Raw genomic sequence first — 144,179 nt, 5'->3', positions numbered from 1 at the left:
GCTCCTGGGTTTGAATCCAGCAGTTGGCCGTAGGTGTGAATGGTTGTCTCTCTGTGTGACCCCTGTGAGACACTCTCAGGTGTACTGGGCAAGCAGAAGAAAATGAATGGACGAACTCCCAGGATACTTCCTCATGATGTGCGCGTCTTTGTTTGTGCTGGTATGGGTTGTCATAAGTCTTCGAAAATATACAATCAATTTTGTATTTTAGTGCCAACATTATTTCCAAATTCTTATTTTCTCCAGTATTTTTGTTTATTGTATTATAGGAAACCCAATCACAGTGTACCTTTTAGCACTTCATAAAATAAGATTGTGAACGTGGTACCATTTGCTTAAAGGACCTCTGAGCCTAGCCTGGCTGAAAACTAAAGTTGTGAGGCGTAACATACTTACATGTAATTTGAAAGCAATGTGATTGTAGCCGAGGGGGAAAGTGCTTAATCGTTTTAATCCCAAAAAGATAAGCATTTACTAAAAACGCTGTTCTTTGTTAAACTGCTGTTAAACCAAGAGCACTACCATTACTACTGCTATCTATCCACTTATTTATTTATATATTTTTATCTTTGATTAAAGTGAGCTGAGACTTAATCTTGTTTTTCTGGCTTGCTGAGAAATGATTCTTTATAAACAGAAAAAGCACAAATTTTCTGCTTTAAGTAGAATGAATTGTTGAGTTCCACTGAATTTGATTTGTTCTTAATAGACCAAAAAGGGAAGAAAATTTGTTTGAAGTGCTCATAGCTTTGGTGAGATTATTGGAAGCAGGTGCTCTGTTATATCTCAAGCAACTTTAATGCTCCTCTTTTATTTATTAACTAGTCAGAGAATAAAAATCCCTTTATGGTCTTTCCATAAATTATGTCCTGTGGCTTTATTTCCTGGGTTACAGTAGTAAACGTGAAAAGCAATATAATTTGAATAGAACTCATAACCACAAGGTTACCATAAGGTCTTGTGTGCTGTATAATGTGTCCATCCAGGTTTCAGCATGTAGGTAGTTTCATAAAAGAGAGTTTATACTTCGCTGATAAGTTAGTGCGAGTCTTCATTTGTTTTTATGATTTATTAGATGCTCTTTTCTTGGTTAAAAAGGGAAAAGTTAGTTGATAGTCTCATTGAACAAGACTGCATGTGGAGAAGTTTTCCACTTGAGGCTAATATAAAATAAAATAGTAAACATCTCAAAACTACACCTATAATACCTCAGCACTCCTCAGTACTCTACGCAGCAGAACTCCTATGTGTTCAGTGATCAAGACAAATTTATTTGTTTTATCTCTTGCAAGCAAAGATGTTCAGATAAGAGCTTCCCTGCTGCTTCCACTATAACGGGTATGGGCAAACGGCTTTTTAGTGACTGGGAGGATTGTATGCGGCCAGTTTGCAAACTCCTCAGTGACTGATCAGAACTTTTTTTCAGCTGGAAAATGATTAACTTTAGCAAATAGTTCTTTTTGTTTCTTTCTCTCTTACTCCCACTTTCTTGAATAACGACATTCTTATTAATTTTTTACAATTTTAAACACCTTTTTTGATCAGGACCACGTTACTTATCTCAGAACATACCATCTATGAAGTATCAGCAAAGCTTTCATTACATGTGCAACCAATTAATGAAAGCAGAACAAGTTCAAAGCCCAGCATCTACTAATCTATGCCATTTTTTGCATGCATAAATCGCATATCTACACCAGCAAACTGTAAGCGTTAACTGAGAATGTGATAGCGTTTCAGCCTTAAAGTTGTTGTATGTTTTCATGAGCACTGGCAACAGAAAAGTTTTTAAATGCAGTATTGATCTGATAGTCCTTTGGGCTCTGTGGAGACAGGATATAAGACTCATTATCAGACAAATCAATGGGCTTGCTAATGTTGATTGGTGTCTTTAACTTTGCAATCTATAGCAAGGAAATCTCTATCTAGGCTTAAGGACATAGTGCATTACATAGTGCATTACAGAGGCATTACAGAACAATCTGGCCGATTTGCGAGAGCAGGGAAAGGATACAGTGTGTTTTCCTGCATGGAGGAAATTATTTCAAACCTTCAAGTTTTGGTATAATTTTTTTAACCCCATATCTGACTTAAGTAAGATCAAATTTATCTGGAGCCACATGCAGCGTGAACAATAAAGGGAACAGGACAAATACACCTGTGCACTTTCGAGGCTTCTCAACGAGGTTGCTTAAGCACATTCTGCAGTTGTATTATTTTTCTAAGGTGCTTAACAGATCTGTCCAAAAAGGTTTCTCTTGACCTAATTCCAATAATGAAATTAGGTCAAGAGAACCTAATTTCTGAGTTATGTTTAACTCACAATGAACAACAAAATGAGTTCTGCTCAGTGTACACGCTTGCTGAAATGGAGGAAACCATTTCACAGCTATGCCCCAGGTGAGTCCTGTCTGTCGTGGTGATGGAGGATTTCTCCTGGTATGTGCAGATAAAAACAGTCATCCTGGCGATCGCGCTCTGTCCACCTCATCCCCGTGTCTGATCTTCACACTACAACCTCCCTGCTCGCCCGCCCGCCAACACCTCATGGGGTGTTTAAGGGAGATAAATGAGCGGCGGCCTTATCGGGTAATAGATATCCTATAGTGGAAGTTGGGTAATTGTTCTGTGTTTTCATTTTCCCTTCCCTGAGAGTTTTTTATGGGAGTGGAAGGAAAAAAAGCTCAGCTGGTCATCACTTCATACACACCTACAACACTGACAAACACAGGGGAGGATATTTCAAGAATTTCATCTATCCAAAAAGTGTGTTATATAGAAGTATCTTTGTAGATTTTAAAGTATCTAATCTATGTAATAAAACGTATTTTTGAGACAATATTTTTGAAAAATACAACTAAAAATACACTATTATTTATTAGGCAAGTAAAATAAATAATAGTGGGGGGGGGTCTAATAAATATGGGCTTTTTTCTTCCAAACATGATTTATTTCTGCACAGAAGCTTAACAGTTCAATTCAAAATTTGACTAAACATTGTCTGAAAGCACAAACTCCCTGCATTCAAATCATATCCTATTTTAAGATATGAACACTGAAGCAACATTGATTCCTTACTTTGTAAAAATTAAGTGCAGTGCTGCAGACTATTGTCAGTGTAATACCACCAAAAACAAGCTGCTTTCAGGCTTCTCGGTACACACAAGTCTCTCAAACCTGTAGTTCCCACCCCTGAAATCTAATCAAGTTAGCTGATTTTTCCTGCATTCTCACCTCTTTCTGCACACGTGTTTTTACTATTTAAAGCAGCTGTAAACCATTCTCTCATTTTAAATGGTAAATACTGTAGTGTATCTGTTGCTGATTAATATTCTACCAGGTATCAAACCTTATCATCTCTGCTGAGGTTTGATGGCGTTTACATCTACGCCCTTTTTACTTGCACAGGAAAGAAAAGGCGGCTACAGAGACATCGCGCTGATCAACTTTGCGTGTTTTCTTTGAAAAAGCGTATGTTATTGCTGAAGACAAATCGAGCGAGAGAAAACGAGAAAACCAGATTAAATTGTGTGGTGTTATTGAGGTTATGCAAGACTAATGGGATGTCAGCCTCTATCAGATCAGCCTGGCTCATGACCCTGGGTCAAACTGAAAAGCTTTACAGAAAACACTGTCACTGTGCTTTCACAGCAGCTTTTAAGATTTACTTCCCCGCTGTCTATAAAGAACATGCTGGTTTTAACAATCTAAATTGAAAACTGCTGGAGGGGAAAATGATAGTGTGTCACTGGCAGGGAGGTGCCAGCAGTGGAGGGGACCGTAAAGAGGCAGTGACAGGTCGACGCGTTGGCACCTATCGGGGGAAATGATTGCCTCCGTTAGGAGAAAACAGAGGAGGGGGATGGGAGGATCGGACGTACAATGTCATCCACACACAGTTTAAAACTTGACAATTCACACTGTCTTTTTGAGAAGTTTCAAAGACTAAAATCAAGTATAGTAACTTTTACCAAGTATTGCTGTGATACCCTCGAAGCCCAAAATGATAGTTATAGGTCAATCATAAAGACAGGAAATAACCGGCACAAACAAAATCTACAGCAAGGAGAAATATCACCTCAACTCAGGTGACATCACGAGTTCAGTCAGGTGATCTACAGAGATCGAGAAGTCACTGATGCCATCTACTGGACAGGTGTTGCACTACCACTCTTAGAAACTATAAAACTACATTGTGCCACTTTTGTGCTAGTCATGGATTATAGACACACATTTCACCATCAAAGTCTCTGCACAGCTGCAAGTTCTAGAAGTTACTTCTGAATATGCATTTCCTTTTATTTACACCGCAGATCTTTCACCTTTGGCCAAAAGAAGCAAACCAAACATAGCTCAAGCTGTATCTGTGAAACTAACCCCCAATGGTTATCATAAGAAACTGCAAACACAGTTATTAAAGACTTGGTGCCAGCGGCTTATGTTTAAACAAAGCATATGCAAAAAAACACTCCCCCAAAAACACATGACTGAGCTTCCCCATCAGCTCGCTCTTCTTTACAGTCGGATGAGATGCAGCAAGCTGCAGCAATCTGCTGCGACTGAGAGAACTGAATGCCGCTTTGTGATCAGCTACAAATATAGAAAATCCATTTGTTCTCCTCCAGCCACAGAACATCAGTCATACAGACAGTCCCAGTCCACCAGGAGTTCACCAGCCTTTGGCCAACTTTCTTGGAGGTCTGTGGTCCATGAAAGGTGTAAAAATAATTGCCCTTTCTCCTCAGTTCTTCTGTGAGTGTATGTGTGTGAGAGAGTGCACTTGAGTTCAGTCGAGTTGTTTAGAAAATCAAAAACAGAAATAGATGTTCAGCAACAAAATTAAACTCAGCTGAAAGGTAGCAGCTGTGTGAAATGAAGCCCACACAGTGCAATCCACTGGCAAGGCACGTCATAGTATCGTAACTTCACGTCTCTTTTTTGTCTTTTCTTTTTGTTATCATATATTTTCAATAGTGACGCGATCACATTCAAAACATTTTTTAAAATTTTAAACACATTTAAATAGAGAATTTAACTACATACATTTTCATGGGTAGTTTATATAAGTGAGCAGATGTTTAATAGAAGCACTTGTTTTAAATCCATCCTTTAAAATTGACATACTCTGAAAAACAGTTGAGCAGTGTTTAAAAGTCATGTGAAAAAGAAAATGTTCACTGGACATTATGTTGGAATGATCTGACCAACAGCAAATATAAGTGCCTCTATAAAAGCAGAAGTATTGTCAGTTTGCTGGTTTCACCACATTCTTCCCAACAGCGCACAGTCCAGCAAATTCACCCCAAGGTCAAACTGTGCAATGCTCAGGGAAACAGCAAAAAACCCAGTGGCTACATCTCAGACTTCACAGGCTTCTGTTAGCATTTTAAATGTTTAAAGATCATGACAGCAGAAAAAAAAGACTGAAAAAGAAGGGAAATGACAGTAGAGCTTAGGTTTGCAAAGTTGCAAGTTTATAAGACTTCAGGAATAATATCCTATCGACGGGAAGACCAAAGTGCAGATGTTTGGCCATAATGCAGTGAGCACAGAATATCAGCACAAACACCTCATACCAGCTGTTAAGCACGGTGTTAAAGGGCTGATGGTTTGGTCTTGTTTTGCAGCAAAAGGATCTGGTTCACCAACAGGACAATGACCCCAAAGACTCCAGCAAATCCACAAAAGAATGGCTGGAACAAATAAAAGGAATCAAGTTGTTGCAGCAGCCTAGACCTCAACTCGACCCAACCTGATAATTGTGTATTAACGAATTCCCACAAATCTCAATAAAATGGTCTTTTAATGAAGAGTTGGGCAAAAATTCCTCCACTCTATTACTGATAAAGTCATAGAGAAAGTGAATAGTTCAGTTAAGTTGTTGCTGCTAAAGATGGTTCAACAAAACTAATGTCCCTATACCTGGTTTACCAGGTACACAGCTAATATAATGAGCTATTGTGGATGTGTATGAAAGCATCTGTTTGTCAAACATTTCCCCCTGAAAAACTCCAACCGTTCTCTTTGCTCTCATCTGTACCACTGACCCAAACTTTGCCTGATTTAATAGCACAGAGTGTAAATTAAAAATGTAGATTTTAGACCAGAAAGTAAAAGCAACATGGAGTTGTTCTTTTCTCTCAATGTCCAGCAGAGGGCAACTATTCCAGCTGCTAGTTCCTTTGACCTACAGTCTTAGCAAATGCTTTTCCTAATTTTAGATCTTATTGATTACAACATGTCCATTAAAAAAATAAAAGAATAAAAATAAATCACGGTCTCACTTATGGTAAAAAGCAGAGAATGCTTTAAGTAGAGTCCACCTTGAAACTGACAATAGATTACTGTTTGAGTATGCAGTGTTCTTCAGTTCCTCGGTCTAATCCATCCCTCGCTTGTCACATCACATATACAGTGTGCTTCTAATGCCAACAGAAAAAAATAAAGAAAAATGTAATACTCTTCTTTAGACTCAGCAGTTCAGCAGTGACAACTGAAGAGAAACAACATGCATTTGCACCTTACTACAGGACAGGATTTGTCAAAACTGATCAAGCGACCCAAGCTGAAAAAAAAAAGAGTATTCAGCTTGCTGATTATCCATGAAGAATGTGCTACCAGATAAGTGGGAAAAGACAATCTCAAACTGGTTATTAAGACCGGAGGAAATTTACTCATGAATAATGTCTCACCACTTCAGGATGTCAGTAGTTTGGGTTGGATTAGCATCGGGTGGAACAAAAGTGGGCAGTGAGCACTTTTGAATCCGTTTTGGTAAAATTTTCTTTCTGGGGAAAACGCTTTAGATAAATGGCTTCACAGCAAGACTCTCTAAGCCAACAATCACTTTGCTGTTCTGCTATTAAAATGAGATGCTATTAAATAAAATAAAAGAATCATATAATCAGCCATCACTGCATTACGCATTTTTCTTACAATAAGCACAGACCTCTGCAGCTTACTGCCTCACAGCACTCATGTTTAGTCAACAGAGAATAAAAACAATAGAAAAAAAAAACACTCACAACCATCCACGTGGATGCTGTATGGCTTTTTCAAGCTCTTGGAGCACATAGGATAATGCACATATGTAGTATTAAATGTTCCCCGGCTCCTACCTTATGCTGAAATGTCCTGACAAATAGTTTGATCCATCTGGTCAGGAGACCAATCTGCTCACATCACTCCCTACACAGTCTTTCTTCCGCCTTATTGATGAGGCACATATCTTTTTCATGGGTCAAGTCATTTTAATTAGTCCTCATGTCAATATCACAGGCGAGCATTCGCCGCGTCTGACAGCTTAGAGGAATCCTAATTAAACTACGCTCACCCACTCACTTACTCACACTCCCTGGGGTCGAACACAAGAGCCTCTGATCAGGCTTGAGCTGAGTGAAAATAATATATGACAAATATTATTGATTAGGCGGTTGTGATATTAACGGCCCAAGTGTTTTGAATTCAGACGAAAACCCAGCTGAAGGTGAGGTTTGTGTTTTGACTCACTTTTTTCTGTTTAAACTAATTATCCCAGTCAGCCAGGGTAAAGGTAACGTGGCCCTGACTGATTTAGATTAATGTTACACCACAGCCGCACACAGTCAACCAGTGCTTTACTGCTTCCAACCCCTGCCACTTTTTAATCCGACAACCAGAGAGCTCGCTCAGGATCCCACAAATGGCTCTGCAATAGGTGTTTCGTTGTCTTATTAATGGGATCCGACTAGAGAATACAAAGCATATGCTGTAGTTTGTCTTATAAACAGCCCTTTAACTGAAAAAGACATCATTATAATTGCTGACGATGGTCACCCCTGCTAATAGCTCTGTCCTCGAATACAAATGTAAAGTCATGTGCTGCACTTTCTCAGGCTTTCTGGTTTATGTTGAATTAAAGGAATAATTTAAAATAGATTTAAAGTTGCATGCTTTTAACAAAATGTTGTTTTTAGTAACACTTGCAGCTGGATACTGGGAGATATAGCAGCTCCCCGTTGTCCCACTGTTCACTCAGTTCTCTTAGCTTAGTCTACAGGAACAACCCTGCTCCCCCCCAGACACACAAATTCTCCTCTTTCTCTCTTTGTTTACAAATTAATCCAATCAAGTCAAACCTGTTAATTAGTGAGGGTTAAAGGTGATGCTAGGTATGCCTGTCAGTGTATAACAGGCTTGTCCACTATAAACAAAGAGTTCAAGCTGGCCTCTCGCCCAGTGTTGGACAAGCGACTGAAACAAATGGATGTACTCCAAGAGGGCACCACAGATGGCTGATAGGATCGGTCTGCATTGTGCTGTGATTGTTATTCCCACCACCCCAAAGCAAATTCCCTGGGTTATTAGCCTGATTCAGATTGTAAGATTAATAAAATTATAAGAATTTTTCACTTCTGTGAATACATTCAGTAAAAACCTCCTAATACGGCACTTGAAGGGACATGTAGAGCATTTCAAATTATTTTCAGCCAGTTTGTAAACATCTTTCTCATTTTGTCCTCTGTAGAGAAAGTTGTCCAGCGCACAATTAAATTTGCTTTTCCCGCTCCGACAACTGTGAAGAATTCCTGATTTAAATTCCTCCTGACTGTACAATCCTATACGCCATGATCTCTTCTTCCACTTGTAATGGCCATGTCTCCAGGCAGCTCAGCCTCCATTAGTGACACTGATTAACCCCACAGTTTCTGGCCCTTCACCGCTTGATGGGGCTGGACAGGCGATGGATCTGAGAAGATACCAGTCGAGGGGAGAGGGAGCCGGAGAGGACTTGTTAAAATGTATGAGTTTTATCACATCTTGTTGAGGCTACTTCATTTGCTGTCTGAAATGGAGAAAATGCAGCCGAATGAGGTCTGGTATTGGTTTTTCATCGAGGAGTTGACTGGGCTGCCAATTAGACGTAATTTGAATGGCGCTCTTCTAATTTGTTCGCTCTTCAACTGTAAGTGGCCACGAGTTCATCTGAAAATGCAAAGTAGATAATTTTGAATTCTGGGGAGAGCGACAGAGTTCTTTTGATGCTTTGTAAGAAAAAAAAAAATCACAGTTGACTCACTTCATCTATCCAAATTTACATCATGCCAGTGTATCTACACACTTTTCATGTATTAAAAGTCGAGAGATGAGTGGAGAGGTTTTTTTTTTTAATCTCATTTTCACTAAAACTGTGGACTGTCCTCATTACTTGTAAACAGAAAAAAACCCCAATGGAGTAAATCACTTTATTTCTATCTACTTTATATAAATCTAAAAGTTTTTTTTAAGGAACCACGAGGCTTCACTTTGAGAGGTTGGATCCTTATGATGTCAGAGACGGTGTCTAAACAGAAAATGCCCACACTGCGCACATTAAAATCGGTCATCGTCAGTCACCTGAAACATGTTTTTTCTTTTGTACAGGCCCAATTCAATGCAAGGTTTCCAGATATTCATCATATATAATAATTCAAGAGTTATATTACAAGTAGTTTCTTATTACAGTGGCATCTATGGTGTGATGATCCATCCTTGCAAATTGAGGCAGTATGGTTTCTTGAAAACAAAAACAAAATAATTTTTCACATTTCTTTTACATGTAACAACCCCGTTAACTTTTTCCCCTATATATATATTTTTCTTGTAAGGTTACCATTTTTCTTTTCTTTACTTCCTCCCTCTTTTCTTCCTTCATTGTTTCCATTCAAGGTTAAGTGCATTAGAAATCGAGAGACAACAAGTACTGTGAGCCCGGAGTCATAAACATTAAAGATGCTTGATTAAAGTGATGTAAGGGATACGCCTCTCTGGCAGATCTTGTTGGCTCCACTTGCAAATGAAAGAAAGCCCTGTCACCGTCTTGCCAGGTTCCAATGAGGTGCTGCAGTCAAATTCTGCAGCTAATTTGACTGCTGTGAAGTTAGTTGTCGTAACTGTAAATGCCAGCTTTGGGCAGCATGATGTAGAAGTCAGCATGAGTCTATATCAAAAACAACTCATCTACCATTAAAATGTAATTAAGCACTGTAATCAAAGAGGATACTTTTAGAAGCTAAAGTACTACAGAAATAATATTTTTATTGTCCGAAATCAATCAATACGCAGGTTAAATCTGATTCACACTAAAACCGTTATTGTGTTACTGGTGCTTTATTGTGTATACTGTGTAAATGCAATGCATATGATTTGTATGTAAATAGGAATGTCAATCACTATTATGTATGAAAGAGGTTAGTCAGGTTAAGTCAAATATAACAAGGACAAAAGTCAGATTTAGTTGTAAATGTTGCATTAAACCTACATCATATGACTGCTCAATAGATTATTTATATATCTGGTAAAGGCGCTGCTTGTTTATGGTTTCTCTCTTCACATTCAAGCTTGATATATTTTTTTAAAAAGAGTCAGACAAGTTATGCTGATTTTAGTTTGCTTTCATACTTTAGGTTCTTCCCTGCTGAGGTTTTCTGAGGTGCACTAACAGGAATTACATGCTGTGGAATTGAGAGGTGGAAGGTGTTGGCGCTCCCTATTGCCCCGAGGAGCTGGCCTGACTTCTTTTATCTCAAATGAGCAGATCGTAGGACTGCTGATGGATCGCTGACTGCCTGTTAGAGATTTTCAGCTCTGCTGAGTTTATGCCTGGTAAGTTATGTTTGGAATCTGCACTTGCATGTAAACAAGTCTTGCTTTTATGTATAGGTTATGTAGCTAAATAAATATAGTCTGAGCCTAATATCTCAGAAGCACTAATTAGGTTGGAAAATGTAAAAGTAGCATTAACAGCTTAATAAAATAAACATTTAATTAATCATGTTATTTGCAGTTTCAGAAATTAAATAAACAGCCACACTACATTCTGGATTTATACCTGCAGTGTGCAGAATTAATTATTTGATCCCAGCTGAATTTGCTCACTTAAAAAGAAATGAACAGTTTCTAATTTTTATGGTTGTTTCATTTCAATAGAGAGAGAGAGAGAAATTCAGAAAAACACAACACATAAAAGTTAGAAATTGATTTGCATGTCACTGAGTGAAATAAGCATTTGATCCCCTACAACAGAGCCAGAATTCTGTCGACAGAATCAATTTCTTCCATTCCAGTTTCTCCACCACCACGTGCAACATCAAAGAGCTGTCAAAGGACGTCAAGGACAAGACTGTAGACCTGCGCAAGGCTGGAATGAGCAACAAGACCATCAGCAAGACACTCAATGAAAAAGTGACAACTGTTGGTGTGATTATTCATAAATGAAAGAAATATAAAATGACTATCAATCACCCTTTGTCTGGAGCTCCATGGAAGACCAAGTGCTGTGGTTAGATAAAACTTAAAACAAGCTCTTTGCCATCAACCCAGCCTACCATGTTTGGAGGAAGAGAAATCCTGAGCATGACCCAAAGAGCACCATCCCCACAGAGGTGGACACAGAGGTGGAAACATTATTCTTTGGGGTTTTTCTGCTAAGGGTACAGACGACTTCACCGCACTGTTAGTTGATATTCTGTTTTTCTCCATTAAAATAAATCTACCGAAACAATTAGAGACATAAACATTAATCACAATATGGGTTTTTGGACTATTTTCATAATTACATTACAGTTACAATAATGTCAGTATTTGCATTGCAAGGATTCTACAATTATCTGCACACTGGGTGGTTAGAAAAAAAAAAAAACATTTTATTTTCTTCCTGTTTACTCACACTACGTTCAGCTTATATTGGTTGGTGTAGGAGGATTTACTTTATTTTTGTGCAACAAAAGGACAAGAACCCGACTGCAATATGCAACCTTAACAGAAGTGATGGCATTATACTGGTAACAGAACTTCAGCCCTTTGCAAGCATCTGCACAGATGCATGCTAATACAAAGCTAGCCAAGCATTCAGAATGATGTTAATGCTGAGTGCATGTTAACCTCAGCCCACCAGGCAACAAAGGCTGACTTTAGGCTGGTTTTCATCTTTGCATTGTTGGTACTGTGGTTATATGTAAATGCTTATGGCTATACATAATTATAAGATGGTACATTTTAGGTCATTTTATGGAGAAACGTGAAAGTAATGTAAAGAGTAGTGTAAAAAATTACTTTCTATGGGGAGTAATTATGTTACATACTGCATTACTTTTAAGAAAAGTAACAAGAAATTTGACAATGACCACGACACTGGTTATTATTAATGAAACACTGCAGCAGAAGTGGATGGACTATGAGAAGACAGTAAAGTAAATACTTTGATGAAACTTATTACACGATATGACAGAGCTCCTTATGACATTTTCTCTCTCTCTCTCTCATTGCTGAGACAGTGGGGTACTGATTACGGTTTAGTCCGTGAAATCATTCCCAGCTGGTTTCTCTCGTTAAGAGGCGAACTCTGACATTAGCAGCGATTACAATGTCTATGGGTCAGTCTGTGACTGAAGTCTTTATGTGAGAGAATTCACTGGAGCACAGGCCACAAAATTAGCTGTTTGGTATGCAGACAGACAGACTGTATTCCAATTGAGGCGTCACACTCTGATCCTCAGCCTCTAATCCGTGTTGTTCATGGCCACAACTGTGCAGGAATGTGCTTCCCATTGCAACCGAGTGATTAGGGTTTTTGAAACATCTCAGAATTGTATTCTGTGTCACGGTGAGGCACGCTCTCCATTTTAATCACACTCTGATTCAGTCTACTTATACTTGAGAAAGTCTGGTATTTTACCCATACTTTGACACTTATACCACAGATGTGACTGTTTGTCTTTAGGCAATAGGTCACTTTAAGCAAATGTTCCACATACTGGGATTGATAAACATACTTTTAGTGGTACTACCTCTGCCTAATGTGATTCTGGGCTCATTTACTCTGTGTCAACCCACCATTGTGCACCAAAACTGAAAGTTAAAAAAATGTTGCATTTAATGTGAAAAATCTGTCAAGGACAAAAAACGTAACCACTATAAAATAGCTGGTTCCTGTGGATGTCTGTTGGCCGGCAACAAGCTTTTTAGGATCTCTTTAAGTAGCAACAAGGTTAATCTCCACAATGTGGGAAGAGAAATGTGAAACTGTGCAAATTTTGCAGTTATCCAAAGTAACTGCTTCCCCACCATTCTCTCCACATAAAACACCACTTTGCAAGTCCATTTTTAAAACCCAGTCTCACATAAAAATGGTGCATTAGCAAGCATGGCAAAAATGTCTACTTTAAGTTAAATTAAATTCAAACTGCGAGATGCCAGTAGTTTTGGCCTATTACTTTTGCAATCACATCACAAATGGGTAATGAAATCATTTGGAGATTGGGTTGATGGTGATAGTATAAATCATGTTCGTTTCCTTGTAGGAATGTTGTTTTTTCCTTCATTTGCTGCAGCTGCTGTGCAAATTCAGGTTTCACACTCTCTTTGATTAGGTTTACACTTTTTGCTGTTGGTTTTATGACAAAGAGGCAACAACTATGCATTTTCAGAGTACTACAAGACTATGAGTTTCTCGCAAAGTCACCTAGCTCAACTACAAAATATTACAAATGACATGGCGATTCTAGAAAATAAGTTAAATGATACATTAATTATATGCAGTTGATTTTGTCTCAAAATGATTCACTCACTGGGTGAGGCAGATGCAGAGAGTTATCCATTCTAAATTTACAGCCTGCTCACAGAAATCTCCACTATCACTACTTTTTAAATGTTTTTTTATTTAAAAGCAGTAAAAAATGTGCAGGCAGAAATCCTAGTGCACAAGGAGAAACTATCAAACTTTTTAAAAATCACGGTGGCTGAAGGCTGGAAATGCTCAGTCTTACCTGCCATCTCTAGAGAGTTGCTCCATATAAGCCCCATTGTTCATAAGTCCAGGGCAGAGCTGAGCTTTGACTTCTACACTGTGTATTGTGTTAAAGTTGCTAGTCCTCACAAAACAGTAGACTAACTATAGACATTTTTTTTAAAACAAACAACATCTACAGGATTCATATGCAATAAGACTATGATTAACATTAAAAGTTACTATTTTTAATGCAAAGCCATTGACTGCTATCTAATTCAAGATGAAAAGGTCACAACGAATTTTTATGTTTTCAAGTTTAGAAATCATGTTAGATCAGGTTGCTGGTGAGATTCCAGCCAGAGGTAAAAAGAGGAACAAAAGGACATCCAATGTAAAAATCTGCTGGTGACTTCCTTTTACAAGGGAGCAGTCAAAAGTAGTTCATTTCCTATGTTGTTGTTTTTCATTAAAGCCAAGTTTTATAATTATCTCATGTTAATTTTACAATAAATAGTTATGATGACGCATATTCCAAAAATCTCACAATATATTACTATATACTATACTGTACTATATTAACTGAAATGTCTTAATTGAGAGACAAAATCGAGGAGGGTGCACTGATTTTCCCTCCAAAATACCTTTCCAGGGGGCGGAGCTTCAGAAGAAAACATGACCACTTTCTTTTACTTCATCATAACTAACGTTGAAATGACTGAATTCTAATAGACTGAACATCCTTGAAGAATGTGTGAAAAGTGCAAAACTAAATTATGTTTAGATGAGAAATATAAATTAGTCATGTTTGATATATGAAGTCCACATTTGCAAACAACCACCCAGTTGCATTTTTTTTCAATGTGGATCCATCTTGCTTGGTATGCATGTCATGTTACAAAGTTCAAATCATCTTAAACTGGTTTCTTGAACATGACCTTGTGTTCATTGCACTCAAATGTCCCCCACAGTCAGCAGATCTTCATCCAATAGAGCACCTTAGTAAAGATGTAGTAAAGTGGAAGATTTGCTCATTGATCATGGAAGTGTGTCTGACAAATCTGCAGTAATTGCATGACACTTTCACATAACTATGGACCAGCACCTTGTTGAATGAAAGATTTAAGGCAGTTCTGAAGGCAAAAAAGCCAACGCGTGTACTAGCAAGGTGTAACTAATTAAGTGACAGGTGAGTGTGTCTATGTTTAGTCCAAACATTCCTTCTGGGTTAATGGAGGATGCTGTGCAATGGAGTACCGGCACTGGCAGGCCATTACATACCTGGAAGCTAAAGCTAATCAGAGTGCCGACAGAGCAGCAGAACTTCTGAAATTATCACCTCTGTTTTACCTTTTAACACTCTTCATCTGTGCTAATGGTGTTGTCACAGTGCTGACATTTTTATGGTTGCCTACAGCACATTTCCAATGCAAACACTGCACGGAGGCGTCCATAACTCACAGGTTGTACGATTCACGCATAAAAAGGACATAAATTAAGCACAAGAGGACAGGAAAAGCAAGAGCAAATCTGTCAAGCAAAAAGGATTTTGCTTCAGCAAGAATCTTCAGAGTTTTAAAGCTGAGCTACACAGTCTCATTAAGGAGCACATAAATAATTTAATGTTTTTAGTACCTTAAAGATATGCGCACCATCCACATGACATGACATGAGAGAGTTTATTATTATGATATTGACAATTTTTTTTTATTTTACTTTCAGTTAACTAAACTATTTCATTCACACTTGTTTTGTATTTTTTACTATTTTTAAATGAATCGTATAATTATTATGAGTAATATAGTCAAAGAGAAAACGAAGTACTCATAAGTAAATGTAAGTATGTACTTTGTCTGTCTTGAGGGATTTTTCCAGTGCTCTATTACAAATTACATAAATTAAATTTTAAAAAGTACATGGTACGAGGTATTACTATGGTAAAAAAAAAAAGCAGTTTTTGAGCTGATAAACCATGTAACACAAGCGAAAAAGCTCAGTAAAAAGACCTTTATAAATTTCAGTTTATTAATGCATAACTTTGATTATTCATGATACTCATTACTTTTAATACAGCAAATAGCTGAATGTCAGAGAAATGACCAAGATTTTGGTCAGTATCCATTAGTGTGAAGAAGGATGATAAAAGCAGGGTCAGAAATATTTTAGTTATATGGCTAATAAGTTCCCCTGGGCACAGTTTAGTTGACATCTAGACAGACAGAGCCTTATGAAAGTTCACTTAAGAAATGTTAGAGTTTAGATTAAAGACCCATATGCAGGACTAGTGCAAAAAGGGAGAACTTTAATTAAAGTTAGGAAGAAAGAACAAAGACTTGTAGGGGAGAAAGCCAAACACAAGATCACTATAAAGTCTGTGCAGGTAAATCCATACCAAAGCCCAACAATGATCCAATATAAGAAGGGAACAACCTCTGCGGGGAAAGGAAAGAAGAGTAAAACAGGTGAGTAAAATGGCATTTTTCTACTCTGAGTGCTCTTTACTGCGAACCAGCATTCACACATTCACAGTGCTTTGTTCTACGTGGCTTTCTAAGTATCATGCCTACTCATATCATCAACATGCAGCTTGGAGGAGCCAAGGGAATATAACCACTAACCTGATTAATAGACAACATGCTCTACCTCCTGAGCCATAATCACAGGGGTTGAAAAAAACTAAACAAAAAAAGGACAAAGAAAGAACAACAAGCCAAGGCAGAAAGAAAGTGATTAAAATACATAAAATTCTACTGTGGTAAATAAAATAAAATAATTCCCCCACTATGAAACATTGACAGGTTTACCTGCTCCAGGCCTGGGGAGGGAGGTCGAGGGAGACCATCTCAAGGGCCTTAGTCCATGGAGCCCAGTTAGAGACAGTTGGAAGTGTAACAGTGAAGGGTGGAGGCCCTGATGGGCCTGATCTGCCTAATCTGACCCCGAGCATTGTTGTTATTTAACTTCTGTGCCAATCAAGACTTGTCCATAACAACCACAGTTTTCAAGCATAACAGTGCTCATAAGTGTACATGGGATCACATTATGCTGAATGGCAGGTTGATGATTGATTTTGTTGTTGTTTTATCAGATCTGTGGCCACATGTCTTGGATGCTCAGGTAAAGAGAGGTGCTGAGCTGTCTCTATGTGGTGATGACCTAATTCAGGCATCATCATAAATTTCTACACAAAACCAAACCAATGGCTTCTACTTTGGTGGCATCAGGGTCTTGTCTCTGCTTTTTGCAGATGATGTAGTTCTGTTAGCCTCATTCGGTGGCGGCCTGGGTAGTGACAGGAAGAATACTATCACGAATATGAACAGGTAAAATGAATTTCTTTGAATGGTGACTGGACTCTCCCTCAGTGACAGGGTGAGGAGTTCAGTAATTTGGGAGGGACTTAGAGTAGAGCTGGTACTCCTCCACACCAAAGTAGGAGGAGGCTCTGAAGTAGATCCAGGACATGATGGAGAGAATGAATTTCCCAGCTGGCTTGGGAATGCCTCAGTGTTCAAACAGATGAGTTGGATGAAGTGGCTGGGGACAGGGAGGTCTGGACATCTCTGCTTAGGCTGCTGCCCCCATAACCTGGCCCTGGATAAGCAGATGTTGATGGATGGGATAAAAAATAACAAATGAACTATTATGCACAATAAGTAACAATGTTTTTCACTCTAGTTTGAATTTAGAAAATCCAACTTAGATCTCAACAAATTCCACTTTGTGTATATATTAAAACAAATTTGTGTTCTCCTTCTGTATAGTTCCAGTGGTTCCACTTAGCAGAGTTGTACCATTTATTGTAATTGTACTCAGACACTGTGACTACCTCTTAAAACAAGCATTGCTTCTCTCTTTTTCCTTTTTTGTCATTTTTATTTCAACAATCAATGCATGCTTGAAATGAGCTGAGTGTGTAACAAGTTGCACATCTTACAATAAATAATTAATATTTCTCCAATGCACAATGTTGCATGTATATAGTTTCCTGCTATATATGAACAAAGCCCAAACCTTTCTGTAAATGCAATCAGTAATCTGCTGCGTTCATCCCAAAGAGCAAAGCCAAATCCAAGTGAAAAGAAGCAGTAACGCTAACTGTCAGGCTCCTGTAAGGGGACGGTCACCAGATGTGGCAGAAACATGAAACAGTGAGTAGTAAAGCAGTAGGATTGGATTCACTGCTCTCGCACAAAGACAAGAACACTAATACAACAAACATCTATATATCTATCTATCTATTGTGAAGGTGTGATATCACTGTCTCTGGCTAAATGGACAATGAATATAAATAAATAATTAAAAAAAAACCATCCACACCAATAAAACAGGACACACCTTTGTGGCACATCTTTTTCTGGTGACTATGTGGTAAAAATGGGTGTTATTTGCATTTCAGACACTTCTAAGAGAAAGTACAAAACTGTCATCTTTCATTCTTGGACAGAACAACCCCTGCCTCTTCTGCCTTTTATCATAACAATAAAGTTGGAGCCATACTGATGCCTTCTCAGTGCTGCTGTTAAGCTGATTTTTTACAGCCCTGGCACACTACACCAGAACCCTTGTTGTTCGTAAGACGCATGAATTCGCTAGAGGGGTGCTTTGGAGCACATGCCAGTTTATTGGGTGAGCATGGTCCCTCGGCACATGAAACTGTAATAAAAATCCATCTGTTAGAAGACTGATGGTAAGCCAGTCCACTGGAACAGAAGCTTGTCCTCTGGATGTTTGTGTCAGGCTTTGCCTGTGAGTTGTTAGACATTTGTGGAAAAATCAAAAGTATGCTCTTTGTGTTTATGCACATACACATGCACGTTAACCTTGATTCTCATAAAAATAAAAGGGAATGTGTTCATGAACCTTTGGTAAAAGCCAAAGAAGACAACCTATTAAACACACTGTGATCTACAATGTTCTCACATGCTCTTAAGCTACATAGCTCTTGCATTTCAGAGACTGTGAATGCTTAACGATGAACCTCTCATCTCCTTTTGAAGGCGATGACAATGTATAATAATGTTGTCATGACAACAGGGCAGAGAGTTGGAATTAAGTAGGTATGCGCACACAAGAAAATGCAAAATTGATTGGCTCTGCATAATGTACCCTGAATGTGCGCTCTGTCTTTGGGAATGCTGACGAACACGGGACAAGTCTCGTTAGAAAACAACATTCTGCAACACCTCAAGAATTATTAAGTGCATCTTTCATCTCTTTCTTCATGTGCCGTACCCCTGTAAGTGCACTTTTTCACAAGCAGGTAGATGTATTAACATTACTAAAACATTTACTTATATCGATAACGTATGACGGCAAACAAATGTGTTATCACGGTGTCTGGTTTCATGTCTGTGAACGTTCTTACAGTTCAGGTCGGCTGGGGATTAATCTAAGCGAGGGAAACAGGATCTCTGTGATCTGAGGGAGCATATGTTCACATGATTTAAACAGAATGATTGAATCTGATGTACAATGGGCTGTAAGGGACTCTATATGTGCCAAATACTCAGGCTATTCAACATGTCAATGTGATAAAATGTTATCAAAAGTCTCCCCCTTTCAGTGCTGTAGTAATGTTTGCCAGCTGAGCAGGACAAGAAGCATGACTCCCTGGGGAAATTACCAAGTACAAGCTTTGTTTTGGAAATGTATTATTTCATTTTTTCTTGAAATATGAAGGCGCATAATAAATACAAGCGACAACAGGGCTCCTTGTTGGTTTCAAATAGTGACACGCTCCTTAAAAGATGTACAGCGGCTGCCAAAACAAATCACTGCCTTCTAGATAACTGTCTTTATTATGTTGTCTCTTCAGAAGGGGTACCCTGCAGGAACTTGTTGAAAGTGAAAGTGAAATTGAAACTTAGAGCTAAGCTGATGAGTTAATGAATTCATAAGACGACGCTAGGGGCCTAAAATGTCTCCGATATGTGGTCACATGTCTAGTTCGTGTTGCTTTTGCTTGCCTGTCAAAACACGGGTCACTTAGCTGGCAGGTGGCAGGCTATTGTGAACTGTGGAAAACCAGACCCTGCAGTACTGATGAAAATTGGTAGAAGATTAAAAAGCAGTTGACTACAATCTCTGCCCACTGTGCTGAAATGCCAAGTGCTGCTGAGAGCAGGAGCGCAGACTATTGCATCACCCTCTGTGCAAAAACCTTGCTCTAATGAGGGTGTATTAACACTGCATGGTTTAATAGGGAGAATAGATCTTGCTTGTCCAGCTCCCCATAGACTGCCAGTCATTGTGAGTCCACAGAAGTGGCATTTATATCCAGTGATTACAAAGCTGTTGGCAGAAGAGTCATTTGCTTATAAAGGGCATTTATTATGCAGGAAGTCATTTTCGATTATTGATTCTTTTTATGTCATGAAACATTAATGTTTTTAGTCTAATTACAACTGATGCTCATCCTCACATACTGTAACGTATATTATGCACAGCATTCATCACTACCAAACCTATAGCTTTGCCTATGCCTGTTTCTGTCAAGCCACATTAGCCTCAGGAGGAAGGCGGTAAAGACAGAGGTGGTTAATGTTCTGCACCTGCACCTGCCGGGATACTAGCTGAGCCTTCTCTTCGACAGCCAGTTAAAACTGTACCAGAAATGAACAGTAAAGATTTACTGGAGCGCAAAGCCATATCCAGTGAACCAGGAAATGGTGGCGGTGTTCTTGCCATCATATAATTTTTCCTGAACATTCAGTGAGATGACAGGTAGAGACAGAGGAAAAGAGGCTGTCCAACAGCGTGCTTGACTGGTGATGAATTCTGTAGAGTGTGAAAACACTTTCCATCTATTGAAAACTAGTGTCATGCTGTAATGTTTGTGAAGGGTCTTGTCGAGACAAATGAGAAAGGTTGGTGCTACAAAGGATGGGTTCGACAGTTTCCAGTCTGATAGCTTGGCAGCTGTAAAACGTGATGATTTAACCACAAAACAAATTCAGCGTTCCATTTAATTTTAAAATTCTTGAACAAATATTTTTCACTGAATCTACTGAACCAGGGAAGGGATTAGTAAAGGAATGCTATATTTAAGAGTGATCAAAATGAACGTATAATGTGTATTTTTAATGTCCAGTAATTACTGAGGGTTGAGAAATTTTACTTTTTTTGCTCACATCAGTTTTCTCCTCCATTCGACCCCCAAGAGGTAGAGTTTTCTCTTTGTGTAAGCCCTGCACGTCTTCACAAGGGTACGGCAACATTTGACTCACAAAATTGCCTCGCTTTTAAAAGCAATACCTTCACCATCCACATGCTGAAAAGCTCAGACATTCAAAAACTGTGAGAGAGAGCAAGAGATGCCTCAGGATTTAAATATACATGCCACAGCGTTAAATCCCCGGGGATAGTGTAAAGAATCCAAAAGTGCTCGGATAAACAAAAATGATTGAGCATGTTAGCAAATGCACCCACATTTTAAATCCTCATCGTATTAAAGATGATGTTACGTAGCTCCCAAAGCTTGATGCTTTGTTTAATATTCATGAAGTGCTCAACACCTTGGGAGCGCCGCACAATCTAGAGTAAAAAGAAATTTTGTTATAAAGCCTGGTAAACAGAACATTGAAGAAAGAGTGGAAAACCCCATTTATCACACACCCACTGTCATTTCCTCATCCTTTTTAAACTAGCAGCATGAGCTGCAATCTAGTATAGAGTTCAAGAAGCCGGGGGATAATGGACTAAGGTGAATTCCATGGACAAGAAAGTCAAAATGGCAATGACCACCAAGGATGGTCAGACACATGGACTGTCATTCTAATATGTAAAATAAAGGTACGTTTTTCATCCAGTGCTAAACAGTAGACATGAAAGGATACAAAGGCAATGAGAGCTCTGTGCAATGCAGTGCAAGGAAACACCTAAAAGCAGAAGAAAATAAAGAAACCTCACTGCCAGTTTGATCAACACATAAGTAAATATGCTGCTAACTCACCTTCTTAACTTTGATTAAATAACATTTTAGGGTGAAAATAACTATTTATTTTAATAATTTAATTATTTATTCGCAAAACCCATCAAAATAAGTTACAGTTTTCACAGTATGAATATAAATTAAAAAATGAGTCAGACTACTCAGATTAGTTGTGGGCTCAGCACATCTTGTCCAACCACTCATTACACAGCTGCTACATTTGGACAAGGGAAAATGTGTCTTAAATCATAATATAATATTATTTTAGTTGTTGTTATAAAGTTCTAAGTAAATAACAGGCTTAGTAGCTGGGTCTAACATGTTGGTTACATCTTGACTTAAACTTCATATCTCTCTCTCTCTCTCTCTCTCTCTCTCTATATATATATATGTGTGTGTGTGTGTGTGTGTGTATATATATATATATATATATATATATATATATATACATACATATATATATATATATTGTTAAGGTTCAAAAAATATAGGGAAGGAAACACAGGAGGAATGCAAGTAACCACACTGGTCCAAAGGGTAAAGACGATGATTTTAATGAAATGACACGCGTGGGAGAATGAGCGGACTCTGTAAGCAGACAGCCCCACAATCTCATCCTCCTAACATCAAAATACAGTTTTATATGCATCAGAGTATATTTAGTGACGCCCCTCATTGCGTCATCACATACATCAGCTTCAAAACCACAAATGTTCTATTTGACAACTTAAGGCACAATTAAAAGTACACTGGCTTCCATCTTCTCCCGGTGGTTTCCGTAAGCCAGCTCAGCTCTCGCATCGTGCATCTACTGCTTCATCAGTCAACTTTCACCTACACCCTAACAGTGTGTGTGTGTATGTCTCTGCGCGTGCACAGAGTGTGCATCTGCTCTCTGCACCTTAGTTGACCTCACGTAGGCAACCAGGCTAAGGCCATCCTGTGTTATGATGATCTTAACTTCTATGTAAAATGTATAAACTCATTATACAAACCCAGACTCTGGTTTTGGTTTCACTTTTGCAAAAGCACGCCGTTTCCTGTCAGCCTGCAACTCAGTTTTCTCACCCACGGAAGACTATATGTAAGAATATAAAACATTCGAAAACCTTTAAATTTTAGAACAACCTGTAATAAACCTGTTAATATTTGATTATGATAACCCCTGTAATATAAATTATAACTGAACCTGTAATAAAACTAATATAATACCAATATATTTGAACATCTGAATGCATCTGAATGCAACATCACATGAAATGGTAATGACGATTATAAAATAGCAACAAATAATAGCAGTAAAATATTTCTATTCTCGATACTCCCTCTCTTGGTGACCCTTAAAAGGGTCACCATACACTATAACATTACTCTGACCCTCTCTAGAAATGCCAGCTCCCCTAAGAACACTCCATGGGTAAAGTCAGGTTGTCCTTGGTCCCTCTCTCGTGGAAATCTTCTCCTGTAAAGGATAGAAAACACTTTCTCCCTACTATGCTCTAAGTTACTCTGTTCCTCGATTGTTCTCAAAACATGAACCTAATTTCATATTTGGTTTTTGACTTTTATTTTCAAATCTTAGTCAACCGTACTCAGCATTTGTAAAACTCTTCAAGCACTGCCTTCAAGAGAATCGAAGGAAGCACGTCTCTGCATATGCTTCCTCTTTGCTCCTTATCTGATCATCAACATCCTGTGCACAAAACTGCCACTGCTGCAAGGGCCTACCTTTCATCTAAAGTCACCTCTCACAAGCAAAATCATCATAAAATCATTATAACGGCTTATTCTACTAAAAGGATAAAAAACAACCACTTTAATCATTACATGTAAACACATAGTTAATTGCTCCTAAATAAACTTCATCATAGCTAAAAGCTGAACTCTAACTGTATTTTGAACTCCCATTTCCTAGGTGATAACCTGTTTGAATCTATCATTTTATTTCATTTTGCTGCTTTTAATGTAATGGTACATTCTAATTATATTTTATCAGTCTCATTATATTTTATCAGTTTTAACCAAAATACATAAGCTTTTCCCCCTTGGACCTGGTTTAAAGCAAAAACTTGATCCCTTCAACAAGTATTTGTTATCCTGTAACTGCATTTTATATAAGAGGACTAATTTAGAACTGCATGTGTTATCTCCATATTTTCATGTTACCCAATTTAGTTACAAACGAAACTCCTATTCAGTTAAATGCTAAATGGACTTCAGGCCTTTTGCCTGGAATCAATACTGTCAGGTCTTAATGAACTCTATATGTCTGTAAGCGTGTGCAATCCTTCAATAACTCAGGTCATTCTCACAGTAGATTGGCTAATCATAACGTTAACCAAAAGTTTATGACCCTCAAGAGACGACTCTCTGAGCCACAACTCCGTCAAAGGCACAAAAATGCAATGTGTATGAAAAATCATTTCTACATATATAATCTCCAATATTATTCATTCGAGTCCATACCACTCTTAACATCCTCATAAAAAGCTCTCCTCTACCCTAAAAATAAAAAGAAATCCCACATTTTCTACTCATAAAATGTTCACTATTTTCCCCAAAGCATATCCTTTATTCCCACAGTTTCCCTCTAAGTTTGATGTACAACTTCTTATTAACCCCATAATTTATCTTCTAAACAGAATTCAGTTCATTTTACTCCTTTCTTTTAACAAGTCCTCAGTTTTACTATATCTAGATTATCAAACAACCCCAATCGTTATAAAATCCTAGTAAAACCCCTTTCACATTAAACAAATTAAATCTTAAATCCCTCTCTTTTTGACACATCTCATGTGGCAAAAACTCAACATGCTTCACCCAAGCTTAACAAATCAAAAGGAAAAAAGGTTAGTCATTTCATTTCTCAGAACAGCTCAGCAATTCTCCTCTCGGTGTTTTGCTCCAGCCCTGAAAACCTGTGTTTAAGGAACAAAATCAATTTTATCATCATGTCAAATCTCCTCAAAATCGTTGCTCCATGCAAAGTCTGGATCCTTGGAATTTCCTGAAAACAAAACCTGTACTTTACATTTCATACTCTCCCTCTATGATCCAGTCTGTGTCATGACAAAAATAACCTTAAACAAAACAGTTATTAATCATGTGTTACCTCAGTTAATGGTAACTTAAGTTACATCAATGTTTCCCTTTTAGCATTTTATAATGTATTAATATGGTCTAACCCAAATCAATAAAACAGAAATTCACTCAAAGGAACATCAGCATCCCCAGATTTAAGTCTTCCACTTCTCCTGTTTGTCAACCTTTTATTTATTTCCCCCCTTGGTCCAACCACTCACATTCACTCCCATGCATTCACATGATATTTTTGCTGATCTGCAGCCTTCCGCGCCGACGTCATCAGATGCTCCACATCAGCAAAATCAGTTCAATCATTTGTTTTATTTCGTTTTCCTTTTTAGGAAAATAGTTCTCTATACTTTTGACTGGATTGAATCGATCAATCCATTTTTAGACAGAGACTCGCGCCCGATCAGTCTCTGATTGTAATCAATTATAATCCGTACTGCCCACCTGATTTTCGTGCTTGGTAACTTTGTCAGCGCCGTCCGTTCACTCTCTTCCAGGCCTGCTTAGAACAAAAATGAAAAGAGAGCTGATTATTAGCTCATCAAAGTACAAAACAAAATCACCTGACAGGTTTTTTCCTGAGTGCACTACTACAAAAATTTTGGGGCCCCTCTCAGACATATCCCTGTCTAATCAAACACCCTCTCTGGAAATAATCAAACACCCTCAAAAATCTGAAACAATCTTAAATTTCACCCGTTCAACACACGAAAACCTCGTCAAAAGATCAAAGACCGTTTGCACAATGTCACCCTTCCTCACTTTACCATGTGTTTTCATTCAGCACAAAATAAAAACCAATTTCAACCCCATATCAACCTTAAATTATAAATTTCCTGTCCAAATCTGCCCCTCTGAACAGACCTGACCACCGTAATCAAATATCCTGATACTTTACCATTATATATATTTCTCCCAATACTCTTCAACAGCCCCGATCTCTCTTGAACTGAAAGCCTCCGACACACACACACACAGGAAGTGTCTCTGCTCCAGCTAATTTGCATAAACCCACAGCTCAACAGCCAACTTAACAAGAGGAATACATGTTTAAACCTTATCACATCATTGAATTATTTTCATTTTCTTTCTATACTAATCACTTACTTTGATAAATCAGTGCAAGAGCACTCCTAAGTAATTACTCCTCTTTTGTTTTTTTTTGTTTTTTTTTTTCCATAACTCACTCCCTTGTCATACAGCTTCGTTTGAGTTATTCCACAACTCTATTTTATCCAAGTGTGTTTTAAGTGTATTTTCTCCAACATTCACACCATTTTAACCCTCATGAAATTAGCAGGCTGATTTAATTACGTATGTTTGTGTTCTTAGCCAGGTTTTAAATCATTATCTGTTCATTAATCTTCATGAGCTTGTCTCTGTAAGGTTAGTGCCTTTTCTGTTTGTATGTGTGATTCTTATAAATGTCTCTTTATGATCTTTGTGATCTTGTAAATGTTTCTTTTCCAGTGTTCCAAACTCCTTTTGACAGGGTGTGTTTTCTCTCTTTGGCTCATCACTGGTCATTGTGAATGACATTTCCCCTTCGTCTGTGCCCAGTGGCCTTACCTGTTAAATCCGTCTCCTCCAGTGACTCCAAGGTCACTCCGGGACTTAGGTTCGAGCAATCGTGACTGCGCCTTGCCTTAGGTTGTCCCAGGGTTTCGAGGTGGGATCTTACCCGTCATGGGCTGTCCAGCCTTCCATGCCCGCCTACTACAGGAGCCAACTGGGCAAGGGTGTTATCAGATCTAGGGGACACACTGGTTCTGGAAATTAAAGGAGTGTAAACTGCTTTCTTTATTAAACTTTCCAACAATAATTTCACATGTAACAGTTTGTGTACGTGCATTTTCAATTCATTAATGTAATTGTTAGTTCCTGTATTTATTTCTCTCAGTCTGTCTCTTTTCTAAAACCTGTAATTAATATAATTTTATTACTTTATTACTTTTCCTTAAAACATGCATTCGCTTCATCTTCTTAGAATTTAACTCTGTCTATTTCTCTGGGTGCTCCCCTGACATCATCAGTCCCACACACCTTCTTCTCACACACACTTTTAAATATTCTAACCTCTTTCAGACGCCATAAATCGTCTCACACACACTGCCTTCTCTCTCTCAAACTTCCATTTTCCACTCACTCAGACAAATCATGCAGCGTCACTCAAATCAAATACTGACAGCATTCACACGGTTAAAATCACACAACATACGCTTTCATACGAGTATTTTTTGACATGCCTTCCATGATCAGAAAGAGCAAGTCAAAAGAAAAAAGAAAAAGAAAACTGAAACCTCTCATCATCCTCACGGCTTCTCCCCACACACACATAACTGAAAATAAAACACACCAACATTTATGGCTCACGAAATGTACATCTATCAAAATTCAGTCATTTACTATACATCCACACTAATATATTCACACTGTATTTACACTCTCATAATAAGCAAAACCAACCTCTTATATACAGGCATTTAGCAAAAGCTCTCAGTCCTCTCGAAAACTGAAACCACCCTCTCTGCGGCGTCACTGCTGCTCATTTGCATTTACACACACAATCAGTGCACATCCGGCTGTGCATGACTGACATAGAGACTGATCCTACTCATAGATCTCATATTTTATATTACAGACGTCTTAAATTACAACTGCACAGATTTTTTTTTTAGGCCTTGTCGCTCCTACAAATTTCGAAAATTTACCATAACCGACTCGAACGGGCAAACCTCAGGTTTTGCAATCAATTCACCAGACCAGACTCGAACTGTTCTGTCCAGATTTCTAGCCCTAACTTAATTTACCGGTAGCCAAAAAGCGCAAGAATAGGGGACTTGAACCCCAGCTTATCTCAGGATGCCCTGTACCCCACGGTCAAGCCAAACCGAGCTAACCCTACTCGCCGGTAGGTCAACAATGCGGCGTCCGCATCGAGGAGGGATCGCAACGTCCGGGCTATGCGCTTCTTAACAGACGCCGCTGTCGCCCTAGACAAATTTAGAATAATTTGAAACAACAATCTACACCCAACACAGGATTAAGATTGAGGACAACCCTCAACAGTTTTAGAGATTCCCCAGTCCTCTTCGGATGTTGCCCGAAACTATCCCTAGTCATCGCTAGGTGAAGGATAGATTTCTCTATCCAGCAGGGAGCGTCACCTCCGAGAAAGTTCCTAAGGGTTGCATAACCAATGGGACTTGAACCCACACAATAACCAAATTCCTATCATTCTAAAGTTCACTTCGCAGTCCAACTGCTTTAATTCTCTTTTCATTCCTTTATTCTCATTACTCAGTACTGTCACTTATACTTCCTTATCATTATCATTACTTCAACCTTCAACTTTTCACCAAAATCAAAGCAGACATCTACCAGTAGTTTCAGTGAGTAGACTTTCAATTTACACAGCCCAATTTGACACACTTTGGTTCATAAGATCAACAGGTGGTGCCTACCTTTTGTTATATGCCGGCTTGTCACTCACTTTGACCACTGACCAATGCCTGAGCGCCTGACGCCTCGGACCTTTCTCCGTCCTGTCTCACTTCCCCCTCGGACGAAGCCCCCAAATGTTAAGGTTCAAAAAATATAGGGAAGGAAACACAGGAGGAATGCAAGTAACCACACTGGTCCAAAGGGTAAAGACGATGATTTTAATGAAATGACACGCGTGGGAGAATGAGCGGACTCTGTAAGCAGACAGCCCCACAATCTCATCCTCCTAACATCAAAATACAGTTTTATATGCATCAGAGTATATTTAGTGACGCCCCTCATTGCGTCATCACATACATCAGCTTCAAAACCACAAATGTTCTATTTGACAACTTAAGGCACAATTAAAAGTACACTGGCTTCCATCTTCTCCCGGTGGTTTCCGTAAGCCAGCTCAGCTCTCGCATCGTGCATCTACTGCTTCATCAGTCAACTTTCACCTACACCCCAACAGTGTGTGTGTGTATGTCTCTGGCGTGCACAGAGTGTGCATCTGCTCTCTGCACCTTAGTTGACCTCACGTGAGGCAACCAGGCTAAGGCCATCCTGTGTTATGATGATCTTAACTTCTATGTAAAATGTATAAACTCATTATACAAACCCAGACTCTGGTTTTGGTTTCACTTTTGCAAAAGCACGCCGTTTCCTGTCAGCCTGCAACTCAGTTTTCTCACCCACGGAAGACTATATGTAAGAATATAAAACATTCGAAAACCTTTAAATTTTAGAACAACCTGTAATAAACCTGTTAATATTTGATTATGATAACCCCTGTAATATAAATTATAACTGAACCTGTAATAAAAACTAATATAATACCAATATATTTGAACATCTGAATGCATCTGAATGCAACATCACATGAAATGGTAATGACGATTATAAAATAGCAACAAATAATAGCAGTAAAATATTTCTATTCTCGATAATATATATATATATATATATATATATATATATATATACATATATCTATCTATCTATCTATACATATATTTATATATATGTATATGTATGATGGGTGTGCCGCAGTAATTGTACAGGACAAAATCTAAATAGTAAGATGGCAGGAATAACAAGGAACAGGAGTGATATATGTAAACGAGATATACAAAACAAGAGAAAGGCACACATTAGAGAACAAAGATCGTGGAAGTAGTGCAAGGACTTGGTCTGAGTATAGAGTCCATGTGTGAGTGGCCTGAGTGATCTAAACACAGTGCTTCATGATTGTGATGTTATTACACTGACAAAATCTGTCAACCTAGAGATTTAAACACCCGACAAAAGCTTCAAAGCCACCTTTGTATCTGCAATAGCAGACATTTACCAGGATCTTTTTTTTTTTTTTTTGCCTTGATGACACACACACACACAACTTGGAAACAATAATGCTATTCTTTTGTGGCTGGCAAAGATAAAGACCTAAAGACCTAAAGACACCACACAGCAGAAGCAAGATAAGAACTAAGAGGGCAGACAGCTGTCTTGAATCTGTTTGATCAGATTGACACGGCTGGGAGGAACCTGTGTAAAAGGCTGTGCTGAGGAGCACGCTAACAAAGCCACTTTGCCTAAATGTATCACTGGCTGATTACCTTTAGAGATTATGTATACTGGTAGTGATTCAGGAGTTGTCTAAAAGTGATGTAAAACCATTTTCAAATGTTGGTAAAGTGCTTGGCACTGATGTGTTATATTTCTGTAACAGAAAACAAGTAGGAAAGTCGGGGAACTTACATTTAGGAATTTCCTGTTCCTGTACAACAGCTGATGCACGCTGCACAATATTCAGTTTTATTGATTGTTTCAGCTTTACTGGCACAGTATCAATGAATAGGTAGAACTAGAATACGAGATGGAGTCAGGACAAATCAATCAAAGTGAGCTGGAACTACTCTCTTTTTGTGCTTATTCTTTTAAAAGTGAAAATGTAAAAGCAATTTACCTGGCAGTTGTGCAAATTGCTGTACTTTTTCCTTCATAAACATCTATCCACATAAGAAAGGCATAAAGGTAATTTTCTTTTGAAGGTAACTACAAAAAAGCAAGCATTTAAATATAATTAATGGTCTGAACATATTTAAATTTATCCCATTGAGAGCAAGTATTGTGCATTACAATCTCTGTTGATTATGATAGTTTGCTCATAAGGAGAAACAGGCTCCCTTTCTAAAAGCAGCAGGTAAAAAAGAAGGAACTGAATGTGTCAAAGTGAAGTGAATAAATAATGGATGTCATGAAGCTTCTGTGGAAGCTGTTGGCTTTGAAATCCACTCCCTAGTTGAGTCACACTCCCAGTTCGCTCCCTTCATTTTACATTTAACGGGCCCATCATCTCAAACGCGCGCACAGGCACAAGCACACACAGGCATTTTCTCCTCATCTCTAGCTGGGGCTGTCTGAGGCAGTTAGTGCTAGAGAGGCGCTGATCTCACAGCTACCAGGCAGGTGTTGTGTCCATCTTAGAGGCTCACGTCTGCATACATCAGCTTCAATTTCACCCTCAGTTCTCGGGGCTTGTGAGCCAAGCTTACAGCCACAGGAGGAGACCAGAAGGCACCATCAGCCAAGAGCAAGAATAAATAACTATATGAGCCTCTTTCGACCAGCTGGTCCATTGTGAAAATGGCAGGGTTTCTCGAAGACCTCTAAGGTTAACTGGTTTTCTTTTGTAGTGGCAAAACGATATCTAAGCTCCTCAAATGGTGCTGTCTGCTCGCGCTCATATTTCGAGGGAAAAGGGCTTTAAGCTGTGGATGTCCCAAATGTCTTAACAGCAAATAAATCATTTTCCAGTATTACTGACACCAGCAGAAGACAGAAGGTGCCTTGGTATTAAATACCTCATTAAAGTCGAAGCAGACGAAATTGATTTTACGTCCCCACATGACTCTATGACAACTCATACAATACGGAGTGATCAAAAATAACAGTTTAAATGTGCTCAAACTTTAATTTAAAGAAAAATATTCCACCCTCCTCAGAAAATTTAAAATGCATGCTGTGAGCTCCACATGTCAGGCTCTCGCGCAGATGGATCAAAGTAAGAGGGATAAAGGGCTCCCCTGCCTTTGATAATAATTAATTACACACTCGAGCAAAAACAAATGCATATGCATGTGTGACGCTAAATGTGAAGGGATTATACCTCTCAGAGTAATGCAGTGGCCTGTTAGCACCATATCATAATTTTCTTTGCATTGTGCGCTTGTTTGTTGCTGAATAAAGTAAAATAAGAGCAGAATTGACTTTTTGGAGCAGATGGAAGATGTCCTCTTAATGTGAAAAGCCCTGTGAAATATTAAAAGCGTTTGTGTCTTCGGCATGAAGGGGTGCATTTCTTGCTCATTCTGTTATTGTTACAAAAATATGGTAGCCTATATTATTGAAAACAGAACAGAATGTTCTTGTCTCTATGTCTCCAATATCAAAGGGTTGTCCTTCAGCTCTAATGTGACTCATCTGGCTGTCAAACTGGGAAGGAAAGAAGACTGGCTAAAGGCCACTTGTCTCTTCACTAAGCCCAGACTGCGTTTGTTCTGTGAGCCCTGGACAGCTCAACACAGGCTCACATGCCACCTCTGTATCATGTGTAGGTCAATCTAAAAGCACAGTCAGAAACACTGACATGACCACTAATGCAGACCATATGAACACAAAAATATTACAGTAATTTGGCAGTTTATTTTTAGTCCTAGTTTATAATGCCACACCTAAAAAAGGAGTTTCTTTGCAGTTTTCTGAGACAGTTAATAGCATGCTAGCTGGCGTCACCCAGTTAGTAACAAAAACTGTATACAAGCCTGTATGCGGAGTGTTTGATCAGTGTAAACAGTGAGCAAACATTACTCTTAGTGCATAAAGGAAACACTTATAGCATTTTTTTAAAGCACCATTAATGTTAGCGCCCTCCTAACTTGGACGCTTCTCAAAGTGGAACTACTTTTCCTCCTTTAACTTCAATAGGTTAGCAAGGATACCCAGTTTAAAAACACACCAAACACCCTCAGCATACATAAAACACATAGCATGAAACAATTAAATCCCACCTTCTCAACCGCCACGTTAAATATTCATTAATGTTGTTACTGAGGGCAATTATCTAACCTGTGTGGACGAAATGAGTGAGGAGGGTGTCCAAAAAGGAGGCGCGGGATAAACTTAAAACGACAATAAGGGCTCTGTCAGATCCCTCCGCCTAATTGACTGTCCCGGTGTGAGCCGCCGCACCTGTTTACACGCTGCTTCTCCCTCCGCCCGCGCTGGCCGCATCATCTCCTCCCTCTCACAGCCGAGCGGGTCTCCGAGTCTCTGTCCTCCGGCTCCAGCTGTATGTCTGCAAGGGCTGCTCTGCGCCGGTGGGGATATACCGTTACCGATGCTCTCCATCTAACGTGAAAATTTCATACAACTGTTTTAAATACCGGCAGAAGCAATGGGAGCTTTCGGAGTGATAATGGGGCTTTTACAGTACGCGGGACTTTACATTCAACTTAACGCAGCTCTTAACGACGGACACGGAGAGGTGGATAATCACATCTCTGGGAACGGTAAGTTGTGTTAATGCTTGTGTTTGTTGGAGAGGAAGAGTGAAGATCTCATTGCATTGACTCTTAAGTGTTTGGGTGGGGTTTAGTGAACAACAACGTTTGATGTCTGTGATTAGTTCAAATACATTACGGATGGGGTGTGTGGGGCTAAATTAAACAATGAGTTGTGCACTTTCATCATGTTTTATTGTGTTTACACCAACGTGCTCGACCATGTTTGAGCATTTTAATATCCCTGTATATGAAACTTGTTTTTCATTACTCATTAAGAGCGCAAACACACACACACACACACACACACACACACTTGGGTTAACAACAAGCAGCCTGTGTACAGGCAGGTGTTTCATCATAATGTCTTCTTACTAAAGTGTCTTCAAAATGTTTGTGTGTATAATTATTTTAACACACACTCACTCACAAAACAGATGTTGCAACTTTGGTAAGTGTTTGCATATTCCTAAATGTCAGCAGAAAATAAACATTTTTTAATGTTCTTTTTTTTAATATCAGAGAAAATGTAAGACTAGTATAAACTGTAATAAAATAGGTCATCTTTCATTTCTTAACCATGCATTGCTGTTTGGTCTGACAAGTACATTTTTTTTGTTAAATTTTACTTTACACATAACTGACTCAGGTCTTTCCCCAAGGCACCCTACCCAAACGTCTTGTTTTTAGTAGTTTCATACAGTATCCCTAATTATTTTAGGCAATTTCTTTTTTCCCAAGTCAATAGGCGATGGTAGAGACAGAGGGACAGAAAACGTGAGGAGAGATTAGGTGGGATGATGTGCAGTGTAGGGCACCCTTCAAAAATCAGTTTTGCAGTGAGATGGTAGCCTGCCCATTACTGGGACCTCTACAGTGGTGTATTAATGTTTCATTTTAAGACAGTTTAGAAAATCTGTGTCTCTGAAAACTTTATTTTGAGTTGTATTTCATCAAAAAGTATAAAATAATGCTAATTAATATTGCTAAACAAGAATTGTAGAGTTATGAAAAGGTAGATATGTATTACAAATCCAACAGCACACTGTGTGAGCTGTTCAAATTGACAAGGCTTACCAGAATAGTTCAACATACTGAAAAATTAAACCCAGGGTGGACTGAAGATTTAGTCTGATGTACAACAAAATAAAATGTAACACTATAAAGTAAAACACAAATGCAAAAGGATGTGCACAGGTTTGCAATAGTCCAGTTGTTCTTCTAGGTTGATATTTCACAGCATAACACCTGACTTATTGTAGTTTCACTGGGATTGCTATTATTAGGGAGATTTATTGGTGACTGAGACATAAATTCTTTGTATTACAATGTCCACTTAATGCCATTCAACGCTAATGAACCTGTACTGACATAAAAATAGTATGTAAAAGCCTACATTAAAATTCCCTTCCCTTTAGATAAGTGTCTACCCTTGCACCTTCAACAGCAGGATCTGTTGGGCAACGATAAAACCTACTTCAGACTGAAACATCTAATGTTTACCTGCACTTTAAAAAAATGCAAAGTCTTTGAAATGCATATTTTCAAGTCATAGTCACTGAAACCACTGTTTCATTATTTGTTATTATTATTTTACCAGCTTTAATAACTTCTTTCAATGTGAAAAAGAACTCTGTGATTTCTTTTTCTGTGGTTCATACGTTGTGAAACTTTGAACAGAATTATTATTTATAGCTAATAGCAATCTCACCTTTCTCCTGCAGCTCCTAACCTTACTGTTACATAATTAAATTGCGTGGTTTCCCTTCAGCTTGCTGTGTTTAGCATTTTAGCTTTGACTTGACAAACTATAAATTCTGCAGTGGCGTCACATGGATGGACTATACTGGACAGGTTAGAAAATCAGCAGCATTTTTCCCAAAGGAAGCAAATTAAAATTGACTGTAGTGTTGCTATTAATACTGTTTCCCAGGCAAAAAAAAGAAGGAACGCCTCCGTGTGTTTAACAAGAATGAAAAACTATATTGAGAAAACAACCTAGAAGCTTTCTACTGTCATATTTTTACAACATCAGCTTCACCACCAGAAAACAGAGTTGTACTATCCTTTGTGGTTAGATAATCCTCTGAAGATTTAAAAAAAAAAATCAGACTCTTTGATAAATGGCTCAAGCAGAGGGAAGCCGAGCCTTCATGCAGAGCAGAGAGGCTGGATGCACAGTTCTGGAGAGTGCTTGTTAGATTTAGCCCTGACTCATTTGTTTCAGATAAGTGCACCTGGCCCTTGCACCCCAGTTTCCACTTGAGCTGAAGTGTAGATTGAATCACCTACAATGCAAAATTATATGTTCTATCTGAAGACAAACATGTTCGATGGATCAGTAGCTTCACCCCATTGTTTGCCACATGCATCAGAATAAGACTCTTACCTGCCACAAGTACTTGAAGGTCAAGTCTCAGCAGTAAGGAAAGCAACAGAAGCTGTAATAAGTGATGTTATGCATGGGGGAGGTCTCGGAGGTAACTTATAACACAAAGTGATGATAATGATGATGCGAAACATGTTGGAAGCCTTTCAATTTTAGCATAAGATGTTGCAGTGTTAGTGTTCTTTGGCAATGCTCATCCTCCTCTGTGAGTGCACTACCTTCACAGTGTGGGGGCGTGTATCAATTCATTAGGCTTCCAAAGTGGCTGGGATCCTCACCCAGTCCTCTGCTTGGTGTCCTCTTAATGAGGACAGCCAGCTCAGTCAGTTTGCATTGGTTTTTAATTTGATGGAGCTCTGACAGTGCAGGAGGTGGGGGGCAACAGATTGCACAGTCATGCTGTCACAGCAGAGGGTGCTGGTGGAGGCTTGGTAGGAAACAGAAGGGCAGTGAAACAATGGTTGAGACAGAGGCAAGAGTGTGTGTAACACAACGTGACTTGAAGTGATGACTGGTGATACAGAAATCTCTGATCTGTAAGAAAAAAAAAAATCAATCAGTTGTCTTGATATTTCTGTGAAACCTACCTGATTTTACGGAAATTCAAGTGAAACAAAAAATAAGCTTTGAACAATCGACTTTCAGTACTTGTAGCTACATTAAAACATCATATTTTATTTAATAAATTAAGACTATTAAAAAAAAATTAAAATAGAACAAAGAATTTCTTTTGGAAAAAAAAGCAGTTGTGATTGTTTTAATTATAGATTCATCTGCTGATAATTTTCCTCCAATAACAGACTGTGATTTGCCCAATTAAATGCTAACAACAGTGAAAAGGTTCATTACAATGACAAGAGACTGATTGTTTTACGTGATGCCTTTGGCATATGAAAAATTGTCTGTGAAGTAGGTGATGTTCATAACACTGAACAACACTTGAGGAGGAATTACGAGAGTTCAGAAAAGCTCCGTTGTCAACAACATTAAGCAGTGAACAGTTATCATAAATATTATCTTAACTGGTGTGTATATTAACATGAGCTGCTTCACTATTAGCAATTACTCGACAGCCACAAATCCAGCCACAGGGGGTCACCAGCTAGTGCATTCCCAGAGCTGGTCCCAAGCCTTGATTATTGGGAGTGTTGCATCAGGAAGTGCATCCAGTGCTTTGCCAAATGAAACATGCATCCACAGTGGCCACGCCTGTGGAAACATTTTTTGGTACTATTTTAGGTCATCTTAAAATATTTGAACAAAATACTTCTATTTTATATTTAAATACTTCTCTTCATTGGCTAACTATTATGTCTTGAATTGGTTTTATAATTTTATTGTTGACTGGCACCAGTGTATATTTCTGATCTCCTGAAATTGTGCACCCCTGGTCTAACCTGAGGTCCTCAGCGAAGGCTAGTTACCCCACAATCTCCCTGAGAAGATCTGAATGGCTCACTGGCTTTCTCTGATCCTCCATCTTGAGTTATTTCTATGTTGTCCTTTGTAATTGCTTTTTCACCTTCTGCTAGGGATTTTTAATTTATTTTATATTTGCTTTTAATTTACTTGTTTTTTAATTTTAATTGTCTTCATTCATCGCTTTTAATCTCCCTGTGCTGCCTGTATTCTTATACCTAATGTTTCATCTTTATCTCCTCTTAAATGTTTTATATGCTGTTTATTTCCCGTCTTGTCTCGTGAAGTACTTCCTAATGTTATTTTTTAAAGGTGCTATATAAATAAAGTTTTTTATTATTATTATTACTACCAAAAATCGGCCCTGGGGGCAGTTATTCTTTGCTTTGCTCATGCTTTACAACACAGACATGAATGTTAATTTGTCATGTTATTCTTTTTTATGTTCGTTATATCACTGTATCTAGTCAGATAAAACAGCTGTTCATAAACACCGAACAAAAAATACATGTATTTCTTCTTCTTTGCAAGCTATATATTAAGACAACCGAATCACATTATTAGCATGATTATTTGATGAACACTTATTTACAGTTGTGCATGAGAAAAGTTACCCCAATAAGCACCTGCAAAATGCATTTGCATCCAGCCACGTACACGTAATGTTGGCATTCATTTTGAGCTACTACACATAATATATCATTTGCAAGGATTTGAGTGCTATAAAAATCATTTGTGTGTAGGAGCAGTTTGGGAACAGGCATGCATCATTATAGTAAGATGATGATGATAATTATTTACTATTTTTATTATTAATAATACATTTACAACTTGCAATTTTCAGTCAACTTAAACTAGTTTTATCACTTTAGTTATTCTTTGCATTGTTATAATCCTTATTAAAAAAAAGGGGGGGGTCTTTTAATTTTGGGGGAATTTTTTTGCCCCTGTTTTATCAAGTATATTTTCCTGGGTTGCTTTAAATATTAGTATTGTGACAATCCCAGTGTACCAATGTGGACATTCAAGTTTGGGTTTTTTTGATAAAGAGGGTTCAGAAAATATAGTACAATTGTGAATATTCTACTTTAACAAGCTCTGTGTGTTATGATTCAGTTATTAAACAGATTATTATATGTGTACTTTGAATGCAGGAAAAACTAACGTGAAAATGTAGCAGCTTAATTCAATGTCCTGTTTAGTTCATTGAAACTGTGTAGACAGGACATGCCAAGCAAGGGCTCCTGCACTCAACTCAAGGAAAACACAGACACCATTACTTAAAGGCTCTCAAGGGCGACATAGAAGAAAAGAACGTAATGTTGTCTTTCATTACTGTGGACTCCAGATGGAGTACGCTGAGCAATCTCGAAAATGCCTCCGAGCCCTGGTATGTGTTGTCAACAATACGTGATACTTCATGTAGCCACATACTGGGAGGAAACGCAGAAATAGCCTCCGTGTCTCGCGTCCCAAGGGCTATGAAAAATTCAGTCCGTAAGCCCGGTGTATCAGTGGCAAAAGGTGGACAGCTGCTTGCTTGAATCCCGGCTCCATTCTTATTTCATTATTTTTAACTTCCACCTTGAATTCAGGCTGAAGGTCTCGCAGTAAATGATAATTTCCCAAAGGACATACCTTTCTGTTTGCCCCAGAGCTGATTCTGGACCAAATACAGCTTTATTGACTTTCTGGCAATTTTTTTGTTTATCAGTATAATTATTTCCCACACTTGGTTATTTGCTGTCACTTGCACTGTAACTGTTGTACAGAAATCTCTTGACGTAATATCCTAGGTGATCCTAATATTTATTTTATATATGTATACAGGTTTAACAAAAGTAGCTATTGACTACTTAAAAGATGTTTTGAAAGTGCGATAATCTCTAAAGGTTGTCTTGTATTCATCGATCTAACAGAACTCTCAGTAGGCGTTTTTTGTATGCAGGATTAAAGCTTTCTGAGATCAAGATAAATATCTGTATCTGCAGCAGGTCTCTTTATTGCTGCAGCTTCTTGTTGTTTCACCCACTATTCCCTTGGGGCTTCCCTGATTATTAAACCCATTCATCAAATTAGTGAAATCCCTTCTCTCAGGGGGGTTTCTGCTCATGGGCTATTTACATTCACCTTGGTCGAAGTTATGTTGTTTAGCTGGGTTTTTGTGTCTTGGTATTTACAGTTTTTTCTTCTTCTTAATGATTCATTTCTTCTCTACAGTGCCCTATAGATGTGACTCAAATGGCACCATTGAGTTAATGAACCCGATTTTACTAGCTGTCCCCGTAAGGCAGCACCTTTTCAGGTGAAAAATGTTTGCACTTAACTTAGAAAAAGGATTTCTACAATTCCTCCAGCTACCAGGCATCATTTCTCATATCTCTCTGTAGGACTGGACTGACACATGAAAGCAGCCCTGGAGACGGGCTCAGACGAGCCACATAAGCACTGTGGTCCTTGGCCGAGTTTTCTCAACAGTCACATATAGCCTGCTGTGCATCATTATACTTTATCTCTCTAAATTCACAGACACATTTAAAGAAGGGAGAGCTTTCAGCCACACCAGTAAGGCCTCTGTAGATTGCATCATAATCTTATTTTTGTACCTACTTCCTGAAATACATATTTTACACAGATATTATTCTAAGATTTGCATTTAGAGTGATACAATTAGGAATTCGTATGTCAAGTCCCAGTTTAGGCACAGAGTAGGAAAGGTGAGATTGACTTGGTTTGGATATGGGAGAAATAAAGAGACTAAATTGATTGGGAGAAAGAAGCTGAAGAAGAAGCAAGTCAAGATCAAAAGAGAAAGGCCAAAGAGGAGACTTAATCGGTGTGCTGTCAAAATGACATGCAGGTGGTTGGCGGGTTGGGAGAAATGGAAAACAGATGATGTGCTGTGGTGACCCCTAACGGGAGCAGCTGAAAAAGGACAAGACTGACATGATACACAGTGACACCGTTTTTTCAGGAGCCTGAATTGTTGATACATGGCAGGATGGATCTATGCTTTCATATTGTTTGTGTCACTTTGTGACCCCAACATCTCAATGTTGCCGCAGAAATGCAGATTCATTGCAGCAGGCAGCATTTTTTTAGTCCTCTATTGTCCAACTTTTGGCCCATCTGCTTCAAAATTCATGTTCCGTGTTCAGAAATGCTCTGGTGAATACCTTGGTTGTAACAAGCGGTTATTTCAGTTATTGGCTTCTAATTACTTCGAAGCAGCTAGCCATTCTTTAATCTCAGGCATCTACAAGGCATTTTCACCCAAGAACTTCAGCTCACTGGATATTTTCTCCTTTTTGTGTGGTCAGTGTATGGGACAATCCCAGTAGATTTGCAGGTTTTAAAATACCTTGCCATGCCTGGTACAGACAACGACACAGTCACTTAAAATCTTATTGTTTACTTATAAAATCCTAAATAATATGGCACCTGATTACTTAGCCGATCTCCTCTGTCTGCATAGCCCTAAGAGAGCACTAAGATCAACAGGTCAACTGCTCTTAGTGCAACCTAGGTCTCGGCTGAAGACCAGAGGAGACCGTGCCTTTACCATTGCCGCACCCAAATTATGGAATAATCTTCCTCTTGACATTCGCGCATCAGATTCTATTCAATCTTTTAAATCACGTCTAAAAACGTATTTGTTTAACCTGGCATTTGAGGCTAATTAGTGTGATTTTCATCTGGCTCTGCATTTATATTATGTAATTATTTTATATCTGTAATTTATATTTTATATTGGGATTTTATGTGTATCATGGTTTTACTGGAAAGCGCTTTGGTGTACTTTGGTCTTTAAATATGCTATACAAATAAATTTGATATGATATGATAAATCACCTCTATCCCCAACTCTGATGTTGGGTTTAAACTTCATCTTGACTAAGTCTACATCCCTAAATAGATTGGGTTCCTGCCATCGGTAAAAACCTGCCATTGGTTGTTGTATCTGGGTGTACCTAATAAAGTAGCTGGTTACTGTAAAGATAGAATAAATACAGTGTTTACTAGTGTTGGGGAAAAAAAAATAATCAAGGATGCAGCTAGTAAGGACAGGCCCAACTAAGCTGATCAGTGTCAGATATCTATTAATTATCAACTATTATTTTTCCAAACAGACAATTAGCTTATATGGTTCACTCTGTTGCCCATCTGCAAGCCAATTAGCAACCCATTTCCATCCTATCTGCTTCTTTCATGGTGTATCTGACCATTCAAGCCATACCTGCCAACGCCTACTCTGTTCTGTGCCGGTGTTTTCCTCTTGATCTCGCCCTCGGTTTCCATGTAATGTCCACAGAACACTGGATTGATGTCTCCCTGGATTATGCAATTCACATATGCATGTCGAAGGCAGACTAACTCTCAAAGCAGATCCAAGTAAATATATAAATATTACAAATTGCTGCAGGTGGTGCCATCAATCTTCCTTTGGTGATATTGGTCCTGATTGAAGTAAAAACTGCAATTGCAAGCTGTTTTAGGCAAATATTTAAACGTTTCTTAGGTGGAACAACTGCATATTGAGGAAAGAAAAGGAAAAAACAACTGATTGCTGGTTTTCGTCTCTTCAAGTAACTGGCGGTGAGAGGAATATAGAATAACATACACCCTATCCTTTAATGGTTTCACAAAGAAAAAACAGAAGCTTTCAGGGGTGCTGACAAGCTTACACTGCAAGCCTCTCTCTCTCTCTCTCTTGCTCACATAAGTACACAAGCATGGACAAGGAAAGATACGGGTGTCACACTTGCTTCTCATCCATGCTAATGAGGCGCCTGTAATTTAGTCATCCTCAAACGGCTCAAGCTCCTCCACAACAGGGAGGGAGAGAAAGAGAGGATCGATGCATTGACCTTACACTGCCACTCATACTGGATGTATCCCTCTTGTTTTGCCTTGGACCTGAAGATGAAAAACATTTACCATTACTGGAAAAGTATGGTCTCTATAGGGCATGAACAAAGTATTTGCTTTTGTTTATATATTTATGTCCTCCACTGGATTGTTTTCTTTCATTATTTTCTCCCCTTTTCATTTTTAATGAGTCTTTGGTGGCTAGAGAGCAGCTGCTCCAGTGTTCTCATGGTCTCACTTCTATCATTGCTCTCTAAGCAATAAAGTAAAAAATGGCAAGGAGGGCCACTTTAAAAATGCATGTACTGTACTTTGCATCTTCAGACAAGCGTCCCCCTGCCTCTGCTTAAAAGATGGTTCTGACAGTACTGCCTTTATGAAAATCCATACTAAGACAAGGCCAGGCCAGACAAGCTCATTCCTTGCCAGCTATATAGCATTATAAATGAGACAACCCAGTGTGCTTAAGATTTCCCTGGGAGTCAATATCCACTTCAGAAGTACACGTTCTCATTGTACTGTCAGCCAGTTCAGGGCCATGAAAGTCCATGAATGGAGTCAGCTTTTGTGTTGATTTAGCATTCTACCAAGGTTATTCGATTGATTTCTGGTGATGCTTGTGTGATTAAAGTCAGGAAACAGTTGGATGTCTGCTGAGCAGGCTTGTTACGGCCTGACACTGGCACAGCGCGCACCGGCAGACAGTTGTTTGTCAACAACTCATGTTTCACAGGCGGGGCTGAGAAGGGCTCCTGCATAGCTAACTGCAAGGCAATTTGACAACTGTCAGATGGACAATCAAACCCTGACAAAGGACCCGGGTTTATCGAATAGCAAACACTGTATATTGCTTATACTTTTGACAGCAATCATTTAAGTGAGAATAAAGGAAATTTACCAGTAATACAGGTGAAATATTCTCATTTACCGTGGTCAGTTCCCTCTGTCCGCAGAGTTCATGATCCATGTGACTCGTGTCTTTCCTGATGTGGAATTTTCCCCTCATACATTTGCTCATCAGGCCTTCAGTCGCAACAATTAAGGTTCATCATAAATTTTGATCATAAAGCAGAATGCGCACAATTGAGTTGCTGAGTCGGTTGAACTATAGTGTGAAATCTAATTTTCACCCAGATGGTTTTTTTGTCCTTTGATTTCTTTTTTTTTCTTGAGATTGGTGTGTAAAGTCAAATCTGTAAAAGCTGGATTCTGTGTTTCCAGTCCCTGCATTAAAAAAAATGAAATTTCACTCGCAAAAATATAGAAAAATGTCTTTATTCTCTGTAACTTATGGGCTTAAGAAATGGTGATGTGGAAAAAGACTGACTGCACATAAAGTGTCAGTATGTCAAAGTCAAGTAAAAAAGCTCTTTGTTAGAAAACTGTAGAAACACTATCCATTAGTTAGATGTGAAATTGGGGGAAGCATAATTATAACTCAGTCGTTAATGTAGATTTAATGCAGCAGCATAGAGGATCATATGCAAATAGATTGCACTCTCTCTTGTTTGAAACATTGTTGCTATGATACACCACCACAGCTGTACAGGTGTAATGTGTTTAAGTACACTGACAATGTGTGGACATGCATTGTTGAGTTGTGGCTCCTGTGTAAGCAGGGCACAGAGATAGTTTACATATATCAGTAAACTATAACAGACTACATGGTCAGATATTAGAATGAACAGATCATAAAACCATCAGTATAACATCTGTCATTCTGTCTTCCTCTTTAGAAAAAGGTACGACGGTCAGCTTCACTTATGCTCTCCCTCTCCGTCTTTGTCTCTCCTTCACATAGTCTCTGGTGTGGTGTAATAAGCAGCTGTCAAGGATTAATGCCACATTCATGGATAATCTTGTATACCGTATGTCTTCAATAATCCTCATTAAGAAATTGACAGTTTGTCCAGTGAAAATCTAGAGGACTCTTAAATTGAAATGGATAAAGAAATGTTGAGCGTGTATAAAAAACGTAATGCAGTAACTTTTAACAGAGTGGAAGATAAGATCCATCCATCTAACCATTCTGCTTATCCAGTTTAATGTGACGTGAGGGCTGGAGTCTATCCCAGCTGTCATAGGATGAGAAGCATGGCACGCCCTGCGCAAGAATTTATAGATATTTATATACACCTTTTGTGTGAAACACATTTTAGCTATGATTGAAATTCACCTGGATTAAACACAAGTAATTCTATTTCCTCAGTTAGGGAACACAAAAGCACTATACCTGCATGGGCCACATATGTAAACATTGTGTACAAGTAAATTAAATTTATTAATATGTTCACTATTATATATGCATATTGTAGCACATTTAAAACCAAAGTGTGGTGTATGTATTTAAAATCAGTACTGCATATTGAGTTTATATTAATGATAACTACTGAATCTATGACCAATAGTTGTAATTCTTATTCTGTTTGCTTAACAAACCCTTGAGAAAAGCTACCTTGAAACATCTCTTAAGTATAGTGTAAGATTAGTGTTTAGAAGTTAGAATTACTCTCACCTTTTTCATGAGGTTTGAGTGGTAACTGAAGGATACTACTTAATTCAGAAATTATCTTTCTCGAAAGAGTGCCTGGGCTCAGCCTTAGAGGTTATGTGAGGACCTTCATCGTTTGGGAGGGGCTTTGCGGACAGCTGCTACTCCCCCGCTCTGAAAAGAGCCAGGTGAGGTAGTTTGAGGATCTGACCAGGATGCCTCCTGGATGTCTCCTAAATGAGGTGTTCCAGGCATAGGAGGAAGTCCTGGGACAGACCTGGGGCCAGCTAGACAACACATTACATCTGTTGGTTGGTTTGGGAAGAGGTGGCCAGGGCAGAGTGAGGTCTGGAGATATATGCATATATGAGACGGCTACCCTTGCAACCTGAACCTGGATAAGTAGCAGAAAATGGATGGATGAAAGGATGATATTTTTCTGTTATTCTGCCAGCAGATAATGTGAGAAATTACTGATTTTTGTTTGTTTTTTTTTACTTCCATTTATCATTTTCCTCTCTTCTATCTAGTAAAGGATTTCTTACTTTATCCTTTTATCTTTTTTGAATTGTTGTGATTCTCTGGGCAATTAATGTGTGTGTCTTAAATAAAGACCACGCTTACGGATGTTAAATGCTGCAGAATGATTGATTTAGAAGCCGCTCTGCTTGTTATTCTCTGCCTTTACCTCAGATGGGATTTTTTTGTGTTAGGAAAACGTGTGCATTGAAACATGCAGCAGGAACATGCAGCAGGAACATGTAGCTGAACGTGGTCAATTTGTGGCAAAGAAATAATGCGTTTCTCAATTTCAACATGTGTTTCAATTCTACATAGCTACATTTAGACAGAGACACACACACACAGTATGCTGAATTGAAGCCACAGGGCACCACACAGCGAGTTACACACAGGGTAATTCTCCCAGGATGCTGAACACCTGCCAAAGCCAGTGGGCAAGGCTCCAGGAGATGTAGTGAGCTACTCTTGAGACTGTTGGGAGAATCTCTTTATGTCAGACACCAGAACGCCAGCAGACACATATTGCCCACTCAGCGAGCGGAAAGTACGGAGGGGAACCGAATAAAGGGAGGAATGAAAGTGAGAAAGGATACTTAATAGGAAGAAAGTATAAAAGAAAGGGTAGTAGGAACAGGGAGATAGGAGAGTAAAAATGTATTGTTTTCAACAATTGGGGGTAGACTTTGAAGAAAGATGCCGGTGGGCTAGTGAGAGAGAAACGCAGAGAGAAGGCAAAGGATTTAAAAGAAAAGTAAGAGGTTAAAAATTGAAGGAAAAAATCTTGCCTTTACAGATTCAGGGTCTTATTGGCTGGCAGGGGAAGTGGAAAAGTGCAGGAATTACCTTGCAGGTATAAGCCTGTGCTGGTACTGTAGCTCTGGACGCGAGGACTACCCGTGCAGATTTCTCCTTGACTTTGACATCAGATGCTGTGGTTTCAAATGGCTGTGGAGACTCAGCTGTGGAGACTGGTAATTTTTCAAGAGTTCTCCTTTATTCTCCATTTTGATTTTAATTTCAAAGAACCCTTTCAAAAACAGGTTTTATCCAATGTAACCAGTTAGACTGTTAAAGCCAACACCAGTTGAGCATGAGTCTGATTGAAAGCTGACCTAAGTAGGTGTACTACTGTTTTGATACTCTGGCTAATTATTAACTATTATTTAGATAAAAAGGGAAAAAGTATTATTTTTATGTAATCCTTTAACAATCAGAAGATGAGCAAATCAAGATACATCATTACAAACCACGTGAGAATTTCGAGTCCACTTGTTGGCCACATGTGGCTGAAGCAGGAGCAACAAAAGTAAATACAGGAAGAAGGTGACGTGTTAAGGACCTCTGGAGAACATGGAGAATCCATGTCCATTTCATAGGTAATTGCAAGCCCGTACTGACCTTTGGACATCTATGGTGCCCTACCGTATCCCAGAATGCTAAGCATACATGGCTACAGGAAGGGGTTTCGGGCAAACTTGCCTGGTAGTTGGGTCAGATCGTGGTTGAATCATGTTCACACTGTAAATGATCTGCGAGTGTTGTGTTGTGGTTGTGTGTCCACACCACACCAAGGGGGAAAACTAACCAGAGTTCAATTAAAACAGACTAAACACCACAAACACCACAAAATACAATGGTGTATCTAGGATTTTACAAAGTTGTTTACTTCAGCTAATATGCTTCTCATGCTCATTCAGCAATGTTATCACACCGTGCCATGTAATTGAAGCGTTCGAGCTTATGCTCTTCATCAAAGACTTAAAATCTTGAAGATGTAAAAGTGTTTACATCCTAATTACTTGGGAGACTTTTTTATTACATTTTAGTTCCATTTGACTTTGCAGTGTTCTCTGTTGGATCATCTCCCCAAGTGCTTTTAACAGAAGGGTTTTGATACTCCTGTATTGGTCAGTTAATAATTTATTACATTACATTACATTTATTACATTACAACTCTTTATTATTTATTCACCTTCCTTTTTGTGCTTACTTGCTCTGTTTTTTTTAACTTTTTACAGTATGTCACACACAAACAGCCTTTTTTTTGTTTTTTTTCCGCAGTAGTGCAGTCTGTTCCAAGTGACAGATGCTGCAGTGCTGTGCCGCTGGCTGTTGATACTGTGTCTGGAGGACAGAAAAGTGTAAGAACCTGCACTGAGTAAGAAAACCCAGATGATTGAAATGCCACCCTTGGTTGTTTTGCTCTTATATTTTGTGCGTGGCGTACTTCTCTGCCTTTCCCGGCTTCAGTTGTAGCACCATATGTTGAATGCGCAATATAACAAGACATTGTTATTAGTTTTGCCTGACATCTGTGCTCTTCGTCAGAGATCTGAGAGGCAAGATTGCCACTGCTGAATAATGAGACGTATACTCTTACAGAGTGCTTTTCATTGCAGAGCATCATATTGTAGTATTATGGAAAGTAGCTGCGTTGGCATAAAACCATAAAGAAAATGTCTTTTCTCAGAAATGTCAATCTTTGCACCACCTTCTAGAGTGTGAGGAATTTGTGACAGTAAATAGGTTCGATGTGCCTTTTCTCTTATTATTTGTTTAGTCTTATTAAAGCTGAATGAATAGAATATGTAGATATAGATGTCTCTAATTTCTGTAACTACTCTAACTTCATGCCTTGGCTGTAATATTTATTCATTTATTTTGCCAGACAAATTTTGCCAGAATTGTCATGTTACAATTTTCTGGAATGTTTCACTTTATAACAATCGTCAGAACTTTCTTCCAGGTGCTATTTCTGAATGTCTTGATCTGTTCAAAATGAATTTGCTTTATTGTGGTTTCCTAGCAAGAAAGCCACGCACCATCAGATTACAGTTAATCCTTGTACCTGCTGTGATTACAGTCTGCACTGGCAGTGTAGTTAGTTAGCACTACGGGAAATTGTCTCAGCAGATGCAGCTTACTGTGCAGAAAAATCTGAGGAAAATGTGCACATTTACAGTTTTTGTTTCCTTGTACTTTACATAGATCCGCACTTCCTATTGTTTTTCTGTTTAGCTGTCTGTGCACATCTGATCTGCCCCGAAACGTTCTACAAAGTCTGGCAGTTTAAAATAAAAGACACTCATGTCTGTAAAATGTTTCTTTTCTTATGGGGGCATTTTACTTTTGCATTACAATGAAAGTGTCAGATTGAAAATGTCAGGAGATAGAATTTGCTGTTGTCTAGTGAATCTTTTGTTAAGACTGTTATTTCTGCAATCCACAGGGACATTTCAACCTGAGCTAGAACCTTATGGTTTATTCATAGTTTCATTTTCATCGTGTCATCATGTTTTGTATTGTTGTACTGTTTGTATTTTTAAACCTTGAACCTTTTGCATGTTCTCTGTTTTAACACGAAATATTGTTAGGCTGTGATGAAACGTAGACAGTAGAGAAATTAGTTATTTGGTGACTGAAGTGTTATTTTTTTTTTTTAGCATAAATAAAGTGTATTTGTAACTTATTGAGTACTCTAATGTTAAAATGATTTCTTTCAGGAGATCTCTCAAAAGCTTAAAGTAAATGTGTCTATATGTATGATTTTGGTCTGCCAATGTAAAAGCAGTTTTTATCTGAGCAAATACTGAAACCAGGATGTTAGGACCTTTTGGAAGCGTCTCTATTGAATGTGTTGTCACAGCAATGGTTGAAGGGGAGGGCAGTATAGAGAAAATCACTTGGGGCCATGCAACACAATATTATCTGTGGCTGTGTGAGACACAATACATGCTATTTTTCCAATATGTTTGGTGTTGAGATAAGACATCCAAGGCTACGAAGCTACCCATACACTAATACATTAGTCCTGGAAGAAACCAGTCTTTGTAAGGCTTGCAATACACTTTTTCAGTCCAGACTTCTTTAAATCAAACTGAAAAGTCTCCAAAACTATTAAATTGGTATGGCATTTAAAGTATTAACTCTGGTAAAGCAAAACTGAGACACTGAATGCCAGTATAACTGTTGAATATTAGCATAAAGTCTCTGTTATTGTAATTTTTTCAATTGTCATTTTTGAATATGAGCGTTGAAGTCGGAACTTCACTGTGCCAAAGAACAGCCTCACAACACAGCTTCATTAGAAGTAGACTCCCTTAGGTGACCAAAATTGTTGTGCGTTGTTGCTACACAGGGCTCTGCTGGCTGTTGTCTGCAAGTTGCCGCTGCGGATTGTCACCAGGGGGCAGTATTAAAATATTTGGAAAAACTAGTAATGTTTGTGGCTCTTGTTTGTGTTTGTGCTGGTCCTTCAGCTTCGACCCTGTTGCAGAGAAGACAGAACTCCTAACACATAAAGAGCTTTTTTGTAGTAAAATGAGCATTAAACAATGAAAAGTCTCTGTTTCTCACATGTGCACTGTCAGCCTTTGCTTTTCTTGCTTCTCTCTGCAGTGAGCTCTTTCCTCTTTAAGTGACCATTTAAACCTCAGGTTTCTACTTGCTCATAGCATCATTCCTGTCAGAACACATGCTTTTTATTTATTTATTATTTATGTAGCTATTTTTCTAAAGTCTTTTTAAAGTGTATCAGGTATCGAGATATTGTGTCCCTATGAAAAAATGTTACAATTGTATGTAAATTAAATGCATAATTGGGGAAAATGGATAAAAAAGTGTTCAAGCAAGATTACACTATTACATGTGCATTTGCATACAGGCCAGATAACTTGGTCACAAAGTGTCCTGTGTCTATCCTACTTTTCTGCCTTTTTCTCTTTTGGGCCCGGAGAGTCTCAAAACTACAGCAGGTCTCCTGCTGACAAATGAGGCCACTGCCTGGCTGCACCACAGCGGTGCAAGGGCACAAGGCTTTAGGAGTCTGTCCAGCGGCACTAAAGCCTCTCTCCTCGCTTGCCTATTCTCAGCTTTTTTTTCCCCATCAAGCCTACTTTTCATCTTTGCAGAAAGCAGAGTGAATATCAGTTGCAAATAATAAAAACTCCTCTCTTACTCACTTTTTTAAAAGACGGTCATTTTCTCAATAAGATTTAAAATATTACCTGATAGTCTTGATGGCTTCTGTCCTTATCGCTCTTCAAAGAGCGATGGGTTTTTCAGTACCTTTTCTTTTGTTTTACAGTTTTACTCAGGGGTCCCCAATCTCGGTCCACGAGGGCCGGTGTCCCTGCAGGTTTTAGATGTGTCCTTGATCCATCACAGCTGATTTAAATGGATAAATTACCTCCTCAACATGTCTTGAAGTTCTCCAGAGGCCTGGTAATGAGCTAATCATGTGATTCAGGTGTGTTGACCCAGGGTGAGATCTAAAACCTGCAGGGACACCGGCCCTCGTGGACTGAGATTGGGGACCCCTGGTTTTACTGATCAGTTGTTCTGGCGTTTCTAATTTCCAAGCTGTGCTGTCATCACACCTGTTTCAAACAGCTGCAGGCAACCTCTCCCTAATCATCAGAGAGTTGGTTAGCAACTAGCTACCCCCCCCCCCCAGGTGATGGCAGAAACCAAAACAGAGCTACAGGAAGAGTAAATGTTGAACTGTACATTTACATTTCATCAATACACATCACCTGTGATGCTTTATGCGCATTATACTTTTACTCTGGAGCATATTAATTATATTCTAATTTTAATGGCCAATGCACTGCCAGCACAACATTAAGCTGACTGAAATTAGATTACATTTCATGGTATGTAACCTCAAAATTGCATTGGTATTGATTTAATTTCTAAAGCTGCATAAATCTAATTTCGTGTTACACTGACTGGGTTCAATATGTTTTTGTCTGCTCAGAGTAATGTAGTAACTTCTAATAAGTCAAAGTTTTCAAATTAATGAATTTTATTTAATTGAAATTATCAGTCATTGATAATGAAATCTGAGTTCTTAAAATCCATCACTGCTGCAGTCAGGCTTCATTTGTCACATCTCAGACGTGTGTGGGCTTGTGATGCAAAAGGTATTCCCTAATTATTGTCTCCACAGCCTTTAGCTAGGTCAGCTTTACCTATAATATAATCAATTTTATTAATGCACTCAAAACAACTGAAAAGCACTCTGATATCTGAAGAAAAGCTAATTGAATTGTCAGTTTGCTGCATTGATTGCTTTTACTTTTGCCCAAACATAAGAGAGCATGATCCCTCTTCTGTATTTTTTCCTTGTCAGTTTAGAGCAGCTATAACCAGCTGAAAATATTTCACTTCTACACTCTTTTTTAGTATTCCTTGATAAACTAAGTGGTTTAATTCATTTAGTATTCAACTTTTTGCTGTGTATGTGTTTTATTTTGTTTCATTTTGAGATTTTTGTTTATGCCTCACCTTTGTTTCTGTGAGCATCCCAAGCAAACTGAGACAAATTCAGTAACTGATTGATAACCACCAACCTGATCACAACTATTATCCTGCAGTGCAAACAGACCTACAGTGTAAAATCATTGCTTGGTTGGTTGAATACACCACTCTTCCCTGAAATCCTTATTTTTATTTTTACTTAAGTTCCAACACCGTGTCCGTGGCTTACAGTTTTTCTCATGTATCAGTGTGATGCAGTAATGCCACATTGTCACAAGGCTCTTTGAGAAATAATGTTTCTGTCATTTTGGGGACATCTTAAGACCATCTCTCTCTCTCTGTTGCAGCACTGTTTACAGAGGTCCCACACGACATCACGACACACAGCGGTGAGGATGTAGAGATGGCCTGTTCCTTCCGTGGGGCGGGCTCTCCCTCCTACTCCCTGGAGATCCAGTGGTGGTACATCAAGGACCATAGAGAGTGGCATGAGAAGCCTCCCTATATCACTAATAATGTAAGCAGCTGTAATGCAAGTTCCTTTATTGTACATGTACAGTGATTTTTTGCTGGAGTCACCTGTAGCCCAGCGAAGGTGAAAAACTCCTGTAATACCTCAGCTAACTTAAACTTAACTCAATCAACCATCATATATTTAGCTTTAATCTTAATTCCAATTACAGATGAAACGGGGCTGCTTTAGCTTAAAAATAATAAAATAAATGAATAAAATAATGAACAAACTGCTGAAATAGCTAGAAATTATTTCATGGCTCAAAAAAATACTAGATGGATCAAAATAGTACACATATAATTGATATTGCAACACATCCAGAACAAAGCAAACATTATAGAAATTATTTCTTGCAACCTTAATCACTGTACACATTTTTGTTGCTGAACATCAATTTGAACATTCACTTTTTCAGATTTTACACTTTGTTTCTTATGGCACGTCCACTTGGACTAAACCCAGAGCCTACTGTATATCAGTCAAAGGGAAATGCAGTGGCACAAACCCTCTGGCTTAGAAACCAAGGTATAATTGCTGATTAGCATTTGCCAGCACTGGGGGAACAGGTTGACTCTCTCCCATCATGGGGGGACTCGGGATCCCCTGTTGTGCCTCTAGACACTATAATTGGTGCTGAGAAAGAAATAGATTTTCAAAATCTCTTTCTGCTCCATGCATAATTCATACCTATGCCCAAAAGAATACCTCTGTGCCTCTGCATACCCAATCACGCAAACTCTCCTGCTCAGAGGCTTACATGCTTGGCACTGTGGAGTGTGTTCTTGTGCATGCACATTTGAACACACACGTATAAACCTCAGCTCGACGAGAACAAGGAGAACAAGGTAACCACATCAGAAAAGCAATCCAAACAAGTAATCCTTTGCTTTAAAAGAAAAAATACTGATACATCAGTCGTGTTTGTTCCTGTTCCTCCAGTGAGACGCTGCTGAGAATGAGATCTATTTATTTTTTTTGAAAAACCTGCCTCGGTCAGCTTTCTGCTGCTAACTCTTCATCCGTATTTCCTTGCAGGTCGTACCCTTGGAGGAGACTGTCAGAGATGCCACTAAAATTAGTGTAAGTTTGATGTGGTATCAATCAGCTGTCACCTAGAAAAGTCATTTTTGATTAAAGGCATTATCAATCACGATTATGGACATGTAAGAAATACACACTTTTGTAACACTCATTTCCATTTCGTGATGGATGCTCTTTTGACATTTCACCAAACTAAACATGAACAAGAAAACTTCATCTTTTCTCCTCATTAGGTGGTGAAAGTGGCCGGTAGCAACATCTCCCACAAACTCCGTCTGTCCAGCGTCAAACCAACAGACGAGGGCACGTACGAGTGCCGCGTGATCGACTACAGCGGTACTGTGGCACAGCACCACCGTGTCCGGGCCTACCTCCAGGTGAAGCCCGAGAGGAGTCAGGGATCAGAGGGTGTCCAGTACAAGTCGCAGGGCAGTCACCCACACTTGCCCCATCAATCTGACTGTGACGAGAGCTGTGTGCTTTAAAACGGGCCACGTGCCCGGCACTTTGCATGTTCATGACTTCACTCTGTAAAGAGGGACACTCATCAGCGCACTAATTTATCACACGGCTGAGACCCTTTGTGTTTCATGGTTTGATTGTTCATCTTTAATATTGTTATTTGAATTCCATTGCTGCTCAGTGGGCATGGTTTTGCTGACAGTACATCTGATTGACTCCATCTGTGTGCATTAAGTTTACCATAATGTGACAGTAAGGCTGTAATGACAAAGAAGAAGTTTTATGTTATTATTGTAGACCCAAGATACAGACAGACGATGCAGTGTGCCACTTCTATTGTCTTTTACCAAAACGTGTGCTGAAAGCTGCAGTATTCAGTACAAATGCTTTGTAAGAAAAACTGAATAATTTTACACTTTTTCATTATCTGAAAACTTTTCCGTGCATTGGTTTTAAATCGTGTAGTCCTTGTTTTTTGGCGCCTTAAAGGCAAAGTGTATATTTAGCTTTCTAACCCATAACTAGTATGTCTGTAACAATGCAAGTGTACGCCCTCGTCACATCGAGATAAGATATCTGTTCTTGTGTATTCACTTATTTGCACTGTATACTTTTATTGTCTTACAAAGTTACTCAGTGCCAATCAAACAAATATTCCAACCTCAGCTAGTACATAAATCACACTAAAATTTTGCCCTAGTTTTCTGAACAAAGATACCCTTTTTGTTTTTTTCCCAAATCACACCTTGACTGTGTTTGCCCCGTTGCTACTGTTGTGTTAAATGCTTTCATTTTAAATTATAAATTCAATTCTGTGATTCTGGTCTCTGTCTTGTGTTTGATCAAATAAAGTTTTACGGTAATTTAAATACATTTCAAGGTGTGCAGGCTTACTACTCGTGAGATTCAGTGATGCTTTAAATTCTTTATATCAGTTATACAGTATGTTTACTGCATACTAATCACTCTGCACGTTTGTAAGATTATAGGTAAGTCGTGTTCTTGAGTGGTGAATCGTGTTATGTGCTTTTGGAGCATACGGTCACGTTTTACGGTGTGTAAGCTGACACATTTGTAGACGGGATAAACAAAGGATTTTCCCCGTGCATTGTATTATATTCCGTGCTGCCACAAACGGCTGACAGGTTGTGTTGTGCTGCCAGCTGCTGTGCAACACAAACAGTGCATTCTTCAAAAGCTTTGCAGGCTTTCTTTTTCTTAACAGTTTATCTCCGTGACCAGCAGAGAGCACTGCTTCCTCCAAGCTTTGAAATGCAGTAAGTCACAAACATGCAGAGACACTTCCATGCACTCATGCTGTTAAGAGAAAAGAGAAAACTAGAATACTGATGCTTTCTTTAAAAGCACAGCACAAATTAAAGAGTTCAGCCTGCTCGTGATATGAGTTTGTAGCATATTTGAGATGTATCTGTGGTATCTTGCACTGTTAAATGGTGAATAAGCTTTACAGGTCTGTGGCTGTGTTCCAGTTCCAGTTTGGCACTGTGATCTGCAGTTGTCTAATACAATGATAATTGTGTCATAAAGCTAGAGCCCTCTCTGGTCATTTAGAAGTATTTGGAGGACAGACACTGGAGCCATGAGAGGCAGATGAAAGGGAACAGGTGCCAGAGAGCTCTGCTGCAGGAGCTGAAGTAGACATGGAAAAAGATGTGCATGTGAAATGGGACTGAAAGCAGTTATGCATGTTTTTTTAAAAGTTAATCAACTGTCTTTTTTTGTCTCTCTGACTACAGAGGATTTGAGAAAAGAATATAAAGGAAACTGACATGTAGTAACTTGCAGAATATTCCACAGCTCAGTCTGAGTATAATCAGTGATGAAGGATTTATAAGTGAGAGGAGATTATGATGATCTTTGTTTTAAGTAAAGCTTGCATTGCAATAATAACACAGGGTCATTAAATGATGTAATATGTTAGGAGACAAAAGATTAGCTTGCAAAGTGTGTTTGAAGTATTCATTTATAATCTCAGTACATACGGGTAACTAATGCCGGCATATTTACTGGGGATAGAGATGCTACCATAAAAGGAATATTTGCAGAGTCTTAGTGTGCATGCGGAAATGGATCCCATGAGTACAATAAAATATTCAGGACTGGCTGTGATTAGCCAGGGAAATATTTACTGTATATAAACAATAAGAGAAAAAGCACCATAAACACAGCTCCTCCATATCGCCTTTGCTGTAGTTAGTCCAACTGTGTTGGCTGTCATATAATACGCAAACAAAAACCTACACATTGCATCCAAGTCATGTGGAAACAAAGCCTGGCAAACAAGATTTTTAATTTTGTCAAATAACACATAATACTTAAAATGGTCAGATTGTGGCTGGTATCACTGAGTACAAAGCATTCATAAATCACAGTAAAAAAAAAAAAAATGGGGCTCAGACTAAAGTATATATCCACATAGTAATCCCTAATAAACAAGAGAGGAGACAGTAAGAAAGCACTGGAGCAGAAAGGCACTAAACTCGATTCATTGTCTAATCTTTAAATGCCAGGTCTGAATAAAGAGTAAGAATAATTCCATTTAATGCATTATGGACATCGAAAGGCTTTATTTTCCAATAATCACGTTTCTGTAGCCCTTGACGTGACACAGCTTGTTACTGTCAAAGTCAACCACCAGCTTTCTCAGTCCAGAATGGGTGGGTGTGAAGTAGATTTTCACCTTGGCATCTTCCCCAGGTCCCACTGGGGATCCCAGCCTGCAGGAAAAAGGTTTAAATATTACTTTTGAGGCAACACCAGAAGGTTTATATCACAGTCCTGTGATTGCATACACATTTCAATAATTCCTGCTGTCAAACAAACCATGATACTTGTGACTATTTATGGCAATGGTGCAGTTGGAGTTGAAGTGTTTGAATTGCTCTGAAGAGTTTGGCCAAACATAGCAGGCACATTGCTCATCAGTCATGGAGTCAGAAACGCAAAGCTGGATTTATGTAAAGTAAATTATTGGACTGTTCAAACATTCAATGAGGAGATACTCCTCCTATCTTCTTCTGTTGAGCAATCGTAAGGAATCCATTCGGTAATTTATTTTCTCTCCTTCCTGCTCCACTAACCCCCTAGCCTGACTAAACAGCAGCACATTCAGCCAGACATTCGGGTGCTGCACTGAGACTTGGCAGCAAAATGTGAAACAATATGACACAAATCTCATAATTCATAATTCAAATTGGGAAGTAACATTTCCATTACAGACAGTAATAATTTTTAAAAGGTTGTCTTAATGGCTTATTGACCTCTCAGTAATGATGCCTCCCCCTGTCAGGTTGGCCCCTTCGATGCTGAAGCAGCAGTTCTCCAGCGTATCTGGCAGAGGGTTATGAAGGGTGATTTCTGCAGCCAGCTTCCGATTCTCCTTTGGTTCTCCCAGGATCTGTTCAGAAACAGGCCATAAATTATGATCACTCTCAGATGAAGCACATAATGCTGATTATCTCATAACAAATATGCATGACATTGGTTATATTTGCTCAGGTCACTTCTGGGTTTTAAAGACTCCAGAAGTTGGTATTTTGTCGCATATCTTGCTACTCACCCTGACTTTGATTTCAGGGTTGTCCAGTACAATATTTCTCACTGCCAGCGTTGTATCTCCGGTGGTATAGTCCAGCAGCAGAGCTGCCAGACGGATTAAGTTGTCCTCAGTGACCTGACCACCGTATTTGGAGTAGTTCAGCCTTAGTGGAACTTTCCTCTCTGAAAGAACGTAGACATTATATTTTAAACTTACAGTGAAAAGAAAAGTCTGTACTAACATTCTCTATCAGCGGTGAGCTTACTTACCTCCCCCAGGGGAAAGCTCAACATTGAGTAGATCTTTGAAGCCGCAGTTCCCTCCCATAAACCCATTATAGGACAACGCGCAGGATCCAAACAACAGGCGGCACTTCTTCTCACTTTGTGTGTTGTTAGTAACCACAGCAAACACATCAAAGTCACAGCCCTTCCTCATATCTGATGTCACCTTGATATTGAGGTGCAGGCCTTGATCCTGCTGCTGCTGGAGCAGCTTGTTTTGGTGGTCAGCTTTCTTAAAAGCCTCCCGCTCTTCAGCAGATCCTGCGAGTATTGAAGCAACATCATGGCTTAAATAACAGAAGCCTCGACCCATATGCCTTGCCATGCTGTACATCAATTTCTACAGTATATTTGAACCAAAGTGATGAAGTTTGTATAGGAGTAAATGAGCCTAAGGGTGTTCTGAGTTGACTTTATGTACAATAAGGGGAATGCAAACACTGATAAGCAATTCAGGAATGTAGTTAGAAAGTGACCCTGGTTTTACCTACAGGTATGAGGGAATGATTTACACGCACACTTACGGTGTGTGTAAAAACTATACAATGCAGAATGAGAAGATATGTTACAGCTGGTGAAAAACTGGGCAAAAGTGCGATGAATGCAAACATGTGAGACCATGCTGGATGAGGCCTACATGGTAAATCCCTCTATGCATTGAAAACAAGTGTTTAAAAAATACATCTTAGGTAAATATCAATTTTGTTCTATGACTTCAGCTCTTGATAAAGAGTAGAACTTATTTGATTCAGCTGGAATGCTAAAAGTTTGATCTACCTTCAGGGTATTTGTAGAGATGAGTGATGTCCTCTCTGGCATCACTGCCCACACTCTTGGTGCTGATCTTCTGGCCAACAAGTGCGTTGGAAGAAACTTTCGATGTGCTGCCATCCTTCTTCTTTATGAATGTGATCACATCAGCATTGACCTCAGCAAAGACAAAGGGGGCATCGTACTTGAATGTGAGCTCACCTTCCTTAATGGCTCTGACAGGGATAGGGCCACAGCAGAACACTCCTGAGGGAAATGGGGGGAAAAGACATGGTGAGCAAGTTACTTGATAAAACAACATTATTATATATCTGTTTTTTTTTCTTACCTTCACTCTTCTCCTGAGGCGTGGGGTCATAGGCCTGCCAACCATTAAAGTCAGGTTTAAGGTCAGGTCTTGTCATCCAGTTCTCTACCCAGCAGTGATAGTTCCTGTAGATACAATGCATACTATAAGCTGGATAGCAATATATAAACATGCTGTACATACATGGTTATATGTATCATAACCATGCATTATGACCAACATGACCAAGCGCAATGATGAGCAAAAACATTATGGCCACCCTTGCCACACCTCTTCATAACTCCAGACCCAGCTGCCTGGCAAAGTAACGCAGGTCTTCACTCTTGCCCCACAACACAACAGATTCATGCTGAGTATAGTCTGTGGATTCTCTCTGATTTCAAGATAATCAGTGATTTACATTGAATCTGTGAGCTTTCTCACCATCTGTGAGTCAACTCAAAAGCGTTCTCACCAGATCATTTCTTTGGATTGAATGGGTTCTCCATTTTCATTGACATAGCGTTCAATCACCAGGTTGCTGTTGGTGTCGTGTGCAGACAGATAGTTGGTCACAACTCGGCAGGGGATGCCCAGGGCCCTGGAAACTGACAGGGTTTAACAACAACTTAAGTGTTATAATATTTAAAGGAGGAGTAATATGCATATCATAAATATGTGCTTTTATGTAGGATATAATGTTTTGTCTGCTTGAGTCTAAGCAAGCGGTTTTTAGAGATAGGCTACCAAGCCTGGCTCTGTGCTATCTTACTTGAGCAGGCCACTGCAGCAAACACCCAGCACTGTCCATAGCGAACAGGCTGACAGGCTTGTGTGTCCCAGTTGCGCAGGATTTCCACACTTCCCCTCCATAACATGGGGCTGACGCCTCCTTCGTAGCCGCCTGACCATTTTCCCCACAACACCCCTTTGTCATCATTACAATTCACCTGCCAGGCAAAAGAAACGTATCTATGAAAATTAACAAACAGAAACGATACTCTCTTAAAATGAAAGAAGATCAAGAAGTCAAAAGGACAAACCATAGCACTCAGCACTCTGGACACGTAAATGGGATTTCTTCTCCCTGAGCAGTCCTTGCCAGGATTTCTCAGATACTTAGGATTCATATCGAGAATCCTCAGACAGACATCCAGGATTCCACTTTCAAACTGTACAGCAACATAAGACACATAACTGCCGATTAACTGTGAGCGGAAAAATAATAAACCTAGGCATGTCATAGCAGGCACATGCTTTATAAAAATAAACAAATACAACAAATCTGAAATACAATGCAAGTCATACCCAATCATTCATATACAATACTGCATAATGTCTTGAGCCATCCTCAGAATGACGGCATTGTGGCTTTAACATTTTATAACAAGGGAGGTTAAGTGATCCTTTATTTTTACATATATTGTGCTTCTGCTGCTAAAAATCACATTTGCATTTACAGTAATTTAAAGTATCCTTTGTAGCGGACAGCAGGACTTACTGCCTTACACATTCAACCTATGTCCATACTTCAGGAAGCAGCGGACTAAAGGGACTTCACTCGGAATTTTAAAGGGGAATCAGACTGATTTCTGGCAGGGCGTGATGTGAAGGATGGTCAGGCATTAAAGCAGGAAGGTAAAACACTCAACACTCAACAATTCATTCTTGCCCTCTGTGAGGGATGCAAGTTTGAGAGCTCTACATCAACCAAACTATATGTCTTGTATTTCAGTCCTACTGTAGTGTCAAGACGGCATCCTGGGCTTTCTATTGATGGTGCATTTTATTGCCACAAGGGAGGTTAAGTGATCTGATATTATTATTCTTTTGCTAAAAATGAAATTGTTTCTTCAATACTACATTCTTGTCTTCATTTTACTAGGAGTTCAGAAATGTACACTAATTTTAGCACTTTCAAAACAAAACTTTTATTCAGTGTCTTTGTAGTGGACAGCAGGACCTACTAGCTCTCATTTGTGGGTGAGACAGAAAGGATTTTACCCAGAATTGTAGAAGGGGAGTCAGACGTATAGCTGTCTGGCAATGAGTTGCCAGGTGCAAGAGGCTGATATTATAGCAGTAAAGTGAAAGCTCAAAGGAAATAACAGAATTCGAGATGGCTGAGCAGGTACAAACTGACCGTAACCGCCATCCATTATGGATAAGAAGCGATGTGTAAGTTAGGGTTCTGAAGTTTTTTCATTACAGTATCTAGTAGGGAAAATATGATCCTTTTCACTTGAATTCAACTTTTATTGAAACTGGGCTGAAAGATCTGTGTTCATGGCATGATCCGGATACCCTAGCATCTGGATTTACCAGGTCCCAGTTACAGCCAGTTCAATAAGTTAAGAGAGATTCTTCAAGATTAGATTGTCCATCAAAGTAACAAATGATCCTAATTTCTCTGATAAGGGAAGACGAAATAACGTCCACTGGAAACTCTGAATTGTAGAAAGTGCTTAAAAAATGAGAAAGGAAAACATTTTCTTCTGGCTCTCAGGATCATACAGAAGAAAATGCTCACTTTATCATGCCGTCCACCCTCTTTATGTCTCCACTATCCAATTTTCCGAGTTATGTTTTTGTTGGTATGTAACATTTCATTAATTCTTTCACAAGTGGACGTATTTTTCTGTTATCAGAATGAGTGCGGTTCACTCCCTCATCTCTCTGGCACTGTGTGAACTTATATAACTGACTGTGTGGATAATGTAGGCAGGCTGACTGTGTCAGTGTTGTTGCTGGCACCTGTCCAAAATTCCAAGGAGTAGGTATGGGATGTTTGTAGGCTCCTCGAAAGATGATCCCATCCTGAGCTAAGACATACTCTGCCAAATTCTGCCCGTTGTCCATGTATACTGCATCACCTGTTGCCAAGAGACATTACAAACATTAATACATGCCTTAATACATGTTCTAACTGGGGTGAAAATGATGTACTGCTGGTCTTTATTAAACTATTGGAAACAGCCTATTGAAAACACAAGAGTGTAAAATAGTATTATGTACCAAAGGAAAGACTACAGGCTGCTGCTGGAAAGGCTAGTGCTAGCTCTGCTCAAAAGTAAACACAAGTGAAGTAGCTGACATGTTACAGCTGTCTTCTGTCTATAATTATCTTCTTCAATCTTTCACTTTCAATCACTTTCAATCCAGTGCTTCAAGACTATTCCAACAAAGGAATATTCACCTCAAGGCTGAACTATTGCTTAAAATCACAACATAGTTGTTTAACTATGCAACCGTTGCCTTAAATGGTCTCTCCACCCATGCACCTAAAAAGTTCCTGCACTAACACCACTCTAGTGTGAAACATGATCATCAAAGTGAGTCTTAGAAAGAGCCCCTTGTATGACAGCTTCTGTTTACCCACCTGGACACCAGGGATTGAAGAGCAGGATGAACTCGATCCTCGCAGAGTGCCCCAGGGTCAGGGTGTAGCGACCTATAGGTGCATCTGGTGCAGAGCAGATCGACAGGGCCACCATGTCTCCGGGTGGGCTGGCGACAGCAGCACTCCAGCGGGAAGTGTCAATGCTGGCAGACAGACCGAAAGAGGCCCTGGTGCCATACTGTTCAGAGGGTTGAGGACCTGCATGAAACCCCAAATATAGTTAGAAGTCTGAGTCTGAAAGAAGAGGCCGAGAGATCCTAGTGAAACAATCGTAGCTAGGGAATGTAAACTTACAGTATTCTCCGCCCTTATCAAGTTTGTTCTAGTAATCTTTGGTATGTCTTCTGATTTGTGGATATCATAATAGTTTAATAATTCATTCCTAAATTCTGCTGTGTTAAACGAATTTAAAATCAATTGTGTTCACTTTAATCGACAGAGCCAACTCTTTGACATCTCCCACTCGGCCAGCTAAAGCAAGGGCAAGCTTTTGGCTCACACACTGGGAGGGATGAATGGTGCCGCTCTTATCCATTAAAAAACATTTGACTTCCAAAGGCTGAAACCATTATCTGCGATTATACACACGCTTTCCTCTTGGCGAGCAACACTTCCTGTTTAAAGAGTCACATTCAATTATGTGCAACAAGTTGACTTATCTTACTCTTCATAAGAGACTAATCCAAACATTAGAAGAGAACAAGAGACAGAGAGCTTTCACTGTTTGTACTGCAAAAAAATTTAAGATACAGTATCTGGGGCTGCAAAGAATAACAACTAAGGTCATAGAGGACAGAAATTGAAACATCTTTCAGCTACTGTAACTGAGCCCAGTGTGAAAAGGGTGTCGCACTATTGCTGATCGCTGAAGACGGGAACATGACTTCCCTTTCCATAAATGTTATTGTTTCTTTCCCTTCTCATTCTTGAAAAGGCAACAAAGAAAATAGTGACAGCATAAACACATGGTAATAGCTGGTTTCAAGTTGCTGCTAACTTCCTGAGTGAGAGGACACAATGCTTTTCCTTAACTACACTCTCACATTCCTATTGTGTAGGGAAAGTTTTATTCATTCAATTTTCCAATTGTTTTGATACAGACCATATAAACTTTATAAAAGAGCACATGTATATGGACCAAAACACTTAATATAAATATTATAATATAAGAATCAGGAGCAGTACCTGTTTCTGCAACACAATCAAGTGAGCTGACTCCTGGCTGGTAGCTTCCAGAGCGAAGGTACAGGCTGATTGAGAAAGGCTGGCCTCTCCTCACAATGAGACGGTCAATGCCATTGAGATTGGTGCGATGGTCAGTGTTGTTGAACTCGCACTCCAAGTTCCAGCGATCGATGTCCAGAGCTAAAATGGAGAGAGGGAGAAAAAAAAATCATAAAAAAAAGAAAGTATTTAAGTAGTATTTCAAATATGCCGTGTAGTGTATAAACAACCATCTTGGTAATGACAGTTGCTATTATTCTTTATAAAAATGCAGATCAAGAAAAAAAACACCCCCCGAAAAAACTTGTATTTTTTATGTAATAATTTTGTCTTACTGACTGTAGCAAATTTTGCAGCATATTTTATGAAAGCTTCACAAATGCAGTATGTAAGTTAACTGTTATTATTATTATTATAGGCTTGTAAGATTATCTGCATATAATATATTTACAGTAATCAATCACTGTCTGCAGCACATTTAGCTGAGTACACACACAGCTACTACACAACTATTGACAGAAATTATACAGTGTAAATGCTATTTATATTAAACAATACTGGCATATCCATAATTACAATTTTTACTTCTAAAAACATCTCTTACCTAGTAATTTCTCTCAATGCTGACCCAAAAAGTTGGTTTTTAGTCCAGAATAATCATTTAGATTTGTGAAGCATAAACATGTTTTAGCTCATTAGTCATGTCCTTGTTTCTTATAATGATAGGAAAAAATATATCTCTATGCATATGGAGCACATGCAATGTCGCAAAAAAGTGGAAGCTTTATAAAACCTATTTGCTGTGTAGTACATCGGGAAATCTAATAAAATTAAAAATGTCCAACAATAACTTTTTTTAAATGATTAATTTACTGAAAAAGTGCAGTTAACAAGGTCTGGATTTCCTGTGTGGCAGCTGTGAATGTGGCACGTAATCTAAAAAACTGAACTGCTTGTTCCTTCTGCTTGTGATGACTTCACTTTAAAATTAAACTGCAGACTGTAGGATGCTCTGTCTTTTCCAACATTCAAGGATGATATTATCTGACAGATCTTTCTGTATTAATTTACCAGAAGCTAAACCCAGACAGTCACTCCCTTCACGCTCCAGCGTCCTTTGTAACTCAAAGAATCCCACCCTTTGATTAAAGGCCCACCTATATGATGACTCAGAGATTCTCTTGCTGCTGTGTAACCACTGGTCATCTTCTCTGTGACATGCCATGTTAGCCTCTCCCTATGTATTATTCCTTGCAAACATAATGCTTGAAACAGACATGAGGTGGTAGTCGCAGGGCTAGGACAGACTTAAGTAAACAAAGGCTAGACTAGAAAAACTTCCTGCGGTTTTATATGAAATCCATAGGGGCTCATTCCCCAGTATCTGGCATGCCTCTGATCTTTTACTGATCTTGAACTTAGTCCGGGTCTTAAGTAAAGACACGTTGGTGCAGCGTATTCTGACACAGCTGGAGAGTGTAGTCAGAGCAATGAGGGCTTTTCTGTTTAGTCTGTGCATGATCCCAAACCAAACAACACATATTTGAAAAAAAATTGTAAGCATTGCACTGAAGCACAATTATTATATCAAGTTATATAGGAGCCATCTGGAGACAAGAAAGTCCAATAAAACCTGCCCTCAGCTTACACAATGTGAAAACAATTACTTAGATTAATAACACCTGGATGTCTGTCACCTTAAAGCTTTAGAGACAACAGGCTAATGGTGCAGTGGGGAACTGACATCATCCTCTCTGCAGGGCTTTGGAGGCTTGTTGTGGCTACACTGATGGTACAAAAGGCAATTATTTTGATTTGCTCCCGTAATTGAACATAATGTTTGATTTAAAGGGGAGCGGCTTTGGTATGCCATATGGTATGCATGTGTGGTGTGAAGCCAAACTGAATGCATGTCACTGGGTTGCAGTTTATTCTGCAGGGTTGCGTAAATTATCAGGACAGCACTCCATTTTAAACTGCATGGGCAAAAATTCCTCAGCTTCGACCCTCCCTTCTTTTCTAACCTTTACATACTGAACACACCCACTCTCCACTTCCAGTCTACCAACCATGAGCCACACACCACAGTCCCCTCGGTGGTGTGTGGATGATGGTTGGCATCACTGTGGCCACTATGAGCCTATGAGGAAAATTACACACTTGGGGACAGGTGTGCATGAGCAGGTACAGTCGACACTGTTTAAAATCCTGGAAAAATAAACAGGGAAACACTCTGAAGTTAAAGAACCTTTCAGTCTTCAAGGAGACACCCATGTTGACTGAGGTTCTCCCTCACAAGCTCATTCAGATTTAAATAAATGCTCTGTGCACGTCCAGCATATGGAAAACAAATCTTGCTTATTTATAAGAATATAAGTGTTAGTGTAAGCATGACCAACTACAATTTGTTCGGAGGTACGCTGGCAGACTGTTAGGCCAGTATTAAAGTGTCCAGCTGCCCTCCACAGATATTTTTGGTATATTGCTCTGTTTGACTTCACACACAGGTGGGCAACAGTTTTGGGGGGTTTTGGTTTTTTTTTTTAAAGTTATTGGGGATTCCTATTAAACAGACATGACATGCTGTTTGTGGAGTTTTTAATTTCTTATCAGCACCATCCAAATTCTTTCAAGGTCCTCTGTGAGCCTATAAAGATAGCACTGGTTAACTAGTGGAAGCTCCAGCTGCTCTCAGCTGCTATTATTAAGTCTTAGGGACCTTGGAAGGCAATCATCTTCTCAAATATAAAGGTGAAACATTTTTTTAGATCTTCAGATCCCTGATGAAAATGTGACATCACTATTTACTCCAGCAGTACGGTGCTGAAGTGAATGGTGATGACTTCAGACAGCAGCGAAAACATTTGGCACCGTGCCTGCAGCATCGTTAGTGACAGCAAGAGGCTAAGAGTGAAAGTTTCACCTCCTAATGCACTTCTCTACAAGAATCTGTAACTCAACACCACAGTCACATTAACATAGACACCCACACTGGATATAGTGGGATAATAATGAATGCCCATGCTGACCCGAATGAATGGTTCCAAACAAAATACTGAGAAAGGTCTAAATTATTTCTAACAAATTCTACTTATTAAATACCTCGTCATGTGAAAGATAACATCACCATAAAATAAGTAAGGAGGCACCATACAGCTTACCTTGAGCCATGTCTATTGCTGTGTTCGTTGACCAAACTGTGTATTCAAGCAGTCTTCAGCTGAGAGAGGAATTTTATGCGTCTCTCTGTTGCTCTCTGCCCTATTTGTAGTCCTTGTGTTTGACAGTCTGGTAGTGGGTGTGACGTGACCCTCCCCTGGAGAGAGGGAGAGAGAGAGAGAGACAGAGAGAGCTAAGCTAAGACCAATAGTGAGCGCTTGCTACACACACACACACACACACACACACACAAACAAACACACACACACACACACACACACACACACACACACACACACACACACACACACACACACACACACACACACACACAGGAACCACTATACTTCTTCAGTGACTCATTACACACCCTATGTCAAGTAGGCTGTAGTGATTTTGCAATGATGAGCATGGTTAACTGGAAAACAAGAGCAGGTTACTGAGTGCACTACTAGCTATAGGATTTAAAAAGTTTCAAAACAAAAAAAGACAGCTTCATGCAGCATATATATATATAACAAAGAGGTTGAGCAGGAGACCATGGCAGCTTCATCTAACCATCTTTTAAACAGGGGTGTAAGTCAATTGAGTGAGAAAAACATGTTCCAGCATGTTAGGATTGATATTTTTCATATTGTCATTTATGCTCAGAAACATATAATACTTTGTGCTAAGATATATAAATATATAATCATTGCCTTTATGTGGCCATCATTATGTAGAAATGTGATGGCTGCACTTACAGCCACACAGTGGTAATATCACTATATTATTGTAGAGGCTTTTACATAACATTGCATTCACATTTGTCTTTAAGTATAGGAATTAATTTACAGGACAAATAACTGGTTTGGTTCAGAATTAATTCCCATATCCACATAACACTGCATTCTAAAATAAGTGTGCACATTTTAGTTTAGACCAGGGGTGTCCAAAGTCTGGGCCTATATATATATATATATATATGTATATACATGTGCACACAGACAGATAGACAGATAGATAGGTGTGTGTGTGTGTGTGTATACACACACCAATATTTTTGAATACACGTGTCCATATTTATGTTTCCAGATTGTTTGTACAGTGCACTTTCTATACCGTGCTCTTTGTACAGTTTTTATTTAGCTGCTTTTGTCTTGCACTGTCCACTTTTTTGCAATGACAATGCAGATTTTCCACTTGTGGGACAAATAAATGCAGATTTGCTGTGTGTGTGTGTGTGTGTGTGTGTGTGTGTGTGTGTGTGTGTGTGTGTGTGTGTGTGTGTGTGTGCATTGGCATTTGTTTACTCAGATCCAAGGCAGGCCAAACCTCTGTGTTACAACCTACATACAAAAGACACACATTCACAATATATGGGTACACAAGTCTGTTTTATTTCAAAGCGTTTCAAACTTTACAGCGTTTGCAGACCCAGTGTCCATCATCCCTGCATTTGGCACAGGTGAATTTCTGACATGTTGCACAGGTAAACCTGCTGCGATTCCTGTTGCAGCTCTCTGGCCACCTGCGTGTTGCTGCTCTTACGGAATACATCCGTGCCATTTGGTCCAACACGTCTACACCACACTGTAAAAGCAGAGAGAGAGAGTCATGAGTATATGCTTTTTCTATAGGTCTGTATAGCACACATCAGAAAACATTGTAGCACTGGTGTAAAATTGTACACACATTCACATACCTTCATGTGGTTATAGTCTGTTATCGTGTTGGGTTTCCTCTTTCTGCCGTCACCGATCGTCACGTCTTGGTGCATGGAACTTAGAACACACACAGTCTTATTTTTTTTAGGTGCATAAATTGTCAAGGAGACACTGCCACTTCTAAGCACTGAAGTGGAGAATACCTCTCGCTTTGCAGTATCTTTTGCAAGTTGAGGAAGTTCACGCCGGACTTTATTCACCGTGCCCAGTAACGTTGTTTTGCGCTGCAGCAGTCTGTGCGACAGTAACAGTGAAGTAAAGAAATTGTCTGTTGTGACATTTCTAACATCATCCAAAAACGGCTCCATCAGTTTCATGACCACGTTCTCTGCCAGCCTCTGTCCCTTCTGACGACTGGGGTCCTTTCCCAAGTAAGGAGATGCACTGCAGACATATTTGGTGTCCAAATCCGTTGCCATCCAGAACTTGATCCCAAATTTGTCTGGCTTGGTTGCAATATACTGTGTGAATGGACAGTGAAGTGAAGCACGAACGATTTGCTACTGCACTGGGCATTCCAATGTCCTCCTCTACCCACACAGTGCCGTCTTTTGCCGTGTGGCTCTGGCTGGGCTTCCCAGTACCACGGGGCCTCTTCCGTGGAGGCATGTTGGGTTCTTGTTCCGTCTCCTTTTCAGATTCTTCTGAGGAGGTATCAGTGGCCTTCTGGACAAATGAAACCTCTCCTCCATCAGAATCTGCTTCGTCCATTTCCTGAAGCAAGGCCAAAGCCTGTTGCGCGGAGAGGTTCTTCCTGCGTGGCAGTGATACGGAGGCCATCCTGATGTGCGTTCTCAGAAATGCGAACAAGAAATGATTCTCCCGCCTGGGTCGGTCTGCTTTTATGCACAGCACTGTGCTGTAGTCAAGCAATGCCACTCCCTCACATACACATTGACAATGGAACAATGGAAGATCTGTGCTGAGAGTCAAGGAAGGTGTGAATGTGTGTCTTTTATATTTGCAGGTCAGTCAATGTGTGGGATATTTTGTATAGGTACAGCAGGCATTTCTGAAAGTTGTAACACAGAGGTTTGGCCTGACTTGTGGATCTGAGCAACTCTGAGTGAGCAAATGCAAATGTGCCAGGCCTCAAGGATAATGGGTGGTTTGCACAACAAAAGCTGGAGGAGAAACGAGCTGACGACCTGTGAAAATCTCAGCAGGGGTGCTTAACACCTCGGCACTTGCACCAGAAAATAAAAAACCCAGTAATTCTAGTAGGTGTTGGGTTTAGGGAAGTTAAGCAAATTTGCGCAGGTTTAGTAAATCTAGTGTTAAATGTTCATTTGAGATATGACCATTGCAAGTTCCTGTTTTCATAGTTTAGCAAGACGCTTACTTCTGTTTTTCTGCATACCTAATACACACAATTTAAGTTCATTGAAAGGTCGTATGTCTATGTATGGTATAGGTGGAAACACACACACACACACGGACAGGCGTATACATTGCTCACACACACATGCTTGCCTTAAAACTGTCACGTGGTTAACTGAATTATGTGTATCCTCTGTTGTCAGTAAAAGAGTGAGGCGGACGCAGAGGAGTTGGAGTTGCTTGGACAGGCGAGTCACAGCACTGCTCTCCAACGCTCCCCTTGCAAGTAAAATGTACAATAGTGTCTGTGTGGTTGCTTTCAGTAACAGGTTCTGTTTACCAGCAGGCTTGATTTAAACCCAACATATTTTTGGTCCTTCGAGCCCGGGGATCCAATACACTGCCCATCTGACGAGGGGGGTGGGAAAGACGCACCGAAGTCCATGCATGGCCAGGATGCCTAGGAGCTCCTGTTGACAGACCTGGGATACAAGATTCGCCACCAGGCCGGTGTCGTAGGGTCGGACCCAGCCCCCTTGGCGGACATCGGTTGATGGGTTCCACAGACTGTTACTGCGACCAACACACGCACCTTAAAGAGTAAGTTGACTGAGAGCGACTCTATAACTCAAAGAAGTCCAGACGCTTTTCTTTGCAAATTCCTTTGACGACTCTATAACCGTGCGCGTGTTGTAAAAGCAGCTTTCACTTTGGCTACTCCGCCGTTAAGGAGGGTTTGGATTCTCCGCCGTTTGGGGCGTTGAGAGTTTCCAAAGGCAACCTAGGTTTGGCTACTCCACCATAAGGAGGTGTTCGGCTACTCCGCCGTAAGGAGGTGTTTGGTGACTCCACAGTAAGGAGGTGTTCGGCTACTCCGCCGTAAGGAGGTGTTCGGCGACTCCGCCGTAAGGAGGTGTTCGGCTACTCCGCCGTAAGGAGGTGTTTGGTGACTCCACCGTAAGGGAGGGGAGCTGCTTTTACAATACAGGAGTGAATGAGAGTGAGCTTGCGAAAGCTTCCCAAGTGTGTCTTGGGTTGTGGTGAAATCGTCCTGAGTGTGTCTTGGGTTTTGGTTGCTCCACCGATAAGGGCGTTGAGGCTTTCACGAGTCTAAGTGTGTCTTAGACACTAGGCCTAGAAGTGTGAATGAGTGAATGTGTGTGTGATTGTCACTAGCCGTAGTGGCTTGAAACCCTGTTCTGAATCACGTTGTTTGTGATGAACACCAATTGTCATAATGGGTAAAGCAAACAAGTAAGACTGCCCCTGAAGGGGTTAAAAATAAAATAAAATAAATAACCGCAGTATGGCAGCATGTAGGCTATATGTAGGCCGTTGGTAGAAAACAAAGTGAAATGTTGTTGGTAAGAAATTGAGTAAAAGACAATAATAAATACCAGTTAGGATCATAGAAACCTGATTGTATCATCAGCCAAATGAAAGTAGGACTAAAAGTTGAAAAGGGTTGGAAATAGACCCGACCGAATTCTAAAGGTCTAAGTACAAGAGGAATAAAGTGAAATAAACAAAAGGCTACATTGAATTAGGGCTTAACTGTAATGTATTCAAACAGATAATAGCAAGAATATCAACTGTAAACTGGTATTAATAATGAAACATAGCTGGGATGAAAACCATGCTTAGAATTTCATATTAAATGAAATGGAGAGATTTATAATGTCTATTAAAGTTTGTCATCACTCAGCCAAGGAAAGTGTGTGAAAAGGAAAATGTCTCCAACTTGGGAAAGGGTGAAACTGCAGATCACCCGCAGCCCTTGGTGGATACAAACTGTAAAATAAGTAGAATATTGTAATGTATTATTGCTGTTGTATAAATATATGATAGCAATAATAACGACAAAATAATAATAATAATGTGAAGAGACACCTTAGTCGGTAATGACCTGGGTAATTGCTAAAAGTAGTCTGCATCAAGCTTAGGGTAGCTCAAATTAAGTAAAATGACATATGAGGTGAAGCAAAGAGAGCATAGAGGCACTTGACCTGCTTGAAAACCTGCTCTTCTAGATGACACATTGTTGAAATATAGAGTAAACCTATACAGACAACTAATATGCTAAACCCTGTGTACAACAGCTAACGCCACTAAATGGAAAATGGTGAAGCTGAATTAAATCTATGATCACTTCTAAGCAGTTACACTGAGACATGGATGTTTTTGAATTTTCAGAGCAGGAACTGCATGAGAACACATCAGAAGGGAAACAGAGCTACTGTAGCCTATTTAGCTCAAGCATGCAGCTGTCTGTGAGCATTTCTTTAACACTAAACTACAGTACAGGGTTTTTTTTCTCTCTCACTCATTTGTCTGTAGCAGCAGCTTTATTTGCATCCTGACTCATGCGTGTAAAACGTTCATAACTTTGTGGTATTATAGTTTACTGTCCATATGCAAAATCATCCAGTCAGTTTCTGGTGCACTGATCAATGTGACGGTGAATCAGCTGTTACCATTGCCAACACTTTCAGGTGAACAGCTACAGTTACAGTTTCCAGAATACCTGGAAAGAATAGGGCGATAAACCAGATTAATGATTTCCAGTAAAGGTCAAGATAGAAATTTACATCAATATACTGATGATTCTATACAGAAACCGCTTCATTGAAGTATTTTCTATACATATTGAGCTTTCACTATGTCATCTGTTACACCTGTGTTGTCTCTTAGGTGGAGTTCAACAACAGCAATATGTTGTTTGTTTTTGTTTGTTTGTTTGTTTGTTTGTTGTTTTCTTGGGTTGAAAAGTAGATAAATACATAAATAAATTTGTGATCATACCTGTGGATCACGGTGGCACATAATAATTAGTCATATGATTTACTAATGCAGATGAAGCACAAGTTTATTCTAAAGTGCAAAGAGAACAAAGAAGAACAGCACCTTGAGTTGTGTCTTACTTCCCGTGTTATTTTGGTGGCTGTTGTTCTCTGTGTCATGTGCTGAGTTTTTGTGCAGGTTGTCTAACTCTTTCTTTGATAAGTTGTCTGAGTAAGAATAATCGTTACTTCTGAAGTGGCTCTCATCATGCAACCTTAATGATGATAAGTTCAAAGCCAGCTGAGAGCTTTGTTGTCTCCTTTGTTTTAGGTGATAAGGCAGAAAAATTAATAACTAGTTTCTTGTCTTAAGTGTAGAGGCAAAACAAAAAAAAAGTCTAACACTCTGGTTAAATGAAACTATGCTATTTCTCCATATGTGAATAGAATAGAACAATCCTTTAATTGCCCCACAAGGGGAAATTTGGTTGTAACAGCAGCAGCAGAAAAGCACATATACAAACAGCACTGAAACACACGCAATTTTTGCAGAAAACATTGGTATCATGGAAAATAGTTACACAAACAGAGTGCTGTACAGTTATTAAGATTACAGTACAGGTCTTTTTATATATATAGATTGAGAAAAATAGTGTGCAAGTTATAACAGTTGTAGTTGTTTGGTTGATTAGTGCAAATTGGAGTGCTGATGTAAACATCTATGTTTGTAAGAATCAGTTTTGATTTGAAGTCTGACAGCTGCAGGGAGGAAGGACCTGTGGAAACACTCCTTTGGGCATTTAGGATGCAGCAGTCAGTCACTGAAGGAGCTCTGCATTTCAGAAACATTACATGCATGGGCTGGGAGACTCCATACAAAAAATATATGAATATATCTCTTTATATTCGTGCAGTATTTATTTACTCACAAAACACATTCTTTTTATTTGCCGGTGTGACGTGTTTAATCTTAGTTTACTTAGTGCTTTATTTAACTCTGAAGTGTCATTAACTGACCCATGCTGGGGTTTTTACACTGTAAAAGGAAGAATGATTAACTGATGTTTGCGTTTTGTGATCGCATGAAGTGTTTTGCCAGTATTTGATGTTATTTTACTACTATAGCTATTAGTTTCATGCATCGACACTAACATGACTTACTGTATAACAGGTCACTGAACTACACTTTTGTTCACTAACAGATATTAGTGCAAACCATATCTCTTGCTGACACATTTAGCTCAGGAAACACACACGTCACTGTTGAAGCTGCAGTGAGTGCAAAGGAGGAAGCCCTCCTGAGAGCACAGAAACAGGGGGGAGGTAGCAGCAGTGGGATAACACCTCGACACATTAGGGTTCAACCCCCTCTCAAAACTTTTTTGTAAAAGCATGTATGCTCAGGGGAACTTGAGACCCAAGAGCTTAAAAGGAAAAAAGTCATGACTCATGAGTGCAAATAATCTGCCAGATGGAGACCCTGTATGACAAAGGAAACCACACCCAGTACCCTGATGGATTTTCAGTGAACTCCTGGTGGTAGTTTATGAATACAACTGCTCACCCGAACAATAAGACAGACTGCTTTGTGTGTGTGTTCATATGCCTTTGTCTCCACACACATCTAGACTGTGGCCATACAACATTACAGAGAACAAGACTGTTTGTCTACTGGCTATGGCGGCCAACTTCTCGACACTTTTAAACCTCACAGGATTGGTCACCTGCCCGGCCAGTAACATGGACTGTTTGGAAGAGACGGACTTACTGGCCCGGCCTCAGGTGTCAGACCCACTGCCGGACATAATATTGCTAAAGAAGCCGGGCACAGCCCAGCTGCCTGTGTGTGTGATAAATAATGGATCACCAACGATAGGAGAAATGACACAACACAAACCATCTTCATGTTTTGCCCTCTAGAGAAGGAAACCAGGTGTATTGGTTGCCGTACAAACACGAACTGTGCCCACAATTCAACCTCTAGGGCGAAAGAATGCATGTTCAACTCATCGTATAGGATGACATTCAAAACTTCAGCCAAAAGGAGCGAGTGCCTGTTCGAGAATTGCACCCAGCTGAAAGGGATCAGATCATGTTTTCTTCATGGACAGACTGGAGCATCACCCTTCTACACGCCGAAGACGCAGTGCAGACGGACTGACTGCGCAGACGGATGTGCCGTACCAGTTCCTCATTTGGAGAGTCGGAGCGACGTTTGGTCAAAGCCTGTTTCCGTGGGTCGGCCTGGGAGAGGTACGAGACCACGTTGAAATCAACCGTTATGTGTTGATGAGACACATAAGCCTGACCAAGGCCCTAGGAAAAGCCCTTGAAGAAGACCAGAAAGCCATAAGGACGATGGTACTGCAGAACCGACTGACACTGGACCTGATAACAGCATCACAAGGAGGAGTGTGTAAGCTCATTGGAGAGACATGTTGCACGTTTATACCTGATGGGTATACAACTGGAGGAGACATCTATGAAGCACCGCAGAACTTAACCACCCTGCAGAGATATGTTGCAGATCACACACCAGGAGGGGATGCGCCACAAGGCTGGACAGCCGGGTTGACGTCCGGACCATTGTGGCATTTATGCTCAGAAACATATATTTTGTGCTAAGATATATAAATATATAATCATTACCTTTATGTGGCCTAATATGGCTATCATTATGTAGAAAGAACCAGACAGTCAGAGGATTTATTTCCAACCTTCTAATATTTCCAGTATCTGTGTCTGTGCTGACAAAATGTGCTATCTTTATTTAGAATGTAGCTTAGTGCAGAGAGCTATGTTATACATTGTTCTTTTAAAACTGTCACGTGGTTAACTGAATTATGTGTATCCTCTGTTGTCAATAAAAGAGTGAGGCGGACGCAGAGGAGTTGGAGTTGCTTGGACAGGCGAGTCACAGCACTGCTCTCCAACGCTCCCCTTGCAAGTAAAATGTACATTGGTGTCTGTGTGGTTGCTTTCAGTAACAGGTTCTGTTTACCAGCAGGCTTGATTTAAACCCAACACAGCAGATAAAGAGTTTGGGGGAAAATTTTGTCATCATCTGATAATGTTTGTGAGATTACCTCTGAAGATAACCTTTGCCAATTTAAACAAAGATTGCAGGTAGAAAAAAAAATAATTACAGCAGTTGAGTCAACACGGTCAGACAAGTTTGCATTTCCCCCCTTCAGGTCCTCTCAGAATTCTCTGGAATTTCCACAGAGAGGAGTTATTAAGTCATGGCAATGCATCATTTATTTTCTCCAGAATGCATTTTAGCACAATAAACACTCAGTTGTTTTTTCAACATTGCAGGAAGTCCAGCTTTCGTGTTTATACGTCAAACATCTTCTCCTTTACTGTTTGTGCAGATTTTGTGGTTGACACGTTATAAATGAACACATATTGAAAAATAAGTCCATTGCTGTCCACAGTTGTAAACTAATTAAACTGTGAACATTTTTCTGTGTTTTTCATAAAACTCAGGTTGCTTGAAATTGATATTCTGAATGTTACCAATCCCCCTACACCCTCCCAGTTAAGCAACAGCCTCCGAAACCAGCTGAAAAATAAAGGTATTGAGGAAATGCCAGAAAACTGCAATTCCTACAAAGACCACTTGAAGCTAACAGCAAAACCGAATCAGTGCCTATAGACTCCTGTGTTAAAATGTCTACGTTTATAGCTTTAAAAAAACCTATTTTACACACTTCTATGAAAACATTTTAAGTCTCTGTGGATAATTTCTCCCTTCATAGGCTGGCTGGCTTTTCTAACCCTCCACATGGATGATGGTGTTGGGGACATGGCTGTTTTGATTGGCAGGTGTCTAGACACCACAGTAAGTGTCACAGCTACAATTTGGAGTGATAGATTTAGACTTTTCTGCTGTGTTTGTAGTTTTCATGTTCTCTGAAGTATCGGGGCATGAATGTTCAGACTAAGAATATTGTGGTGAGCTCAGGAGTTACTAAGGTGAGAACTCACAGAAACACTTGAGCTTCAGGTGTCACAATAACCCCTGCATTTAAGGTGGCATTAAGCAGTTCATGTGTTAATTTACACCATAGATACACTAAAAATCATCATAGAGTTCACACTGTGAAGCTGGATTTTAAGCTGGATTTTGTTTTAGAGTTGCTCCATGTTGTAAATTAGCCTTAATACATAAAGTGTTTCATGTACACTTTAACACTGCAGTTCTGAGGTGGTCATTAACCCCACAAAAAGCTTCACCGATGGTGCAACATCTCTTTTCAACAACACTTGTAAACAACAAAAGAACACTATGGTGTTGGCAGTAGTGTTGGTCAAGTTACTTGAAAAAAGTAATCAGTAACTAATTACTGATTACTTCCCCCCAAAAGTAATCCCGTTACTTTACTGATTACTTATTTTCAAAAGTAATTAATTACTTAGTTATTTAGTTACTTAGTTACTTTTTAAAAACACGATTTACAACCTGAATAGGTGATAAAGCGATAGATCTTTCATCCCAATTCTACTTTTTCTGCATAATCCATCATACAAAATGTAATCAAATGGAAAAGTCTCTTTTTAAAACTTGTTTTATTAGTTTTAATCTTTTAACTTTATGCATCAAGCAAAAATTAAATTATATGCAACATTCTCTGACTGGAAGAAATTTGTTTAACATTTAAACCTATTTTCTGCACATTCCAGCACATAAAATAAAATATGTTTTTGTGTTTACACTCACTCTTTCAAATAGATGCAAGTAAAACACAGCAGAAAATAAATAAAATCAAAGACTAGCGGTCCTGTTGCTCTATTTTCACCTATAAACCAGGAGTGGGTTAGGCGGAGGTTTACCCTGGTGCAGGTGTGCCGCAGCGGTCAGTGGAAGAATCCGCGAGTTTCTCTGTGAATTTCACATTACAGTCGTAGCGCACTCGGTGCTTGCTTGGAAGTTTAGGGGTTTAAAAAGAAGTTTTCTTCCCACGCAGTGAACAGTGGACACTAATGTTTTTGTCACTTTTTATGGAATCAAACTCAAAATAAGGTCAGTACTTCCACGCTTTAAACGCTGCACGCTCAAACTCTCTCCCTTGATCTGCAGACAGCTGTTGTCACGAACGTCGCACTCGCTTACGCCACTGTCATGAGACATTCTCGCAAAAAATCACGGTTTTAGTAACGCAGTAACGCAGCGTTCCTACGTGAAAGTAACGGTAATCTAATCACCGTTTTTGCAATAGTAATCCCTTACATTACTCGTTACTTGAAAAAAGTAATCAGATTACAGTAACGTGCCCATCTCTGGTTGGCAGTAACAAAACTATGACAGCTGCATAACTATAACAGACACAGTAAACACAGTTCCCTTAAACTCAACAACAAACTGTGTTCCAAGGCAGGAGATTACAACAAACTGCTCCCAACATGCCACAATATTTCTGGTTGTGTGGTTAACTGTTCTAACACGACCTCCAAGAAGTTTATGGTTTAGCTGTGATGAATGAAATTCAGGTATTTTTTAAAAATCTAGAACTCCACGTTTTATCCAGTAAATAAAGCATTCATTTATTTATTTGCTTGTTTGTTGATTGCTTGTTTGTTTCAGGTGTTTCCTACATAATCCAGATGGGGCGAGGACCATCGAGGGAGAACGGGAGGTCACAGTGTTTTACATTTTGGTTGTAGGGGCTGCCTTAAACTTCATTAGCAGAAGAAGATAAGAGATGTTGGAAACACTTTCTTACACAGCTGGGAACTCTGTGTTGCAACCTTTAAAAATTCATATGTGGCTTTGACATGTGTGTCAATTTGGGAAAATTAATCACAAGTACAGCAGGGCTGGAGGGAACACAAAAAGTAAGGGATTACAGTCAGTATACACTTTGACAGATCCAAGATACACATCTCCGAATCAAATAGTTCAACTGAAACACATTGACGAGAAAAGAAAATTCACAAACTGGTCTTTACAAAGCCACATCATCTGTTTGCAGCAAGACAGCTCATGCCTCCACATGACTAGAACCTACTTGTAGTGAAAGAAGACATGTCATATCAGCTGCCAATACAGGTGAGGGATGCAAGAGAGCTTTGACATTTTCAAAAACCTTGACTTTTGAACTCAAGAGGTCATTGAGGGTCATTGCAATTTGCAACTGCTGCAGAGAAGCTTCTAAAAAAGTACCCCACCATGCTAAGTTCTGTCTTTGAGGACTTTTGCTCCCACTAGACAAACAACCTATCCCAGACAGGTAACAGTAGCAATAGAAAACTCACATTTGGCCAAATTCACAGTCAAACAATACACGTGCTGCCTGCAGATGTTTTTTTCCAAATTCTGTTAATCATATGACCATATCATCAAGTTATGCAGCACAATCAGAAAGAATAGTCACCACATGGTTCATAAGCCACTGGAATGTTGCTGGGATATTACGCAAACCAAAAGGCATCACCTTTTAGGAAGTGAGACTGGTAAATTTTGTGGGAGCAGCTTGGCTCTAGGAAACAGAGGGACCTGCCAGCATCCTTAAATTTACTCACAAATTTGGCTAATGAATGGCAACGGAAACACATCTGCTTTTGTGACAGAGTTTAACTTTCTGAAATCTGTCTAAATGTGGGTTTTGTTTTGTTTTTAACTAGTAAACAGAGATATCCAGCTGGATTTGGAGTTTTCTGTTCTGTTATCTAGCATGTGTTGAATCGCTTTCTCCAGCTGTTCTCTCTTATCAGGGAAAACACAGTAAAAGCGTTGCTTGATGTGTTGAGCATCTCTAACATCTATATACTGCTCAATGAGGTGTGATGAGGTATCAGAAAAAAAACTGTGATCAATGAAACCTGTTGTTGGCGCTTACCCTCATCCAAGCGGCCAAGAAACAACTGTTTGGTGGAAGCGCTCTAGAGCACCTTAGGTTCGCAGATGGTAATGTTTTTACCACTGATTTGGTTGCAATGGAATGCAAAGGTTAAGTTGCTTGACAGTGATAGCCTGGCACAAGTTACCAGACTTTGAGGTCTTATAGAGACAAATCTCTTAAAATGAGACCAAAAGAAATAATGGTAGATCCATCTGCATGTCTGTCAGACACCTATATGTAATGCTACACCCTCATAGGATACTTTGAAGAAACTTTCTCTGAATTTAACAGGGACCACAACTTAAATGACCAATATTCTCAAACAGTCATCTCCTTGCACAAGTCATCTGCGCACCAGGACATTGGACTGCACAAAGTACCCTTGAGCTATACTTTTAAAAACTTTTGCAGGGGCAGGAGTCCAAAACAAACCTTAAGAGGGGGATCAGACTTCTGAACCAACTCACTACAAAAAAGATAGATAAGAGACAGAGGTAATGCTACATATTTCACTACAGTTTCTATGTCCTTTTATCACTTTGTTTTTTCAACGCATAGCTCTAGTTACTGTACAAAGAGGAAACCTCTCAATCTCATGTTCAGACAGCACACACCTTCTCCAGCAAGGTTGTTTCCCAGAATTATGCCAACTCCCTCCACAGGTAGGGCTGGACACATCCCAAAGTCAATTTTTCCCATGAATCAAACTGTATGCTCGATTCATTTTTGTGCACTGGTACCGAAAAACACTCATACCCATTTCATGCATCCTGTTTATATCTGAATAGAGAAGAGAAGGAGAAGAGATTGACAAACAAAAGTAAGTAATTACATAATTTGAAATATTACCTGGCACACAATTTTTAAATTGCTCCATTTCTACTAAATTAGATAAATTTGATGAAACTGTACCAGCACAGAACAGATAAACTCCATGAGTCTGATATCCCTTCTTCCTTAAATTCACTAAATATTGTCAATATGCTACTTCTGAAGTGTGTGTGTGTGTGTGTGTGTGTGTGTGTGTGTGTGTGTGTGTGTGTGTGTGTATATGAAGCATAAGCCTCCTGAACTTTGTCTGTCAACACACTGAAGTCACACCATCCTCACTGATCATCACACCATCCTCTGTACTCCTACACTTCCCATTTGCTTTCTCATTTTTCAACCTCCAATTGTTTTAATTTGTTTCATTTTTTCTCATATTGAATTGTTAGTGACTCACTAGTTGCAGCAGTTGGCTCATGTTTGCCAACATTTTCCATGGAAGTGATCTGTTTTACCACCAGTTTGCTTACTTTTATATTTTCTTATTAATGTTGTCTCAGTTTTTTTTTTCTTTTCTCAATTTCAAAATGCTCAGATATTTTCTACGGCTGATCCTTTGTGCATTGATCAAGTAATTTCAGTTATGAAGACTGGATAAAATGGTCTACCAAAGACCGTCAAAAACAATTACCTATAAGCAATGAAACACTCAAGCAAAAAAGCCTAAACAGAAGCCCCAGGTACACCACCCATTCATTCATGTGTCTAACCATTTTTCCCCACTTGGCGACACACCCGTCAACGAACAATGATTGTTGGCATGTTTTAACTCACATCAGCAGTAATGACCCCCAGTTACCCCCAGACACCAGCAACCATAGTCAGCTGCCTTCTGGGGACCAGAGCAGGCGACACTGGAAGTTTAAAGCTGCTCGCTAAAGGTAAACGTCAAGTTTTAACTCACATCAGCAGTAATGACACCCGGTTACGTCAATCTGACGTCCATAAAATTAATACTGAATCTGTGTGTAACTTTGTCAAAAAAAAAGTCCAACTCTGTCGTTTCTTCTGGTCCCCTCTCCAATCAGACCAGGAGTGACATGTTTAGCACTCCTTAAATTGCTGTCTGTGGTGTCTAAAAAAAGCATGTGAGCTTCATAGATAATTAGCAAACTTTCTGGAGGAAACCTGGTCTTGTTAGGAGAGATGGCATCCATCCCACTTTGGATGGAGCAGCTCTCATTTCAAGAAATATGGCCAAAGTGATTAAACCCTCCAAAACGTGACTATCCAGAGTTGAGACCAAGAAGTAAAGTTGCAGTCTTACACGCCTCTCTGCAGCTTCTCTCCACCTGTTATCCCCCCCCAAAACCCCATCCCCTAAGAGACTGTCTGCTCAGAAACAACAACAAAAAAAAACCTAACTAAAAACTGGATAATTAAATGTTAGGTCTCTCTCTTCCAAGTCCCTGTTAGTACATGAATTAATAATTGGTGGTGTTCATACATCTCGCTGCATTAAATATTACTTATTATAAATCTCAGGCTCTCTTCCACAGCATGTCTTTTGTTCTGTCTTTCTCCTCTCACTCCAACTGACCTTGGCAGATGGCCGCCTCTCCCTGACCCTGGTTCTGCTGGAGGTTTCTTCCTGTTAAAAGGGAGTTTTTTCCTTCCCACTGTCGCCAAAGTGCTTGCTCATAAGGGGTCATATGATTGTTGGCATTCTGTTTTATTCGTATTATTGTAGGGTTATTACCTTACAATATATAGCGCCTTGAAGCATATGTTGTTGTGATTTGACACAATATAAACAAAACTGAATTGAATTGAAAAAGCAAAACAAGCTCTTTCACAAAAGAAATAGCCAACTGAAGCCTAGCATTCAGATTGTTACTTGTATGGCGTTCTTACACACTCTAAATCAGTGGTTTAAAAAAGCAACTGGAAACAATAAGTTGTTCCCACGTTCCCCACTACACTACCACAGTGGATTCCTACAGGTTACCTATGAAACCCATTATACAAACACCTAGCAGATGAATCTTATTCTAACACCAAACCATTCACAAAGAACCAAGTGCTGTACAAGAAAATAAACCAGATGAGCAAAAAGACTGACCAAACTAGTGCGTTCTTCACCAACCCACAAATCTATATGGATCTCCCAGACTTGCTCTAGTGACAACAAATAAGCCTTTCTAATAGTCACCCAAACCAGGCCGAAACCCAATAAACAAGTCTTTTTTGCCAGTTTTAAAATGGACAAGCCCTCATTTTCACAAACCAGGTCCAAGTTTAGACAAAAAAACAGGGAGACCACACAGATAATCAAGTGCAACAGTAAAAAAAAAAAAAAAAAAAAAAAAAATCATGAATTTTATCTAAAAAGAAAGATACAATGGCTAAACCCTTGAAATAATCTGCCAGGGAGAAGAGAGCAAATGTTATTCATCAGGCTTCTGCACCAGTTTGAGGTCACTACGAGTATTAAAATCACAACCTCCAGTTGTTTAATTTGTATCATTTTTTCATATTGCATTGTTAGTGACTCACTAGTTGCACCAGTTGGCTCATGTTTGCCAACATTTTCCATGGAAGTGATCTGTTTTACCACCAATTTGCTTACTTTTACATTTTCTTATTAATGTTGTCTCAGTTTTTTTTTTTCTCAATTTCAAAATGCTCAGATATTTTCTACAGCTGATCCTTTGTGCACTGATCAAGTAATTTCAGTTATGAAGACTGAATAAAATGGTCTGCCAAAGACAGTCAAAAACAATTACCTATAGGCAATGAAACACTCAAGCAAAAAAGCCTAAACTGAAGCCCCAGGTGCACCATCTGGGGTGTCTTTTGTCCTGTCTTTCTCCTTACACTCCTACTGACCTTGGCAGATTGCCACCTCTCCCTGACCCTGGTTCTGCTGGAGGTTTCGTCCTGTTAAAAGGGAGTTTTTCCTTCCCATTGTTGCCAAAGTGCTTGCTCATGAAAAATAAATCATGAATTTTATCTGAAAAGAAAGCTAAAACAAAGCAAAAAAGGAGCTTATCTGCCGGGGAGAAGAGAGCAAATGTTATTCATCAGGCCATCTTTAAACAATTAGCTCAATGGCAACAGCTGTGATTTCTCCTAGGACACAAACCAGAGAGAGAATGGGAGGAATTGTCACACACTAGTTTACAGTGTTTTATCTTTTGATCGTTGGAGTTGCCATAAACTTAAACACCAGCTAAAGTAGACAGGTGTTAGAAACACTTTAGGTTTTTCACACAGCTGGGAGTTTTTTTTATAAGTGGTCTTGACATGAGCATCAGTTTGGGTAAACTTTTCTGTGAGTCACAAGTACAGAGGGACCGATTAGTTCAACAGTAAATTTCAAAAGAATTTTTGTGTGTCAAGTATAATACAGACACTAGCAAGAGGGTGGTAGAAACACTGGAGAAATGTAAATGTAATATTTATTGAGCACTCAAAAAAATGACTCTTTGAATGAACATAAAAAAATCATGGGAAAAATTTCCACGTGATTACATTGCTTTATTTTAGCATCATGCAAATCCGTGATTCCAACTTAATATACTTGAGTTGTACTAACTTAATTAATTAAAGAGGAATCAATTCATTTACTGCAGTTGAGTCCAACTTAATTTAATATAGTTGATCCAACCCATGCAAATTATGTTAGTCTGACAAAAATACTTAATGCTAATAGAAAGCAATTTATTATTGTGTGGAAATCTTTTCCATAACTATTTTAAGTTCATTTAAAGAGTTATTTTTTTTCAAGTGTTCAACAGAGTCTAGAGTCTGGTTAACATAACATTTTAATGGATTTATAACGATTTCCACTCCATCAATCAATCAATCAATCAATCTTTATTTATAAAGCACTTTTCATACAAAACAAACTGTAGCACAAAGTGCTTTACATGGTTAAAAGCAGCCCACCCCACCCCACCCTCCCACTCATTCCCCGCACTGTCATTAACAGAAGCGGTCATGATACACACACCCCCCACACACACACACACACACACACACATACATACACACACACCCTAAAGAGTAAAATTGGGCTGGGTACGCATTAGCCAAGTGAGGAAACACTATCACAGGGAGCCGTCTGCACTGGGGCCGGTCACAGACCGCAGCCTCCAGGTTGGGCACACAGCAGGAGGGAGGCAAAGAAGCCCCCAGCCAGTCTCAGAGGACCCACAGGGCTCCAGCAGCCACGGTCGATCACAGCCCCGGTGCAGAGAGCCCCTCCGAGGAAACACTGGAGATATGACCTAATAAGAATATAAACAGGATAAAAGATAAAATAAATAAGAGTGGGATATAATATAAATATAAGTATAAACAGAGTAAGAAGATAAAAATGAATAAGAATACAATCAATAGGTATTAGGTAAAACTAAATTAATAATATAAATAGAATAACAGGATAGAATAAATAAGCATTAAATAAATAAGCATTAGTTAAAAGCTAAATTGAAAAGGTGGGTCTTGAGCCTGTTTTTAAAAACATGTACGTTCTCTGCGGCCCTGAGCTCCTCCGGCAGGCTGTTCCACAGACGAGGAGCATACCACTGAAAAGCTGCCTCTCCATGAGTATGTGTCCTGACTTTAGGGACAATCAAAAGGCCAGTACCAGAGGACCTCAGGGTCCGCGAGGGTTCGTATGGTAAAAGCAGATCTGAAAGATAAGAAGGCCCAAGACCATTAAGACATTTAAAAACCAATAAAAGAACTTTAAAATCGATCCTGAAACACACGGGGAGCCAATGCAGCGATTCTAAAACCGGTGTAATGTGGGCCCGCCTCTGGTCTTCGTCAGCACACACGAGCTGCAGAGTTTTGCAAAAGTTGCAAAGGTGAAATATTCTTTTGGGGAGACCAGAGAGCAGGGCATTACAGTAATCAATGCGACTGGTAATAAAAGCATGCATCAGCATCTCCGTGTTGGCCCGAGAGAGAATAGGGCGGACTCTGGCTATATTTTTAGATGATAAAATCCAATTTTGGTTACGTGTTTAATATGTGGGATAAAACCAAGCTCAGAGTCAAAAATAACACCCAGGTTTTTCACTTGTAGTGAAGGGCATAGTGAAAATGCCTGTAATTTAGACAAGAGTTTCTCTCTCTGAGCCTCAGGACCGATGATTAAAACTTCAGTTTTGTCCTGGTTAAGCTGTAAAAAGTTTTCTGCCATCCAAGATTTTATATCTAAAATACAGTTAAAAAGGGCATCCATTGGTCTGGTGTCATCAGGAGACACGGAGATGTACAGCTGAGTGTCATCAGCGTAACTGTGGAAGTTCACTCCATGCCTCCTGATGACGCCGCCAAGAGGGAGCATATACAAATTAAAAAGTACAGGGCCTAAAACCGACCCTTGAGGCACACCACATGTCATTTTATGGATCTTAGAGGAGCATGTATCCATACACACCATAAAAGTTCTGTCTGAGAGATAGGAAGTGAACCAGTTGTGTACAGCACCAGAGAGGCCCACCATGTGTTTCAGTCTGTTTAAAAGTATAGTGTGGTCTACTGTATCAAAGGCTGCGCTTAGATCCAGTAGCACCAGGACTGAGAGCTTTTGGGAGTCCCAGTTACATCTAATATCATTTAAAACCTTTAGGAGAGCGGTCTCTGTGCTGTGGTTCACCCGAAATCCAGACTGAAATATTTCTAGGATCTGTTTATCATTCAGAAAATCATTAATCTGAATAAAAACAAGTTTTTCTAAAATTTTACTTAAAAATGGTAAGTTGGATACAGGTCTGTAGTTATTAAAATTATTGCAATCCAAATTGCTCTTCTTCAGAAGGGCAATTTGGATTGCAATAATCTCTTAACTTTATCAGGGTTGGCAGCCTGATAGTGCGATAGAGCTGATAGAGCTATGATTACACGGCTTGATACAGAGTTCTCTTTACATTTTTGTCCTTGTCCTTTTCTTTCCAAAATTCTTGAAAAGGTAGTTTACAGCCAGTTAATGGCCTTCCTGGAAAAGCAAAATGTTTTAGAGGTTTTCCAATCTGCTTTTAAACCCTTTCATAGCACTGAATCAGCCCTTTTAAAAGTTTTTAATGACATATTTTTAGCTACTGATGCTGGGGACTATTGTTCTTGTGCTTTTAGATTTGACAGCTGCGTTTGATACAGTGAATCATGCCATTTTACTCTCTCATTTGGAGCACTGTGTGGGCATTAGGGGCAGAGCACTGGAGTGGTTCAGGTCCTACTTGGCGGGGCAAGCTTTCTGTGACGTCCTCTGCTCCTCTCTTGCGTGGTGTCCCACAGGGCTCAGTTCTAGGCCCCCTCCTCATCTCCTTATATCTGCTTCCTCTTGGTTCTATACTGAGAAAGCACGGCATTGCATTCCACTTTTATGCTGATGACTGTCAGATCTATGTCCCTCTAAAGAAAAAAGGCACATACTCTACACAGCCATTACTTCAGTGTCTCAATGACATTAAGGCTTGGATGTCTCTTAACTTTTTAAAACTCAGTGATAAAAAGACTGAGGTGATGGTTTTTGGTAGCCCCACTAAGACCCCCAATGTGTATTTAGATACCTTGGCCCAGTATGTTAAACCAGCTGTCACAAACCTGGGGGTCAAAGTGGGCTGTGATCTGAAGTTTTAAAATCAGATTAAGGCAGTGGTAAAATCTAGCTTCTTTCAGCTCAGGCAGTTGGCAAAAATAAAGCCAATTGTTTCACAGCAGCACTTTAAGACAGTGATCCACGCATTTGTTAGCACTCGGCTGGATTACTGTAATGCACTTTATATAGGGTTCAGTGCATTATATATTACCCATCCATCTACAGAGGGTGCAAAATGCCACAGCTCGTCTTTTAACTGGCACTGGAAAGTTTGAGCACATTTCTCCTATTTTACTTTTATTTTCACTTCACTGGCTGCCCATTTCTTTTAGGTTTCATTTTAAAATTCTTTTATTTGCTTTTAAAGCTCTCCATGGCCTAGCCTCATCTTATCTCTCTGAGCTGCTACAGCCTTATACACCCACCTGCTCTCTCAGGTCAGCTGATCAGCTGATCACTTTGGTCCTGTGCTGGGAATTTTAAAGTGCTTTTTAAATCAAATTGAATTGGATTGGACTTGACGGGTTAAACAACAATAAATAGCAATAGCATACACGTGGAGTGTGTGTATGTTTGTCTGCCTCTTATAACCCCAGTGGTTTTCCTGTGGTTTGAAATCTCATGGGATCTTGTGAATTTCGAGAGTCGAGGTAACTAACCACTCTTACTAGATTGTATCATGCCATCTTAACGAGAAGAAATTAAGTTGTTGAATTTCTTGCAGATTCTACATGATTTAATTATGTTCACCATAGAAACATGAAATTATTTTGTTCAAATTACAAGTTAGACTTTTGTAAATTTAACAACCACCCAATTTCAGTTTTTTGAGTGAGGTAGTCAAAACATGGTGACGATGATGATGATCCCCTGATGGCTCATTTACTTTCCACCTAGTGTAAGTCTGAACTGACAGTTCCTAATGTCACCACTTTGGTCACCAAATGTTTTCATGTTGTGGTGTGAAAAAGGCTACGCAAAAGCAAACAGGCAACATCACTGTTTATATTGTGTATTTCAGTATGAAGCCATGTAACAATATCTTCAGTATCATGTTAAATTATAAAAAACTGTTAAAAGAAAAAGTAAATGATTTGTTTTCAGAAGAAATGAGTAGTGCCGAGGCTTCAATCATTTGTACAACATTTGGCAATATGTTATGTTTTTATTTAACAATGATAAAATCCACATTTCAGAGTACACAATAATTTCACGTTGTATTATGAATAGCAAGTACACATAGACTGCAGCTTAAGATATAAAACTAACCTAATACATAGTGCAAAAAAAGCCACGTATTTCAAAATGACATTAATCACCATTTATAGTGAGAATAAAACACAGATGATTTCTTGATCTACGGTTTTAGTGGTGATATCAAAAGAAGCTTTATTTACAGAGTTGTATAACATTACAGTAACAGCTGGAATAAAGTGATGTCTGCTTTGGTAGCGGGCACAAACAGACTCTTGTCGCAGGCTGCTTAGACATCTGCAGAAAAATGAAGAAACAAAGAAGAAATTTAAAAAAAAATGCTTTTCACAATAGAACAGTGGATTATTCACATGCCTCCCTTTCATTAGTGTTACATGCAACATTAAAAGATATAGGTGATGTAAAACTGCATTACTTTTACTATACCTTATATATATCTTAGCGCTCAAACATCAGTGGACTTTCCAAAAGCGGTGCTCTGTACCTGAGAGATAATAATTAAAAAGGAATATTGATCACAATAGAAGATTCATTACTGACTTTCAAAACCACACATGTAAGCTACAAAGCAGCTTACAGGCAGAAATGAGAGTGACTTCACTGAGTGGTGAATACATCTGTGAGTGATTTATGACCATGTTGGTTTTAACCAAATGACCTTTTACTCAGATTTGTACTGCACCTTGCTGCCGGGCAGATTCTTGCTCTGATCTTTTGGTTTGTGCTTGGGTTTGGGTGGAACTGGTGGCTGGGTTTTTTTCGTGGTTCCTGCAAGAATGCTGGAAGCCTCAGTTGGCTGAGCAATCACTGACTCCTTAACAGTGATTACGGGGGAGTGGTCCTCCACCTCTCCTCCGATAGCAGAGTGGTAGCTGTGACTGGAACTGCTGAAGCCGCTTACGCTCTCGCCTGATGACTCCGAGCTGTCCACTGAAACAAAGAAAAGTTTCTTTGTTAACATGGTACGTGCATGATTGGTTGAACTGAGGAATGATCCAAGTCTGCCATCAGTTATGTCAAGGGACAAGTTTCTCCCGCTACTACATAGTGGTGAGAGAAAGTTCCTAAATATAGCCGACAGCTGAGGGCCAAACAGCTTTTTAGGAATTAGCTTTGCTATTGAAATACCTTTGGCTCTCCTGAAGAAAGTGTGCCCTGATCTCTGACCTTTGGCCCCATAGCTTGTAGAGGAAATTCTCTGAGGCTTGAAACACAATACCCTGATATCTGTAAACCTGTTCAGGGGTCATCAGAAACACTCTCATAGCAATAGGAAGTTTTGGGGTACATCAAGGTATATACTTTCCTTCTGGTTCATTTAAAAATACCCTCTTCATTTGACTGGTTATTGGACTTTGTGTAACAAAAATGTATCACATACTTTTTACTCTCATCAAAGTTTCACTCACACAATAAATGCTGACTTCCACTCTCATGGTCAAGATCGTCCTCCTCCAGGGCTCCTGGAGGCGATGCATATCGTCCAAGGACCCCTGCAGTCACCTTCTGCTTTGGTCCACACAAGTACCCCACAGGGGAGAGGGAGCCCCGTCCAGAGGACGAGGAGGAAGAAGAGCTGCTCCTTGAACCGGCGGACTTTGGCCGCCCTCCTGGAAGCTCGTCCCGTGAGGCACATGATCCCACAGAGAACAGGCCTCTGTTTTCTGCAACAAGAAAGAGTGTAAGGGTCTGAGAAAAGTCACAGATTTATTTAAAAACATCAAATACTCACCTCTCCCCATCAGCACATAGTCGATGGCTCGATCATTGATAGCTGCCTCACTGGGCTGAATGTCCATAAAAGGCTTGTTTCCAATTCCCAGAAACACTCGCTCCTGCAAACGAACCTCTAAAAAACAACATGTGAAATCATTTGTGTAATTCTCAAATGTTACATTCATTCACTAATTGTGCAGCTAGATATGCTGTGCTGGGTTTTTTTTTTCTTTAATGAAATGAGTCCTCCAAAGACTCAGCTAAATGCATTTACATGCGTGCTGCGAAGTACTCATGAAGTGTAATTGGTGTGTGTTTATATGTAGGTGCTATACCTCTGTTGTGTATAGCCTGTTCCCAGAGTATCCGTTCCAGGTCCCTGGCCCAGGCCTCCTTCACTTCACGGCTGGCTGCTTGCAGAGTGTATGTGTCCTGACTTTTCCTCTTTCTGAACCAGATCTCAAAACACAAACCGGTGTCACCGGTGTTTTGTGTCATCCCTATGTCAGAGGTCTGAATACAGAGAAAGATAATGGGTTTGTGTTAAATTATAGGTTTTTGTAAATACAGCAAGCAGTTTGGTACGTTTGTAAAACCACAGGCAAATATCCAAGTCCTCCTGTGGAGTATCTGTGTGCCAGACAGGACTTAAAATAAAGAGCTGAGTTGTGTTAAAATAGTGACTCTTAAGTAAGGGTACTTGCAAATTTTCACAGAAGGACTGTTTTTATAAGTTGCAGCTCAAAGTTTTTGGGTATATTAAAACATATTATTGAATTATTCAGAAAAACTTAGTCAAAATATTATGACTGCTAATAGTTTTTGATATATACTACTGAGTATAATTCTATATTATGTGTCAAATTGGATGAAGGTAAAGGCCAAGCTGGTTTGTGTGTGTTGCATCAAGTCTTCCCCTGCATGTATGCAATGAAGAAAATTCCCTGAGTCATGACACCAAATGGAAAAGCGGTCACTATAACAGTCGTTTGCAGTTTGCAATAAGTAATTTTCTAGCGAATTGTTATAAAGGGGAAGTTTCTTGAATGAACTTTCATTTGCTGTGATGAATCACAGAAAAATTGTGAATTTGAAACTTTTTACATGCGTGCGTGTGTGTTTTCGCAGTACATGTACCTTGAATGACTGTTTGTAGATGTATGTGTCATTTCCAATGTCAGTCTTTCTTGTCTTGCTAAAGAGGATGAGTTCTTGAAAAAGAAAAATGTGACGGAAACATTTTTTCTTCCTAAAAGTTACCAAAAACTCATCCTGACGAATCAGCTGCCCTTGCTCCTTTAGATTAACCTGTAGTACACAAGAAAGTTATTAAGTGTGGCTCAGTAGGGTCATTTGCAGTGCTGTAGTCAGCAAAAATGCAAAAAACCACATTCTAAATGTACAATGTTTTATCATATCAATATCAGCCTTATAAATTCAGCTAAAGAACATTTCAAATAAATATAAGCAGCAAACCAGAATCTGAACTTTTTAATTATTTTTGACATGAGAGAGGCCATCAAATTCACAAAATAACCCACAAAATTCCTGTGAATATTCACCCCCTCTATCTGGGCTCTCAGATAATGGAGCTCCAGACCACCACGTCCTCCACACACACACCACCTCAGTTTGGATTCCTTTGAATGAGGCTAATAAATTCTCCTTGTTAATCATATCCTTGCGTCTTCTATGCCTGTTCAGTCTTAACAGTGCTATTGCACAAAACCAAGAAATGATGAATATTTCTGAGTATTTACATTGACCTGCCTGTACCTGTTTCCCTACTTTGCTGCTTACATTCCATAGACGTTGCACAACAGCATGACAAACCAGTGTACATTCAAACTATATTTTGTATTATGCATATAAACTTAAAAACCTCACATCTTCTAATCATGATAATCAAATTACACAGAACTAAAGTTAAAGCTACTAGAGTCCTTCTTACATCACAGTGGTGAATGGCATCCATGGCCAGCAAGTTGTTGCCATGGCGAAGCTGGAAGTGGATGACCTCAAGGGCTGCCTTTAGCTCGGCTATCTCTCTGATTTGTCCCGGATCGCACTCCCTCACCATGTCCTGCAGCAGCAAGCTGTACTTACTAATGCGCTGCACAGGCTTCAACAGGTACGACCATAAGTCCATTTTATCCCCCAGCTTCAGCTGCTTTTGCTGGTAGGAGAAAAGAGGAAACAAAGGAGTATTGTTAGAAAAGGTCTGGTGAATATCTGTAAAGGCTAAAAAAAGGTGTATGACATGGTTAAAATCATGCGTGTGTATGGTGGGACATTGGATGAGTGAGATTAGAAGAACATTTTTTGAATAAATGCCTTTTAGAATGGCAAAATCTGTCAGCTTCACCAACATAGCTATTAAAGGAATTCTCATAAAATCCTTATTACAGGATTTGTAATAACTATATTACGCTACAAACTTTTAATGTGGTGCAGTCAACACCTTTATTAAATTTAAATATGACTTAAATATGACTACATGTGAACTTCGCGCTCCTGATTACATCACTTCGTGCAAGTCCCATTCAGTCCACTAGCAATACAATACAATATTGCAATGTACTTGGAATTTCAGCATTGCCTTGGAGGAAGGATTTGTCATCTCTTCTCCAAATTTAGACAAATTTAGGGTCTACGTTTTGACACGTCTTCTGCTCTAATTACATATGCACGACTGCAAGTGGTCAGAATGAGGCATCTACTGGGCAATTTGAAAAAAACTAAATACAAATACAAAAAATAAATAAAATCCAAAAACAATAGCACTATGGGAGGTCCAGAGGTATACAAAGAGATGTTTTTATTCCTGAAACAACAGCGGTTTTTGATAGCATCCTATCTCACCAAAGCGGCTACATATCTGTGGCATCCTGGAGAGAAGGTCCATGTTTGTGATCTCACCTTGAAAAAGGCCTGCCCGTGATTGATGAGGAGACTGTCAGACTGGGGCTTGTTCTTGCTGTAAAGGGCATACAAGGCAAAGCTTTCTCTCTAAAATGGAAAATAAATGCAGACGATTAGTCGGGACTCTGTCACAACATCACGAGCAGTGTACCATAATTCCAGTAAATTTTTCTCTTGGAAGCTAAAAACACCGGCATACAGTCAGGACACATTTGAAAGCACTTTTATTACACATCAACCGGGAAATTACTTGGTATATGAAAACCGTGAAGTAGTGCTCAACATTAAACAGCTGCCAAAACTTACACCGATGGTGTCATGGAAAAACTAATGATTTAATGATTCAAGAAACAGTGTGTGTATATATATAGATATATATAATATTTTTCTTAAAGCTAGACTTTCACAAAAGGCACCTACGTGACGTAGAAAGCAGCGTCCTATTCTGAAGGGTTCATTCACACAGCCCTCCAGCTCATTCAGGAAGTAATGTCGGTGGAAGTCGTGGAGCTTTTCTAAGTTACCAAAGATGCTCCCCCTCTGGCCCCTGAGATCCTGAGGGACATCTGCCCTCTCCAGCTCAGGGAAGTAGTGCTCTCGAACATAACCCAGAGCCTTCACATACTCCCTCTCTGTGGACAGTAGCTCCACCATGATCCTCCGTACTTTTCTGTTCCACATGCAGGAAATGAAACCTAGGTGAGCTCAGTTTTACATTGTGTGTGCGTGGGTAGCATTTCTCCATACAACATTATTGCTTACTGGGGAACATTTGGGTAAAACATTTTAATATAGTTTGCCATATGTTGGACAGCATCTTGCTCTAGATTACAGGTGAGGGAGAGGGTGTTACTTACAAAACATTGCAGCCATTGATTTCTGTTGGTGTGAGTAATGTCTCTGGAGTCCTGACATCTTCAGGGTCCCGGGTGGAGTCTATACATCCTTCACCCTTCCCTTCATTGCTGTCTCTTGGCGATTTGCTGATCAGGTTTCCTGGCCGTAGTCTCTTGTTATGGGGAAAAGGCCGATTTTGGATGGACTGCTGATTTTGTTCCAGTGACTGTGTCCTACTATGACAGTGCTTGTGACTCACATTTAAAGGTGAAAAGCCAGGAATGCTCGTCAGATAAGAGCAGACATGTGAGCCTTCGCTTAGGGATCGACTCAAAGGTTGGTGTGAAGGAAAGTCCTCACTCCCTTTTGTTGAGTTTACGTCTCTTAGATCTGTCTCACTGTGATGCTCTCTTGGCCTCAACTTGCTCTCTTGGCGGGAGTCAGTGTTTAGAGAGAAATCAGAAGTATTTTCCCCATTTTTATCAGGTATTTCTGGTAAATGCAGCTCTTTAGACTCTTTGTTTTTGCTCTCTTTGAAGTCGTTGCAGTTGAGGCGCGCAACACTGGTGCTAAGCTGTGGGGTCAAGGAATGTTCTGCCTCTGCTATCACACTCCCTTTCCCCTCTTTCTCCATTTCTCCATGTTCCCCTGGAGACTTTGCAGCTGTGGTCTTCTGGATCTGGTTCTTATCTATGTTTTTTTTCTTCTTCTGCATCTCCTTAAGATGCTGCCTGACTTCTCGGCACTGGGCCCAAGCTGCATTCCACACTCTCATTGCTGCTGAAGCCCCTGATCCCAAGGCGCAGGCTTTAGCTTTCACAGCCTGGAAGTGAGGGGTGGAGAATTCACCACCTAATCTCTGCTCATACATTTGGAGTGTACTTAAAGTCTGAGCTGGGTAACACCCCTGCTCTACCTGCTCCAAAGAATGACTGCATTCTTTGGCTAGGGCAGATGCCTAGACAGAGAGAGTGAGTGAAAGGAAATGGAAAGTAATCAGTAAAAATATTTACAAGAGGAAAAAAGATGTTAATAAAAATTGTCAGGAGCCATGACAAAATACAAACCTTTTCACAAAAGGCGTAAACGTGCACAAGCGCGTCCAGTTCTTTGTATCTCTGTTCTGCACGCAGCATGAAGTCTTCTACATTAGATCTGAAAGTGTTGACGAGAGTTTGAAAAACATCTCTTGCAGGGCTGCTGTCGCTGGACTCAAAAACAGCCTCTGCCTCTGCAGCTAGGATCAAGGCGTTCTGCTGTTTTTCCTGTGATAAATATTAAAATGTTATGTGAAATCAATTTCCTTCCGCTTCTGCAGTTTACTGATATCACTGATATCAACTATGAACAGCCAAATGAGGGCAAGTTTTCTTATCTCTAATTTCTTTGCCGTTACATAGGGGTGATACCTTAGACTGAGTAAGAAACACGTGGAAGTGCTCCAAATCCTTTTCAGTGCACGCCTGGGTATCATCAGTTGGGTAAGAGTCCTTCAGTCTCTGTTCACCTTCTGTGTTGAACCACATCCCAGCCTACAAGACACAAAGCCCTGGTTATGCAGTTACACTTTGTACATGTGGCTACCAGCTGTGAGTTTATTATTACATAACTTTTAGATGTTTAAACACATATTGTAGATTCTAATATTGTAAACAGACTAAGATTACTAGACGTACCGTGCTGATTTTGGCCTCCATCTCTCGAAGCCTGAAAAGGAACTCCAGCTGTTGCAGGGACTCGTTTGATCTCATCACCAGTGTGTGGAGCTTCTCCTCCACTTGGTTATAGAGACTTGTCACAGACTCCAAAGCGTCTCTGCAACACGAGGAGAAAACATTTAACACTGACTGTGAGGTTGTATTTGTCACGCAGGGGGTGAAATGGCTTTTTAATCAGAATCATGCCTGACAGTTTTTGACAGCCATCATGTGACACTGTCCTTGTTTTATTGTTTTAATTGCAAACCCAATTCTGAAACTGTTTTAACACTGCATAAAATGTAAATAAAAACAGAGTGCAATGATTTGCCAACCTCATATTTGACCCAGAATAGAACTCAGAAAAATGTTTACTCCCAGTCTAGGAAAAAAAGCAAGGTCGTTTTGAATTTGATGGCAGCAACATAAGAACGGGCCATGTTTAAAACTGGGTAACATCCTCTCTTCTTTTAACAACAGTCTGTAAACATCTGGGAACATCAAACTGAGGACACCAGCTGCTGGACTTTTGGGAGAGGAATGTTGACCCATTCTTATCTGATATAAAATACTTGGTTGCACAACAGTCCTCGATCTTCTTTATCGCATTTTTCATTTTATAAAGCTCCAAATGTTTACAGCCGGCAGAAAGGCTGAACTGCAGGCAGCGCTCTTCTACAATGACAGACATGCAGCAAGCAGTTTTTGCATTGTCTTGCTAAAATACAAAAGGCCTTCCCTGAAAAAGACTTACTTATTCTTTGTTGCTCTAATACATGTGCATACCTTTCAGCGTGGATGGTGATATAGATGTGCTGTCTCAACGTTTGCTTTTCTGTTTGTTTTAGATGGGTCACTGCTATTGAATTCAAAACGTTCAATACGCATCTCAGTTCAAACATTTCATGTTTTCTGTGTTCTCTTGCGAATAAAATATGACTTTATGAGATTTTCAAAATCACCAGTTTTTTGGAATTTGTTCATATAAAAGAAGCACGCTATAAAAAATTTCCAAACTAAAAAGTATTTTAAAAGACAATAATCCTGTTTTGCCACAGCTATTTTTATGAGTTTAGTGGTAGCTGCACATCTCTTATTGGGCCTTTAAGTTAAGACAAATAAAATCTGTTTGCTCTTTAATTCTAGTTTAAAACCACAAATAAGATTCGTGCAGTTTTTACTGGGGTGTGTTTTTTATTTTTTTTAACCAGGCAAAAAGCAATTAAAATGAATAAGTTTGATAGTCATTATTCTATGATTTATGGTAACATTTCATGGATAACTTACTATGCCTCCTGCTGGTAAGTAAAATAAATGAAACTAATTGTTAATATAAACAATATTTTACAGCCACCCACACAGCATGCAGATGTTATTTGTTTTCACTTAGTTGGAATAATTACAGTAGAGATATTCCCAGGACTGTGTAGGCATCTACAAATTGTCATTAATTTACTTCTATCTCACATGCCTGTCGTTTTTTTTCCCATTAGGGAGGAGAAATCCTACATATTATCATTCCTATTAGTAAAATTTGGTGATTCCCAGGATGGCTTCCCCCATTACCCTTCCAAATGTAATGGACTCTACAAAGAAATTTGCCTAGTATGGCAAGTGCAAATAAAATAGCCCTTAGATTCTCTATAGCATGTTATATAGATTAATACAAATTAAACAAGAAGAACATCATTGAGTGACAAATCATATCTGACACCTGTAGTCCTCAGACTGTGGAAATCTGAACTCTTCTTTCTTCATCCTGGCCAGAAAAGCCCCTCCTTCCCTTTGCAAAGTCACCAGTCTAGCATCTTCCAGCATCTCTTTCATTGAAATCCTCTGCTCTTCAATGCATTGCTGCACTTCCTGTTTTATGCACAAAACAAAGCCAAAATGTGAGCATGTGGAGATTACACTAATTTAATAACAATACAGTATAAACATAAATATGTTACCTGAGCTGTGTCCATTTGGTTTCTGTTATCCACCCTCTTAATGGCCTTTTGCAACAAACTGTCAGCCCCTCGCAGGTCAGTCATAAATGAAACCAGCCTCTGAAATGAAACATGTTCCACTGTATTGAACTGAGAAGCTTTTTGGAAGAGGCAGCACCGTGTGGAAGCAAAAGGAGACAAACTGAGTTTATTTTTTTAAAATCTGCAGACACTGGAGACTAATATCAGTGTGCTGCTGGTTAATTTAGACACTTTCAACTATCCGTACAATATTACTGTAGGGTGCATGACTAGAGCATCAACTCTAATATCTCGCATTATAATAATTTTTCTACTTATATAAGAAACTTTAAGCTTCCACCAGCCTACTGATCTAAAACAAATATTAAATGTTTTGCATGTGTTTAATAGTCCACATTGTGGTTTAATGCTGTATTACTTTAACATTCAATTTGCTCTAAGTATTAGATTTTTAAAGAAATATAAATGGTTTCAAAATAATGGTATTTAAAAGAATATCTATAACTATCTACAGGCAGTTCAGTTCTTTATTTATTCACTAGTATAATGAAATATTATGTAATTTATGGTATTGTATATGCTACACGAAGGAACTGACCTGTGTGTTAAAGCAGAATGGCCTTGGTTGTGACTCAGTGATTGGTGTTGCATAACCAGGATAAAATATCTGTCCCTACTTAATGTGAACAATTAACATTATAATAAATAATCAAATTCATCATTCAGATAAGACTTTACCCTTTCCCATGTGACCACACCCTTCCTGCACTCAAAGTAAAGCACATCAGATATCATGCATGCTCCGGGTGGTTGGCTGGGTGGGCGCCTAATTTCCACTGTGTTGAATTATGGTTGAACAACTTTAGTCACCAGAGACCACGCCACAGGTTTTCAGAGTGAAGTAGTTAGGATTCAATACCACCAGTAGAGCAGCTGTGTAGACTTAGCGTGCATTTTTAGTACCTGACGGAACTGCAGCCACTCGGTGTGACTGTAAGTGAAGGTACCTCCAAAATCAGAGGTTAGCTGGGAAGCTTCCACTGTCTTGTTTAGGGCTTTCATAGTGGTCACCAAATCCATCTAAGAGACAAAGGCAAAGACTTCGTGAATAAAAGTTACACTTTTATACTGAATAGGGACATGAAATGTTTTGATGTCTGACCTGCAGACCAGGCTGTTTTTCGGGGCGTGGACAAGTGTCTTTATCCATCAGCATGACGATACTGTGGACAGCATGGAGAGCTTGCTCCTGAAGCAGAAAGAGAACAGGTTAGGGGAAGGCTGCTGAGGGTTATTAAGTGGTACATGTCTATGTATCCTGCCTTTTTTTTCTCACTTACGGTAAAACCTTAATGACCACAGACCTACAGTGCAATTTGTACTGTACACAAGGCCAGTAAACTACACCCCCAGGCCTGTTTTTTCCAGTAAACCAAACACTCCCCATAATCTTTGCATCAACTTTTATTCTGGCATGTGCATGCAGGATTACTGTTTTAACCTGGGCCATCAATAGAGCCTTGTAGAGGTGAAGAGGGGGCGGCTTCTTCCTGGCATTGATGACCAAAGTCATTCCCAGCTCTCGAACATCTTTCCTACGAAAACATTAATTCATGTTAGAGCACATTAGGAACCCAAATACAGTATTTCATCACACTGCTCTTTTAGCAATAAAGACCAGATTTAAGAGCTTTGGGGCTTTAATTAATCCACATCTCAGATTTACCTTAACCTCTTCATCTGACACCCACATACACTTTTTTTTTCAAAGACCTTATTTTTACATCTTAAACTTTTTCACAAATTCACAAAAAAAAAACAAAGAAAAAAGAAACCTCTTCTTCGCTTATCCCTATGTGAGCCTACATCAAGCATGACTGTTATTTCTGTCAATGCGCTGCATACCAGACAGCTGGCAGCGAGCCTGGCTGCAGACTGTTGTGGCGTGACTCTTTGCTGGGGACAGCACAAGGTCAGCTTTCTGGTAGAACAGCTTTTTGCATCAAAATCTTTGTTAAATTCTCAGTTAGTGTAAACAAATAAGCTAATTTGCCCGTTACTAGACCAGTAACATGGCTAATGTTTATTGGCCACCGGTCAGTAAACATTAGCCATGTTACTGCCAAATGATCTTAAGGTGCTATATGCAGAGGTCAAATCAGTGCTATATTAGTTGTAGAACTGTAGCTATACAAACTAATTACCCATAGGAGAACAGTTGGTGTGGATATGAGGTCATGCATAATAATATTCACAGCTTCCTTCTGACCACTGGAAATATTGAAACTGATATGCTGCTGCCCTCTAGTGGTGGGATCTTTTTATAACATAATAATCACAGGAGCTAAATGAAAAGCCAGCAAGCATTTTCTTCTTCTAGCCCACTGAAGACACCAGCTTCCTGTATTATGTAAAGCTCAACCTCCTCTCTCAGAGGTTTGTTAACTGCAGAAATGTTATCTTTTTTCTCTAGAGATACATCTAAGTCCTTCAGCACTGTACCTTGGTATAGAATGTAAGTAGAGCAGTAATTCGCAAATGCTCTGTGCTGACACAAGAGGGGACGTCCAACCCATCCTCTCACCATGGACCTCCACAACCGCCCTGCCAGTCTTGTCCCTGCTGCCTGTGGATGGACATGACGGAGAAGATGCTTATAATAAATCCATGAAGTGGTAAAAAAAAATTTATATGAATTTTCAGTCACAGGAATTCAGGGCTACATTAAATTTAACCTTTTATGTTTAACACTGAAAACAAAGGCATTAGTCGCTTCCACTGAGCTTTTTGAGGCACATCTTAAAATTACACAAAAGCCGCTGATGTCATACTCTGCTCAAATAAGTTTCGTCTGAATCAAAGCTGTTTTCAACCTCTTAAAATGCTAAGTCGTCATGTTCTGTGCAGTATTTCATTTTTAGGTATAAAAAAAAAGACATTTGAAGCATATTGTAACATGTACCGTATGCCAGAAATGGTTATTTTGCAGTGAAAAATCACATTGCAAAATAATCTATTCTCATGCCATACACTAATAAGTGCAAAATTACCTGGTAAACACACGATCCCCAGTTCAAGCAAGCCACTGATCCTCCTGAAAGCTGACTCTTCAGTTTGCGAGGGATGCTGAGTGTCAGAAGAGGATATGCTTTCTGTCTTTAAGTTGTGGAGTTTGGTACCCGGTCCCTCTGCAGTGGACAAAGCCTCACTTCTGTTCGGCTGGGAATCTGACAAAGCAAAAAATATATTTATATATTTCGAATGTTTTATAAATGTGACAACTCAAAACATGATCTTTGGCAGCAAGCAAGAAAAATGATCATATATTTTTAATTATCCATCAGTCGGTTTTTATTGAGGGACTTTATTCTAAGACAGTGCGACGCCTTCCTGTAAACCATCAGCTTCATTTTCTGTCCAGTAACCTTTGCCCTTTTATAACAACAGCAATTAATAATTTTCAGGGCCATAACTTTAACATGTTAAAAGTTACACAGCTGCACAGACATTCACAGACCACTTCTAAATACTGGACATGGTCTTTATAACAAAACACAGCGGCGGTCTGACTACTAAATCTTGCTTTTACTAGTTGGCCTCCTCTTGGAGCTAACAAGGCCTCATCTGTCCTCTCTCTCTTTGCCACTTTAACAGCCCGTGACAAGCATGTCTCCAGTCAAGATCTCAACTTGCCCCTCTGAGGGCTTGCGGGCACATGCCACTGGGTGCAGAGGATAGAGAAACTGCCTTCTTGCACGTTATGCTGTCTCTCTACATTACAAGAATGCTCTGCTTTTTTCTTTTTACCCAGTGGGTTCAGGTCGTCTCTTTCACTGGGGTGCAGCATGCTATTTCCTTTCACTCCCTTGATAATGGGAATGACATAAATGTGGCTGTACTGCCAGAGAACCCAGACAGCATTGGGAGAATCCCTAGAGGAAGATCATACTCAAACCTGATCTTTAACCTTTGAACCCTCTTTTAAAGAGCCTTTGCGAACTGTGACCTTCACTGGAGCACATTCCTTCAAACACGCGAGGTCACAGCGGCGTTTCACTCCGTCTATTAAGCTCAAATGTTCCGAGCCCCTTTGAACGGGGAGCAACCGATCATTTTAATGGCTGTGTGCACACAGTAATAACAATGTGGTTGAGTCGCATGAATGTTATCCCTCACTTACCTTTTTTTAGACACTTCTCTGTTTCCAGTTTCAGAGTTTCCTCATCAAGTTGAACTTCTTTCTTACAGTGCATTAAGTTCGTGACTGTTTCAGGGCAAATATCACTATGGCTCCTGTTGTTGAGCTTATAGAGAAGTGGCCTCCCTGTAGGAGTTTCTGAGACAGCGGACAAAGACCTCACTTTAACTTTGTGTTTGCCTGATGGTTTCACATCCTTCCCCCTCTGGTGCGACTCCAGGTCACCATCAGGGGTCCCCGAGGACACATCTGATACTGGGTGCATAAAAGCACTATGTCCTGATGGGTGGGAAATAAGTTTTGTCTGAACTCTCTGACTTTGGCTCAAACCAGGGGTTGATTTCAAAATTATGGGCGACTCCTTCATGAGGTTTTCCGGCTCACATTTACTAGAAAGGTGGGGCTTAAAGTTTGCTGGTGTTGGCTCATGGCAGCGTTTGCAAGGGAAGGGCTCATTACCAAACACAGGTTCCTTAGAGTGGTTACAATCGTTTCCTACTTGGTCTTTTTGAGCACCAATTTTAGCCTTAGATTTTAACTCCCCATCTTCAGTCAGGCCGACCTCCTCCAAGGCAGCCAGGAGGTCGACACTCCCTTTCTCAAAAGGCACTGGATTTGTCAGTGCCGCCAGGTATGAATCTCTGTACCTGCACTTCAAGTCTTCATCAGTGAGTTCCTGCCCCAGATTCTCCTGGCTGCATGGTGTAAAACGCTCCTCTGTATATTGAAGCGTGCGTCCGCAAGGAACGCTATTCCCAAGCGGTACAGGTGGGGGTGGTCTGACAGGTTTGAACAAAACTGAATTGGTTGGATTTGGAAGCCTGTCTCTCTGTTTATCCACAAGCTCTTTCCCTTTGTCGATATCCACCAGGTCTACATAATCACCCTCAATCTCTTGATAGTTATGACTGTCCCAGGTATTAGGAGAAACCCAACCCACCGGCTTGATTAATGGTTTGGAGCAGGATTTCGGGGCCCCTCTTTTATCTTCCATTTTGACAAGTTTGGAAGAACAGGCTGCGGGTCTTAAAGATGCTGACATCCTGTCATTTGCTGAAAGAATCGTGGCTTCAACTGGTAGGGTGGAGGAGTTGAAGTGGACGGGAACTGAAATCTGCTTTGGCTCAGGGCGAGATTTCTGACAGGTGGGCATGATCTTAGGCTTGTCTAAAAACTCCGGGATCGCGATTTTGGCCCACGGCAACTTAATTACACCTTGGTCCGTGCAAAGCAAACACCGTGACAAAGGAGTTCCGTCACGTCCTTCGTTGATGTCCCGCAGCCAGTCTTCGGTGAAGATGCAGGGATAAGACGTTTCAGGGATGGGGGTCTCCTCCACTTCTCGACACCCTTCCTCCAGAAGACATTTGAGGACGATGCGTGCCGCTTGTTCCCCAAAAGGCTCCACTTGAAGATAGAAGTCTCCAGGACGCAACAGCAAGGGGTTAACGGGCGCTAACTGGATGACCGTTTTGTCATGGAGACACAGAGGCCAGCCCTCACAGCGGAAAACCACATCAGAGTATCCAGCCTAGGAAAAAATCAAATAAGGTTTCTTACAATGCAGTTTTGTTTTTAAATTACTGTCTACTTAATTCACTGCATTGCTGTATTGATTGTTTGGTTCTGTGTTTCCTGCTTATAAGTTTGGACATCTACAGTAAATCTTCTGATCATACTGTAAAACTGAATTTACCACTGGTGTAATTTGAGGCATTTATATTCGTGTGGGCATTTGATGCTCTGAATGAGCCAAAGTTTTCTATACAAAACAAAACAATATCTACAGTATGCTGTAGCTTATAAATCACAAATTTTATTAATCATTTCTATACAGTGAAAGAGACGTTTGCAGCAGCGCAAGTTTGCAGGGTAGTCTTTATCACTTGGACAGCTGACACTATTTGAACCCCTCAACCTTTTAACATATGGAAGATTTCACAAAGACACAAAGATTTGATTTCTACTCACACATGCTGCCTGTTGGACACTTTCCAGCACATGTTTGGAAGGAATTAGGAAGTCCAGTAAACACTGCAGAGCATCACCGTGATAACGTTCCTCAATAGTGCGAAACAGCTGGCAGAGGACGATGGGCGCTGTGGCCTCAAACGGTGGGAAGAGGGCCGACAGCACACTCTGGATGGACGAGTCCAGAGACTCTGGGTTCTGTAGGAGAAAAAGAGATGAAGGGCAGTCAGATGAAGTTTGGACATCTACAGTAATGCAGATGTCACTCAGTCTGTCACTGTGGATTCGATTTTTATCCAAGTTTCTGGTATTTTCAGCCTTTTCACAAATATTCCTATTTTGAGTTCCACGTGTGGAAAACGGGTACACCATGACTATGAATTACAAACTATGTTTATTTAGACACGACTTTCTTCAAATAAGGTATTTGAAAGGAAAAAGTCTCAAAAGCCAAAACAGGTCGACAATAATTGCTGTGCAAATGCCAAATTACGAGACAGATGATTTTCCAGACCTGCTCACCTTCACTGTGCTGGGTTTGAAATCAGTTTAAAAAGTTTTTGCTGTCATAAAGAAGCAGATATATTATTTTCTTTATGAGTTCACTGTTGGGTCAGTGAATTCTTATTCAGTCTACTTGGATGATTAAAGGCAAGATCAGCACAGAAGAAAGCATGAGCAAGCCTGTTCAAAAGGATTTCAATTTTATTATGGAGATAATTAAGTCTGTCCTGTATGAGTATGTGCAACTTGTTTCATGTCTAGCCAGGATACACTTCATTTGAGCTGGTATATTAGCAGCAGACCTGGGTCGGCATCTGATGTAATTGAAAATGACAAAGAAGCATATGGTTTCATAAAGATGCCACTGCATATGACACCATCTTATGTCAGAAGGTAAAGTAGCAGCCTGTAGGCAGACGTCTGCTTTTAGTAATCTTGCGAATGCTTGCATGGGCATTCTACTAGGACCAGCTGTGCCACAAGTGAAGTCCATCTAAGCACATGGAAACTATTCAGATGAAAAGATAATGTCTTCAAAGCAGTTTGGGTGCACCAACCGGACTATAAGCGCGGTTTTGAGGTGGTGATGACTTGAGACGTGAGGCCTGTCAACATGACTTAGTACAGTCAAGTATTTTAACACAGTGTTTGGTACTGCAGATATTCTACTGTTGGTTTGATGTATAGTACACCAGCTGCATGAAAATGAATCCAGAGTTTTGTACATTTACATGTAGCACAATATATAAATAAAGTAAAACAAGTTTGAAAAAGAAAATACTATTATTATATATTATATATTATTATATTATGCTATTATTATTATATACAGAGCAGCTAAGGCTGATCACCTGGTCCTAAACCAGAGTACTGGACAAAACTGAAGTTCCTCTAGCATGTGATAAAAGGTGCAGCAATGTGAACCTCTATGAGATGAAAGAAGAAAAGTCATGTGATTGCCAAATTCTTGGGAATCATCGAGGGAACACTTTGGATACACTGACATATGCATCTGACTGAAAAATGAGAACTTCAAAAGTGAAAACCACTTGGGGATTGATTTCCACATTGCTAACTTGGCTGGAAACCCCATTTCCTTACATGAAATACAATGTAATATTTTTATAGTGTCTCAAGATTATTAAATATAGTGCTCTTCACAGTCTTATCTCATGGCAGATAGAGGTGAAATGTACAATTATTCTTCTATCCTGATATCCTTGAACCAAATCAATGTTTCGTAATGAAAAGGAAAGCCATAATATTCATACCGAGTTGATGTTTGAATATAAGGACTTGACACTTCTTTTGAATCTGGATAGATCTCAGTCGCTAATCACAGCAGGTATGTTATTCACACAATCACTTGTCAGTAGCCTGCTGTGTTAATCTCCCAGCCTACAAAGGACTCTGTTTTTTAGCCCCTTCCTCATTTAGGTTGATGGCCTGACCAAGACCAGAGCGGCTCAGTGTAAACACAAGTGCAGGAGCTTCAAAGACCTCACACTGGTTTACACTGGGACCATTTGGCAGATGCAGATACTTGCGAGCAACTTGGACATTAAACATGCAAAACAAATGTCATAAAATTCCAGCTGTTTATAATCCATTTGGTATTTCAGTAAATCTTTCAACTCTGTTTAGTCTTTGCATTCACAAAACAGGATTGCACATACATAGTGAATACAAAGTGACTGAAATGTCTGTGAAATGAGCTAATGTTGATCTGCTGGACTCATGACAAGATTTTTGGATGTAAATCAATACCAATATTTGATCATTCACAGTGCTCTGAGTCTATGGACCCTTTGCATTCCCTAAGTAGAAAAGAATGCTTTTCTGATTGTGCACATCTGTCACAACAGATCACGAAATGGAGACCAGAATACCTCTTAGGAAGGCTCTTAAATGGTAATGCATCACAGCTGTTTTAGACTGACTGCATCCACTACTGTATTTCTGTTAGTTAACAGTAAACCTGTGGTCATGTCTAATAAAGCACGGTCTGTGAACTTAATTTGCAGAGTTGAGGACTTCAGGTTCCCAGGGAGTGCTTTATTTGAATTGCTTCAGTTTTGCATGTGTGCTCTTTCTTATGTAGATGACAGATTTCAGGTTATATTCCACAAATTTAATAGAGCTCATCCACTGTTGTGTAATGCAACTTTAAATCATTTCCTCACTGCAACTGAATCATTCCAAGTCCCTTCTGTTGAACTGAGAAATAAACCTCTGTTTTTGTTAACACTAGCTAAAAAAGAAAACTTCCCTGACTGGAAGTCATCTCTATGGGTGGTTTGGCTAGCAATATTTGCATGAGAGAGACAATTTTAAGATTTACTAAGCATAGCTCAGCTGGAACCAGTTCAGACTGGCTAGCGAGTCAAATCACTTCTACTGCTGTGTTGCTCCTACTGGTATGTGTGCCTACCAGTGCCAGAAAATGTTCTAAACAGGTCTGCACTGTGAAAGATTCAGCATTAATATCTGTCAAACAAAGCAAAATGTGTCTGTGTGTGGTATTGGAAAACATTTTTTCAAAATCGTAATAAATCATAATGAAGTCATAATCGTAAGTTGCAGTCACTTTTTTAATATAATGATAGTAAACAACCATCAATCCATGCATCCAAAGGTGTGATGGGTCAAACCTCAATAGAGGGACAGCCATTCATTTTCTATGTTGCACCAGCTGACTAAATTGCATTATTGAACATGCTTGTGTATCTGTTGCTTTAGTTTACATAGAAGCCAGTTTTCAGCTACACTGCTTTTAATCAACATCCTCATGTTTCGGGTTTATTTTCTACTGTCTCTTTCCTGTTTAGTACGCTCTTTGTGTCACCTTCCTGGCATTACAATAGACTCATATCTGTTCCTTCAGTCTGTTTTAAATATCCAGGCAGAGTCACTTTCATGCATCATTATGGCATTTTTCTTTCTCTCCACCATCTATCAATGTGCAGTAACCAGCTCATATGACCATAAAGCGTCTTTGCTTTTCCACCAAGATAGATTTTATTTCCAGAATCAGCCAGTGAGGGGTATTCAGTCAAGCTTAAATCCTGAACTTTCATTTTGAGATTGTTGTTTTTGGTCCGTGGCCAGCTGAAAACATTCCAACACTGCCTCTCCTGCATTTTCTAGACAAGGGGATTTCCTATCTTGCGATAATTGTCCGTTGCAGCCTGCGATTTAACTCTAGAAAGAGCTTCAGTCTACAACAAAGGTCATTGTTTGACCTGAGCTGACCTAACCACATGGACAAGAGGCATTTGTTATAAAGGTTAGCTCTTTCTTTGTCTTGTCTACTGCCCCTTAGGAGTTTTTTTTTCAGTGTTTTGTATAGAGAATGGCAAGCATTATGGCAGGTTTCACCATATTGCCTCAGGCTGGGGTTAACAAAAGTCTTGATCGAGAACTGAGCTACTGCATAAACAAGCTGTCAAGGTGAGTACTGCACTGTCATCAGCTATATGGGTCAAAAGATGTAATTGTGATGGAGATTAACCTTTGCTAAACTGGCGCAGCTTTTGATGCGACATGTTGAAAGAGTTTGGTTTATGTTTCGTTTCTGACTGTTCATCACATTTTCTTGAACTCCTCGTAAGAGATAGGCCATCACTGCACCTCCAGGGTAAACCCAAAACATAACCAAAAGTGACAGTTAAGACTGGCCAGTATTTCCTGACAACTGCCTGAATTCTGCACGTTTAGTCTTGCACCTGAGAGCCTCGGATGACACACCACCAACTCAGCCTTGAGAAAAGACAAAAACAGCGCGGACACAGCAGGCCGAGCGCCCGCGACATGTCAACTGAAGAAATGTTGTCATGGAAAGAAAAAAACAGCACATAGTAGAGTTGAAGTGAGTCAGCTTCATATGCAGGTGTCATCTTCCTTTCTCTTTATTTCACGGTTCAAAAACAATTGCATTTTGCAGTGTACGCTTTACTCTGACTAGTTTCACACGGAACCCGAAATAAAAACGATTTTTTGACTTGGAGCCATCATCATCATCAAAATGAGTGTTAGTCATGTCATAATGAAAAGCATATTCCCAGTGTCTCTGGGTTACTCCCCCTCCTTTTCTACTATTTCCTTCTGTCTGTTTGGTGATGGGACAGAACTGCCTCTGTGCGTGCTCCAAGCCTTTCTAACTCAGCAGAGGGGCTCTCACGGATAAGCCATCTTAAAGCCTTTTAAGATGAAAAATCCCATATGAGACAAAATTACTACATCACTTTGTTTCTTCCGCTAAGATTAATGTAGAGTCCCATAAATACATTTGTTCATTTTGTAGTTCACAAAGACTGTATCAGATTTCCAGTTCTTACTCATGGTACTGTAGTATTGAACACTGACAAGTTTCCACAGAACGTGGATGAGCTTTCACAGATTATCCATTAATTGAACCTTAATCTGTAAATAATATAAGAAAGAACAAGTCCAACAGCTTATAACTTGGAAGTTTCAAAACAGCACTGCTGCAGGCCGTCATGCTGAAAATATTTGCTTATATCGTAGGACAATGAACCAAGTGTGTTTGAATCCTACGTAAATCTATGCTGTCATCTCTTCTGAAATCACAAATCTGACTCACGGCAGCGTTTCAAAATCCTTATCTGATCTAAGGATAAACCTGGATGCTTTAAAGTGCACCATATAACATAGTTTCTCTTTTTCTTTCATGCCACCACAAGATCAGACAGCACAGACTTCCCATGATCAGTAAAGACATACAGCAGTGACGGCCCTGTGTAAAAACAAGTAAACCAAAAAATATATCTATGATTGAAAGGTTCACACAGGGACTTCTTTTCTGGCACAATGTCACCACAGCTGATTCATTCATGAACCGCTCCCATTTAACATGACTAAACAAAACCTTCTGGATCTGAGCCTTCTTCCCGAAGCCGGATCCTGGCTTCAAAATATCGAACATAAAATTCAACTTATTTAGTATTTAGACAATGCAACACAACATACTGGCTCCCAGTGTGGAAAAGGTACTTGTACTGTTAGAAGAAGTGTTGTAAAATGTATTAAGCCATATGACAATTTGGATTTCTATGTCTGTGAGCTTGCGTATTAGGAGTGCACTAAGCAGTAACATCTGCTGCTCTTCATTCTTGCAAGGTAATATGAGGGTCTTCTGCGAGTTCAAAGAAATGCATGTCAAACAGAGGAAGTGCAATCTGTGTTTTTTTTTTCTATACCGTTAACAAAGTGCATTTAAAATTAATTCATGCAACTGGAAAGCCACAGTTTGGAAAGGAAATGGCAATGTTGCAAAAACAAACTTTTCTAGAGACAATGCGTGATGAAAGCGGGCCTGCGAACAGCCGAGGCACCGACATTTCTCCTTGAACACTTGGCTGGGGCTCTGTTTTGGAAATACAAGTGCAAAGCCTCTGTTGCATCTGACCCACTTTTGTGATACAGAGATAATAGACACACTGACAATTCAGTCCACAGCTTCACGACAACTCTCAGAGCCTTGACGTGCTGACTGAGGCAAAGTGAAATCTGTTTGGATCATACAGTTCCAAATGGCAGATGTCTGTGATTATCCATAATTTCTTCATAAATCAAATGAGTTCATTTTCCCAGTCAGCCTCAGCAGAGACTTGGCAAAAATTAAAATCAAGTGGAGCATTGTGCAGTATTAGCTAAATTAATAGGGGGGGAGTGACCCAGGAAATCCAGGTCCAGTTTTCTGCCAATCAATCAAAATCTGGACACTCTCGCACCGCATTTCCCCAGGGTTTGAGATGATGTACATGCATGTGGCACTCTGATAAATCAGCACTTTTGAGTATCCTGAAAATCTGAAAGTTGTGGATATATTATATAGACTTACACGCCTGGAGCAGATCCAGTAACTTGTGGTTGTTTATTTTGCCAAACCAACAGTGAATAAACACCAAATTCTGCAGTTTCCTGTAGGTTTATGGAACCTTGCAATGAGCATCATTCATTGCACTGTTATATTTTAATAGTCCACAATGGAACTATTTCCTTCCAGTATAAATGCCCTCGTGAGTATTTGATCGGTTTAACGCCCCAAACATAAAAAAACATAAGAACTCAGATAAATCAATTGTCTCTACCAGCACAGCAGACAACTAAAGCAACTATATTAATAAAATATTTAGTGAAGAAAGACATAATTATTTTTCTCTTGTGAAAGCTAAACCTGTCATTGTTTGCTTGTTCTTGTTAGCTAATCTTCTGCAACTGTTACTGTTTTGTAGAAAGTCTGCTCGCCTGCTGCCTCTAAATATGTTTTTATAAGACGAGAGCGAGTCCAAAGCCTGAGTAGAATTCTCATGTGCACTTTCATAATTTGCATATATTTTAAATACAATTTTATCGCTTCAACTGACAATTGAAAATATTGTCTGTCCCGCAGTAGGTAACTGTGTTTACTGTACACTAAAGAAACACATAACACATGATTCTGTGAGGCCTCAAGAGGAAAGTTCTTGACCTTGATAGTTAATAAGTGACTCTTGGTTGTGCTTTTCATGAGTAACTAAATGCAAATGCAATGCACACCAGCATGCCATGAGTTGGGCTTTTGTGATATTGTAGAGAGTTTAAACACAATAGGTCTTGCACAGTGCAGCAGTCTAATAAGTGAGACGCTGCAGGCTCATGGCATCAGTCAGGCATTAAGTAAAACAAACAGTTACGTCTGTGAAAGCTGGTCAAACTAGCGCTGCAGTGGAAGTGAAGTGGGGGCAAAGTACAGTGGTGGCCGCCATTCGCAGTCAAGTTTGTACTTCTTTAAACATCCTTCCTTCCTGCTGTAAAGCTATCACTTACGCTTGGACAGATGTTATGGGTCAGACTGATTTCCATGTAAGAAATAAAAGTATATTCCATAAATATAAAGGATAAATGTGAGATTGACTAAATATATTCCAGGTTACCAAAAAAAAGCCATGCTCCAAGCAAGCATTTAGGGATTTTTCTTTCCTTTTTTAAAACAAATTTTATAGCAACAGCAATATGTAAATAAAAGTTCAAAGAAACCACATCCTCCCACAAATCCACCATCAGTGTTCCCCATCTTGTGGCTTACTCATCGTAATTAAGTACATTCTGTTGTGACTGGGATTAGATTAGTCCCCTCCTTTCTTTAAAAGCTCTACGGTTTGAACTTTTTAAAGAGCCGACCGCTGAACTGGAGAATTCCATTTTGTGCGCATGCAAAGCAGTAAAATAATTTATACATCGAAACACTCTCCACTCACTCAAGTATGCGTGCCATCCGCATCAATTAAGTCCGAATCAAAGGACTTAAGGATGCGAGACAAACGACAATGCGCCTCTCTCTGTCACTCTCTCTTTGTTGGTGTGCACACACTTAAAAAGCTTGAGATGCTGTTGGCTGTTGATGTGAAACGGTCCCACCAACTGTGCTCAGGATTACAAAAAGCTTTGGAGAGAGCACTCACATGGGGTTTTGTACTCCCTTTGTGTGTTACAAAGATATGGTTTCATAAAAGACGAGAGCAAGAAGTGTGCATCATTACCGTGCACAGAACTCTCCAACTAGAAAACAAAAGTTGAAAGAAGGTAAAATGATGCCCTGCGTGTAAACTAATGTATCAGGCTTCCAGTAGCCCACACACACATTCACACACACGTACACATAGCTGGCAAAGTCACAGAAAGAAATTCACTTGTTCGCTTGTCCAGACCAGAAACCACACTCTGAGTTACTGGGTCAGTGGAGCAGTTTAAATCTTAAACCAGAAAGTAACAATGGACAATAAGGATACCCAGGAGGGAAACTTGGTGTTACTTTACCATGTTTGCAGGAGCTTCTCCTCTACAAAGCAGAAGGTTTTGTCATGTTTTGGTCCCGATAATCCTCTCCAGACAGCCTCCTTTGGCTTTGTGCAGAAGGACTTGCCATGTTTAGTTCATCAGCAGTAGAAGTTGGCTGAAGTACATCCACATGACAGTGAGTTGCCTTGTTTGAAAAGTAAGTAAAGTCAGTTCCATTCTTCGCAGACCTTCCCCAAGTCTGAGTGTGTGGCACAGAGAGACGCAAATTGTTGAGCTGCCCGTTGATTCTTTTTCTCTTCTTTTAAGTCTGTTTCGCTTCTACGGCTACTCTGAGTGTTTGGGAGTGAGACAGAGAAAGAGAGAGAGAGAGAGATCGAAGTAGAGGGTGTCTGTGAGGGGGTGGAGAAAAGCATTCCCTTTCAGAGGAAAACCCCCTCGAGGCTATTCAGAGTTTCTTTGCTCTTTCTCAAACACTCAGGTTTTTTTCTCTTTTTTCACACAACCAAGCACACCCACAGACACAATGTGTCACAAACGGAGACACAAAGCGTTCAGGAAAACATTTACTGAATGTACAGTATCTGCTAATGAATTTTAAAGTTTGAGCCATCCCACTTCCTACTCTGTCATGCACATAAACATACGCACAGATACTAGCACATTTTTATGACCCAGAATCGGAGAGCTGCAGAAATCCAGCCCCCTCGTCTTTGGCCCCTTCCTTTCTATTTTAACCACTGGGAGCTTTTAGGAGACTAAGTCTGTCTTTCACCTTTCTTCTGTCCCTCCCTGACTTACACTGTCTCCTCCAGGCTTTCTCATTTCCTTTCTTCCTCAATTGTCTTCTGTCAGACTGCCCAGTGTTTAACCCATATCAAAGGAAAATGGAGAGCAGGAGGGATTCTCTGCAGAGGTCCAAACCGAGAAGCAGCAGGCATGTGAAGGGTTCGGCTATACCTCTGCTTTAGGTCTGAGGAATGTAATACTACACCCTCCGCACTACATTGTACATCTGGAATCAGAAGATGTATTCTGTCTGAAACTCTGGACCTGCTGTACGACTGAGAAATTTCTTGAGAAAAAAATGAAAGGAAACTGTTTATTTCTGCCGGCTGAAGGCCAGGGAGAGCATGTGAGTGTGGTGGTTTGTGCAAGTACCTCACAGCTGGCCTTGACCACTGTCTGTTTATTCATCGAGATTCCAGACATTACATGAATATCTGCTTCATATGAAGAAGAGGTAGAATATATTTCTTTTAATCAAGTGTTCAGGTGAAGTTGTAGCTGCAATTATGAAAGCAAAGGCTCTCTCCAGCTCTCTCTGTGGTGTGGTTTTCCATTCTGTAGAAACTGCAGTCGCCTAAACATTCCTCACATGTTTTTCTTTCATAAAGAGAAAGCCATGCTAATTTGTCTTTCACTCTAAACCACAAAAAACTATGTTGGCAACATTTACGATTCCATTCTAGCCTCATTGCTCCGTTCTCTTCCACTTCCCTGTTTTCTTCCCAGAGATTTTGAGTTGAATGATCAAGAACAATATGCAAATGGTGTAACAGAATCTTTCAGAAGAAACAAGGAAATCTACCAAAGTACCTGGAGGATAAGTGTGTCTGGACCTGTAAGAACTAAATGTAGGCAAATTGCAACACCTGACATCTGCTCTAGCAAATTTCTACACACAACATGCACAAAGACTAACAAACCTATGACTATAGTTGTAGTCAGAAGTTTACATCTACTCATCATGGACTTAAATGTCATGGTAATTTGGGATTTTTAATGATTGCTTTTCTTAATTTTCTTTCTTAATTACTCACTCTTCTTGGCAGAATTGGTAGAGCTCAATTAAATTGGATGGTTGGTTTCCTGGCATGAACCTGGCTTTTAAGCTTAATCCATATATTTCAGAGGGGTAGAGGTTCAGTCTTTGGATAGACCTTTCAGAAGCTTTTTGTTTGCCTGCTTTATCGCTTCCAAAACCAGGTTTGATGTGTATTCGGGATCATTATCCTGCTGGAACACTCATTTGTGTCCAAGTTTCAACTATCTAGTTCGTTTGAGGTGAAGTTGAATAGTTTGAAGGTAGTATCCTTCTTCATTATTCTATCCACTTTGTGCAGTGTACCAATACCAGTGGTAACAAAACAGCCCCAGAGCATGATGCTACCACCACCATGCTTGGCAGATGGTGTGCAGAGCAGATCACCTACTAATCGAAAGGTTGGTGGTTCGATTCCCGTCTACTCCAGTCTGTATGCCAAATATCCTTGAGCAAGACACTAACCCAAGATGCTGTGTGTGTGTGTGAATGGGTGAATGAGGCAAGTTGTGTAGAGAACCAGTCCATTTACCATGGTACAGTGCTCTTAGGACTGAAAGTCTCACCTATAATTCTCCAAAGATATCTCTTGTCACCATGGTCAAATAGCTCAGTGTTTGTCTCATCCGACCATAAAACTTTTTTCCAGAAGGTATTTGTCTTGTCCACGTGGGGAAAGTTCAGTCAAGCCCAAAGGTGTCCATTGGTGGACACCTTTGGGCTTGACTTGGTGGTTCCTGAGTTTTTTCTAAACACCCTAACCAGTTTCCTTTTATCTGAAGATAACAGTTTGAGTCTTCATCCCGACCTCAGGAAGGTACTGCCACGTTCGAATGACTTGCACTTACGCACAGTTGTTTGAACTGATGATTTTGGAATCTGAAGTCATCTAGAAATGGCTTCCTAACTTGCGTAACTCTACAATCCTCCTTCTTAAATATTCACTGTGCTCCTCGACTTGCCCAATCCAATAAGTGGTGCCTTTTTATGCCAGCAAAGACAGACTACCAGTTGTAGTCAGTGATGATCACTAAAAAATACTTAATAGGGTTTAGTCTTAAAATGTTAAAACCTTTAGCACAACAAGTGGCTGTATGCATGTATATGTATTTGAGCTTTTATGTATAATTTTGACCCTATGTAGATCAGAGAGAATCCAATATAAATAAAAAAAATGTGCACCCAATTCTTATTTTTTAAAGTCATTAAAGAAATGTTTAAATGCTCCATATTACCATGGTATTCATGCCCATGATGAGTGTAAGTAAACTACAACTTTATCTTTTAGCTAACATAGTTAAATAATCTATAAATAATGCTACTATTTAACTTTATTTAAATAAAGTCAAATAATACTACCTATGATCCAAGCTGGTAGCTTAAGATTGTTTAAGATTTGTAAGATTTGTGAGATTTGTATCACCATTATCATCCAATCTTTCAAAATATAATGTTATGCTTTTCTGGGCTCATAAAGGCCCAAACCTAGCAGGGAGCAAGAAAACAAACTTGCGTGGTATGAATGGTGACCCAAAATTGCCCTCGGTAAACTGGCTACAGTCTGTGTGCTTAAAGTGAAGTCTGTCTGTATGTTTCTTGCTTTCAGGTTGCCACAGTAGAACAACAATAGCTCCAAATTCAGCTAAATGTGCCAACCCTCAGTCCAAACTTGTCTAAACACAACAACTATCCAAATCTGGCAACCATTGCTTGGCTTGAGTCAGCCTAATTTTGGTGAGCCACTGAGCATGCAAACACTGAGCCTCAGTCAGCCAGATTCAGCTGACTACCTGGGAAAAGTTGCAGACTATAAAGCAAGCAACACTGAGCTAAAAGCTAAAATGCGCCATGCTGCTAAGACCAACTGTATTGTCATCAAAGTCAATACTTCATTCATTCATTCATTCATTCATTTGTTCATTTCAGGCACAACAAAATACATATGTTGAACATAAAGTGCACAAAACAAAAAAAAACAAACAGAAATTACCTGAAAAGGAGTGGGACGAAGAAAACTTATTAAATCCCACCCCTATACTCACTCATCAACAAAAACAATAAGCTTCCCACAGCTACGCCCATCGTTGCAAAGCATCATACATATACATACATACATATATATCTACACACACGGACATATATGTACATACATACACGCACACTTTTTTTTTTTTTTTTTTTTTGAATATATACCAGCAATGGTAAGAGAAAAGACATTACAGAGCACACTAACACCATTATTGAGTATACTGTGACCAGACCAACTGCTTGTAGAGGAATTTAAATCTGTGAATATTTTTGCATTGTTTCAGTTGTAAACTCAGACTGTTCCAGACTTTGATGCAGTCATTGTTGATATGTTAGTAGTGAAATGCTGTTTAAAAAAAAATCAGAAAAATCAGTCATTTCTTCATCAGGATGAAAGCAGACCACAGCAGATTGATGCTGATTTTGAACTCCTCTTCCTTCATGAAAACCAGATGGGCTGTCCAAACACGAGTGGTGGAGTGGGGGTGGGTTTGCTCAGTGCTTTTATGAGTCAGCAAATACGACGGCCATCATAGCGTATCCATAACACACACATATATATATATACACACAGTGGACCAGACAAAACTAGACAGAGAAATATACACAAAGATACACATAGATAGACTGTCAGACTTCCTGAGATAATGCTGTCGGGAAGTCTGGAGCACACACCCACACAGGTTCATTAAGCAACCGTATAAACATGCACATGTGCTGCAATTTCTTAAATATAGACATACACACATTTATATACACAAACACAGCAGGATGAGGCTCTCAGTGCTCCCTCACCACTTCTTCCCAGTGTGTGTAATTCCTTGCTAGTGAGCTGGAGATCCCTGAGGCAAGTGAGCAGAACCCCAGCAGTGATTTACTTCAAACCAGCAGTTGCCCACATAACCTCCCATGAGCACTCAAACACTGCAGCACAGTCTTCAGTCTATAAAGCATGACTCACACTGAGTATACCCACTAATATCATCATTAAAGAATAGAAAAGCAGCCACTCTCCCCTCAGCAATCTATCCCCAAGCCTCGGTCCTTGAATCAATTACCTGACTTCATTTGCTCTCCAAATTCGTTAACTTTATGTCACGTTGTTTCATTTAACACAAGGGAAAAGCTTCTTTTCAGCAGACTGCATCCTGCTTTTTGGAGCACACCCAAATACCCAAAGCGTGTCTCAGAGACATTAATATAAGTGTTCTGTCTCAGTAAACAGTGTCTCAATAGTCTCCTCTTGTAATCGCTCCTGTCTTGATGGGACAAGATGAAAAGAGGAAGGAGAAAGACAAAGAAGCAATCTGTCTCTCACTTGTTTCACTTTCCCAGGAGGAGCGACCTTATCAGTGTCTGGAGATCTGCTGCTGTGTCTGTGACATAATTTCCTGCTCGACCCCAGCTTGTCAGGATTTGGCGGGGGGTGGGGGGGTCGGTTGATTTGGGCACTTGTGTTCTCTCAGCAAGCAAGAAGGAACTTCTCCCTCACTATCTGTCTACGCCACAGACGTGTTTTTGTGTCAGGTATTTGTGGGTCTCCTAAGAGTGGATTTAATGCATGTTTTGAGTAGCGTGTGGCGCTAAGGGCAAAATAAGCATCTTGTGAAGTAAGGCGGTGCATTCAAGGACACTCCGGTCGTCGTGGGAATCTGTGCACGTGTGTGCTTGTTTTTCACTGTTCGTTCAGGTGCCATTAATGATACATTTTGACATTATATGTCCCCAAATGTTCATCTCCTGCGATACTGCAAATCCATCAGCCTGTGGAGTTCCACATATCACGCTCCATTTTTATAGCTAATAAAAGACAGGACAGAGGCGCCTCTAACACTTTAAATTGCTCTCCATCTGTCCCACTTTAATAGATTTGTTCCCGCCGAGATTTTATAATGAGACATCACATTTTTAATATTATGAGAAGGTCTCAATGGGACACAAATACATCGTTTTTGTAGCAAACTTCCATTCTCCTGGTTCCTACAGACAGACAACGCAATGACAATGTGACAATAGCCTTAACACACCAAACAAATGTAAATGGTGGGATTTTTTTTTTTTTTTAAAGTGATTTATATACACGGTACATTCAGTATAACCCAGTGGCGATGCTTAAAGTGCATCAGCTCGGATGCTCTCTTGTTCTCTCCACTTCTAAATGATGCTGTCTGCATGTCAGTTTCACAAAATCCTTTTTATAGCAAATCCGCAATATGAGCTAGAATCCCTTTTGGAAAACAATGTGCTTTGGCAGTGAATGTCCCTCAGCTGCAATCTACAATGTAGCCTGGATATGTCTGTGTGAGAGCTTAGTAGATCAAATGCTGGGAATAATGGGCCGTGCATGTGCTGCAGGAGAAGAATGATACATTAAAGACTTCTCTAAATGGAAACATTTTCAAAATGAAAGCCCAAATTTGGTCCATACTCTTTCTATACGCCTTAAAAAGATGTTCAAGTGAATATAATTATGTGTGAAGGGGGTTTGTGTTTTAGTGATCACATCATGTCACGGGTGCAGTAATTGAGGACAGTATAATGATCTTCTTCAAAGTAATTGTTTTGCCAGATGTGTTTTTAAAAAAAAATTAAATCAAAATGTTTCCATCACTGTGGACTGTGTTCAAGGTTTTGGTTCCCTGACTGTTATCATATGTGAAATTCTCACGGAAGACACACAGAGCAGTTCCACATGTTTTAGCTGATCTCTCTCTGTCCTGGTGTTTTCCTGAGATCCACAGTGCCGAGTGACTTTAACCTCAGCTGGCCACTGCTGGGTGCTAGTCCAGCGTAGGAAGCAGGTGTTAAATTCACAACAGTACGGGGAGAATATTCAGAGGAAAAAGAAAATAGGGCAAGCTGAGAAAAATGTGGCAAGCTTGAAAGTTGGGCTCGAGTCCCCTCTTCTCCCCCTTTTTCCATTCAGAATAGAACAATATTAACAGTCACCCTATTCAGACATGTCACCCTGCGAGAATAGAATGCTTTTTCTGCAGCAGAAAATAAAATTGCTAGACAGAAAATAACTGCGGACAGCGTCATTATTCTCAAATCTGGAGTCGCTGAAGGTCGGCATTAAAACTGCAGACGAAATGCTCATTCGAAGGGCTTTACAGCTGAAATGTGCTTCTTTTAAAATCTATTTGTATTTGCAGCAAAAAGTGAACCAAATTCCAGAATTCCTCCAACATGAATCAAAACTACCTGGATGTAAAAAAAAAAAAACAAAACAAAAAACTAACTTTCTTTTCTTTTCTTTTCCTTTTTTTTTCTTACTGAGCAGCCCATCATTAAAGTAGACAAAAACTCAGGTTGCACTCAAGTATATTAATCTGTTTTTTGAGGTAGCATACTGTACTATGCAAACCTGCATTTAACTGCATGTCTGCATCCTAATGGGTATTCAGTATCAGGATGCTGTTAGGCTATTAATACAGCCATTTATAAACAAACTGCATTATTGCAGGTTGAAGGTAGTTTGTAATTATTATAATTACAAACTACCTTCAACTAATTTTACTTTGATTCCACATCCTTATACACAAATGTGAATCATGGTAAGTGAAGCTATGTACTTTTTTGTATTCTAGCAAAAATATTCTGCTCTAAATTCTAGCTAACCTGTTTTGCACTCCATTATATACCAGCCATGTACTTTGTTGGGCCAATAGACAATTATATGGTTGTGTTCAAACAAACAATGTACTGTAATGTAATATATTAATATTATTATTTCATACTATATAATATATTGCAGTGCTTAAATGTTAAAACTTCATGTAAAGAATGGCAGCCAGGATGCACAAATCATTAAAACAGAGAAAAGTATTAAATAATTGAAATACCCACCTAATGGTAAATAAACAGGTTCTTATATAGGCTTTTTCCACTGCAGCGCTAAATACAACATTCTTATTCACATAAGCACTTTTTCAACATCTAAGTGCTTTCAATTTAACATTTACGTTCTGATGAACACATTAGGAGGAACTCCCAAGGATACTTTGACACACAGATTGGTCCAGCCAGGAATTAAACCACCAACCTACTGATTAGTAGATGAGCTGCCCTACCTCAGGAGCCAGGCACCCCAATGCTTAAAAAAACAGCTGAACCTGATTTTTTAAAAAGTGTGATAAGCATTTGAAATATCATGAATAGTAGCAAAAACTATTGATTCTAAATGGGAACAGATCCAGACACGTTTTTTTTAAGTTGGCAGAACTTAAATAAAAAGCTCAATGAGGTAAAATTGTTTAAAGCAACACATAAACTGAAGGAAAAGCTTAACAAATGTTTAGCATCTATTTTTGTCCTTTTTCTTTTATCCCTATAATCTACAAGACCTAAATGTTGACCTTCTGACTGGATGAAGAATTATTTGAACAGCATCCATTTTTATATAATTAAATGCTTATTAGGGTTGATTTTAAAAGGACTTGGGTCCATTTCACAGGCCTGTGGGGTAAATCAGATAAAAAAGCTTGGGAACCACTGGGAAGTAACCAGGTGCACATAACAGGGACATTACCGTATGTGTAAAAGCTAAGCCATAACTTACTCTACCTTTATAGTCCCTTTAATCTTTAAGTCTTTCACATCAACAAGTAGTAAAGCTTTCTGAGGAAGCCACCGGACACAAGCAGTCATTAGCACGCTCATAAAGACTACATGACGACAGCATTTAATGGTTAATTTTCAGCTCTTCTTGCGTGTCTAAGCAAAGCTGTTGACACAATGGTGTTTTGGGAGAGCAGCATATGAAAACACTGCCTGCTGCCAGGCCATGGGAAACAGAGAGACCCAAACACGCAGCTGAGTCACACTGCTGCGAACACACACATTGTTGTTTCAGGTGAAGACCATGGCAACAGGTGTGAGTCCGCGTGAGTGTGAGAAAAGAGCTGATATCTTCATGCTTCTCCTACTTTGCTCTAAACACATTACCAGTTAAGAGTGAGCATACGTTAGTACAGCAAGACTGCGATGTCTGACTCTAAGTGGGCCGAAAAGGAGAGGAAAACCAATTGGCATGTAGAGGAGGGCTCAAGTTTTTTGTTCAGATGAAGTGGGAAGAGACATGTTGCAGCTCTGGATTTATGGTGTGATTCACAGAGCTTGACATGTGAGCAAACAGCAGTGTTGGGAAAGACAGAGCTAATAAGACAATATGTGAGGTTTATTTAAAAAAAAAAACAATGAGTCACCACAAGTCTGTGTAAATCTAATCTGCAGACTATCCCCACCCCTCTTTTTCCCTGGCTTCCACAGTATCTGTCTCATCAACTGTCTCCTCCTTGTCTCCTGGGATCATCTCTCTCTGATCACCTCTAACAGCTTCACCTTCTCTTATTTCTTAGCGTTCTTCTGCCAGCCCTTTGCTTTATTACACTAAACATCTTGTTTTTTCTTTTCTTAATCTCTCCAGTCACTCTCTTTTCCCTATTAGCTGAACTTGCTTTTTTTTAGCTCGCTTTTAGCTCTCTCCCCCTCTGCAGATAGTTTTTTTTCTACAGTAAGCAGTCCAGAAGCAGCTGGTGGGAGTGGGCTGCCTCTGAGTGCAGCTAATCTGTCTGATTTATCACTTTGTAATTGGAACTCTGACTGGACAGAGTTACTAATTCACTACTGAGGGACTGAGCATGAGCAAACGACCTCACCCATGTTTTTCTCTCCCTTACTTGTCACTTATGCTCTTGAATTTACTTCCAGCCATTTATTACTGCTTCAGTTTCCAATCGCATTCTTTCAATATTTCCTTTCTTTTGACTCCTCCGATTTAATTTCACTCAGGCGTGTCTCCTTACTTAAAAACTGTGTTTACAGTTTTTAAGTCCAATTTAAGTTCGTTTGCGCTTGCTTCCTTGTTGTCTGTAGGTTGTGGTTGTGGGTGCAGCAGATGTTTTGGCTAACCATAGAGTCAAACCTCAAAGCAGTGGGTTCAGAGCTGAACGGAGCCGTCCAGTGAAAGACGGGAGCAAGATTTACTGTGCTGGTGATTGCAATCAACAAACACGAGCCAAGGGAGTGTATGAAAATTACTATCAGGGGGAGGCAGTCAAAAAAGGGAGCGGTATTGTCAGCTGGCATTTGGGCAGCTCAATTTCCCACTCCTTTTTTCCCCTGTAGGATGTATGTGCACAGACTATTTATCTTAGATGCTAATGTATTAATATTTACTATGTTGTGGTTGTTGTACACCATAGTAAATATTAATATACCAAAGAGGAACCATCAAAGGACGACCCTGGGGAAGGCCCTGCTTGCTTGGATCAAACAACTTGCAGAGCCTGCCTCCCTGACTTGTTTGGGTTTTCTTCTGTATGTAAGCCTGCAGTGTAAGCGTTATACCACTAGGTGTCATGTCTCATCAACTGTCACAGTTGTGTAATGACTGTAATTTGAGACGGACAAAGGAAAAGTCTCTTGCTTCTCAACAAGATCAGAAGAAAAAAAAAAGAGTTGTTTTTGCTCTTAGCACTCTCTCTGGCATCTCTCGTCCACATATCATCCGTTGACTTCAAAGCGCCTGACCATACACTTTAAGCGCTGTAGCAGCCTCTCCTAAAAAGGACAAGATGATTCACTAAAATAAGCTTGAACCGAACAGGGACTAATGATAAGTGTTTTCCCCCCTGCAGCCAGGTGAAGGTAGTTATTTCCACTAACAGGATAAACTGATCCAGATGGCATGAGGACTCAACTCCAGCAGCACTGCGACCCTCTCCTCAACTACCTCCACGAAAGGTATTATTACCAGCAGACCAGAAAACATCTGCTTGGAAGAGCAAGCAAAGGTCACTGTTGCACATCTGTCTCCAGAAAGATCTTCCTACTTTGATAAGATGCTGTCTGGCTTTAAATATGGGTTCAGTCAAACTTCTTGGATGGCTAAAGTGGAACTGCGAGTGTCATGGTGTTAATCATCTGAGCATGAAGATGGGCTCGTTGTGAAGCGAAGCTGAATGTATTAGCTAGTGAAGCACAACGACACGATGTGCGAACTCCACATTGGTTCAGCGCAACAGAAAAAAAGAGAAAACAGATGAAGTTCTGCAGACAAAGCATCTCTCAGACACAAGTTTCGCAAAATCGGGTGTGGCTAAAGTGTGTACATCTCTTTGTGTGTGTGTGTGTGTGTGTGTGAGAGAGAGAGAGAGAGAGAGAGAGAGAGAGAGAGAGAGGGGGAGGGAGAGAGAGAAGTGAATGTGGATCTACAAGTGTGCAGCTGTGTAAGCAACTGACCGGACATTCACATTAGCAAAGAGCCGGGTCATTAAATGCATCCACATACACACAGCATACACACCACACACACAACGGCTGTGTGCAGAACAACATACATGTTACGCGTGCAGAGCAGCAAAGTGGTAACCAAACGACAGGATGAGTGGTGACATTAAAACTGGAAAAATTAAAGGACAACTTATTTCTCATTCACTGCTGTTCTCACTTGATTTATCCAAACTTTTATTTAATTATTTATTCATGTTTTTTTACTGCTGCTGCTTGAGCATCTGTGTGTGCATGTGTGTTTTTCAGCGGTTTTACAGACACACCTGTCAGTCTGTGCCTGTGTTTGTCCAGGATTGAAAGGCTTTCCAGGAAATAAAGTTTTTGAGTTTTTTTTTCACTCTTTTTTCTTTTCTTTTCTTCAGGTCAAGCATTGTTGTGCATCTGCTGCTGCTGCAGCAAAAAAGAAGCCTAATAATAGCACTAAGTGAATTAATATTCTCAATGCTATGATAACAAGACAAGCTGGACTACACAACCTCAGCAGCTGGTCGTTTTCACCTCAACAATCGTTTCGATTTTTTCTTTTAATTTATTTTGTGACTTTCTTTCTTATACTTAAATCGTGACGCTTATATCCTGATACTTTTCTCCTTTTTTAACACAATTTATTGTTTGAAAAAAGCAGATCAGTTTCAAGTCCTTATCAAGATATTTCCTATGGACTTTTTTTTTTTTCCCAGAAAATTGCTATTTGAAGACAGAAAATAAAGTTTCATTCCTCAAGGTTGACAACTTGATCCAGTAAGTAACAAAAATAAAGATCCAGGCATCTTTACAAACAACAGGCAGCTGACCCTGGAGAAGGCCGCGGGAAGCTACTAGGTTATGACCTTTTGTCTCCAGACCTCGACACATCCCACAATTCCAGAAAGAAAATAACAGATACGCACATGTCAATGTCTGCAACAGACAGGTGGGATTTCTTGATGGGAGACGGATTCTTGAACAGAATAGTCAGTGAAACTTTTTTGTTTCTTCTTGAAAGGCTGTGGCGATCCTATGCGAAGTAAGAAGCACCTGAAAGTAGTTTTTTGTTTGAAAGACCTACAGGTTGGAAATTTGACCTCCTGTGTCATAAGAATGGATTTTTATAACCTAGAAAATGCATTGACCTACTTTGCTCACCTGGCCTTTGTCTAAAACTCAATCAGAATCAGGTCTGTGGTCTATCCCACTACTGTTCTTCTAAAATGAATACTTGTATCACCTTTCTAACAGGTTTTCAGGGCAGGTGAGGCTCAGGAGGTGAAGCGGGTCATCTAACCCGTCATCAGCTACTCCAGTTTGCATGCAGAAGTATCCTTGGGCTAAACCATAAGTTGCCCCCTGTGCATCCATCAGAGTGGGTGCTTGTATGAATGTGTAATAATAACTTGTTTTTTGTTTTTTGTAATGTGACCGAAATAAAATATACTAAAACAAATGCTAAGCTACACAGAAAATGTCACTGTGGTACTGAGATTTTATGTATTTCTATCTGTATGTGACCATCCATCATCTTTCCATAAACACATCCCTCTTTTTCCTTCCTTCGAAACCTAAAAGCATGGGAAAGCACGAGTTTCATGTGTGCAGACAAACCCTGAGGCAAAGTGTTTTGTACATTTGCACATTTACATACCTGGAGGCCAAAATCAACCTCTTTTAGTCACTCTAAACTGGTGCCGTGCATCTTAAATTACTACTCATTCCCAATTATTTCCTAATTTAAACATCATAAAAGCTTGATTGTTCTATTTGAGCCACACAATTTTTTAAAAAGCATACAAAAAGAAAGATACAGTTGAAGAAAGAAAATAGAGAGAAAAGGGGAGATTTGAACATACCTTGATGCCTTTATGTGACTTGCCCAACTACCACGGGAAAATCATTTGTGCTCTGTTCTGTGTAACAGCGCTGGAGGCTGGAAACGTTGGTGAGCAAGCCTTAACAACAGCCTTGACCCATGCAACAGGTGTACCCTGCAAGGAAGGGTGGAGGAAAGGAAAGGAGGAGGGCCTAAACAAGAAAGCGATGCTAGTTTATATGAGGTGAATGAAATGCTGTGGTCATGCTACAACAAGCCCAGATATCCTTTAGTTCACTCTCTCTAATTGTCTGTATCTGTATTTGTAAAGAGGTATGGTTGTAAAAACACTGCTGTCATGTTTGGGTTTTTTTGTCTGAGCGAGAAATCCATCTTAACACTTCATTTCCGGTCTTTTAACACTGTTTTTAATGAGTGCAACACTCGAAACAGAGAAATTCTGTCCTTGTTGTAGACACAGAACACAGTGGCCTTCATGAGAGTTCAGCTGGTGGTTGCTGGAGGTAACCTCTTTTGAATAAATATAGCTGTGTACATGCACAGCCCAACCCTGTTCTCACTGTACTGTACCCAGTGTGCCTGCTTTCCTCCCCCGTCACAGAAAATGGAGCTTAAAATTTGGGTCAAGCAGCCCCAGGAGTCAAGAGGCCATCTTATTCCGATTGCAGCATCATTGCATGTAAAATAGTGTGTCTGCATCATTTATCATAATCACAAGCTTCCTTTTTTCCTTTATGCAACATCCCTGAAATCAAAACCATTAAAAACTGCTGCGTGTAAATGCAAAAATGGATTTGTGGCTTAGAACAGTGAGGGAACAGACCAGACTGAGACATCTACATTAAATAAATTTAAATAAAACACAACCACCAAAATGGTTTGCATTTCTAAGGCAGTGTTTTGGTTTCTTGAAGAACTATGAAGAATTGTTTCAGCTCCAACAATGACATACAATACACAGTTGCTTCTTTTACACTGTCAACAAGATGCTGCTTGATTTCAGGTCCAAAAAATCTGTAAAAGACTATTTCATCTGTTTGTGATACATGACAAGCCGTGTCTCACTGGAAATGAATCCTATCATCTCATCTAGATCTATGAAACAAAAGAATTAATGAATTGTGTATAAATATAGCTGTATTTCAATGCCTTGGCAATATTTACCATTACCATTTATCTGGTATCTTATTTCACTAATAAAGAACTATGAATCATTAGGTAATATTTTATTATTCCGACACAGTTCAATTCATGCAAATAAAACTTGAATTAGTCCCTGTATACATTTTTTTCATTTTAAAATATCACTATTTCACATTTTTGCCCTTCTTTAAACATTTTTTGTCTCACTATCTACAGTAATTATTTTGCTCCCTGCTCACACTCTACTGAAATGTGTTGACTGTTCTCTGCTGTATCAAACCACTGAGCTGCAGCCTTCAACATACTCTACAGAAATGACTTTCCACCAGCCTCAGGAATGTGTCAGATATGTTTATTATTGTCATCATCTAGTTGTATTCTGAAGGTTAGGGTTTAGCAATTTGTTCCATTTCTGACAGAAATGGGCCTCTGTACATATATAATCTTTGTCCAGAGAAAATAGTGTGATGTCAGAGACAGATGGCATGCTTTTAGACAATGAACTGGATTTACTGACTGCTGCCTCGTGTGCTCAACTGCACAGCCACTGCAGTCACTGTGCAGTATGCTGTATACCGCATACAGAGCCTTCCCACTCGTAAGACTGCCTCAGTGTGAGTATACCTCCTCCTATAGAAACGATGTTATCTCCAGCTTCTTGCTGTGATGTTCATGCAGAGATGTAGGCCAGTGTGAGCACTAATCCTTCCTTCTTCAAGTCTTTAATTATTGACAATGGTTCAGAGACAGGGCACAGACCTGATGTCGTTTTACTCTACATGCTATGCTTTCATGTTGGTGATGCACTGAAGCTCAGATACACTAGAACAAAAAATATATATTTCCAGAATGAGAGGTGAGTGATCATACTCTGAGTAGAAAGCAAAAACCAACATTACAAACTGCTTTCAGGGTGAGAATTTAAAATTTGGCACCAAAATAAAAAATCTGTTAGAGGATTACACAGACTAATATTAGGATATGTCTTCAGAAGGAGGAAGCTTTATGTTCTTTAAAATGTTTCATGCTGCAGAATTAAAACATATACAGCACAGCTGTTTAATAAAACAGAGAAAAATGCTGTACATACTATGTCCAGCGCTACATCTGATGTCCCACAGGGCTTCACCATGTATGGCATCGTTAATCCACAGATCCTGACTTTGGTCAAAGCCCTCAGGAAGTTTAACAGAGGGCTCTTATGGGACACAGAAGCATGCAATAGCTGTCAAGATACACAAAACCAATTGAGTTGTTTGATTACAACAAGGCAAATCTTGTTACTTTTACTTCCTATTTTCCAGCACAGCTGTTTTTAATGGCTCTCTGTTGCCACACACATTTGATTGAAGACCCAATAGTAAGCTGCCTTTTCTCTATATTTCAAGCTTTGCTTCCAGTTCACTGATGCTAGGTTTCACTGTGTAAAATTTAGTTGCAATCAGCTGGTTGTTCTCTGTTAAGCTTACATTTCAGTGTTCACAGCTAAATTTACCCTCGCTACCTCTTGCTCGCAGATAGAAAAGATCTCGCTCCAGGCAATCCAGATCTATGCAACAAAACTACTAATGAAAGCACTTGATATGCAATGCCGAAAGTGCGTGTGCTGCTTCAAAAAACAGCTTGTAACACAAACAGAAACGCTAATGAGTTGGGTTTTGATCTGCTGTAGGAGTTGCAGGTCTGAGACCAAAGTAAAATATTTGAAATTCAGCATTTGTTTGTGTTGCCTTTCAGATCTTATCAATGATATACGTGGTGATTGCTTACCCAAACATGACTACACTTGCAGGAATACTGCGCGTCCTTAGGCTAACTCAGACTTCAAAGATGTGTATTTTTGGCAAATATGACTCATTTCCTCCTGTCAAGACCCGAGCATACATTTAAATAGACACGTTGTTGGAAGCGCAGATATTTTTATGCACTGTATCAGTGAAAGATGAACTGTAGGCCTTAACTTGCTGAGGAAAAAAAATATATACGAAAAATTCTTCAAATCCATGTTGAAGATATTCTGTTGATCATGATCACAGTTGATTATGTTTCAAAAAAACTTCAAAGGATGCTATAACTTGCTTACAAATCTTCAGCTGGTCTTAAGACAGCATTTCATGATAGATTTTAGTGTTTTCATTGAGGGCGATCTTACCTCCAACTTGGATGTCATTAAAAATCCTCACCATAGGGCCAATCAAAAGAGACAGTCCTGCTGTGCAGCTGCTTGGAGAGTAATTTAAACTGCATATGAACAGCTAAGCAATCAGCACTGCTCTCATGATGCCAAACTAGAATACAAATTATCAGAGCCAAAACAAGCCTAATAGCTCAATGGCATGCTTTCCTTACTATGAGCGTCATTTTAAATTAAACGTTGCAACCTGATAACTAATTTTAAACACACAGTAAGTTGAATACTTTGCTTTTCAAAAACTGCAGAATGTTTGCCATCATTCACAGGTGACCCATTAAAACGTTGCCGTCCTACAAAGGCGTGCATGAGCAATAGCAACCTCTAGTGGATCACGCCGTCTTGGTGTAGGGTGTCCGTTTGGTGGGAACACTGATTGAGAGACTGCCTTGACTGCGGTGAGTTTGCGTCTGTGTGTCTGTGGGTGTGAGACAAATGAGTAAGTGAAGGGGGTTGACGGGGTGAGCATACATCAACAGTGTAACGTCTGCAGATACTGTAAAAGTGTGGGTGTGCGCCTGCAGAGCTCAGGAAGTTGTTAACACAGAAATGTAGCTGCAAGCAAAAGTCTCTGTGTCCATGTGTGTGTGTGTGTGTGTGTGTGTGTGTGTGTGTGTGTGTGTGTGTGTGTGTGGCTCAAAGTGTGGTTATTGCTGTCTTGCTGTGTGTGTGAAATTTCTATTTAATTTCCAGTTGCTCTCATTAACGAGAGGATGTTGTTTAATGATGGCAACATGCAGCACTGCGCTGCAGTTGCACAGTGTTAATGAAAAACTAGCCTGTTGATACCCACACAACATCAGAACAGAGCTGCCATTGACATCTGCAGGTGTGACATTCTAGGAACAGGCAGATTCAACATGTTAAAGTCCTCTGCCATGCAAATGCACTGTCATATATGTGTGCGTGTTTGATCATCGCACCTCTGCAGCACAGACTGATGAGAGCTGAATGCACTCATCTACAGAGACTGCCAGCTGTGATGCCATGTGAAGGGATGAATGATGCCTGGAAATGTTACTTCAATCAGATGCCACTGCTTCCCCCTTTTCATCTTTTTAGCCGATCTTTCTCAGGGAAGCTATAGAAGGAGATAAAAAACAAAAATAGGTACCAGGCAAGGCAATTTTAAAGTATATGGCGCATATTATTATAAGTAAATCTAGTTTTCTTTATATTCAAAGGCATGAAGCAAAAATGAACATGCAAAGCAGACAGCATTATAGAGGAGATGATACGTCAAAAAAAAGGGTGGGTGAACATGAAAAACAGCACCCACCCACACCTAAGACAGTGCAGAACTCCACATCGACCCTGCAGGCACATACAGAAGCAGTAAACAGTATCTAATCTTAAACCCGATAAAAGAACAATTTATTTTTAAATGCAAATGAACACGTCTGAGTTTTTTTCTGATAAAACACTGAACATATTTATGTGCTAGGGCACATGAAGAATTTCAATGAACTCCTTCACACTAAGGTTTTATGGTGACATTGTGCTATTGATACAAATAACTTTTTGTTAAGGGTTCACACCTGAAAATACAGTTTGGTTTACTAGCTTAGTTTCCAGCACAGTAACAAAATTCTTAAAGAACTGGTTACATTCGAATAAAGTAAGAAGATTCTAATCATTTTCTAGCATCGCACACACTGCCAGGCTTAACTTACATGTGATTAAAGGTGATACAGATTCATGATGGAGCATGTAATTTTACTTTCATTTGGATATAATGACCATATGTCAGTTTAAAATGAAGAACCGAGGATGACCTAATGAGGAGAAAAAACAGATAGAAAAATATGAATAATTGAATTCCTGCTTCACATGAGGCTAAATAAAGACACTAAAGTCATTAACACCTGGGCTTCATAATTGAACAAAACCAGACATTATAGGTGGCTAATTGTCAGGTATGAGCTTCACAAGCAGTGACACCCGGCTCCCTGCAGCTTCCTGTGCAAGAAGTTATGCTATTTTTCCTATTAGCATCCTTCTTGAGACTCCTCAGTGTTATAGAGGTTGCAAACCGGTGGTTTAACAGGGAACCTCTGATCAGAATGAATACAGAGTGAGACATCAAACTTTGAAAGCTATTCCACCATCAAAACCTGAGCCAAGGTAGAGGCACACTGATCACAGGTGGGTACTGAGTACTTGCTGAAAATATTTTTCATCATTAAAATACTCTCCAGTCCATTTCAAGAAGCTTCCAGCATGACGCAACCACTCGCCAAAGTTTGTTTCTAGGATCCTAAGATCACACTTCTTCCAGAACGCCAAAACTTCTTGCATATCTGGATCTGCCTGTTGGAGGGTATTAATGGGACCACAGATCAAGGTTTTTACATCCTGTGGACTGTGTAGATGCTGACTTAATAAGGCAACTGGATTCTTCTCATCCCAGACTGACTTTTAACTCAAAGTCAGAGGAGATAAAGTGAGCTGCCTGGCACTGTGAAGCATTCCCAATTTTGGATAAAGAGAAAAGACTAATAAGTGCAAGCTGTACACCTACAGCCCAACAGGTATTCACCAAAGCCAACAGGATCCACTTAACCCTTAGTGGATCCCAATGTATTTGATCCCAAGGACAATATTTGTTTTCAAACTGTTTAAACAATGCAGTATAAGAAAAACAATCCCCCATAATGATCAAATAAAAGCAAAGCATGGCCAATCATTGCCCATGATGCAAAACATGGGCCCATAGATATATAGGTCATCATTGGTACAAAATCAACACTATCCAAAATTGACAGTTTTTCCTTAGTCATTGACAGTTAATCTGTCTCCCTGTCCCCACAGGTTAAGAGTCTGCATGTCTATAGTACTCTGTCCTTCCATTCCATTATTAATAATATTACCCCGTGAGTGTATTTTCCCATATGTAACATCAAACCGTATTCGTATCCTCACTCCTCAACTCCCCATACCACTGCTATCCTTGTTCACAGCCTTCTTACTTGTCGCCTGGATTTCTGCAACTCCCTCTTCTTTGGCCTTCCTCACAAATGCCTTCTTAAGCTTCAGCTAGTCCAGAATTCAGCTGCCATATTATCACGACAACCCGCTCTGCTCACCACATCACTCCTGTTCTGCAACAGCTTGACTGTCTTCCAATTAAATTAAAACCTTTTATTCATTTATTGTACAATGTCCTTGGGTGTTTTGAAAGGTGCCTATAAATAAAATGTTTTATTATCATCATTATTATTAATATTATTATAGGTCAAAGCATACACATAAACGGTGAAGCTAACAAAGCACAGCTATGACACAAGCACCATCCTACGGTATGAGATCAAATTTGGGCCTGCAAAGCATATGAGGCAAAAATAATAAAGCCCTACTTCCTGCTTGTAGGCAAGACAAGCAATAGAATAAGCTGCAGTGACATGAGGGTAAGGCTATTAGCCACCAACACAGCTCCAAAGTCCCAATCAAACAGTGTATTGTAATTAAGGTAAAAGGCAGCCTATACAGTGATTATCCAGCTACAGCCATCAGTCCCCAAGATTGAGAATTTGGAGGGAAGGAAAATCCACAGATGGATCTGGACAGCTAAAGAAGTCAGGAGGGAGCAGGAAACAGGATGGACATGAGTGCACCGTTTGATTAATGCCATTTAAGTTTTTATAAATAATGTCCTCGGTGTTCTGGGAAGTAGTGCATACTGTGTCTGTCTACAGTATGCATGTATGTGAAAACGTGTTATGTCTAAACTTCTTAACACACAGTGTTATGCCTATGACACAACAGCTAACCTGTCATGTCGTACTTAACACTGGAGAATGTTTTAGAGATAAGTTTTAAGGTCACACAGTTGAAAGAGGCAGCGTATACAGTCTGAGAACTGTCTGTTCACCTCCTCATCTGTGCATTTGCTGTAAAGTTAACAATCAGCAGTGTCGCTACTCCGTTTGTGTCTAATACAGTATTCCACAAAGGAAAAGAAACACTTTCCATGATTGCACCAAATGTTTCCAAAGTTTAGTAGGCCTGACTAATACATCAATGCAGCGGTGCAGAATAAATACAAAGTATCCTACATATTTATAATGCATGACAGACAGTTCAGAGAATGAACGAGCAGCTGTTGCTTATTTTTCCCAGAAGAATCATGACTTGTCATTTCACATTCATGAGGATTTTCTGCACTTTGTACTCAAAGAAGTATTATGTATTCCATATGTTCTTTTGTGACTAGTTCCAAATTTGCCGAAAGGCTTACACAAAGTTTTTGCTCTCTAAGCCGAGCTGCTAAGAATCTGAAATACACTGAAAATATTATCTTCCAAAACATGTCACTCTGTGGATAAGAATTTTTATGACATAAATGCACGCCTATGACGTCCCCACCCTAATGTGGATACTTAAGTTCCTCACTTATGCTCTTCATTTTCAGATATACCATTGGCAGCGTTAGATAATGGCCACCATGCTGGACAGAATTGTTCTCATCTGCTCATAAAGCCTTCCAATAATCTTTGCCTAAACCACAGCTAATCTTGCACATGCCCGGCTGCAGTTGACAAACAATGACAGGAGCACTCAAGAAGAGGAATTCCATGTTACTATTATTTAAAACGCACAAACATTTGAGCTTTGATCGCTTTTGCACTCAAGCACTCATCCTAATCCTCCAGTCTCTTTTCCGCCTTTGTTGGAAAACAGCTTCTGCTCCCATTTGGCTGATTTCATGCCCCCCCCCACATCTCTAAATGTCCATGCTAGCATTAAGGAACCATCTGTGGCTGTGTTTCATTGGACACTGGCTCAAGGCTCTGATTTTTAAATAGAAGCAAAGGAAGACTTAGCCCTAAATGGAGCATAGTTAGGCTTTGGTAATATTTGTGGATATATAAGCATGAATGTTTGAATGCATTACAGGATAAACATTTTTTAAATGAATACACAGTAAGCATCAGTAAAGAGAAAAGAGGATGAGCTGCGAAATGCGAGAGCTTCTTTTACAGCAGGTCAGGTCATGTCAGGCTTAAACCAAACACAAGTACAGTATGTTCATACACAGAAAAGGTGGACTGTGACCTTGAGACCTCCTAACATTACTTACTGCCTTTTTAATTGCAGTTTGTCTTTGCACCCTGGGGAAGACATTTCAGAGCCCATAAAACCACAGCGAGAACATGCAACTGTGTCCAGAAGACTGCAGGGTCGCACTACTTTATTTCTTCTCCCAGCTGCTCTTAAATTTACTCTGTATTACCTGATCATCCTTTGGTGAAAAGGATTTTAGGACACAGGACTCATTTAGCAAATGTAAAAACCTCTTTATACGCCATGAACTGAACGGTTTATGTGCGCGTGAGAAAGAGTTCAGAGAAATAAGCCCATTTCTTCTGGTGAGTGAGAGACGGCACATTTTTCCTGACATTTCTTATGATGACATTTCCAGTCCGACTGCGAGGAAAGGGAATAAAGAGACAAAGAAATGTAAAAACAACACAATGTAGCAATTTGGCTGCTTGTCTCACAATGGGCTTAGGTAGCTGGTCTTGCTTTGCTCCGCTTTCACACGGGAAATAATTGGTGTGACCTGTGGGAATCCAGCATAGATCAATTATCTGTGTTTTTGTGTCAGAGCGGTCCTGCTGCAGTCTGACAGGGGAAAAGGTCAGAGAGGCAGCTAATTGAGCAGGTACTCATTCGGTGGAAGACGGCGAGGCAGGGCGTCTGGGCACTAGGTGAAATTGAAAAAGGAATTACAATTTTTACACCAATATATTTTGAATAGAACAATGTCTCTGTAAACACAACAGATCTTTGGTTTCGTTTCAGAAAGAATGAGGAACTTGCTGATTGTGGAGGAAAGTCTTCTACAGATGCACAGATACTGCTGGAAGATGAATTGTGTAATAAAATTCTGTAAGAAAATAGAAAAAGGAGCTAGAAGTGACATTTGAGAACAAACAAAATGAGTTATATTAAAGATGGTGTGAAACTTTATTTGTATAATCGTTCGGGGGGAACAATCTGGTCTAGAGCAGAGTGCAATAAAAAATACTGTATATATAAATATATCAAACAATATATCATCTGCTGTTTGTTTCCATTTATTTTTAATCAAAAAGAAAATAGCTTACTCTGACTACTTCGGAGAGACAGAGATAAATACATTTCATTTTCACTCAGTGTGGGATAAAGAATACAGCTCACAGTCCATTATAATGATATAGGGCATCATTACCATTATCCTTACCCTAAACAGGTTATTTTTAATGGGATGCGATAATAATTCTCAGAGCACTGTCTTCTGATTGCACAAAGATAAAAGTTCTCCTTCCACTGACAAAGTAAAAAAAAATCCTGAGCTACAATGCAGTCCTGATTGCTAAAAGCCAAGGCAGCAACCTCTGCTGGCATAATCAACCAACAGCTTCTCCCAGTGCCCCATAAATCCGCCTTTGTTCCTGCCTCCGAATTTAAGTCTCATTTTTCAGCATTCACTTCAAGGACCAGAGTTATGGAAGGAAACCTGCCTAAAACCAAAAACAAGCTCTGCACGGTCCTCCTGTGACCTACTGTTAAAACTGTGAGCCCTGAAAGGCTTATCCACTGAGCTTTGGAAAATGTTGAATCGTAATCATCTGTATAATTAATGCTGATTGCATTTATTCTGCTATATTTCAGGTGTTTGCTGTCAAAATTGCTGTTGATGTGATGGGGGAGATGTGAACAACTCCAATTGTTGGCACAGGTTAAAAAAGGAAAATGTACAAAGGCACAGCTCTCATCGTATGAACTGCACAAAAAGATTTCTAGTTTTAAAAGGAGGGACTTGTGCTCTTGAGAAGAACAGCAGTGTGTGTTCCTGACTTGCAATGCCAGCCTGATGGTCCGTGTGTCAGTAGTAAGCCCACAACTGAAGTCCAGATACCTCTCAAATAGGTTGAATTAGGATGAATTGAATAAGGATGCTTTATAAGGATGAATTATGACCGCTCTGATGATGATTTTAATCAGATATGGTATAGATTTCAGTGTAAATGTTATTGTTAGCTATGTGGAATTATCTTATAGACCCGCATGAGAGACACTGAAAGCGGAAATAAATGGAGAACACGGCTGAAGACAACATACCAGAAATGGGGAAGGTGAAATTAAGGCAAGACATAGAAAACAACTGGTACAAAAATAAAACAAGTACACAGACACAACTGAATGTAACAAGATCAGCTTGACACAGGAGACACCGAAGGACAAAAACCAAGAGTAAAGATGCAAATGGGAACTTTTAGAACATCCAGAAAGACGCAGTAACTAAACCTAAGAGCAGAAGAATCAAATAACAAGACTACAAGGAAAACCAGAATCTAAAGAATATATAGATGTTTATGGTTTATGTTTAAGTTTATTAGGTTTTCTAAGTTTATTTCTATTTTGCCTAGGTTGATTGTTATAGTTCATTGTTTTTTAGATTCCCCTTGTGTCTCCTACCCCTGTGTTTAAGTTTCCCTCGCCCTTTATGTGTTTCGTGTCTGCACGTCTTTTTATCAGCCTTATTAAACGGCTCTCCTTTTGTTAATATTCAAGTTTTGTTTCACGTTCCTTCGTGTCTGCATTTTGGGTCCATTCTTCACAATTCATACAGTTTGCCTCGGCACACTGTGACTGCTAAACAGTTATGAAGATAATTGTTCGCTGCTAAACTTTGCTAACAAGACGCTATTGTGTTATGGTTTACACAAAAAGACTGAACGACAGAAGGGATCTAGAAAAGATTCAACACTTGTAGTGAGCAACACATGTAAGTGCTACAGGTGTTTTTCAGGCTTTTCATTAAAACACTGGTTTAGTCCAAGGATTTCAAGTGTTTCCTGAAATTCATTTCCTCTAGGTTTGAGTCCTGCAGTTTTAAACACACATAAGAAGCCAAGGTAAGTAAAAGTAAGGTAAAGTGTGTTACAAAGCATCAAAGTACAAGAAGTGGGTGTCAGTGAGAAACATACACACCAGCTGTAGCCGGCAGCCATGTCTAATTCTGGAGCACAGTTAACCACACCCATGCTCACACATGATAGAGGGGAGGAATAGATGTTCTTCAGGTAGGTCCGCATCTGAAGAACAAGGGAACTATGACCTACTGCCCTCATGTTAGTATTAGTAGAAACATTGCTGTGCATGTATATAGCCACATAAAATCTCTATTGTCTTCTTGGTCTTGTCAATTTGACGGAGGTGTCTTCCTGTTCAAACGGAGTTTTTCCTTCCCACTGTCGCCAAAGTCCTTCGTCATAGGGGGTCATATGATTGTTGGGTTTTTCTCTGGATGTATTATTGTAGGGTCTACCTTACAATATAAAGCGCCTTGAGGTGACTGTTGTTGTGATTTGGCGCTATATAAAGATTTGATGAACCTTTATAGCAACATGCATTTTTATCAACATTTAGACTTAAAATGTTTAACTTGGTCTTAAACATAGTGAAATGAACTAAATTCTACACATGCGCATACATTGCTGACTGGAGAAGCTACACCCAGAATATACACATTTATCCTCATCTGTAAGCACAGCACCTGAGGTGGTAGTCAATTAGATCACGTTTGTATCATGTTGACATGGCATCAATATGTAGCACATAATTCTGAGTCTGCAGAAATCTCACATATAGTATAGAGCTGTACTTTGCACATTCTGTAAAACTGTATAATGTGTCCATTGCAGGCAGTGAGTCCTCATTAGATGCGCTAAGAAATTCTCATACATAACTATTTTTCCTAAAGACCATTTAATCGACATGAACTGAGTGAGTACGTGTGTAGAGGACCAAAGCAGATTCTCTCAGATTCTCAGCATATTTTTTACTACATGACAATCTGGCATAAATGCAGCATTTACCAGTGTCAGCAATCGAAGCAATACATTCATCAGGCAGCCTTTACCTCATAGTTGAGTAGTGCATATGAAGGACAAGGCTGTGCAATTAATCAAAGTTTAAAGTCAATCATGGTTTTGGGTCCCCACAATTAAATGAGCATGCTCTGCTATTTAAAATTCAAAGCAAAAGCAAATCAGCACCTGACCACATGCCACATGTTACAGCTGGCCCTTGCACGGTGCAGCTCGAAGTTTCCTCAACTAGCCTGAATGAGTAAGAAAATGTTAAAGGACAGCACAACACAATTCAGATGTATGACACAGCAGAAGCTGAAGAGCTTGTTCCTCAAGCTGTTTGGAAATACTTTGGATTTAGAGCAAGTGATGTTAACTGAGAAGAAATTATACGCAAAGAGTGTCTCCATAACAAAGCAAACAGCTAAATTATTCAACCACTTGTAAACCCATCACTAAATGCAATATAATGGATAAGCAGTGCAGTGGTTGCACATCCAACATCAGCTCAGACGTCCACAAAAATTAGTCTATACAGCGCATCATGGTAGCCATTCAGCTTGCGAAGACAAACTGAAATCACCAACCAATCCATTTGATCAAAGATAATTGCCCACTAAACATGATGAGTAATGAAGGTTCAGGAAAAATGGGCTAAAAATATGAAATCCCTTCACAAAGTTATTTTTCCAAAGCGGCAATATCTGCACTGTATGCATGACGCATCACAGCCATCGAGTACTTTGCTACGAGTTTTAATTAACACTCGTTGTGGAGGTACAAGCAATAGAGTGAAAAACTTTATATTAATTGTATTAATTAAGCACAATGTAAAGATGAAATCAATGTCCTGTTGATTTCATATATTATTTTTTTCTGTTTCCATTATGAAACATTTTCCTATTTGCTGCTGTTTCCTTAAGTTGCAGTGTTAACTTCTCAGGGCCACCATATGATAAGGGTGACTAATTTTATTTTGAAGCAAAATCAAAGCTCTGTTTACATGACAATAAAATAAAATAAAAAAATGTATCTGAAATCGATGAATATTCATTAGAAATGACTCTGATCTCAATATTGAACAAAATAATTGGCCATTTTGGCCACGAGCCCTACGAAGGACAAACAGGTAGCAGCTGCATTTTTATTAAACCAACTGAAGGATCCTTAACAGAAACAAATTTAATATCTCTGCTTACATCCTCTTCAGCAGTGCTGCCACCAACACATTGGGGCAGAGTGTGTTGATTAGTTGACCATGCCCTCTCTGCGGTGCAGAAAGCTCTAAATCTGGAATTAAATTACCCAATGAGCAAAAAGATGTGCAACTGACACCAGCTGCATGTTCAGATGGGAACATTTAGCAGAGGTGGACAGGTGCCTCGGTGTGACTGTATGCGTGCGAATGTGAGTGTGTGGGCACGTGTGTGTGTTTGAGCGATCATGGAGGAGGACGGGTGTTTGGCATGGATAGATTCTCGCAAGTGGTTGGTCACAGCATTTCCAAACTGAGAGTCAGTAGGGAAAATCTTAAACTGCAGGCATGCGCCATTGTTTACGTGTCGGTATCCCCACTGAGAGCTTCTTCGTATGCAGGCTTTTGTGTTTAATTAAAGTGATAGGATTCCAGAATAAATAAATAAATAAACAAACAAACCAATTTTGTTATTAAACAGCTTTTAAGCTGCACTTCAAACCAAAAGAATTTCTGAATGAATGTTTAATCTATTTACTACCAACAAATATGTGCTTTCATTCATTTTTATGTAGGTTTTTATGTAGGTTTTGTGATCCTGGTGACGCCTTCTGTACAAAGGCAAAGTGCTTCAAGTATTTTGGCAGGTGCTTGTCTGTCTGTCTGTCTGTGGGTAGAATTTGTGAGAACAAAAGTGCAAAGGGGGTGGAGCTGACATCAAAATCAAGGTCATATTTTAATTATTAACAATGCGGGGCCAGAAGTATAGCGGGTCCAACAAAAATCCCCAAACTGCTTTTAAATTAAGAAGATGCACTGTGAAGCTCAGATCTGCAGCACAGCTTCAATTTTTGTTCCCAATTGTTAATATGCTGTCAAATTCTATTCTTACACCACATGCAGTTAATCGGTGTTGTCAGGGACGTTGATGAGCAGGTGCAGACATCATGCATAAACAGAACTATTTCCTTAATTAGTCGCACCAGTGTTCGTGGAACAGAGTGAAAGGTCCTGAAAGGTCCCTTGGTTTCTGTGAAATGCCACTACTAATTCCCATATGCGACTTGAACCAGCAACGCACTGACTTTTTGTGACTGTGTCAAACTTTATGTTAGAGAAGAATCGGTGTGTGTGTCTGTGTGTGTGTGTGCAAGAGAGAGAGAGAGAGAGACCATCTGTTTGTTAGTTGGACCATGACTTGGCATTACTAATCTGCTGAAGTTCAAACTGAGCATCAGAAGAGGGAAGAAAGGTAAGTTAAGTGACTGAATGTGGTGTGATGGACAAAAGAAAACCTGACAGGCTGGTATGAATATTCTGAATATTTCAGAAACGCCTGATCCACTGAGATTTTCCCACACAACCATCTGTAGGATTTAGAGAGAATGGTTTAAAAAGAAAATATCCACTGAGTAGCACTTCTCTGGACAAAGATTTCTTATTAATGTTAGAGGTCAGAGGAGAAGAACCAGACTCCTTCCACCTAATAGGAAGGCAGTGTTAACTTGAATAACAACTCGATACAACTAGAAAAACCAGACGGGCTACAGACCACAGCAGGTGCCAACTGGTGTGCAACTCAAATTCACCAGCACAGCACAACAGATCTAGGACTGATGAATTTTGATTTCTACTTCGACATTTGGATTTGGTTAAACAACATGAAACATTGATCCATCCTGTCTTGTTTCAGCGGTTCATCCTGATGGTAGTAATTAAATAATGTGGGGGGTTGTTTTCTTGGCACACTTAGGGTCCTTAGTACCAGCTGAGCATCTTTTAAATGATACAGTCTACCCAAGTGTTTCTGCTGATCACCCTTTATGACCACAGTGTAAACATCTTCCTATGGATGCTTCCAGGAAGTCAATAACACAAAGCTCATCGATGTGAAGCTGGCTTCTATCATGTGTGATGCTATCATGTCAATATGAACCACTTTTAAAAGGCAAAAGAGAGTCCAGAGAGTCTAGAAAGGCACTCATAATAAAATGTCTGGTGAGTGTATGTGTTTATAGGGTCTAATAGAAGTTGCAATTACTCACTATCTTGTAAAGCGAATGCTTTGGGAAAGATTAAATAAATGGTGTTTGATTACTTATGATTACACTCCTGATGTATTGCCCTCACACTAACATACAAAGCCTAAGTTCCCTAATTAAGCAGGTAATCCTCCCTCACATTGCCTCCTCACAGCACAGATGCTACTGAAGTACACGCTTAGAGAGAAAGGCAGCAGAAGGGAGTTGCTTTAATTTTAATGCACATGAGCCAGGATTATGCAGGCTTTGTGTTGCAGCAGACATGACAAGAACACATGTAGAAATGCCTGCCATGTGTTGCAAGGAAAGGTCTGGATCTTGAGAGTTTTTACCATCAGAAAACCTCCCTTTAGCTTCGTTGTATAAGGCAGCAGAAATGCCAAGACACAGAGCCAATCATTTGTGCACCCTAGTGTATAGACTGTGTTCTTGCTCCAGGAGAAAGGTGTCAAGTGAACAGTGGCTGAGGCTTCACCTCATTACCAGTTCAGTTCAAAAATTTTGCTCAGAAGAAAGTGTAGAGATCTCTAATGGAAAAGTGATCAATAAGCAACAACACTGTCCTGTTTTGGAGAAAATTGCTTTCTGTAGTGTGTAGAAATGGTCTGAGAGAGACTGATGAGTTGGAATAGAACCACGTTCTTCTATCACCCCAGTGTTCTTCTATCAGTTTAACGCATTGATTTTTGTACTTCAAATACAAGAAAACTAAAATCATCACCTTTGGCAAAAAATTGTAAAAAAAAAGTGAGACTAAAATAAAAGTCAAGTGGTATTTTGTAATCGTATTGCTAATGAGAAAACTAATGAGCTAATTATAATTGGGGCTAATCTACCTGTGTGAGCGTATGTGTGTGAGCGAGAGAGAGAGATCGAGAGAGAGAAAGTGATCTTGTGTGTGTAAAAGGTAAAAAGTCAACCTTTTAACAAACACTTGTATTTTTCCCCGGCTTTAACATCCTGGGGGACAAGAGCAATCAAACGTGACAAGTGGAAACAGGCCTACAATAAAGCCATAAACATGTAGTGCTCTCGGTGCATTAGCTTGACTAAATCTTCACTGATGTCTCGCCACACTTGCCGTGCCTCCCTGTCTTTCTTAGTCAGTACACTAAGAGTTTGTGCCTCAGTTTGTGAACATCATAATTTTTTAGTACAATGGCTCTAATCTTAATATAAGTCTGTTCCGAGCTGAATTTAGATTAACTGACATAATTACAAAGGCGACAGCAAGAACAAGAGCAGCGTTTGGCCTAGTTAGGCTGCAGACCGTGAGCTGTCCATGGTACTGAATCATTTCATATCTGTGTCTTTTGCTCACTTTCACCTCATTTCAGCCTGTACTCTTTTTGCATAACATACAGACTTCATACAGTGATAAAGGAGAGGGCGACAAAATGAATTACCTTCCCTGCGCAAGAGAGGCCTGATAAAAACAGATGGGCAGGTCCAGTGTTATTTTCTGTTCATTATGGTTGCCTGTCTCCCTAAATGTGGAACATCTATCTCGCAGAAAGGGACTCAGTAAATATGTTCATTCTCTTTTGTCAGAGAAAAGCTCAACTGAAAAGGCTTTTGCATTATCATATAAGAGACAACAGATTTCTAATGTGCATTTTTGAATGGTTTTTTTGGTTTTGTTTTGTTGGGGGCCACTGGTATCTATTTATGGTTTGAAACCACAAACTGCTTAAATCTGTCTGTGAGCGGTTTTGTGACATTTCAATTGGGGGATATTTCAGTTTACAGTAGTTGCTGGATGATTCTGAAAATCTGCATTTTTATTGTTAGCTCATTGTGATATTAATAATTTAAAACACTCACACACACTGTTGATGAAGAGTAAATAGGCAACATTTCCTCAAATCCATAATAGAGTTTACATTTTCCTATCATGATTACCTTTTTATCCCAGCTGGAGTTTACAGATAAAGCCGAAAACTGATTTTTTTGCAGATGATTTTAACTGTGAAAAATGTCGAATCCAGTGTTTTTAGCTAGACTCATGATTTGGATATAACGCTGAATAAGTCCATTATGGTAGTTAGTTAAGAGTCATCTTTGCAGATGGTTTTCATGGTGATGAATTACACAACTCCAGATTAAAGCCTTTTGGTAACTGAGAAGTCAATAGCTTACTTATGCCTCTCTCCCTCTCCCCCTCTCTCTCTCTGGAGTTTGTTGGTTGGTTGCAGCAGTGTCTCAGTCTCTCTCCTCGCTTGCCTGACAGACAGAGGCAGTCCTCCTCTCCTTCTACTCACCTGCCTGTGTCTCTTTCCCTCTTTCGGTCTGTCTCTTTGTTCATGCGCCTGTCTGTCGTCTTTAAGCTTAGAAATATAGAGTGAACACAGAGCTCGGTAATGGAGACCACGGTGGACCGGCGTTCCCGCTTTTACCCCCGCGAGAGGCACACAAACTCACCGGACAAATAAGGCGTCAAAGGACGGGTTTCAGCGGAAAGCGCCTGTCACTGCTATTTACCACAGCGACGCTCGCAAGTGTGATCTCCTTCATCCTCCTCCTCTTCCTCGCTGTCAGCACATCTTGAAAAACAGATGCCCTGCACGGGAAGTTACGGACTAAACACGGATACATTCTCCAAGTCGTCTTCTCCAATTTCCGAGAAGCGCTCTCACCCGAAGGTAAAAAAAATATTAATAATTTTTTTAAAAACCCAAATCGGCTCCACAGAGACTAAAACTGTTGATTTACTTGTTGTTTGTGTCTAGGAGCCCACATATCGCCCACTGAATTTCTCTGTGTTTTACATGTTAAGTCAAATCTGTTAGACAGGAGTGAACATTTCGTCCAAAGTGGGTGGGAAGGTGACTCATGCTGATTCAAAACGCTGTTTTTTGGTTTTTTCCTTTTTTTTGGAGCCAGTATTTACACTGCGCCTTTGCGGGTTTAGAAGACATAACAGGCTAAAGGCTATTTCTTGAAAATTCACAGGCGCTCTCATATGATTTGGGGGCTTGCTGGTTTCTGTGTGGTTAAATAAAACAACATGGGGCTGTGGGATGTTTTGATATGTGCCTGAAATGATTGATGCAGTTCCTCCTCCACAGCTTTCTCAGTGTGATTTTTTTGGACAGGCACAGAAGTGCTTATTGGGGGTTTGGACTCTGACATTTGTGGAGTGGTTAACTATGCTGTAATAATCACGGACTGCAGGATTTGTTCCCATTTTGTGTATGGAAATTAATAGAAATATAGCATACAACTAAGATAGTTGTAAAATCTGAAAGCTCATCTTTAACAGTTCCTTCTTACAAGCAGTTAAAAACGTGATTAGGGTTTCTCAGTTTAATTTGTATGTTCCTCCTTTAAAAATAATCATATTCATGCTGTAATTGGGTCATACTTATAATAAGAGCCTTGCTTGAAATTTAATGTATTCACAAGTTTTTTGTCACACATTGCCTGTCAAAATCATGAGTTTTTCTCCTGCAGCTTCTACAGAACCTGAAAAGCCTGACTGTCCCTTAATCTTTATGTTCATTTATCAAGTTTTGTGTGTGTTTGTGTCACCAATCGCACATTGCCAAGACAGCCACCTGCTCCATGGCTACTGGGAGCCATACATTTCATGAAATATTAGTTTTTATGTAAATGCTCGTACTGTTTCAAGTGCTAAAAAATGAGGAACGGCTAATTCAGAGATAATGATTTAGCACAGACTCCCAAGTTCCATATTTACAAGGTCAATTACTCCACAAACTCAAATGAATCACCCATCCGACTGAGCTGAAGAGTCCCTTTTCCCACAGCATTGCTGCGTAGAGCCAGCTCATCATACCGAAGATAGGGGCGATGTTTTCAGCAAAAGGAATCCGCAATGTTGACTAAAGACTTTGGCAACCTGCAACCTGAGTGGCACAAACAGTAAGAAGAATATGGCAGTCTCTATTTGGCACCTTAAAAAAGGAGCAACACTGTCAACTGATTCTGAGCCAGCTGTGCTCAGCCAGTAATCAAGATTTTTAATTCAATCAAATGAACTCCGGTGTGGCTGTCCTGCACGCGTAACACGACGACATGAGACAACTTGTAGCGACACGATGTGCGGCAGCATGCTTTGATCCTTTACTAGGTTGCGGTGTCTTTTATTCCATCAAATTAACAGTGGATTTAGGTCTAGCTACCCTTTTAGTACAGCTTTTTGAGTGACCTGAAAAGCAGCCTAACTGCTGCGTTAGTGGCCTCAATTTGCTTCAACTGCAATAAAAAAAAATAGTAGGCCATGCTAACTCATAGCCATTTATGTCTATCTTTCCTCTCTTGTTCTCTCGCTCATTCTCATCCACTTTCTCACACACACACACACACTATCCCCACCACCATCACGACCCCCACTAGTATGCACTCACTCAAACTGTGTCTCATCGCATCTCATCACTCTCAGCAGCACTCTGCCCACCCCCCTCGCTTGTCTCCATCACACATGCACGCACATGCACACATGCACAGAGAGAAGCATACCAGCCCTCAGCCATGTTGTTTCATTATCCACTTACCTCACATGTGCATCAACATGCGTCAGAGCGCCTTTTTTTCATGTCATTTATTGATAACCCTGCACTTATTCTGGAGTCGTTGGGGTTTTTTTTTTTGCGAGAACCCTTTGACCTCAAAAACAAGATTATTAATGTCACATATTGTATGGATGGAAACAGTGGGCTCCAGAATAGAACTTCCACACCCTGGTGGTATTTCAAGGGCAGGCCGTTTCTAGTTTTGCTTTAGAAGGATGCAGCAGTGTATGGCTTAGGGCCATTTATTATGTATAGAACAGTCCTGTATTAAATATCTGCTTGGTCAGGGGGGCCAGATTACACCATATTGCATCAATGGAGTGATGAAGGCAAAAAAATCTTTTCCTTCTTGGGTTTCTGCAGAGAGCCGTGAGGGACCTGTGACTTGTTGAATGTGTGGGCTCAGGGATGATTAATATTAAAATGGAAGTTTTAATGTTAGAGCAGTAAATATGAATTATTATGTTGACTTCCTAGAGGAAGGGTTCAGGACATAAAGCTGATGTCACTGCTGCTGAAGTTCAAGGATGGCAACGTAAAAGGAAGTCTGGTTCGCAAATCAACAGACTCTCACGCTGTAGGAACAGCTAAAGCAGCGGGAGTCTATATTTAAATGGCCTCACTGGAGAGATAAGATGTCGTCATTCCTCCCAGTTGGAAAAAGGGTCCTCAGAGGAAACCAAATCTCTTATATCTTGGTGTTCCTTTTTCTACTTGTTCTCAATAAACCTCTTTAGAAATAGATCACAGCTCTGCGTCTATTTGCAACATTGTTTCGGGCTGTTTTGGATTAAGAGTGCGTTAGTGTTGGGGCGGTAACACACACACGCACATATTATTTCCTTGTTTACTTTCCGTAGCAGTCGGTATGTCGTAGCAGTAGTCAAAACTGATTAATGCACATGCTGAAAATGCCAAA

The 144,179-nt window shown here is 39.6% G+C and overlaps 3 protein-coding genes and 1 long non-coding RNA gene across 4 annotated transcripts; 2 read left to right on the top strand and 2 right to left on the bottom strand.

Moving 5' to 3' along the window:
- The first annotated feature begins 32,545 nt into the window (after window positions 1–32,545).
- Window positions 32,546–55,223, top strand: vstm2l (V-set and transmembrane domain containing 2 like). Its single transcript, XM_031747640.2, has 4 exons — window positions 32,546–32,827; window positions 51,117–51,286; window positions 52,319–52,363; window positions 52,558–55,223. Exons 1-4 carry the CDS (start codon window positions 32,713–32,715, stop codon window positions 52,807–52,809), a joined length of 582 nt encoding a protein of 193 aa, XP_031603500.1. The 5' UTR covers window positions 32,546–32,712; the 3' UTR covers window positions 52,810–55,223.
- On the bottom strand, window positions 54,914–65,628 carry tgm2b (transglutaminase 2b). Its single transcript, XM_031747858.2, has 13 exons — window positions 65,472–65,628; window positions 62,272–62,451; window positions 61,066–61,284; window positions 60,441–60,559; window positions 58,730–58,858; window positions 58,459–58,636; window positions 58,162–58,294; window positions 57,729–57,832; window positions 57,407–57,646; window positions 56,615–56,890; window positions 56,367–56,527; window positions 56,068–56,204; window positions 54,914–55,524 (listed from the first exon to the last, which is right to left on the bottom strand). The coding sequence occupies exons 1-13, from the start codon at window positions 65,479–65,481 to the stop codon at window positions 55,374–55,376; spliced, it is 2,037 nt and encodes a 678-aa protein (XP_031603718.1). The 5' UTR covers window positions 65,482–65,628; the 3' UTR covers window positions 54,914–55,373.
- Window positions 65,629–68,723: 3,095 nt separating this feature from the next.
- LOC120440358 lies at window positions 68,724–78,678 on the top strand. The gene is made up of 3 exons (XR_005613181.1): window positions 68,724–69,095; window positions 75,037–75,119; window positions 76,863–78,678. It is a non-coding gene; the product is annotated as an uncharacterized LOC120440358 (long non-coding RNA).
- A 7,976-nt stretch (window positions 78,679–86,654) lies between these two features.
- On the bottom strand, window positions 86,655–110,816 carry quo (quattro). The gene is made up of 24 exons (XM_031747804.2): window positions 110,359–110,816; window positions 102,034–102,231; window positions 100,045–101,593; window positions 98,915–99,091; window positions 98,367–98,490; window positions 97,366–97,459; window positions 97,027–97,113; window positions 96,828–96,944; window positions 95,844–95,942; window positions 95,606–95,754; window positions 93,871–94,009; window positions 93,604–93,726; window positions 93,262–93,459; window positions 92,215–93,152; window positions 91,778–92,027; window positions 91,355–91,444; window positions 90,387–90,611; window positions 89,573–89,743; window positions 88,771–88,948; window positions 88,452–88,568; window positions 88,129–88,383; window positions 87,402–87,649; window positions 87,146–87,203; window positions 86,655–86,995 (listed from the first exon to the last, which is right to left on the bottom strand). The coding sequence occupies exons 1-23, from the start codon at window positions 110,359–110,361 to the stop codon at window positions 87,165–87,167; spliced, it is 5,568 nt and encodes a 1,855-aa protein (XP_031603664.2). The 5' UTR covers window positions 110,362–110,816; the 3' UTR covers window positions 86,655–86,995; window positions 87,146–87,164.
- Between the last annotated feature and the right edge of the window lie 33,363 nt (window positions 110,817–144,179).

The sequence above is a fragment of the Oreochromis aureus genome, linkage group 5 (genome assembly GCF_013358895.1).
Source record: "Oreochromis aureus strain Israel breed Guangdong linkage group 5, ZZ_aureus, whole genome shotgun sequence".
NCBI lineage: Eukaryota > Metazoa > Chordata > Actinopteri > Cichliformes > Cichlidae > Oreochromis > Oreochromis aureus.
This window is presented reverse-complemented; position numbering and strand designations above follow the sequence as displayed.

What these genes read in the sequence shown, in the direction of transcription:
- tgm2b (XM_031747858.2), bottom strand. An exon ending in CTCCTTGGAATTTTGGACAG is followed by an intron (nt 58,859 to 60,440) that starts GTGCCAGCAACA and finishes GTTGCTGTACAG; the next exon opens with TTTGAAAGTGGAATCCTGGA. An exon ending in ACCCTGAAATCAAAGTCAGG is followed by an intron (nt 56,205 to 56,366) that starts GTGAGTAGCAAG and finishes GTTTCTGAACAG; the next exon opens with ATCCTGGGAGAACCAAAGGA.
- quo (XM_031747804.2), bottom strand. An exon ending in ATCAATGGCTGCAATGTTTT is followed by an intron (nt 92,028 to 92,214) that starts GTAAGTAACACC and finishes CATGTGGAACAG; the next exon opens with AAAAGTACGGAGGATCATGG. An exon ending in ATGCCATTCACCACTGTGAT is followed by an intron (nt 89,744 to 90,386) that starts GTAAGAAGGACT and finishes TGTGTACTACAG; the next exon opens with GTTAATCTAAAGGAGCAAGG.
- vstm2l (XM_031747640.2), top strand. Translation starts at nt 32,713, where the DNA reads ATGGGAGCTTTCGGAGTGATAATGGGGCTTTTACAGTACGCGGGACTT. An exon ending in CTCCCTATATCACTAATAAT is followed by an intron (nt 51,287 to 52,318) that starts GTAAGCAGCTGT and finishes ATTTCCTTGCAG; the next exon opens with GTCGTACCCTTGGAGGAGAC. An exon ending in GAGATGCCACTAAAATTAGT is followed by an intron (nt 52,364 to 52,557) that starts GTAAGTTTGATG and finishes TCTCCTCATTAG; the next exon opens with GTGGTGAAAGTGGCCGGTAG.